The sequence below is a fragment of the Ictidomys tridecemlineatus genome, chromosome X (assembly GCF_052094955.1).
Source record: "Ictidomys tridecemlineatus isolate mIctTri1 chromosome X, mIctTri1.hap1, whole genome shotgun sequence".
In the NCBI taxonomy this organism is placed as follows: Eukaryota; Metazoa; Chordata; class Mammalia; order Rodentia; family Sciuridae; genus Ictidomys; species Ictidomys tridecemlineatus.
Window position 1 is genome coordinate 62,167,463 of NC_135493.1, and position 144,179 is coordinate 62,311,641.

Sequence of the window (144,179 nt, forward strand, 5' to 3'; positions counted from 1 at the left end):
CCTCATCTAATAAAAAGGCAAATTTGCTACTGTTAAATTTTTTCATAGCATGTAATAATGATGTAAGAAATTGTTTATTTTTCTCTCATTTTTCTAGGGAAATATGAACACTGCAGGAAGTTGTCAGTTCCCACCCCAGGCCCAGGTAACAAATGTACAACAACGAACACTGGGTAAAGATTCCAATTTCCTGAGGAGCAAGGTATCTGGAACTTTCTTACTAAATTTTTAGTGACCTCAAGTAATTCTGGAAACTCTATATGCTTTGAAATTATAAAGCTTATAATGATCTGACTCAATGCCTTTAGCCTTGACCCTTCCATTATCGTAAGCATTCCTCAGGTTGGAGGTGATAGTGGATTATTTAATGCAGCTTGGGGCCCCTGACATCTGGATTCACCTGTACCACCAGTCCAAGGCCACTGGATGCAGGCCACCTTTTCCTGACCTCTCAACCTACCATTTCCTTTTTGAGTATAAAAATGAATATTTAACTTTTTCCATGTATAATGCCTGAAACCCTAAAATTGCAGCTAGTCTTTTATTCATTTTTTCACTCATTCAACAAATATTTATTGAGTGCTTACATTGTACCAGACAATGGTTCAACTTCTTGGAATGCAGCTGTAAATGAGACAGACAAGATCCTTTACCTCATGAAGCTTACCATCTATTGGGGACAGGATATACAGTAAACAAGTAAATATTATATGATTTCACATCATATATTGATAAGTTGTATGTGCCAAAAATAGGACTGTTTCAGAAGGAAGTGTATCCTTTATTTTTGATAGTTGGTCAAGGTATAATGAGCATATTAGACTTTCCTATACTCAAGAGTTTATATTACTTTCAAGGCATTTTAGCATGCAAAACATAAAGTAGTCCATTCTTGACAGGAAGTAGGGGTTATCAAAAGTTGGTTCTGCTGTGTGATGCGTTCGATTGAAGGTGTGGTGTGAATATGAATATAAGAATGTCTCACCTTGGACATCAATGTGAAACTAAAGAAGAATAGGTCCTTTTGGGGCTTGCTAGGTACTCAACTCATGATTACTTTTAACATAATAATTATTGAATATTTAAATATATACAAAAATAAAGAGAGAAGAATGAAGTCCCTATATATCCATAACTCAAATTCAAAAATTGTCAATATTTTGCCACATTGACTTAAATATTTTCTTTCATTGACTATTTGAAAGCAAACCTGGATTTCGTATATTTTTACCTCTACATATTTCAGTTTGTATCTGTATAAGAGTGGACATTTTTTACATAATCACAATGCCAATACCATCCTTTCTAAACTGGAAATAATTTATTAGTGCCATATTTTACTCAGTGAATAATCAACTTTCTCCACTAGAGTCTTGTTTCAAAAAGAATGTGACTATTGCCTGAGCACAGAAGCAAATATAACAGAGTGTTTAGGAATAATAGGACTTCGAATTTAGGCATAATTACCATTGAATACTATTTCTTTTACATAAAAATATTTTGAGGCTCTCTAAAACTTGGTTCCTCCTCAAAAACTGGAGATAGTAATCCCTCATAAATTTGTTGGAGAGCTTAAATGAGTGAATATTTGTAAATAATTTATTTTAGTATGTAGTGTGAAACTATCATTTAATAAAATGGCAATCATTAGGATTATTAGGCTACATATTAAAAAGTAACAGTATACCTAAATAGGGAAAAAGTAAGTCTTATCTTTTGCAAATACTAGCTATGAAAATAACCCTGTTTCTCCTTACAAAACACATGTTAAAGGCATTTATATAAATTTTCTTTACAAATTTCGGCCTTATTGACATTAAAATTATCCATATCCAATATTTTCATCTGTAAAACGAAGTTAACTCCCTCCTCTCTGGATTTAGAAAGTTAAATAAGATGACATATATAACTATATCCAGTATAGTGTTTATAATTTTGGAAGCTTAATAAATGTAGATTAGATCTGAGTGAAAAAAGATCTGTTTTATTTGATTGCTGCATTAAATTGTCCACATATGCTGAGTCTTCCTAGTTTATTTCTCATGACATACATAAATTAAAATCACAACAGAGGATACTGCTTAGGGATAACTTTGGAAAGAGAATTGACTACTTGAATATTTGTGGTCCATAGCAGCCCTATAATTCTAAGTTATACTGAATGTTTTTCCCACAGCTTTGGAATATCAATGTTGACCTTTCACCAGATAGAGATTGTCTTTTAAATTTGAGGGTATTGGTCATTGTCTCCTTCCAGGTGACTTCTACTTCCAGGTGAGTGCAGAACATCCAGAGTAGCCTCACTTTAAGAAATTTCTGTCAGAAGGAACTAATCTACAAACAGATGAAATTCATGAGGCTCAAAAAGGAAGTTCCCATGGTCTATTGCAAACTTACCCATTTTGGCCAAGCATTACTTTCAGCTCCATAATTTTTCACACATTGTTTCAGTATCCACATTCTACCACCTAGGCAGATACTTTCTCCGTATCTGATCACTGTGTTTCACTTAGATCACTGAGTTTCAAATCTTGCTTTAAACTTTTAGTCAGAACTCTAAACCATATGATGCAGTCCCTGCCAGACTCAGCTTGAATTTAAAACTCTCTTGACCAACATTCTCTATCATTAACCACCTCAAATCAACTTCCCTAAAAGACACATCTGATAGCTCTGACTTCACATTATTTAAGGATGCTTTAGATTCTTGTTTATAAAGTTAAAGGTATAGCTTAAGTAAGGTAAATCATTACCAAATAGCTTAGCTATTCAATAGCAATATTCCAAAAGAGTACATGGGACTCTGTATAATTGCTAAGTAAATTATTCTATTTCTTTTTTTAAAAAAACTCAATTTTTAAGGCACTAATACACTGAAATGTTTTCACTACTTCCACAGACTCATTTATTTCATATGTATTTCATATTTAAATAGTAACCAATAAAGCTCTAACCCTATAGATTTATATTTTTAGAACATACAGGTGACTCTTGGGCATCATACCAGTAGGAAAAACACGGGTCATATTGCCTGATGGCTCCCACCAACATCATTGTATTTTCTTTCCTACACATTGTCACACCAAATAAATTTGTGATGATTAAATGGAACTCAATTATGATACTCAGTAAAGGGATATGTACCCAGATAACATATCATTAGTTAGTATTCTGAAGCTGACTGGGAATTTTTAATGAAGGAAAAATAAGAAGAATTAAAATAAACATTTATAAGACACATTTATAAATACTGATACAACATTTTCATAGTCTGTGTAATGCAACCAGTATTATAAAATTCTGAAAATGGTTCATGAAAACTTTATTGACAAATATTTTTCTATGTGTCATTTAGAAATTTACCTTAATAAAACAATGATTATCATTTAACTTTGAAAGAAATATGTCATCTTATGAACCTTTATATTATATTTAAAGAACTTCATACTTCTAAATTTGTTGTTGGGATATGATCCCAGAAGATGCTACTTTTATGTCCATATGCAGGTCATTCCAGCCAGGTGTTCCCAATTATTTTCTTCCACCTCCAGAGCCCTGTCTAGCCATACTAGGATTATTAAAGTTCAAGCACAAAGCTAAAGAGATGCTTCACTGATCAAGATCCACAATGGTATTAATGTCTGTCCATTTACCTATTCATTTTCTGTGCTTTAAGCTTCTATGACATCCCTATTGCTTGATTTGTTTTACCCATTGACCACACACTTATTTAATTGATAAATCATATTTCCCTGGCCTGAGTTTATCCTGTTTCATCTCTAATTTCCTTTTTTTTTTGTTTGTTCTTTACATATGCATCTGCCTGAATTTTTGCCTACTATTTTAGATCCTAATGCAGCTTTCCCAATAATTTGCCTGCTTTCTGATGTTTATTTTCTTTAACTCAATCATTAATTTCTGTAATACAGTCTGAACATCTCTAGGCCCCAAATCTTAGCTGTTGTGAATTTTGCTACATGTATCACTTGGTGTATTTTCCCCCAACTATCTATAATTTGGACTTTATTGTCTTGTTCTATATATTGATTTCTATATATGAGACTACTTTGTTCCATAGTTTCAGATCATTGGTTCCACACTGACATAGCTACAGGCCTTGCCTTGTCAAACCATAGATCTTCAACATTTATCCACTCACTAGTATTGAAAAATAACATGATTGTTGATAGTCATTTTCAAATTATTATAAACTCTAGTTGATCAAATGTATCATTTAGTAAATTGTTGATCAATTGTACTAAGATAATTCACTTTGTGCTTCCTTGTATTTTATTTTCCTTATCCATAAAATAATGGCAAAATCATATAAAAATTAGGCAGTATTTTCTCTCATCTAATTTTTTCCAAGATAGCTATTTCAAATCTTTAAATTTTTAGTTCATAGTAAGTTTTCAAAAGCTTGATAAATTATTGTGAACTTTTAAGAGTTAATTTTCCCTTTCTTTCTCAACACTCATTTAACCCCAAATATTGGTCTAACATAATTAGTTTTCTGCTGCCTTCTTTTGTAACCATGTGAATAGCAACATATTTTGGCACTTTTTCAAATACGTTTTGCTTTTTTAGTCAACGGTATTCTCAAGTTATTACCCTTAATTTGAACTGAGGACCTTACTGGTCTCCTCAATCCCTCAGATATTCTAGTTCCTTTAGGGATAAATAAGCCTTCAGATCAAATTATGAGTTCTTGGTTGATATCCTTGAGTTGATTAAAGACAGTACTGATTTGAGGCATTCTGGGACAGCTTACACTTCATATTGCTAAATAAATAATGAAACCCTTTCCAAACAATTTATCTGTACTATTAACACTCTTATGATAAAATATTTCACTTTATACATAGTCTCAAATCATTTAACTGTATATTTATTTACCTAGAAACTACCTACTCCAAAAAGTTTATGTATGATCCTCCAGTGCCATAAAAATATCATTATGTTTGTATTTGTATGTTTCTGGAAAAAAAGATGTAAGGCTTTGTCGCTTTATCAAAAGTATCTATAATGCCCCATCTGATTGAGCACCAATTCCAAATTTAAAGAAAGGCAATTAAAACTTACAAATAGGAAACTTCCTTTCCCAAACAATAGGATTCTACAAGCTTCCAAAAGTTGGTCAAGGTAAATATGCAGGTCTTGAATATATCAATACACAATTAGCTTGATTAAAATGAACTTGAAAATGAATTGCTTATTAACAGAAAAAATAATCAGGAAAAATAAGTTTTTCTTTTGTGTATGAAGTCCTATGCTGACACAAAATTCACTGTTAAAATGTTTTATTTATATCTGATCTACTGAAGAATAAGAGATCAATAAATTCGTTGTCTTCTATTACTGGTGATGAAACCTAGAACTATCCTTCCATTCAGCTCCATCAATCCAAAACCTGAAAGCCTAAGTCCACTTCTGCCTTGAAGGCATTTTCCTGATGAATTTCCATCTAATATTAACTAAAAATTAGTAAATTCCATGTTGAACTTTAGTAGTCACTAACTATAAGTAAGTCTTTTGCATTCCTGATTTATTTATAGTCATTATGCTTGAACACCCCCAGTGACTTAGGCTTTTTGACTCTAGAAAATAGTACCTATCATTTTTGAACACTTCCGTTTTAAGTTGACACTTGTCTCCATCAGTTATCTATTTTGGCCTTTGTTCTGTCCTCTGGAAAGCCACACAATAAATCACATCTATCTTTACCCCAGCAATTTTTCAAATATTTGAAGATAGTTTTATCTTGTCCAGGTTTTCTCCTCTTTAATCTACGCTTTCTCGGTTCCTGGAGTTTCGCCTCATATCATATATTTTTGAATGCCTCATAATTCCTGGTTTCTGAAGTCATAGCCATGGGTGGATTATCTCTTTAAAAATAAAGATAATCAACAGAATAAAGCAAGTGTGGTACGACTAGAGCAGAGATCAGCAGAACTCTTAAATACTCTTAGCTAATATACTAACTTTTCATTATTGTAGTTTATTATGAATTGTTTTGGTCAACAACTATCTTCTATAAGCTCATGTTGAATTTTTAATTTCTTAAGTGAACCTTTTGCCAATCCTATACTTTTGCAAATGAGTTTTGTAAATCTAGTGGGAATTATTTGGAGAGCTTTAAGCCAGGGGCTGTTTTGACATGATTCAAAAGTTATAAAGAATATTTTGACCTGTGTTAAAAGAAAGTTTTGAAGAAGGACAAGAAAGAAGGATAGGAAACCATGTATTAGGCTTTCACAGTAATTCAAACTAAAGGGGATGGGACGTTCGCCTAGTAGACAATGAGGAAGAGGTAAGGGATGCTCAGATCTGGGATATATTTTGAAGGTACAGCCTTCAAATATACTGATGAGTTGGATATGGATTGCAAACAGAAAAGATGAAAAATAGCCAAAGGAATTTAATTAATTTTTTTTTGTTATCTGGCTTTACATATGTCTTCTCTTCCAGTTAGACTATGAAATATTCAAGGATAGGAGATGTGCTCCTCTTTTTTCTCATATTACCTCAGTTCCAAGCACACAGTAAATACTTTATAAATGTGTTAATTAATCATCAGTAGGTCATCTCCTAATTATTCACACTCACCCTTATCATTTCTTCTTTGAAATGATTTAGATTCTATTATTTGTATTCATTCCTACTCTTAACAGACTGATCTAGAAGCTGGATTACTTCTACAACTGTCTGCTTTCTCTCATTCCAGTCTATCCTAATCTTACCCAAAATGTATATTAATGACTAGAAAAAAATTGCTTTCACTCATTCATTCAAGAAATACTAGTTTGTCTATTTCATGTCCAGAAATTTCCTTTAAGTAGGGAACATCTCTTCACAGAGGTTTGACCACAGGTTTGAATCAAGTGAAAGAGTAAGTCATACAAATATCAGAGGGCACAATATAGTACAAGTTCTTTGATGTGGGCATCAGCCTGAGAAATGAAAAGAAGGTGGTATAATTGATAAGTGAGTTAGTGGCAGAATGACAGGGGGTGAGGTCAAAGAGATGTTAAGGTCAGATCATTTAGACCTTGAGCACATGGTGAGAAATTTGCAAGCATCATATGAGAATGGGAGCCATTGGACAATGGAGCTAAGCATGAATTGATATTTGTTAGAAGAAAATCACTTAAGCTGCTTTGTAGATCCTTGAATGTAGAGGATTGTGGTCTCTTATCCTAGGGGTTTTGGTGGCTTCTAATCAAATCAAAGTTGTCTGCTTATTTTCAAAGACTTTTATCATCAGCCTATCCTATCTCCCACTAGTCTCAAAATATGACATCTTTTGTCAAACTGGCTTCATCATGGCCCTACTCATATACACATTTGTACTTCTGTACCTTTGCCTATTCTTGCCCTTTAAACATGGCCTTCATTGTCTCCAATTCAGTAGTCAAATCCCAACTACAGAATGTGCCCCAACTTTCCCACCTTACTGATGTCTCCAGACAAAAAATAATCTAGCCCTTTTCTGTAGTTTATGACTGAGCATATGATCATGTAATTTATTACATTGTTGTTAATTTTTACTTAAAGATAGTATTATCTTCCGAATGATGTTACAACTTCTATAATTGCAGAGAACAAATGAATTCACCATCTCTCATGGCATCCAACAAATTTGTGCAGTGTTGTGCAGTGTTGACTGATGCAACATGTGGCTTCAATTTTTCCCTGTAATGGAGATCACCCAGGTAACTTCTGACAGAATAGGGATTGAGGTTAGGTGAAGGAAACCCATAATTTCTTGTTTCAGTAAATGCAGTGAACCAATTACGTATAATACTACACTCATTCTTACTAGAAAGTTCCAAAAACTAGATGGACATGATCTTGCATTCAATAAAACGGAATGGAATTACCTGTCAGTTGAATGCTGACTGTATTTTTTTCTGGTATCACTTGATTTGGGTAGTGTAGGACAATTTCACTGAAAACAAATCTCAAGTTGAAAGACCAGGCAGCACCTGCTCAAATGTCTGTCATGTAACTACTATAGTCACAGGGATGTTCACAGCTATTCAGAGAGAAAGAGGTACAGAGAGGCCTGGCCATAGGTCCAGCTGATGTATGCAGGGAAGAGGCAGCCCCACTGCAGGCAGCCATCTCTGTTTCCCCCTCCCCACTCTTGGGTTCTGGGCTGAGGCCAGGGACTGTCCGGAGCTGATCTCGGGTTCCCATTGGCCGCTGTCTTTTGTGACGTCACGATCATGATGAGAATTGATGATCGGACACGCTGATTTCATTGTCTGAGGCGGCAGTGGAGACCCAGGAAAAATCTCGCTGAATCCGCCTGCCTCAGCACTGGCCAGTTCTGGGATCCTTTGACCCCTTCCGTGACCGCACCACGCCCCGAGGTAAGCACCCTACCTGGGTGAGTGTGAAAGGCGAAAGAGGGCGGGCAAGGCACCGTGATGATACTGTGCCCCGTGGGGTGCCCGTAGATTCAGTGGCCTAAAGAGGCAGTCAACAAATTGGTGCGGCTTTTGGAAAGCTAACTGCCTCTACCCTACCATCAAAGGCTGGCGGCAGTTTGAGGTTAAAATCGAGCAGAGGCTAGGGATACAGTGGTCTTTGCCAGAAAGTGCAGTACCTTGCTCCGAGAGAGGGCTACGTTTGGGATGCACTTCTGGCCGGGTAGGAGGAGGAAGTGGCATCTCTGCCTCAAAGAAAGGAGGGGGTTGAATTCTACCACTTCTAGATTTCACTGGACAGTAGATTACTCAGCCCCACTCAGCTGCACGGAGGGCGCTGCGCCTGCGCATCAGAACCTGGGGGGGGGGATTGTTTCACTGTGAGGAGAATAGGTTTTGAGCTTGCGCAGGCGCTTTTCGGTTTCGCTGGAGGGGGTGGGGCTGAGCCCTCTCTGGGCTGAATGTGGGAAAGGTTAGGGAGTTGGCCTTGGGATGTTTTTAATCGCCTGCTGATGTGGAGGGAGCTGCCCTTTACTTTTAATCTGGCATACTGAGTATACCCAGCCCCGGAATTGGGCCCAATAAATGGACTTAGTAAATTTGAGAAGGCAAAATTTTAATCTTCAGATATTAAGATTGAAATGACAGAAAGAACTTGAAGAAGAATTTATAGAATAGACAATTCTTAGTTGAAAAATGATTTGGAGGGCAGAGGTTGTGGCTCAGTGGTAGAGCACTTGCCTAGCCTGTGTGAGGCACTGGGTTTGATCCTCACTCAGCATCACATAAAAATAAATAAATAAAATAAAGATATTCTGTTCATCTACAACTAAAAAAATATTTTAAAAAGAAGAAAAATTATTTGGGGAGAAATAAAATGTATTAATTATTCAAATAAATATAACTTTTAATCTTTAAGGACCTCTGATTTGTGGTGACATTCATTGATTTGAAGGTTAAACTCTGGAGAGACTCGAGTGAAGTCTGTTGTGGAGACTCAAAGAAAATTTCCTTTTTATCTTTCTTTCTTGGAATTCTCTCACAAATATTTAGTCTCTCTTTCAAGTTTGGTGCTGTCCTGTTTTTTTAGTGTCCACAAAAGTCACATCCTGTTTTGAGGGATTTTGTTCAACACCCCTTCATTTGGAGAGGTACTTTACTCAGCTATTATGAAGAACATCCTACTTGTCTGTCCTTGGTGGGAAAATTGTAGAACATGGTTAATGATTCACCTCTACAATCTGATCATAGATTCCTAATCAAGGATCTGGATTTTTCTCCATTTCTCACAGTTAAGACATTATCAAATATGGGCAAAATTTCCTTTGAATGCACTCTCACATCATCCTTCCCCTTCCCTACAATCTAAACTCTCATTAACCCTCCAGTCACTAAAGGAGCTTTCTACTCAGCCTTCACCTCTGGCCAAAATCCTTAGTAATTCCCCCAGATTAATGATCTGTGAACACATTTCATTACTATTTTCTCTAACCAAAGTATTCTTGGATCTCTGTTTTCTATTGTCCTAAGACAAATTCCACTTGGATTTCAAAGAACTTCATAATATAGCATCAGTGAACCACGGGAACCTTATTTTACTTTATTCTTCAGAGCACAACTGTTCTTAATGGCCCCTGAACAATCTACCTACATAATGTTACTCCTTATACAACTATCATCCCCTTCACCTAGGATACCATCTCTTCTACGTAATTCAAATCTTATGCACTTTAGAAACTCAAGGTATACATCTTCATAAATGCCTTTCAAGGCTAATTCAAACTATGCTTATAGATTGATTGTTTTGAGGTGTTAAGATTATCTTTCTTAGAATTGTCACATAAATTCTTATATTTGTCACTTTCTTATAGCCAGTTTTCTATTGTCATTTTATGTTTTGGTGTGTGTGTGTGTGTGTGTGTGTGTGTGTGTGTGTGTGTGTGTGTATGTGAGAGAGAGAGAGAGAGAGAGAGAGAGAGAGAGAGAGAGAGATTGATCTACTTCTTTATCATCTGTCCACAGTTTCTGGCTGGCTAATAAAAATAGCTATAGCTATCTAAGTTCTTTTTTTCCTAGGACACAAATTTCCTGGGAAGTGAAGTAATATTGTTACAGAGAGAACTCATTCATGTGAAAACTTATCCATCTTTGGTCAGGTGAGTGATTTTCCAGTGCCTACATAAACCTGAATGTAAATCAGGCAAATGGCATTATGGAAAATCTCTATTTAGTGAGTGGCCTCCAAATGTGTCATGTCCTTATAAAAAGACAAAAGGAATATTAGCCCAGAAGTGACTTTGTCTCTATTTTTATTCAGTTTGATAAGTGCTACATTTACAAATATTCCATTTTTCAATTCTTCTATGTGATGACATTGCTACATGTTTCTTCAAATATACTATTTACTCACTTTTTATTGCATTATAATTTCAAATGCTATTTCACATTAATGACCCCTTGATAATTTTTATTTGTTTATTCTTTGATTCACAGCTGATAATTTATATGTTTGTATTATATAATAGTTTGGTGGTCACTTTCCTAACTCTTGAGCATCAATCTGCATTGTTCCATAGAATTCAAGTTTTACTTGAGTGATATTGTAGTCATCATTTAGCATGCAGGTTTTCATAGATTTTACTTGAGCTACTGCTTCACTCTGAGGGAACATCCCAAAATTACATCAAAGTTTGTGGTTTAGGAATATGAATACAAAGCAGCCAATCCTTGAAAATAACTGTAATAAATTATTATAAATGAATTATGAATATTGTTTATTATGATGGGAAATCCTTTCTACTTGACCTTTTATATATATATATATATATATATATATATATATATATATATATATATATATATATGAATTCCGTTTAAGCTGTTTTACCTTGTAGGCAGTATAGTAATTAGTAGGACTTTTACATGTAGACCAATAGACAAAATTGACTAAACTCTGGATAGAAAACAATGCTTAAAAATATACTGTTCAGGGCTGGGGATGTGGCTCAAGCGGTAGCACGCTCGCCTGGCATGCGTGCGACCTGGGTTCGATCCTCAGCACCACATACCAACAAAGATGTTGTGTCTGCCGAGAACTAAAAAAAATAAATATTAATAATTCTCTCTCTTTCTCTCTCTCTCTCTCTCTCTCTCTCTCTCTCTCTCTCTCTCTCTCCTCTCTCACTCTCTCTTTAAAAAAATATGCTGTTCATTTTAGAGAGTTTAAAATAAAAGATAAAAATTGGGATTATATTTTTTGTGTTTTAAGATTTTTTTTATAATTCCTATCTGAATGACAGGAAGGTATTGGAGTTTTTTATTTAAGTTGTAGAGTTTGAGTTGAAATTTGAAATTCTCTAATAATAAGCCAGTCTCCTCATTTTACACACTGAGGAGGCAAAAACCCAGAGAAGTGAAGTACCTCGCCAGCATCAGTGCCAGACATTGTGCCATCAACTTTATACACATTATCAATTTAAAACCCCACATCTTGCCTATGAGATAATTTCTAGTATTATTTTCCATTTTACAAATGTGACAGATACTCAAAGCAATTGACTTACTCAATACTATGAAGCTACTAAATGTCACATTGAGGACTTACACATGAGTCTATTTGACTCATGAAAAACTATGCTTCAGCAAGGTAATATAATGAATTTTGTTGGATATTTAGCTAGAATACATGTCTCCAGAATCACAGCTCAGTGTGTGATGTGATTGTGTGTTTATGTTTTCCATGAACACATTAACACTTCTACAAAGTCAGGGAATTCTAAGCTTAGCCAAGGGTGTGTATTTATATTTATTTTAAATATTTTATTAAAATAAATTCAGTTTTGATATAAAACATTCTTCAATTTTGTATAAATTATACATTTTAAAAAACAATTTATTCTGATTTTAAGATTGTACTGTATGGAGGGTATTATATTTTTATACAGCATAATTCCCAATGGAATACAGGACATCTGAATTGTTGATTTTGTTTTTATGGTGGAGCCAGCTTAAATTGAAATTAGTGGTCTCATATGCTTGCTGAATACACTATATTTAGGTATACTCATTTGGAAATAAAAGGTGATGATTCTTTAAAAAGTAGTCTGTATAAGAAAGGAGTTGGAAGATCTAGGGAAATGAAGGTGATTCAGTGGTAGATTGCTTGTCTGGCAAGGTGAGATCCTGGGTTAAATCCCCAGGGCCACATGAAAAACAAGGAGCTGAAGAGCACAGCATATTCAGAAACTATCGCTGACACCCTGAAAACTTTCTAGTCTGCAAAAACTTAAAGAATAAGTTGAAACCCATCTGTCAAATAGAGTCAACTTTGTGCCAGCTGGTAGCAAAATTGTTTGTATTAAATCAGAGATCTAGGCATGCTGCAACTGAGTATGTGAGATTGTACCGTGTCACTCAATGAAACACTATATTTTACATCTGCCATCTATAAACACATTTTCAACAATAAGTTCCTTGTTTGTCTCCTGTTGATTTGCATCTATACTCATGTCTAATTAGGTTAATCCTTAGAATCATTAAATCTGGTATTTGTCAGTGGCAAAAATTCAGGAAGACAGCTCCTTAGCCTCTCTTCCCATAGAATTGGGGACAATTTCTTTTAACATTCTTAAAATAGCCATGCAAACATGCGACTTACATGACTCCCATACACATTTTGCCATGTATAAAAGCATTTGTGTATGCTGCATATGCAAGATCATATAACTTTTAAGAGGCAGAGCCAGGACTTAAAGACAAGTGTCATTCTAGAGACTACACTTGACTGCTAGCCTACTAGTTAATAGGTCATGGAGTTGGAATGGGATCTACCATAACTTAAAAATAAGTGTGTAGTGTGTGTGTATATGTGCATGTGTGCTTGATCCCTAACATCTTTTTCCTCTCAGGAGTGAAGAAATATATATATATATATATATATATATATATATATATATTTTATATATATAAAATTTATATATAGGTGTATATTGCTGAGGTTTAGGGGAAAAGGGGTCATTGTGTTAACCTTCAATGGTTTCAATGGCATAAGGCACAAAGACCCATATTCCTCCCTATTTTCTAACAAACCAATAGTAAAACCATCTCTTCATTGAATTTTATGAAACCATAGATTATAAGATTATATGTTTCCTACTACACTAATTTATTGCTTTAATACTTTCTTATTTGGTTAGGTTGATCTACCTGTTGTATGTTTTATGGATGGAATAACTGTGCCATTTGAGAAAGTAATTATCTGAGACCCATTTCCCAAATAGCTTTGCCCTTTCATAGACCAACAATTTATTGTGTTGAAATTTCCTCAACAGCAACAATTGGAGGAGACCTGGGGCATTGTGAAATGTGGTAGAAGAAATATATTGTGCACTAGTGGGAAGCATTATGTTAGATATTAGCTTTCTCATCCTTGACTCATCTCTAATATTTTAAGACAACAGTATACCCACATGAAACTATTTTTGAATATGTATGTTATTAAAGTAACCATTCAAGTTTTTTTATTTAGGATTTCTAAGATTACTCCTATCATCAATAAATGGTTAAAATATGTAGAAAGTCATTTTGAGGCTCCACCCCCCAGCCCTAGTAAATACATTATGAAGAGAGAGATTTTTTTTAAAAATCAGTATTAATTGTGATATGAAGCAAATTTAATTTTCTGTTTGTGTTTGGTTCTACTGTATCTATTAAATTGTTGCTATTCAAAGTGTGTTCCCTGGAGTGGCAACAAAGGCATCATCTCAGAAGTGCTTAGAAATTGAAAAATCCCTGACCCTACTCCAGTCAGCCAAATCAGAATCTGCATTTTATTGTGATCTCCAGGTAATTCATAGGCCCTGAAATCTGAAAAACACTGATATAAAATGAAATCCGATTTCTTTAACAACCTATATTTTTAAGAGCTGTAGGTCATAGAAAAAAAACTGAATTTCCTCTTGCCTGTATTCACAAATGTAAAGAAATATGTAATCAACATATTCTCCATTGTATATTATCTGACTGTATGGATCAGCTCTGCTCTATTCTGGAGTTAACGTTGTCTCACTGAGATAATAACTATACCTGTGTTGTAGACAAAATTGTTAAGATTCTGGGTGAGTCCATTTGTTTTAATGATAGCAATAATCTTATTATTGACATAATAATTATCCTAATTACTAGACTTGTGTAAAAGTATCATGGAAGAATAGAGACAGATTGGGGACACTATCATGAACATCTTTAAGGGGAACTGTTTACATTATGCTTACTGCTGTTATATATTTCCACAAAATTAGTAAATTAAAACAACATAATTTTATTATTTTATAGCTGGGTGTCATAATGCATGCCTATAATCCCAGCAACTCAGAATACTGAGACATGAAGAACCCCAGTTCAAGGCCAGCCTTGGCCAGCCAAAGCCCTATCTCAAAATACAAAATAAAAGGTTTGGAGGATATAGCTCTATATTAAGGCACCCCTAGATTTGACCTCCAATATAAAATATATTATTTTATGATTTTGCTGGTCAGAAATATTAAAAGATGCTCAACAGTTTAATTCAGTGTGTCAGCAAGGCATTCATTTCTTGAGAATTTAGGGAAGGATCTATTTCCTTGCCTTTCCCAACTGCTAGAGTCTACCCATTTTCCTTGGCTCATGGCTTCCTTCCTCCTAAAAACTAGCAATGGATTATAGAGTGTCTCACATTTTATCACTCACACTAACTCTTCTGCCTCTATATTCTGCATTTAAGGAAAATTGTGATTGTGCTGAGCATACTCAGATAATCTATGGTTACCTGATTAGCCCTTTTAATCCCAACTGTAATCTTTTTTTTAAATACTTTTTTTTAAGTTGTAGATGAACACAATATCTTTATTTATTTATTTTTTATGTTGTACTGAGGATCGAACCCAGTGCTTCACATGTTCAAGGCAGGAACTCCACCACTGAGTCACAACCCAAGTCCCTCCCAACTGTAATCTTAATTCAGTTTTTACATGTAGCCTAAATATTCACATATTCTAGAAATTATGACATAAACATCCCTTGGGAGATATTATTCTGTTAATACAGGAATTAAAACCCTTTTTGGCTTATAAAGGAAGTTAGCATCCAGTCTTGTTATTGAAGTGGTTAATTAATGCCACGGGTTGTGTTGCATTCACCCACCCCATTCATATATTGAAGTCCTAACCCTAACCCAGAGCACTGCAGAATTAAACCTTATTTTTAAATAAAGCCATTGTAGATATAATTAGTTAAACTAAGATTAGGCCATACTGTACTAGAGTGGCTCCTAAACTAATATGGCTAGTGTCCTTATAAAATGGGTGCATTTGGATACAGTCACGTGTACTGGGAGAACACCATATGAAAATTTAGACTGCCATCTAAAAATTCAAGGAGTGAGCCTGAAATGGATCTTTCCTTCATAGTCCTGAAAAGAACAAACCTTACCAATATGTTGATTTCAGACTCCTAGCCTTCAGAACTGCAAGACAATACATTTCTGTTGTTAAAGCCTCCCATTTTGGGCATTTTGCTAGTTTGGTAGCCCTACCAAAGAGTCAGGATTGTCCTATGCAATATAAAATATTATCATATTCAAATGCCCTTATTTAGTAAACTTGTGTTGTATAATATTCTAGGTGGACAGATTGATTTAGACATTAAAAAGCTTGATAAACATTAGATACTTTTAATAAAACAAGTTCTGATAAAAAGTAGTAAGTGCAGTTGAAGTCCTCAAAGTCAAAACTCTCTTAATTACAACCATCCCAGCTGTTCATTGCTTTAAATAGAAGTAAAGACAAACCCCTTTGGTCTTTTGGTTCTCTTGACCTCTTTTAAATTGGTTTAATGTTTATGTTCAAAATATGGTACATTAAAGTTGTCATGAATACTGTATACACATAATAAATAAATGAATAAATTGTTAAATACATGTGGTGATACATTTTTATATCAGCAGCTTTTTAGAGAAGTGATTTGGAGAGAAAAGGGTTGTTTTGGAAGATGCTCCATTCTGATTTCTCAGTAGTGCAAAGTGTGTCTTCACAATTTGCAGGTGAAGTATAGTTCCTACGTAGCTTTAATTATCTTTTTAAAAATGGACATTAGGTTACCTGAATTAAATATTAGTGGTAAAATAACGTTGCTGAGTATGACCATTATCAGACTTTGCATAATATATTCCATACATTCAGATCTGGTCTGATAACCACCAATGAATATAATTATAATGGAAGATCCTGGAACACGTTACTTGTATGAAAATATCTCCCTCTGTATCTTATAACTAGATATAAATATGACTGGTGAAGAGAAGTGCAGTGCCAAAAAATTATTAGGGGTTAGTGTTAATCCTATTCTTCAAACACATATAAGCCTATAATTTGACAATAATATATCATTTCTTTCTTAATGACACAGGTACCACATAGGGCAGGATATCTCAAACTGAGGTCCAACAATACCTAGAAGTCCAAGCATGTATTTTCAGAGATCTTCAAATTTTACAACAATTTTCAATTTGAATTTGTAGTTCACTAGTAGTCTTAAAATGAAAACACCAAAATGAGCAGAAACACATTCACACCCAGAGTATTTTTACCAAGTTCAAAGACAAAATATGGTCATAACATTTGAAAGATATCTGATGGAATAAGAATTGAGTCTCTTCAGGCAGAATGCCTCAGAGACTCAAAGATAGATTTTGTTGATCTGGAAAGATTTTATTTTTGTTTCCATTTTTCAAAGGAAGAATAAAGAAAGGACTTTGCCCATGGTTATCAGATTTTGGGTTGTACTCTATGATGCTGTTAAGTAAATAAACAGTTTTTATTTAATTAAACATATTTTTCATTTTGTTTATAAAATTATAGTCTATTATGTACAATATGAGATGTTTTGTTATATGTATACATTGTTGAATGACTAAATTAAGCTAATTAACATATATACTGCTTTACATACTTAGCATTTTGTGGTGAAAACGTTTAAAATGTATTATCTTAGCAGTTTTCAATTATGCAATACATTGCTGTTATCTATAGTCACCATGTTGTAAAATAGATCTCATAAACTTTTTTCACCTGTATAATTGAAACTTTGTATCCTTTTTGATTTGTATCTACCCAATCCCAGCCTCTATTAACCACTGTTCTACTCTGTTTCCTAGAGTTCAGATTTTTTAGATTCCACATATTAATGAGATGATGCTGTATTTGTCTTCCTTCGCCTAGCATATTTTACTCAGTGTAATGTCCACCAGTTTCATACATGTTTTTGAAAATGTCCAGATTACCTTTTTTTTAAAAAAAAGCTAAATGTTGCAGTGAGTATATATTGCATTTCCTTTATCTATTTATCCACTAAGGGCCACTTATGTTGATTCCACCATAACTTTGGTAGTGTAAAGTGGCAATGTACATGGAAGTGCAGGTTTCTCTGCAACCTACTGACTTCATTTCTTTGGAGTATACCCCATAGTGGGATTGCTGGGTCATATTCTAGTTCTAATTTTAACTTTTTGAGGAAACATCATACTGTTTGCATATAATGGCTGTACTAATTTACATTACCAACTATGGTTTTCTTTGTGAGGACAAATTTATGCTTCCACTATTTGATTAATTAAATACGTATGCCTGTTTTTATATTGCGTTTATACTACATATCTGTGTTTATATAATTTGCCTACTCACCACTAGATGGTGTGCTTTGAGGGACTCTTCCTCTAACCTCTAAAGGGCAGGATGTGATCTTAATATTTTTTTTTCTCCTAGGTTTATATAGACTTTTATAAAATTGGAAATAGGAGGTATAAGAAAATTGGAGAATTCATCTCTTTGCTTCTAGATGAAATTCTTCTTAGCTCTTAATATAGACTATGCAAATCTGACTTAAGAATCACTAAAAGAATGTCTAGTTTAAGTGAAGAAATAGGCTTTAACCTTTTTAAATATATTTTAACTACAAATGAAAATTCTTTCTGGGAGTATAGTGGGAGGAGAGGGTGGATGAAATTATGTGGATAATGAAAAAAAGTCGAGAGAGAGCTAATAAGAATAAATTCTGAATAGAATGAAATCAAAAGAACATATATTATTTTGATAGAATCAATAATTTATTTATAATCACTATCCCAATGTGTGGTTATGGTAAATTTTATAAATCCTCCCTGAACAATAAATTAAAATGAATTCTACATTTTAAAGGCATTAATTTAGACTGTAAGTTACAACATTGTGAAATATTAGTTAGTGGGTGATGCTTGTAGCAGTGTGAACACTTCACTATTGAAAGGTAAAAGTGATTTACTTGCACGTTTTTTTAGAGTCAGATATGTAAAAGGCAATACAATTTAATCAACAAGTATGTATGAATCAAGGTAATATGTAGTTTATCAAGAAATCCTATAAATCATTGGTCATTAACAGCTATATACATTCTGTATGAGAACAGAGCTAAAGATGTGGGGAAATCAGTCATTCAGTTGAAGTCCTGTTTATGCTTGTATCACTGATTATTTGTTTGAAATTGATCTTTTTTCTTTTGAATGATATGAATTTTGATATTATGTATACAGTAAGGTATTTATAGTTTATAGCTATTTTAATCTTAACATTAATATGTGATAAAATCAAGTGTTATTAAAAGCTAATAAATTATTATTAATAAAGCATTCTAAAATCTAGGATTTTTTCTTGCTAATGTAGTTTTCCTTTCATACAAACGTAACCCTCTTTAGAATTTACACATTAGGGATGTACCAATAAAATCATGTGTATTCCTGTAAATATATATGTATGGTTGTGTGCTTATGTGGTGTGTGTATGTGGAAGACCTGGACATAAAATTGCCTTATACCTTGTGTTCATGACACTGTGAATATATGTAAAGCTTTCATGTAGCTGGTGAACATAAATATTAATTGCATAGAATCTTCAAAGGTTTTAAAATTTAAGTCAGTGTAGACTTTCTTTTGCCATGAGAAAGTCATTTACTGGTTTGGTTTTGGTATCTCATATCATAATTCTATGTAAGTGATAGAGGCCAATTGTACCTTTAGAAAGAAGGATCAGAAATGTGTGCAATGCTTGTCAGTAAATTATAGCCCACTAAACACATAATGAATATCCTTCCATGGTATTTGAATAGACAGGATATCCACACTAGAATTTATGCTTTGAAGATACTGGAATTCATTTTTGCAATATCTCCAAATTCTGGCAAGTTACTTTTAAAGTAGGTGAATAGAACAGCTTTTTGTAAAGTCAAGGATCATTAAACTTAAGTGATAAAGTGACAGCTTCTGAGCATAGATTTACAATAGCAATTATTTTATACATGTTTAAATTTCATTAAATTTGAATATTAGTTTGTAGTTGTATATTTAATCAAGTTTTTCTTAAATAAAACATCATTTATTAGATTTATTTTAATAAATTTTACCTAGTTTAATATGTCATCTTTTATTTTCAATATTAAGTTTACATTAAACAATTCTCCAGAAGCATTTATATATGAGAACACTGTTCCCATTGATGTTGTGCTTAACTTTTGCATTCTTAAACATTTTAAAAGATCAAATTCTCATCACATAGATGGAGTCACAGGGTTGTTTTTCCTTTTGCTATCATAGCAGAATAATATGAAGTTTATATAAAAATGATGCAGAGGGGATTGGTGTTTGTGAAAATAATTGTTCCCAGTAGGAAGGACCAGTTGGTTATATAAATGTTAACTATTAACACAAATAGCCTTTTATAGCATATTGTACTTTAGCAAGTACTTTGATGAATATAACACATCAGGAAAAGAAAAGTAGGAGAGTTTTCTAGCCGCATTTTCCAGATGAAGGAATTGAGGTTCAAGAGGTCAATTATCTATGCTATAGTTACAAGACTAACAAGTAATGAAGCTTAATAGATACAAATATATACAACTCCTGATGTGTTCCCACCCCACCATTCTAAAAGGCCACCTTAACTTATTTTTACAGCCATCATGAAGTATTAGGAAATAAGATTTCGTCTTTCATCTCAAATATTTTAAAAAAGAAAAATAGGAAACAATAGATTTCAGACCTTTGTCCACAGGCGGTACAGGACTTATTTCTGAGAGATGGGAAACCAATGTTTAAATAGTATGAGTGTCTCAACTGACTGCCTCAGGAACTTCAAAAAGGTATAGGTCAGGGAAAAGGAACTCAAACTGCCTAGGAATCTGAGTTGAGAAGCCAGTTCAGGGAGGACAGGATGGCTAGATTTTGAGGGACACTGTAATACAAACACTGTGTAGAGAAAAGAAAATGGCACATAGAACTATGTGTATAATTTCAAACTACTATTATTGTGCCTCTAAATTCAACAATGTAAAAAATTGACCAGTTTCCTAAAAGAATGGAAATTACCAAAAACTGATTTACAATGAATATAACTGAATATTTTGTGTCTAATTAAAGGAATTGAATTATTATTTTTTCCTTTAAAGAGCTCTTCAGACTGAAACTACTTCACTGTTGAATTTCACAAAACATTTAAGAGAGAAATGCAGGTTGAATATTCTTTATCTGAAATGCTTATCAGAAGTCTTTTGGATTTCTGATTTTTTTTAAAATTTGAAATATCTGTATATACATAATGAGCTCTCTTGGTGATGAGACCCAAGTCTAAAATGGAAATTTTTTTATGTTTCATATATACCTTATACACAAAGCCTGAATGTAATTTTCTACTTTTTTTTTGTACCAGGGGTAGAACCCATGGTGTTCAATCACATGAGCCAAATCCACAGCCCTTTTTATTTATTTTGAGTCAGGATCTTGCTAAGTTGCATAGGACCTTGCTAAGTTGCTGAGACGGGCTTTGATCTTGTGATCTTCCTGCCTCAAACTTCCAAATTACTGGATTACCTGCCTGTGCAGCCATACCCAGCCTACAATTTTAATGAACCTGTGTTTTGACTTTAATCCATTACATGAGGTCAGGTATGGAATTTTCCACTTGAGTATCATATTGATATTCAAACAGTTTCAGATTGTGGAGAATTTCAGATTTTTGAATTAGTGATACACACTCTATTTAAACTCTAAGGAAACACAAATGGAGATGATACTTTGAAGTTCATTTGAACTCTTACTTTGTCCAGGCCTTGTTGTAGAGGCTGGAGAATAAAACACAAGAAAATTTGCTTCCTGACCTCAAGGAGTTTATAGTATATGAGATAAGTTAAGGAACTTCTCTTTCTGCCATACCTTAAGTTTTGCATAACAGGTTAAGATAAATCAAAGCAAATTATCCTTAATTATATAGACAGTTGAGAATAAAATTCTTCTTCTGTAAAATCAGCAGTGGTGAACTTGGAAGTCTGGCTTCCTTTCTCTGTCATTGGTATACTAAAAGTGATGGAATGCCCAAAGAGTATAATATGCAAGTTCCTTCTGTCCAACAGTCTTAAGACTCTACAACTTCATCCTTATTCATTTTTCTCTATTGTTGAGAATAAATTAATACTTCATACAATGGTTTTATTTACCTTAATAATTCAATAGTAAGCAAAAGAGGTTATGGTTGTTCAATTTATTAAATAATTAGTGTCATAAGATATAATTTACCTCAACTGCATATCCACATGCACAAAGGGACTGATTTTATTTGAAATTTTTATTCTATATCAGAGTAGCATACAAAATAAAATACTCATTAAACTACCATAAACTTTCACTGGCATAAAGAAGCACAATATTAATCCCTTGTTTGTATGGAATGCTTGCAGCAAAATCAGGGAATAATTCTCAAAATCTGAAAGGTGAGGCCCCAATGATAGAGTCACTGGTGAGCTTCTCAGGCCTTTCCTAAAAATCTCTGATGTTTAAGCAGATTAGAAGAAATAGATCAATGAAAATCAACAAACCCCAGCAAATTAGAAGAGTCAGCTGGAATAAGGAATCACTAAAGGCAAGCTACTGAAGGCGTAACAATTGATAACAGATAACAAGTAGAGTGAGAGACAAATGTTAAAAAAGAATATGTAAGAATCAAAAGCTTTTTAATAAAGGGACATAGATCCTTACATGATTATTAGAATATCATTTAATAAATCATGTTTATAATGATTTCCTGGTCTTATAAAAGACAGTTTAACAGTTTTTCATGCTTCCTACTTAAAATATTAAGCAAGTGCATACCAAAGTTCAAAAGTATTTCCCTCTAATATCATTATATGAAAAATAGTTTCATGTAATAGTTACGAAAAATAAAATTTTATCATTGTAGGGGTATATACTTTAGCTTCCCAGAATGAGTAATCTCCCAAGATATATTAGAGATGAAAATATGGGGGTGACCTAAGAAACTGCAATTATTTTCACTCCAAATTTTAAAGACAACAAAACATACACGATTACATATAATGCACGCATTGTCCTGATCAAGAAAATTTTAAAGCCATAAGAAAACTCCTGGAAATTTTTTTTCTAATATCTTTCATTTATTGCAAAAATTTCAAAGGTTTAATTCACTCAATACTGTAGTTATTCATATTTTTATTAAAAAATACTTCTGAGGAATAAAAATGGTTCAGTGGGATGTTTTGTTTCTTAGATTCCCAACGAGCAATTTCAGTTCCAGAATGTTAGTCTTTAGAAAAAGTCAAATAAGTATTGGTTAAATTTGACTTGGAATAAAATTCCTTAGAGTTTAGTGTGGTTTAAATTTTTAAATTGCTAGACTTTTACTTCTAAGATTTTACTTCTAACTTTTTTTCTGCTGATCATAGCTAAAATCTCTGACCACTATTTTAAAAATTAATGGACTGTGGGATCTGAAATGTAAATAAAAGCAGGCAGATTGTAGAAGGGCATCAGAATTTAGAAAAACAGTGATCACTGGATGAGTTTCCCTGTTTTGTTCCATCCTCCCTCTTGAGGCTTTGAAGCAACATGTGATCCCATCCATGGGAATTTATAGTGGTACGTTTCTGGCTGAAACTGAAATAGTAGCCTGCTGTCTCAATAATATGAAAGGAAATCCTAAGTCAGTCTCTCTCTGTGTCTTTCTCTCTGTTCCTCCAAGTCTTCCTTCCTCTTTCTTCTACTGTTCCTCAAGAATGACTCTAGTTTCAGAGCTGTAATTCGTGGATAATGGATCAACTAAATAAACTCAGAGAAACTCTGGCTAGAAGACCAGAAAAGTGATCCTTGCTTGGGGGACAATATGTGAACAATCCCAGAGAGGAGAGAGCTGGAGAAGGGGATCTTTTAATAGTGGCTATAAGCTGGTAGAAAGCTCAGGCTTACTCTTGAGTTGCTCATGAGTGAGACAGCAAAAACAGGATGTCAAAGGCTTTGTAAATGGAACTAACATTGAAAAAAAAATCACTCATATGGTACTAGTGTGAGGATAGACCCAAAGCACCATAGCAAAAGATTTGAAAATTGAACTGACGTGTCCACAGAAGGCAGAAATTACAGTCTAAAACTGACAAAATTGATTATCTGTGAACTGTATTTCCCCAAATTGCACTTCCCCCAACTTTGTCCAGAGATTCTAACAAATAATATTCAAAGGAACCAAGATATAATCTAAATTTACTCAATAATAGGTGCCAACATTAATATGATGACCCAGATGTTCAAATTATAAATGTTAAAGCAGCTGTTATAACTATGCTGTTTTAGATGAAAATAAATACCCTGGAAAAGGGTAAAGTATTAGAAGTTCTCATCAAAGTAATTCAAGCTAGAATATAGCACCACATGGAAACTACAGAGCTGAAAAATTCTAGTATTTGAAATTTTAAGAAGTTTCTGTATGCTCTCAATAACATAATGATGACAGTGAGATGAATCAGTGGATTTTATGATAAATAAATGATGCCGTTTGATAAATAGGGGAAAAAGGATGGCACAGTATAAACAGATCCTCAGGACCTGTGGGATAATAAAAAAATCTAATATTCATATAACTGATATTCCAGAAGAACAGAGGGAATTGGTATAAAAATTGTGCAGAAAAATATTTTATTTATATTAGGCAAATAATGGATGGAAAATCTCCAAATTTGGTGAAAAATAAATTGACAGATTTAAGAAAATCAAAGTGCTTGAAACAATATAAACTCAAAGCAAATAATGCTAAGGTACATCAGAGTCAAACTGCTGAAACTCCAAGATAAAAATATGTTGAAAACAGCAATAGATAAATTATATATATATATATATATATAATTTTATATATAATATATATATAATTATATATATATATATATATATATATATATATATATATATAATTTTATTCTATGGATTGAATTCAGGGGTGCTTGACCACTGAGTCACATCCCCAGCCCAATGTTTCTTATTTAGAGACAGGGTCTCACTGAGTTGCTTATCTCCTCACCCTTGCTAAGTCTGGCTTTGAACTTGAGATCCTCCTGTCTCAGCCTCCCAAGCCATTGGCATTACCGGCATGTGCCACTGTTCCTGGCTGATAAACAATATTTGTAGAAAAAATCATCTGAATGATTTCAGATTGCTCATGAGAAATCATGGAGCCCAAAGATAGTAGAAAACATTTTTTAGTTGCTGAAATAAGAGTTGTCAACCCCAAACCCTATAACCAGTGAAAATGTCAAGAATGATCATAACATAAAGATTTTCCCATACAAAATAAAAACAAACAAACAACAGCAACAACAAGAATGACAAAAAAACAGCTTTCATCAACAGATCTGTAAAATGTTAAAATAAGTTCTTTGGAAATGATACCAGAAGAGAACATGAAACATTAGGAATGAAAGAAGAGCAAAATAAATGGTAAATATCTGAGTAAATAGGAAATATTATTTTTTAAGTTCCCTAAAATAAATATAATTGTTGAAACTAAAAAATAAAATTGTCTATTGGGGTTTACAGTGTACCTAAAAATGTAATGCATATGACAACTATAACATAAAGGGAAGAGTATAAAGGGACCAATCTGGTTGTAATTGAGGTTATAAAATATTAACTGCATAAAATGGAAAATTAGGTATGGGTAATATAATCCCTAAAGCAACCACTTTAAAAATGCAAAAATGGAGTCCTAACTAGAATAAGATATTTTCCATGCTTGTATAATTAATATCAAAAGGATGCTACTGTCATGTATAACTAAAAAGAACCAATAAAAATAAATAAATAACATGAAAAAATAGCTAAATAGGTTAGTGAAGTATAACAATACTGAAATTAATATTTGAAAAAAACCCAAAATGTTGGAAAAGGTAGGAGAGAAAAAAATGTCAGAGGGTCAAGCAGAAGACAACTAATAAAATGGTATACAAATCCAAATATATCAGTAATTACATTAAATGTATCTTGTCTAAACACAATGACATCATCATGCTGGATTTTTAAAAAATCAATTGTATGCAATATAAAGACATAGGTTGAAATTAAGAGCATTGAAAATATTATAAGTGAAACAATCAGAACAAAGTTGGAGTGGGTGTGTGTGCGTATATATATATACACACACACACATAAAATCTGATAAAGTCAAATGGAAAACAAGGAATAGTACTATGAATAAAGAGGGGGTATTATTAATGATTAAAGAAAAATAGTTAAATAACCAAAAAGATATAACAATTCTAAATGTGTATGTGCCTAACAATTGGTCTTCAAAATATATTGGCAAAAACTGATAGAAATGAAAATAGAAATAGGCAAATCTACCATTAGACAACCATTCCTCTTTCAATAATTAATAGAACATATAGTCAGAAAATAAATAAGGATATAGGCAATCTGAACAACCCTAATTCAAGAAGACATAATTGACGTTTTTGAACTGTGCACCGAACAGCAGTAGAGTACATATTCCTTTCTGAACATTCACCAAAAAAAAAAAAGAATGAAAGAAAGAAAAAGAAAAAATTACACATACACACGTTCTGGGCTATAAAATGAACTTTTAATAATTTAAAATGTTTTAATCATACAATGTACATGCTCTAATCAGCCAAACTAAACTAAAAATCAGTAACAGAAAAATACTTAGAAAATCCCTCAAAGTTTTCATTAAGAAACAAGCAAGGGGCCTTAGAATATATTTTGAACTGGAAGACAATTAAAATACACTCTATCAAAATTTGTTGAAGACAGTCAAAACAGTACTTAGAAATAAAATTGTATGAGTCATTGCTTATATTTGATAAAGAAGAAAGGACTCAGATCAACAATATAAGCTTCCATCTTAAGAAAATAGAAAAAGAAAAGTAAATTCAATCCAAACAAAGCAGAGTGAAGGGAATTAAACATAAGTGTAGAAATCAATGAAAATGACAACAGACAAAAAATATTAAAAAATCATTGATGCTAAAAGCTAGATGTTTCAGAAGATCAATGTAGGTCATAAACTTTTTGCTAAGCTGACAAATAAGAAGAAACAAATTAAAAGTATGAAGAAGGAAACAGGTACATCATCACAGACCCTGCAGACATTTAAAAATAATAAGTAAGTTTAATAAGCAACTTCACAGCTTTAAATTCAGCAATTCATATGAAATGGGTCAATTCCTTGAAAGATACAAACTATTAAAACTCACTCAATATGAAATAATTTGAATAATACAGAAGTGATTTGTAATTTAAAACTTTCCAGCAAAGAAAACTTTATGTTCAGATGACTTCATTGGGGATTTATAACAAAGATTTGAAGAAAAAAAGTAGCAATTCTATATTATATTCTCTAGGATATATGATTAGGAAATCTACTCATTACTCTAGTTCCAAATACAGTACAAGAAAAGAAAATGATAGGAAAATATCCCTCACAAATATAGTTTTAAAAATTGTGAAGAAGTTGGGCAAGGTGGCACACACCTGTAATCATAACAACTCAGTGGCAGTAGGATTATGTATTTGAGGGCAGCCTTGCCAAGTTAGACCCTGTCCTAATAAAATTTTTAAAAAGGACTTGGGGGCGCTGAGGTTGTGGCTCAGTGGTAGAACGCTTGCCTAACACATGTGAGGGCCTGGGTTCAATCCTCAGCACCACATAAATATAAATAAAATAAAACAAAGGTATTGCATCCAACTACAACTATGTATATATATATATATATATTTTAAGGAGTTGGGTATGTAGCTCACTGATAAAATGTCCCTAGATTTAATCCCCAGTACCACACATCAAAAAATCCTGAACAAACTATTTACAAATCAACTCAAGTGATGTATAAAAATAAAATTCATTAACACTAAGTAAAGTTTATTCCAGGAATAGGAGGAGGAATGAAAGGTTGCTTCACTATTTGAATATCAATTAGCATATATTATCACATCAAAATATTAAAGAATGGAAATTATACAATAATCACTATAGATTAAGGAAAATAATTTAACAAAATTTACCATCCACTCATGGTAAGGATAACTCTAGTAATAATAAAAACTCTTGGTTTAATAAAAATAAAAGGGAACTTAACCTGGTAAAGGGCAACTCTGAAAAACCTATAGCTAACATCACACTTAATAGTGAAAAAATTAATCCCTCCCTCTAAAAATCAAGAACAAGGCAAGAATGTCACTCTTATTAAAACAAGAAGCTGTAGATCCTAGCTAGTGCTGTGAAGCACCATAAGGAGGAAAAATGCATGGATACGAGAAAAGAAGAAATAAGACTATCTCTATTTGTGTATATCCTGATTGTGTAGAAAATACCAAAGAACCAAACCAAAAGCTTCTGGAACCAATATGTGAGTTTGCAAAGTTTCAGAACATTAATTCAATATATCCAAATGAATTATATTTTGATAAAATAGGAATGAACAATTGGTGATCTTTTAAAAATACCATTTAAAATAGCACCCTGCAAACAAACAAACAAACAAAAAAATACATAGGTCCCTAAATTTAATAGAATGTGTTGGATCAATCTCTGTGTTGAAAACTATAAATATCTGGTGAAAACTCAACGATCTAAACAATTAGATATGTTAAGGAATCAGAAGAACTAAGATTTTTAAGATGCCTATTCTTCCTAACCCGATCTATATTCAATGCAGTAAATACAATCTCTAATATAATCCTAGCCGTATTTTTTGCAGGCATTAGAAAAATGATTTCATATTTCATATGGGAATGAAACTGTTGGAAAATAGTCAAATTTAAACAAAATGCATTAAAAAAGCACAATCTATAAAAAGAAAATAAGAGTAAATGTGCTTTATAAAAAGTAAAAACTCTGTGAAATACATTGTAAATAAAATAAAATACAAACCATAGAAGGAAGAAATATTTTCTTCTTATATTTCTGATAAAAAATTTATATCCAGAAAATAAAATAAAGGTATTGTGTCCATATATAACTAAAATATTTTAAAAAATAAAAATAAAAACAGTTCATCATCTTATAAATTAAAACATGTAGTTAGCATATGACTCAGTGATGCCACTCCTAGGTATTTACTCAAGAAAATGACTACTTACCTAGACACATGAAACTTTATGCAAATGTTCCTAACAGATTTATCCATAGTTTCCAAGTACTTGAAAGTGCCCAGATGTCCTTCCTTGGTTTAATGGATTCAGGTACATTTATATAATGAAATACACACTTAAATCTAAGAAATAAATATTTAAAAAATACAATGAAAGGGAGCAATGAAAGGGAGCAAACTGCTGATAACACCAAACAACACAGATAATCTCAGGTCACTATGCTGAGTGAAAGAATTTATGCTCAGGTGACTATATACTTTAAGATCACATTCATATGGTATTATCGAAAAGTCAAAATTGTAGGAATAGATCATTGGTTGCTAAGAGCTGGGATAACTGGAGAGATCTATTACAAAGAGGCCATACAAGGGAAATTTTTGGAGTAATGTAACTATTCTGTGTCTTCAGAAAATTAGTGGAGGCCTTGCTGTTTCCGAATGTTTCAGAAAGAAACTCTCAACTCATTCTCTAATCAGATCTTTTAACTTTTGTTAGGGAAGTACCTGTTGGAGAAAGAAAAAAAGTCAGGGGTGTAAATTGCAATGTATTGCTGTATGAATCTATAATTTCCTTATTAGATGGCTTCACTGTTCAAAGTATTGAGAAGAAGGGAAGTAATTTTTATTTCCATGTCAGGGTATTTTGTTGTATCCTTATGTAGTATACTAGAAACAAAAAAAAAAGCTGTTTGGTTGATCTTAACATGTTTGTATATTTGCATATTATAGTTATTAAATAATTATTTTGGTTAGTGTTGCCTAAAGTGACCAAACTTTCACAGTCACTAAACTTTGCAATTTATTTTTAAGCTTTAAGAAGAGCTTTTGTTATAATATATAAAAAGAACCACTTTATCCCAAAAAGAGGGGAAAATAAAAGCAAAAGCAACCTTTTGTTCCAGAGTACAGCTTCTGATTCTAAGACATATGCCAGATGCCTCCCTTGACAAAGAACAGTGAGTGTCCCTGTTGATAATTGACCACATATGGCTACCACCATCTCTGGCTTTACTATCCATAAATATTTATTTCAATGAAAGAACCCTTTTCCCCCATGCACACTAGCCAGATAAGGGCTTTCCTTTTTTTTCTTTTCTTTTTTCTTTTTTTTTTTTTTGTCTTTAAAGCTTGTGCTTTTTATGAACAAATTCAGTGTGTGTATGTGTGTGTGTGTGTGTGTGTGTGTGTGTGTGTGTGAGAGAGAGAGAGAGAGAGAGAGAATATATATATATAAATATATATATATATATATATATATATATATATATATATATATATATATATATATATATATATATATATATATATTAGTGAGAAGCTGTCCCCCCTTCAGCACACAAATTACCACCCATTACTGGCAATTGATTCATTTAAACAAATTTGTAGCTTGGAAGCACTGAAATTGTATCAAAAAAAAAGAAGTGTACAAATGTTACACATACCAAATTTTTATTCCAATTTTCAGAGTATCTTCTTTTATTTTTAGATGAATCTACGTTCTGTATTTACTGTAGAACAACAAAGGATTTTACAGCGTTATTATGAAAATGGAATGACAAATCAAAGTAAAAATTGCTTTCAGCTCATATTACAGTGTGCACAGGAAACTAAGCTGGACTTCAGTGTAGTCAGGGTAAGTATTGAGGTCTTACACTCAAATTTATAGCTGTTTATTTCAAGTGACATTTGTTTAATATGAGAAAACAATTCAGGGTATGAAGTCACTAGCTTTATAAACAACTTCATTTCCCTGGTATAACAATAATAACTTTAATGAATTTGTACCTTATACATACCTTTTAAATATTTCAGTTTTTAACTAATAAATATATTTAAGATTGCTTATTGATCTTATGCTTCCTTTAATCCTCAAATTAATCTAGACATAACACCCAAATGATAGTGAAAAAAACATTTTCCAAGGGAATTCTGTGTACCTATTTTTGTTGTTTTTGTGTTTGAATTTTTCTTCAGGCATTTATGACTTTAGTATTTTTGTCTTTTCATGAAAACCTATTCTTTTTCATTCTAAATAAAATGAACACACTTTGATGGTTAGCAAGTGAGGGACAGAAATCCCAATGGAGGAAATTATCACAACCATAGTTGTTCAGCTGTAAAAAAAATCAGAGCTGTTACACATTCATGAAAAGCAATGAGAATGTGATAGAGAGGAAGCAAGAGATAAATCTAACAGAACTAGTCACGGATTTGATTGAATGCATAGGTCCTTTCATGTTTGTTTAAACATGCTACAAATCCTCTTGTCTTGAAACCTTAGTGATTCAACAATTAGCTACTTTCTCTTCTTTGGCATACATAGGGTAATTTGGGGAAGAGAAAGGACTTCTGTTTTTAAGTTTATTTTGCTGTTCCATTACCTTCAAAGACCCTAGAGATAAAAATCTTTTGATACATAGTAGAATTCTTTGGAAAATATTTCTTAAAGATTGAAGTATATTCTCACCTTCAAATAGGGAATTATGCCACCAATTCTAAGGGACAATATCCATCATTCTCAGATGTGTGTAATAACTATAAATATATTTATTGCTCTAAATGCACTGCTTAAAATTACCTTTACTAAACTTCAGAGGAAAATGTTTAATTCCTTTAACAAGTAATGTGGAAATATTTCAGATTGATGAGATCTCATTTTATAAGTACAAACTCTGTTTTTTCCTATAGTAATTTTCTTTTTTCCCCCTTTATCTTGCATTACATTAAAGTGAAAAGCTTTCCCAGGCAGCTGCATTGTGGGCTATCTTTTGTATTTCCAATTTGTTATTACAATATTCCCCTCATGATTTACTTGATTGTCCTTGAATACTGATTGTGGAGATACAGATATTTATACTCCAAATGTAGGATTACAAGTATAATGTTATATAAGGTAGAAGGAATTCTGTAAAACAGATTTATTAATTCCATTCCAGGAGAAAAAGAATAGTAAATAAACTCAGACTTCCCAGTCTAAATCCAAACACAATTTTGATAACTTTTCCATTCAAATTAAAAGGGATTTGTTAGTAAATTCACCAGTAAAAACAAAAAATTCCTCCTTCCATATGTTGCCTGGTCTATATGTAGTAACTTAGAAGACATCTGTCTTTGTTATTTTAATAGAGTATTTTTATCTTTCAAAAGAACTCAAGTTCCACTGTATTAAGAATTTAATTCCAAAATAAAGATAAAAGGTGAAAACATCCAAGCAAAAATAAATATAATGGGGAAAAGAAAAAAGGTAACAAAGAATGAGGCATAGGAAAAGGAAAAGAGATTTATAGATGTGAATTTCTGAGAACTAAGATAATTTTATGAACACCAAATATTGTGACTAAAATTTTATTTTTTCCTATGTAGTGTTGCTTTGTTAGTTCCTCACTGAAAATTCTCCTTTTATTGATATATGTAACATGTTTTTTTTCATTCTCACAATGAGGCATTTACAATAGGAATTACCTACATCTAATAAGTATTGGTCAATTTTGGATCTTATAACTTTTGGTGAACTTTAATAAATTTTTGGGAACTCTCAGGCAATGCATTTTCCTTATTGTCAACAATTTTATGTGGGACTATTTAAGTGTATAGTTTTGTGCTTTTCTTCAGTAAAAAATATGGAAAGTAATTGAACATTTACTTTTTAACTAATGATTTTCATTATAGAAATCAATTATTATACTGTGCTATAAAATAATAATACTCAAAACTTGTTCATGTATGTGGGATTATTTTCACCTTTATTAACGAAGCTCAAACTGCTATTTAATGATTTCTTACATTGATTTTGTTTTCCTTTTTATTTTCTCCTGAGTAATGTATAGTGAACATTTCTAATTTAGTGATATCAGGGTGCCTACCATTGACCACCTCTACCACCAAAGCCCTCTCTATTTTGTTGTTTCTAGTTCACTGTAAAATAGGATACCAGGTTTTTTCAAATTACATATAAATTCAGAGAAAGGAGATTCTAAGGTTAGGGGTTCTGCTATCAGTGAATTACATGGGTCTTGTTACATCTTGTATTGTCTGTTTTCTGGAAAGTGAGATTGATATCTATGTTGATAGATAGCTGTGTTTCATATGTACATGGTATTATTCTAGTTTATCTTCTTTATTGGCACATAATGTAAATATTTACTAAAACACGTAAGTAACTATATATAATATACATCCATATGTGTAAACCTACAAAATTATAGAAGCCATAAATTTGCAATGCATTAAGATCATTCTGGAACTTCTTAAGTTAGCTAATGTGTGATGAGAATATAGCATGTTATGGATTTTTTTAAAAGATGGCCAGAGCTGCCCTCAAGATATAAGAGTTCTTGAATCCAAATGTTATCTGTTCACTGTGCTCTCCTATTGAAATGTTTCAATATAATGCTTGTATACTTTTGTTAAAATTATGTACAAATCTGTCATGTTTCCCACACATTTTTCTTAACTTGAAAAGCCATGTCATTGAAGCTGATTTAGGATATTTTTAAAATTAATCCTTCTGGGTTTTATCTTCCAAAGATATTTTTCCTTATATATTTCTCTATAGTATATACTTTGAAATCTTTTTGTTTTTCTCACTTGTTTTCTGTGACATTTATACTTATATGACCTTTCACTTCTAATTCTTGCTTCTACTGTTTTATGAAAGGAAATCAGAGTGAGTTTAAAATTTCCACTACCTTATGTTAAAGAAAAAGTATCATTGTGTTTTATAGAACATTTTCTTTGTGGAAAAAATAATTGTAAAAGTAAATTAGACAACAGAGATAACTTTTAGTAGTTTCTACTCATTACACATGGGATAGTGGAAGAGGATTATATTTTGATGTTAAGTAGATGTTGAATGAATCTTTTCTCTAGTACTTGTCAGGATGTCCTTCCACAAGCTACTTATTTTTCTGAACTTCAGTTTCTTCATATAAATATATTTATATATGTGTATATATACTATATATATATATATATGTATGTGTGCATATATATGAATACACATATATGTGTATTTATATACATATATATAAATAAAACACATAAGGGAATCAATACATATTAGCTTTTATTTATAGCATTGCAGTGTCATTAATGCTATGTATATAATCATAAATTATATAAATAAACTTTAAAAATTCAATAATTTGTGAGGTTTTCTGGAGCACATCATAGGAAAGTTACCCAGATATATCTACACCACGTTTCTGCAAGACTAATACATTTATTTTTTCATTTTTTCATTTATTTTGTTTAATTCTTAGGAGATTAATGTGTTTTGGTAGTTTATCATATGGTATGCATTATGAAATAATTACAGAGTCTGATAATCACATTAAGGAATTTAATGTTTCTTATTGCATATTTTAAGAAGAACCATGACTCAATGCAATAATACTAGGTAATTATAATAAATTACTTATATAAAAGTATGCATTTTATAATCAAATCTTAAGTGCCAACCACTGGCATTATTTTTATTAATAACTTTTTTCTGTTTATGGAAGTAATACATATTCATTGTATAAAACTTGGTAAGTAGAGAAAAGTGTAAAGAAGAAAATCACTATCATAAATTAATGACAAGCAAATACAATTGCAATGTGTGACAAAGTGTTACTATCTTTAGCAGAAAATTGTTCTTACAAATCACTTCAAAATGACAAACACCCCAATATAAAAGTAGGTAAAGGAAATGAATGAGCAATTCTATCAAAGTAATATAGTAACCATAGAAACTCAATTCAAATCAGCAATTATTTACCTTTTATTAACTCCAAAACTAGTGAAGACTAAAAAAAAAGAAAAAAAATGAAAACCTTTAGTGAGGGTGTGAGGAAACCAGAACAGTCATATTTTTAGGGCAATGGAAAATAGCAGATCTTAGCAAATATCCGAGAATTACATTCTAATGAACCAAAAGAAAAAGAAGATACATTTTAAATAAGTTTTATTGCAATATGGCTTATAATAATGAATGTTTCTAAAAATATTATAAATAGCTATCAGTATACATTAGAAAGTTATGTATATGTGCAACATAAATTGTTACGCCTGATGATTGCAAATGTATATATGTTTTAAAAAAAAGCATTTTCTATTGACATTAAAGTATGCTCCCAATATTTTACTATTATATGTAAATATATGATGAACACATATTTATATGTTTACATATAAATTTTGCCTACATCTGTTATTACATTTTATAATAGAGTCCTAGAAATGTATTTATTAGGTCAAAAGGTATAAGCATTTTTAGAATTCTTGATATATATTAAATGGATACGTTTTGTGGAGGAGAGGAACAATAATATAGTCTGTTTTCAAAGTTCCTAGATATTTATCCAGCGAGTCCTTAATCAGCTCTGTTTGGCTACTTTCTCATTTATTGTTAACTTTTTATTAACCTTTGCATAGGTCTTGATTTTATGATAAACAAGAATAATATTAATCACTTACAAATTATTTTTTCTTGTTCTTAAACTTTTTCATAATACCATTTTTTATCCTTTCAGACGTGGGTTGGTAATAAGCGACGAAAAATGAGTAGTAAGAATTCTGAATCAGGAGGAACAACAGGAACTGTTTCTGGTACCGCTTTGGCAGCTCCAGACATTACAGTCAGAAATGTGGTTAATATAGCTCGACCCTCAAGCCAACAGTCTTCTTGGACATCTGCCAATAATGATGTCATTGTAACTGGTATATACAGCCCAGCCAGTTCATCAAGTAGGCAAGGGACAACCAAACATACAAATACACAAATTACAGAAGCACATAAAATTCCTATTCAAAAAACAGCCAGTAAAAATGATACTGAGTTTCAGTTGCATATTCCTGTTCAAAGACAAGTTGCACACTGTAAAAATGCCTCCCTGCTCCTGGGTGAAAAAACAATTATTTTGTCAAGACAGACAAGTGTGCTAAATGCTGGCAACTCAGTATACAATCATACAAAGAAAAACTGTGGAAGCTCTTCTGTGCAAACTTCTGAAATGACAGTACCTCAAAAGCCATCTGTGTGCCACCGACCTTGCAAAATTGAACCAGCTGGGACTCAAAGGTCATATAAGCCTGAACATACAGGTCTGGCATCACATAACTTATGTGGACAAAAGCCAACTATTAGAGACCCTTACTGTAGAACACAAAACCTGGAAATCCGCGAAGTGTTTTCACTGGCAGTCAGTGACTATCCCCAGAAAATTCTGGGAGAAAAGGCCACACAGAAATCTAACTCAGCAGAAGGAACATGTTTGTCTATTGCAATGGAGACTGGAGATGCTGAGGATGAATATTCCAGAGAGGAAGAGTTGGCTTCGATGGGAGCACAGATACCAAACTACTCAAGATTTTATGAAAGTGGCAGTTTCCTTCGAGCTGAGAACCAAAGTGCAACTTTGTCTGGAACAGGAAGAAATATGCCAAATTCACAAATGGTGAATATCAGAGATTTGTCAGACAATGTACTGTATCAAAACAGAGACTACCATTTGACACCACGGACCTCATTACATACAGCATCTAGTACAATGTACAATAATACAAATCCATCACGGAGTAATTTTTCTCCACATTTTGCATCATCAAATCAATTGAGATTATCACAAAACCAAAACAATTACCAGGTAATGTGTAAACTTATTTTATAGAGGTTATTAAAAGCTATGTTTGGCTTAAAAACTGAGTTTTATAGTTAGACTTGGGACCTGGGTCATTTAACTTATGTTTTGAAGTAATGTGAGATTTTTTGCTTCAAAGTAGTGGTTTGGGGTCAGCTCCTTAAATAATCTAGTGCTTTCTTTGTCATATTTAGACATGATGAGCTTTTTAAAAAAGATGAAATGTAGCCAATTTTATAACATGGCAGCCTTCCCCTGACATTTAAAATGATTTTGGTCAGAAACTGGTAGATTTATGGGAAACATGGCATTTTCCATATCTAAAATAGGATTAAATTGGCTAGGCTTATCCTCTTGAATATAGATTATTATAATGATTTTTACTTGCAATTTGGGGAGATGACATTGGATGACTGGTGCCTTCCTTGGGTACATAGTCAGGCAAGTCATTTTTTTACTTAGGTGCTAATGACAAAGTCAAAGCCTGAGGTATCTCAGACTACCATTTTTTTTTGAAAGCAAACACTTTATTAAAATGTTGAATGGAACATCAATCAGAGATTTATAGAATGTTTATAGGGAAATTGCAAGAGTAAGAATTAAAGCCATTTCTGACCTGTAGATGAAATACATGTTACTTCTTAACAGTTTCACATGTAAAATTGTTTCAGTAGGGTTCAGATAATCTTTTTAGCAGTGAAGTATAAATCTACATCAGAACATCTCTTAAAGTCACAGATCTTCTCTCTGAAAAAATATGCTTTCAAGGATATGAATAATAGGCCATAGATGTTTGTCATTTTCCTTGCTATTGACTAGACCTTCCTACCTGTTCTACCACAATACTTAAGGTTTATCAAGATTTAAGGGGCTTCCAGGCTATTATCAAGTAATTTAAAGAACTGTCTTAATTCCCTCCATCTTATATCAACATACCTTAATGAAAAGCAATAATATTATAGGAAGCAACTTTTAGGCACCTGGCCTTAACAAAAGTGGGATTTGATTATCATGATTACTAGTCTTTTTTATTGAGAATTTCTTATTGAGAACTCTTTGTTCTGCTTGCTCTTTATTAAAGCATACTTAAAGTAACATTAAATCATACCATTAATATCCTCCCCAATTAAAATCCTCCCTTTCACTAACCTACTCTTTTTTATTTCTTGTTCACTTACTGTTGTTTATAATAATAGTAATGAAATAATATTTACCATTTGTTAAGGGCCTACCAAGTTCCAGACACCACTATCACTTCATATACCCCATCTGGTTTAATCTTCACAATTATCTGGACAGATAGACACTTTTCTCATATTTCAACTTCTTTCCAAGGAATACACAGCTAGGAAATGAAGAATCAGGAGTAAAACTCAGAAGTGTATTATTCATATTTTATTGTTTCTCCTTTGCCATACAGTATAATTATTTCAAATCTATTAGAATTACTGGAAGGCCTGAGAAAGCAGAGTTTAATGTTTAATTTTTTCATAGATTTACAACTCCTTTACAAATAATTTATTCTCTGGTTTTAGATTTTTATAGTATGTATTGTTTTCTGACAGAACTTTTAGGGAATCAAATTTTTTATGAAAGAATAATTTAAGTGCAAAAACATTTAGAGATTGCTTTTTGAATAATAATCTCCTTAAAAGAAAGACACTCTGGAATAACTATTTAGAGCATGTACTTAGAGCCTGAACAAACCTGGATTCATACACAGGCTCTGCCACTTTTTATAAGTGTGACCTCATGCAAATAACTTGAGCTCTCTATGTTATAGTTTTGTCATTTGGTCAAGGGGTTTCATAATGACTATTTCATAGAAAACCTGTAACATGAAATGATACAATCTGTGTAAGGCTCTTTGTATATTCCCTGACACAAAAACTTTCTTATGCATATGAATTCACAATTTGAAAGTTAATGAAACTCTAATAGTCTTTACATTCCACTTCAAGTAAAATATTGCAAAGCCCACAATTATCACAGGGTAATTGAGTAGGAAATAGCATTTAGTACTTGCTGAGAGAACACTTGGAGGTTAGATACCACCCTCATCATAGCTATTAAAAGGCAATATTCTTATTTATGTTATTTTAGACCTCCTCAAGCCAACTTTATCTGAGAGAGTATGGTGGGGTGTTTGCAGAGAATACTTGGTAGATCATTTTGCCCTACCTTTCACTTAGTTGAGATTTGGGGAAACCAAGGCAGCCAGATGAAGTGGAGTACGTGAAGATTATCCTTCCAAGAATGTGGGAGAAAAAAGTACACTCATACACTGCTGATGGGACTGCAAATTGGTGCAGCCAATATGGAAAGCAGTATGGTGATTTTTTTCTTGGAAAATTGAGAATGGAACCACCATTTGACACAGCTATCCCTCTCTTGGTCTATACCCAAAGGACTAAAAACAGCATACTACAGGAACACAGCCACATCCATGTTTATAGCAGCACAATTCACAATAGCTAAACTGTGTAACCAACCTAGATGCTCTTCAGTAGATGAATGGGGAAAAATGTGGCATATATACACAATGTAATATTATTCAGCAATAAGAGAGAATAAAATCATGGCATTTGCAGGTAAATGGATGGAGTTAGAGAAGATAATGCTAAGTGAAGTTAGCCAATCCCAAAAAAACAAATGCCAAATGTTTTCTCTGCTATAAGGAGTCTGACTTCTAGTTGAGTAGGGAGAGAGAGCATGGGAGCAATAGACAAACTCTAGATAGGGCAGAGGTGTGGGAGGGTAGGGGAGGGGCATGGAGTTAGATATGATGGTGGAATGTGATGGACATTATTATTCAAAGTACATGTATGAAGACATGAATTGGTGTGAATATACTTTGTATGCAACTAGAGATGGAAAATTGTGCTCTAAATGTGTAATAAGAATTGTAATGCATTCGGATGTGACATATAAATAAAAAATTAATTAAAAAAAAAGATTATCCTTCCATGTTCTGATGAAGGTGCGTTACCAACACTTGCACCAGGATAAAATAAATCCTATGCTCATCTTGGGAAATTATCTAGCTGTGAAGCTATAAGCAAACAAGCAGTTTTCTTGAGATTCTGATGCTGGGACTATATATCAGAAATATCTACCTCTGCCCTTTGATAAACTGGCAATCTTCAAGCCAAGATTCTATTTCTGGAGAATAGTTTGGTCAGAAGCTATCTAAAAGAAAGAATACAATTGCAGGAAATGTAAAGTATACTAACAAGTTGAAATCAGCTCAGTTGTGAGGACTCCTGGGAATAGCATCTTAAGGATTTCAGTGGTGTTAAGGTATTAAACAAATTGGTAGGAGGTGACAACCAGGATACCATGAATCTGTTCCATTTCAGAAGCTCTCCAGGCTAACCTCACTGACGGAGCCAGAATGCAATCATATTAATCTCCAAAGTGCCATTCACTTTTTATGTTACCTCTATGTCAGACCACCTGTTTCTCATGAGTCATGTTATGAATAAAATTTATTAATAACCATCTATCTGAAGATATTGAAGCATCCTAGAAGACAGGTGGTACAAATATGGGATTGATTTTCACTATTACTTTAGTTTAATAAGTAGCTGCATTCCCATCCCTGGTAAGGTCTTAAGAGACAATATAAGTAGAACACTTTTGTCTTCTTTTAAAAAGCACTTTACAAATATACTATATACCCATTAGTACAGTAAAAGTGTTTTGGTAGTTATGTCTCAATTTCTTCAGAACTTGCATGCTTTGATGCTTTTTAAAATAAATATGAAAATTTAGTAGCTGTAGAAACTTTGAACATAGCATCCTATACTAACATAAATTGTATTTTTATGTGAGGAAAATGAGGACTATTAAGATTAAATAATATGGTCAAAATCTTTGGAAATTATTCAAGTTTTTAAAAAAGTAATGATAATCTGTGTTGAGTAGGTAGAGTCAGCAGGGATCATTTTTAAACAATTTTATTAAGATGCAATTCACATAATATAGAATTTACACATTAAATGTATATAATTCAGTCATTTTTAATGTTTACAGAGTTCAAGCAGTACCAGAGTCTAATTTTAGAACATTTCATCACTTCAAAAATGAACTTCATACCCATTAGCACACCATATCCACCATCCCAATGCCAAGTAACCACTAATCTACATTTTGTCTCTGTGTATTTATTCTGTATATTTAATACAAAGGGAATCATACACCAAGTGCACTCTTGTCACTGATTTCTTTCAATTAGTATAATATTTTTGAGGTTCATTTATGTTGAAGCATGTATCAATTTTAATAATGATATTATGTCTTCTATAAATGTGTATGTCTTTCTGCTTTCTAGATTTTTAATTTCTTTAAAAATTTTTATCAACTTTTCAATAGATGAAACTTGGAGTTCTTAAATTTATTCCTAAGTGTGTTATACTTTCTGAAACTATATTCAATTGAATTGTTTTCTTAATTTATTTTTCCTATTTTGTTTAATAATAGCATAACAATTCAATTATGATGATGAATATTCTAGCAGCTTCTATTTGTTTTGTTTTCAAATATAAAAGCAGCAGTCCAATTTTTATTTTCCACATTGAATATTTAGTTTATTGCATTTTAATTGGGAGATTTTTAATTACTGCTTCAATCTCTTTACTCATTATTGGTCTGTTCAAATTTTCCTTTTTTCATGTTTCAGTCTTAGTAGGTTGTATGTGACTAGGAATGTATACTGTTTTTCTAACTCATCAAATTTGTTGTCATATAATTATTCATAAGATATGCTCTTATGTTCTATATTTCTGTTTTATCAGTAGCAATGTCTCATTACATAGATGATTTTATTTGCCCTTCAATTTTTATTTTATCAATTTAAAGACTTGACTATTCTATCTTTAAAAAATCTTAGTTTCATTTTTATGTTTTCAATTGTCTTATTTCTTTTCTCATCTTCACTATTTCCATCCGCCAACTTTAGGCTTAGCTTGTTTTTCTCCTTGAGGTTGGTGTAAAGTTTGATTGTTTGTTTGAGATCTGTCTTTTTTAAATATAGGCATTATTTTTTGCTGTTAATTTCCCTCTCAAAACTTGTTGTAGTTCATTTTCTGTTGTTATAACAAAATACTGGAAACCAGATAATTTATAAAGAATGGAAGTTTTTTTGGTTCACAATTGAGGAGAATGAGAAGTCCAAGACCATGTCATAGTCAACCACATGTTATCTGGTAAAGGTCTTTTTACGACATCATCACCATTGCATATCACATGGTGATGCAGAGCAAGCCTACTTGCTTGGGTTTCTATTTCTCCTCTTATAAACCAGGAATGTCATTCTGGAGGCTCCATTCTAAAGACTACATCTAATCCTAATTATCTCCCAATGGCCCCACATCCAAATACCATTAACATATGAATTAGGCTATTAAGTGTTGACACAACCTTGTTGGGGACACCTTCAAACCATATCAGAACTACTTTTGCTATATCCTATATTTTTTTTTCCATTTTTGTTTGTTTCAAGACTTTTTTCTTTTAAATTTCTTCCTTCAGTTTCCTCTTGGACCCATTGGGTGTTCATGACTGTGCTATTTTGTATTCCATATAGTTTTGAATTTTATATTTCCAAATTTCCTTGCTATTGGATTTGAGTATCATACCAGTGCAGCTGGAATAGATACTTGACATAATTTTTATTTTCTTAAATGTATTAGTTTTATATGAACTAATATATGAAATATACTAGAGCTAAAACAATACTCAAGTCTGCTCTTACTGATCTTCTGTCTTGAGCTTTCCATTTTTAAAGTGAGTTATCAAAGTCTCCTAATAATTGTGCCTTGCCATTTATTTATTCCTTCAGTAATTTTAATATTTGCTTTAGGTTTTTAAGCATTGCAATATTTGGAAAAGATATATTTATAATTGTTATATATTTTGTTTTCAGTTCTGGCCATTGAAAGCAGGTCCTCACCTGTGCTAGCCAAGTCCTGTATAACAGAACTACATCATCAGACATTTTTTTTTTAATTTTGAAAAAAAAAATTGTTAACTTGCCTAGGCTGGCCTCAAACTTGTGATTATTCTGCCTCAATCTTCCCAGTGACTAAAAAAGTGCACTGCCATGCCTGCATGTTGTATCTTCTTGTTCAGTTGACCTCTATGTCATTAGATAGTGAATTTCTTTATCTCTTGTGACAGATTTTTATGGAAAGACTCTTTTTTTTTTTCCTAATGTTAGTATAGCAACTCTTTTGGTTACAGTTCAACATTTAATATCCTTATTCATATGTTAATGGTTTTTGGAGTGGGGCCATAAAGGGAGATAATTAGGATTAGATGTAGTCTTTAGAATAGAGCCTCCTTGATGACATCTGTGGTTTATAAGAAGAGAAATGGAAACCCAAGCAATCAGGAATAACTTTCCTCATCCCTTCAATTTCAGCCTATAAGTGCTCCTAAAGTTAATGTGAGTCGCTTGTATGCCATCTATTGTTGGATCTTGTTTTTTTCCCCCAGTCCATTCAGTCTCTCTCAGTCCTTAGAAGAATTTAATCAATATATACTTAAAATAATATTGATTGGTAAAGACTTAATATTATACTTTCTTACTATTTTCTGATTTTTTTAAATTGTTTTGTTCATTCTTCTTACCATCTTCCTGTGTGATTTGATGATTTTTGTAGTATTATTCTTGGTTCCTTTTTGTTCATCTCTTGTGTATTTACTAGAGATTTTTTTTTCTTTTTGTTTACCATGAGTCTTGCATAAAATGTAAAATAATTGTCTTAAAGCGTTTTTTTGTGTAAATCCAATGCATGCATTTCTTCAGGGACACTTTTTTGAGATTTATTTATTTTCATTGAAAAAGCAATAAATTCCTGTTTCTTTATATTCTTTATGAATATGAATTTATGAATTTTTAAAATTGGTTATTTGGAATAAATGTACATCCCTCTTTGCATTCTGGACGCATGCTATTGGAGACATTCACTTATCAGCCTGGCATGACATTTTATAGTCTCTTGGAACTTTTCTTTATATCTTCCCTGAGCCTGTGTACATGATATTTACCAGTTCTTCTGTAGGCATAGTTGCTTTTAATGATTTTAATTTGCCTAAGGGTCTCAATCCTATTTCTCCTAGAGCCCCTAGGTTTTTATTATATTCCTCAATCAGTAGTCTTTTTCTTCAAGTTTCTGTGGTCTGCTAACTCCTTATTGTTTTCATAAGTCTTGCCAATAGCTTCTTACAACTTCCCCTGGCTTGATATTTGAGTTACTTCACTTTTATCTGTCTGAACTACAGATAAGGAAATAAAGAGACCAATTACTCAGATAGATCCCCAGAAGGTTAGAACTTTGAGAATTAAATCAAATTCAGTCTGATTCTTGTTCACAGAGGAGACTGGGAATTAAGACACTATTTCCTCAATACTATGTTAAACTACACTATGAAGTAGATGTGAGAAGGGCTGATAAAAATGTCATGGAATTTCACAAAATTTTGAATGTGGTATTTTCTTAATTGGGTATTTGCTTGGTTGCTCTATTTTTTATATGATTTTCATTGTTGCTACAAAGTTATTTTAGGCAGCCATTAGTTGTTTATTTAATGTTTCTAACAGGGGGTGTAGAACTTCTTAGTACTTAATCTTCCTGACTTCTCTTTGTTGATTGTTTTTTAAATTGCAGAGTGCATGCATCTGTAGATATAGAATTAGTGCAACAAATAACCAGGGTATTACCATTAAAAGTCCATCTTTTGGTTCAATATAAAATTGTATGTAAAGTAGATAGGGAGCCATGATTACTGGTAAGAACATGAGTCCAGTTCAGCTTGATAAAAACAGTAAATCTTTGCTATTGTTTGGAGATCTGATCTCTGACTACACATTTATAAACTATTTCATTTCAGTTATAAAAGTATAATTATAATTAAAAACGAATACTTGACAAATTATTTTTGGAAAATAGCAAGTAACTTTTGTAGTTTTCTCAAATGTCTTTTTATGAGTAAAATTAGATAATATGTTGAAATATTCTAGAAGTTATAATCTCAGATTCAAATTTGTAATTGTATATCCCTCAGAGCCTTTGAATCACAAGATAATCATCCACATACTAATTTATTTTATTTTACTTATATCCTTGCATTATATTAAACTGCCAATATTCCAGAAATCAGGTTTGTATTGTTATGGTTTAGTACTATTGTAATTTTATTAAAAGATCTTATAATTATAGTTTCCTTTATCTTAATCTCACTGTATCTATAAAATTTAACCAAGAAAATATAGAAAAAAAAATCCCACTTTGGATGTCAGTGGCAGGAACTTTTCAAGCTACTAAACCTTTTAAACATCATTTTCCTATCATTTAATAGATAAAATTTTATGTACTTTAAAGTGTTGATTGCTTGCCGAAAAGTAGTAGTATTAAAAGTAATCTGTAAAGATAATCTAATTTCTCAAATCTTTGCTGGAGACTTGATGGCGAGAAGAGGGGAGAAGATTTTTACATACGCCAGGACACCCTACTTTTTTCCAGAACACATTGTTCTCAACCAGAATTATTACTCACCTCCCTACAACATCTTACCCCATGCAACAGTCTTGAATATTGCCACTCTTGGCCTTTTGTTGCATTTCAGAAAGTCAGAGCTAGTGAATAATGAAGGCCCAAATTAATTCAATCGGTCATCAGCAAATATTTATTGAGTGCCTATCATATATATACCCAGTAGTGTTCTCTGTGCTGTATACCTCATAATTGAAAAACCACATAGGGAACCCTGCCAATTAAGCAGAATGATTGATAGGTTCTCATGCTTAACTAATACCAAAACAACCCATGGAAAGTTAAAACATTGATTTATGAATCTGTTACAGCTGAACTTTCTGAAAGACCCAGTTATTGCCTGATTGTTTTAATCAAATTATATTTAATAAAACACTAATTGATATAATTCTAATTTTCCTGGTTCACATAACAGTATGTTCAGATACTAGCAATAAACAAAATTTTAAACAAATAAACTTTTAAAAATTGTGTGTTTGGAATATTTGCAGAAACATCATTATATAAAGATTCATGATCCTCCCACATTGGCCTCCAAGTAGCTGGGATTACAAGCATTCCAACAGGACTATATTTCCATAGTTTCCTTTATATTAGAGTCCTTTGTGTACCTGTCTTCGCTGTTTCTCTCAAAGTGTAATTCTTACCCTCCAGGAAATTACCTTTTATTTCCTGTAGCACACAAAATAGCACTTCATATGCTTGATAGACATTTGAATGGACTTCAAAATATTTATTTTGGAAAGTTATATACACTAATTTTAATAATGTTTAATTAGTCATAAAGTTTCTTAAGTTCTTTTACAATTGCTTTAAGAGCCTGAGGGATTATTTTAAATTCTTTCGGTGGTGACAAATCATCAAGTGTTCAGGGAAAATTTGATTTTGGAAAATAGAATTCATTCTGAGCCATGGTTAGTGAATAATATGAATGCTCAATCTGGGCTCTGTAGTTTCAGTTAAAATAAAAGTAATGTGAAGAAATGAGATAATCTTTGCATGAGGCATGAAGTGACAAATCCAGAAGTTCCCAAAATACTTTCAACAATGGCAGCATAATTGTGATGAATTTCTTACATCTTAAATTTTCTACTTGGAAACTTGCAGCATTAATTTGGCCATGTAAATACTAAAATATTTGTTAAATAAGCCTTGTCTCCTTGTAGATTCATTTTATAGTTGTCCAAAACAGGATCTTGAAACTATGTTTAGAACTAAAATATCACATAATCATGAAGTTATGGCCCTTCTCAGTTAAGTATTACATTTTATAGCTTTCAGTGAGTGAGAATCCTAATATCAATATTGCACCAAATAAAACTCCCCAAATTTAGGGAAACATTTATCAGTACTATGAATCAAAACAGGTTAAAAATTCAGCTACACTGATTATCCATTCCTGAGTTTTACTAGAAATGTAAGGAACTAAAGACTATTAGAACAGAAAAGGTGAGTTGAATAAATAATTATTATGCAACTTTTCAGTAATCACTGTTTGGGGGCTCTGTCTTTTTTTTTTTCAATTCATTTGGTTTAACATATTTTCTCTAGAAAGTCTATGCAGCCAGTTGTGAATTGTGGATGGGAATGTATGCAATTATATTCCAAAACAATTAGATATTATGTGATTATTTTAGCTGATTTACCTTTCTCTTTTTTTGTTGTTCTTTTTAGTTATACATTACAGAATAGTACATTTTGACATATTATACAAATTGAAGTATGTCTTATTCTATTTGGGATCCCAGTCTTGCAGATGTATATTCCTGTCATCCTCATCCCCTTTTTGTGGGTTACCTTCCGTATATCAGAGAAAACATTTGACCTTTATATTTTGGGGAGATTAGCTTACTTCATGTGGCATGATAGTCTCCAGATCTGATCATTAGCAAAAAAAATCATAAAGTCATTCATTTTTTATTACTGAGTAATATTCAAATGTGTATATATATACCACATTTTCTTTATCCATTCATCTGCTGAAGGACACTTAGGTTGGTTATATAATTTAGCTATTTTGAATTGATCTGCTATAAACATTGTTGTGGCTGCATCATTGAAGTATGCTGATTTTAAATACCTAAGAGTGGTTGCACCAATCTTTAGTCCCAGCAGCAATTTGTGGGTGTATGATTTACCTTTCTCATTGAAGCTAACAATCAATTGATTTTGCAAACCCAATTATATATTGATGGAAAATTAAGAATGTATACATTTTAAAGATTTTTTTCAGAAGAAATCTTTTTATACCTTCAGTAAAATATTGAAAAAATAACTCATTAATACTTTGTCCATATCCTCTACCATTTAGTTGTCATTTTACTGCCATGGTATTTTATGTTTTACATATCCATAAAAGTATCTGGAGTTATGAATTTTTGTAGCCTATGCCTTGCATATTGGTATCTTTGTAGCTCAAAATAAAGTGGCAGGTATGGTGGCCAGGAACTTTGAAAATTTACCTGAAGTTAGAATAATTGAGGTTATTTCTTAACTCTTACATGAACTATTTGATCATTATGCATTCTCAGGAGATATATTATTATATAAGCCATCACTGTATACAACTTACCAAAACATTAAATGTTTGATTGAATATACATTACCAACACCACTTCCTATCAAGGCTGTTTTGACTTGTCAGTATCTCAGAGAGAAACAAGTGTATGGTAGGGGAAATAGGGCAAGCAATTAATATGAAGTATTATTTAATCCTTGTGTATCCCATGAAAAAAATGTGATTAAGTCCTAGTTATCATTAACCAAAGTTCCAGGACCACCTTAGTCTTTGTAAACACTCCCCAGAATTCACTCTCATCTATTCCCTTGCATATCTGTACTGGGATAATTTATTTATGGTCATTTGTCTTAGTATACTTTACTTTAAAAAGAATAATCATACTATTAGATAGGATTTTATAGAAGCATTGTTTCAATTTCAGGTGTGATACATAGAGTGGAGATTATTGAAATTATTATATCCTTGGCTACTATAATAATTTTCTCTGTTTTTAAAGGTAAAATGTTTCAACATTTATGGAATTATTAGACAGTATTTGATCAATAGCACTTGTATGCAGTGCTAGAAATATGTGCTTGAGGTTTGCAACATTGCAAAATTTCACTACCAATGCTAAACACTGGAATGTACTTAAAAAAGAACATATTTTATGGAACACAATTTTTTTTCTAGAGAGGTTTCATGTACACATGATAATGCCTAAAGGTTCACATTTTTTTTTGCAGTCATACATTGTTTACACAAAGTCAATTTTTTATTAACACTTAAATTTCACCATTTAATAACAAAGTGGGGAGGACATCGTGAATAGACTAATGAAATCACAGTTTGGAGAAAAATGTATCATCCATTCCTATTATAGGCCTAAGATTTAATAAGGCACACATAGTAATGATTATATTATTGCTGCTTTTGGAAAGTAAACACATGTAATATGTTTAAAGGGTTTATAGTATACACCTTTCATTATGAACTCATCTATTGCTTGATGATGATGCCTATTTAAAATGTTCTTGAAAATTTTTCACTTATTTCATAGGGCATAGGGCATTGCTTTTCATTTTAATTATATCTTCAATAGATTTCCAAACATCCAACATGGCACCAGCAATTCTAGAGCCACTCCCACCCCGGTGTCCCCCACCCCGACACACACACAGTGTCCTAGAAACCTTCTTGAAATTACAGGAAAACTTTACACCACTTCTAATTTTTTTCCACAAATTAATCCATTTAAATACTTAGGGATCAAAAAAATGCACATTTGCATATGCTCTGAATGCAAATGTATCTTGAAATAACGTATAATTTTTTTTCATTCTGATCAACATTATATGTAGTGTCAATGTATACTATACTGAGATTTGATTTGTTGTTTTCACAGATTTCAGGAAACCTTACTGTGCCTTGGATTACAGGGTGTTCTAGAAAAAGAGCAGTAAGTAATCTTTTATTTAAAGCAACAAATGTTTTTTATCTCCTGTTAATAGGAATACCATTGAGAAAATTGTCATGATTTTTGTAAAGCTGGCAAAATTTAACCTTTATTTAACCTCAGTGAACACATTTTGATTTCAGAATATTTATATATACTACAAAGAAAATCTTAAATATAGTAATCAACACTCTGAAATCAGTGGGTAGTTTTTTTGAATAATCAGTGGGTAGGTTTTCCTGCTTTAAAATGTTCAAAGTAATTCATAAAATATTATATTTTGCTTACATTTAATTAGCCTGGTTAATTTTACAATTCAATTGAAGTATTATTGATACAAAATATGTTGATTGGTATTAAATTATTTATTATTTTAATGCAATTGAGTATTTACAAGTATCTTACAAATAAGGTTTTCCTCTGGCTTTTTTGCTGAAACTTATGATTTTTTTAAGGTTAATATAAGTTTAGTAAAATGGTGTTTTACCAAAGAACCTAATTCATATGATCTGCATATGATCCATTAATATGCCCTGGGAAATAATGCAAAAGACCATTCATGGAGAATTATGAAAAGTGGAAAGAAGAAGATGACTGGTTAGGAATTCCAGGAATTGAAACCATAAGGTGTTTTGCCCTCCTTCACACATTTAATAGTAGATGGCTATCCAAACTAAGCAACTCATTACCTGTAAACAGGCAACAGAAAAAAAAATGGATAGTCACATTATTTCCCCACGTGGAACATGTGTCCACATGAGAGACTTGTAACATTGGCAAGGGAGATAAATTCAAAGTCCCCAGTGATATTAAACAGCCAAGGAAAGTGCTTTCCTTCCCAAGGCTTGAACCTCTCCTCCCTCTCTTGGAAATACCAGACAGCAATGAAAAGGAAGATATTGCAACAAAGAACAGACAGGTCTGCAGAGCCTCTTTGTCCTACTAAGCTACATAATTCTTCCCTTCACCTAGAAAATTAAGTGGCTGCTCAGGACTAGAAAGAGGGGTCAAGCTAAAACAAACATCCATTCCTAGAAGTGCTCTATTCATCCCTGAAGAATGGTGAATCCATTTTCCCACCTAAAGACAATGATCTGAGATGGGAGGGAAAGGGAGAGAAAAAGGAAATTGCATGGAAATGAAGGGAGACCCTCATTGCTATACAAAATTACATATAAGAGGTTGTGAGGGGAATGGGAAAATAAACAAGGAGAGAAATGAATTACAGTAGATGGGGTAGAGAAACAAGATGTGAGGGGAGGGGAGGGGGGATACTAGGGGATAGGAAAGGTAGCAGAATACAACAGTTACTAATAGGGCATTATGTAAAATTGTGGATGTGTAACCAATGTGATTCTGCAATCTGCATTTGGGGTAAAAATTGGGAGTTCATAACCCACTTCAATCTAATGTATGAAATATGATATGTCAAGAGCTTTGTAATGTTGTGAACAACTAATTAAAAAAAAGCAGTCGAAAAATAAAAGACAATGATCTGTTGATTGGTGCTAACAGGAGGAATCTCCTCACAAGTACTTGGGTTGGATAAAATCTTCCTGTCCACTTAAGTGGCACTAGAAAGGATCAGTAAAAACCCCGGTGACATAGATAAATCAGTAGAAACTCCATATAAAAATAAAACCACAGAGGTTCTGAAAATTTTATCACTGGAATCATAATCTATAAAATTAGCCCATGACCTTTGTGCTAAACCTAACTGAGTGACTGCTTGCTTAAGTAAAAAGATTAAATAAGACTGAAAGTCTCCTAAATTACCGACAAATGTTAAGGAAACAGTTGAAAATCACCCATCATAAAAAGAAACAGGAAAATCACAGCTTGAATGATAAATGGCAATCAACTGAAAAAACACTAAGATAAGTCATATTATGGAATTACCTGACAGATAGTTTAGAACATCAATTTTAAAAATGCTTCCTCATAAAATTATAAATTATCTTGAAGCCAATGAAAAAATAGAAAACCTCAGTAAAGCAGTAGAAGTTGTCAAAGTATTATACAACTGAAAAATGCAACTAAAATTGAAAACTTTCAATATTAGAGTGGAAATGAAAGAGAACAGAATCAGTGAACTTGATAATAGATTACTAGAACTAAAATACAAGAAGAACAGAATGTTTACAATCTGTTTTGACTGAAAACAAATGGACTGATTTTTTAAAAATATTTTTAGTTTTAGATGAACACAATACCTTTATTTTATTTTATTATTATGATTTTTAATTTCTTTATGTGGTGCTGGGAATCAAACCCAGTGTCTTCACATGCTAGGTAAGCACTTTACCACTGAGCCACAACCCCAGTCCTGGGCTGTATTTTATTGTATGTTAATGATATCTCAATGAAGCTTTAAAAAACTACTCAATTTAGATATTGTAAAACCTGGATAAAACTTATAAAATTTAAATATAATTACAGTATGTGTGAAGAAAACTTAACTTTCAAAATGATATTTATAAAATGCACATTGGATTTTAAAGGCAATATGATAAATAGGAATATGTATAATATCTCAAAAAGTTTTATAGTTGTGGTAAGAACATTTAACACAAAATACACTGTCTTAATAATTAAACACAATACAATGTTGTTAATTATAGGAATATTGTTGTATAGCACATTTTTGGAACAGGCTAATTTTTCAGTTTATTGATTTTTACTTAAATGAAGTATATATAAAGTTGTGTTGTAATTTTTATAAACAATCATAGTGAAATGGTTACTATACCCAAGAAAATTAGCATATCCATCTTCATACATATTTACCAACGCTTGTTTTCTTTTTATCATTCTTTTTTGTGCCTAGTTCATTGTTTCTTTTTTATAAGTGCAACTCCAATCTAATCTTTTAGTAAATATCCAATATATAATACCTTTTTTATGTAATTGTCCATACTGATGGGATAATGTGGCATTTCAATACATATACACAATGTATAAGCATGTCCACAATGTGTAAAATTCAGATCATAGTAATTGGCATATCTGTCACTTTAGACACATATCAGGGTTTTGTGTGTGTGTGTGTGTGTGTGTGTGTGTGTGTGTGTGTGTTGGGAATATGCAACATATCTTATATTAGTAATTGCCAAATATTCAGTTTATTTTTGTCAACCGTAGTTTATTCAGAGTTTATTTATTGTGTATGATGTGAGGTAGGAGTCCTGCTTCATTCTTTTGCTTGTGGTTATCTAATTGTTCCAGGATTCCCCAATGGTTGGACTTACATAATTGTCAGAACTCAATTGACTGCAGAGGTCTGATTTATTATTGGACTCTTAATTCTGTTTAATTGATCTATTTAACTTTGTGTCAATACTGCACTGTGTTGAATACTTCACCTTTCCAGTAAATTTTTAAATAGAATTATGAGTTCTTCAATATTATTTTTCTCCTTTAATTTTATTTTGACAATTCATAGATGACTACAATACTGTATATATTTTGGGTCCTGCTCATCAACTTCTGCAAAAATTATAGTTGAGATATTGAGAAGAATTTCATTGAATCTGAATATTGCTTTGGGAAAAGATTGACATCTTAATAATATCAAGTCTTCCAATCTATGAATATGGGATGTCTTATTCAGTTCTTTATTTACTATTAACAGTGCATTTTTTAAAAAGAATTAAAAACTAAAGGATGTTTTCTCTGATAAACAAATGTTGATAAATAATGGGGAGATAGGGAAAAATAAAGGAAATTTGGTTTGTGCAGAGGGGAGTGAAGGAAAGGGAGGGCATGTGGGAATGGAAAGGACAGTGCAATGAAATGGACATTATTATTCTAAATACATGTATGATTACAATCCCCATGTGACTGAACCATATACAGCCAGAGGAAGGAAAAGTTGTGCTCTATTTATGTATAGTGTGTCAAAATGCATTTTTACTTCAAGTATGACTAATTAGAACACATTAAAAAATATTTTTTTGTCTTGAACCTCTTTGGTTAAATTTATTCTTATATATTTATCCTTTTTGATGCTATTATAAATAGAATCATTTTCTTAATTTCCTCTTTTGCTTGTTCATTGCTAGCATATATAATAAATTTAGTGCATTGATCATCTATTTTTCAAATAGACTAAATGTGTTCATTAAGTCTAAGAGGTTCTTTTGTGTATTCTTTGCAATTACCTCTACATAGGATCATGTCACCCACCAATAAATATTATTTTTCCCAATTTGGATGCTTTTTTAGTTCTTTTTAATTTTTTTCCTTTTTCTTCCTAATTATACTGATTTTCACTATTAGAACAATGTTGAGTAGAAGTGATGAAAACAGGGGACCATGGTCTTGTTCTTGATCTTGAAATATTTTTCAATTTTTCATCATTGAGTATACTATTAACAGAGGATTTTCATAAATTCCTTTAATGAAATTTAAGTTCCTTCTGTTGCAAACTCTGGAGTAATTTTAGCAAAGTGTGTAGAATATTGTTGCATGCTTTTCGAGCACCAGTTGACATGGTCACGTGAGATTTTTCCCTCCTTAAATTCCATTAATGTGGTTTGTTATATGATTAAAGTTTTTTGTGATGAACCACCCTGACATTTCTTGGATAAATCCCAGTTAATTATATGGTATAATCCTTTACTATGCTACTGAATTCTATTTTTATTTGTTTGAGGAATTTTATGTCTATATTCATGGAGTTGTTTGTATAGTTTTCTTGTGATTTTTTTTTATCTAGCCTGATGTCAGGATGTTTGTATCTAGCTTGGCCTCAAAGAATGAGTTAGAAATGTGACTTTCTATTCAATGTTTTATAAGAGCTTGAATATTGATATTCATTCTTTTTAAAGTAAGTGTTTGGTAGAATTCACCATTGAAGCCTTATGGTAGTTATGGGGTTGTTTTCTTGTTTGCTTTGTTAAGAGGTGTTGATTATAGATTTGATTTCATCTTTACCTGTCATTGATTTCTTAATCCAATGTTGGTATGTTGTGTGTTTCTCAAAATTTATCCATTTCTTCAAGGCTCTTTAAATGATAGAATATAATTATTCACAGTAGTCCCTTGTGATATTTGTATTCAATTCTGGAGTACAAGTGCATGGTACCAACATTAGCTCAATTCTGGTGAGGACCTCATAGCAGGTAGCAACACAATGGAAAAGGCAAGTGCAAGAAAAAGAAATCACTGGGTGAGACAAGAAACCATAGATAAATGGCATACATATTTTTAATGCAAGCAAAATAGGCTACAGTTTGGGCAATTGAATGACATGAGTTATCTTAACACTGTCAGTTTAAAGCTATGAATATTTAAAACATATGGTCAAAGTAATTATATTTTTTCTCTTTCACCTGATATTTTTATGGTAGAGGCAGTGATAGCAGGATAATTTCCTTCCCCATAAATATTTTATTCCAGAAAACTCCTTATATTGGGCTAGGGCTGTAGCTCAGTGGTAGAGTGCTTGCCTAGCACATGGGAGGCTCTGGGATCGATCCTCAGCACCACATAAAAATAAATAAATAAAATAAAGGTGCTCTGTCCATCTACAAATAAAAAATATATTTTAAAAAATTCCTTGTTTTACACCTGCTATCAAATAAATTTCAAATCTTTAAGACCATATTTGTTTTATATTCATTGTAGAAGTTTTCATATTCACTGATAATAACACAGGGATAAAATTTTTGAGTTTGGTTACATTTTACAAGAGCAAAGCTTAGTTTTAGATCTTTGCTGTACTTTTTTAGTAAGATTAAAACGTGAGAACACAAAAGGACCTTCCAATGCAATGAGATTAAAGGAAAGAAGAATTTAACAGCCCAATGACTATTATGGTTCATATTTTTATTAAAGAATACTTGGTTACATGCAGGTTTTAGTGGAGGCAAACACAAGTTTGTAAACAGTACTGTTAAATACTTATGAACCACATACTTTGTATACACATAGCAGTGTTCATTGACTGGGTAAGAAAAGATCCTATGTATTGGAAGTTTTGCTACCAATTTCTTTCCACATTTAAGGTTATGCAAAAAGTTATTTTCATTAAATACATTTTAAAATTTCATATTTTACATGAATATGCATAATTTGATGACTATTCATGATTCCAAAAATGTACTTAATATTTAAAAATGTAACACTTTCTGCTGTTGGATTAAAGATTGTGAGAACCATGTTAAGTCACATAAATTTTACTTAGTGCTCAACTACTTAAATTGTTACTGATTACCTCCTTTTAAAAAATTTTTGGTGTATATTAATTATACAGATTAGTGTGTTTCATTGTAACATTTTTACATGACATAACATAAATTTGATTAATTTAATCCCCATTACATCTCCTGTTTCTCCCTCCTTCCTCTCCCTGATCTCATTCCTCTACCCACTATATCTCCCTTCTACTTTCATAAGAATAACTTTTTTTACTCTCTAGCTTCCACATATGAGAGATAACTTACAACATTTTATCTCTTTTTTCCTATAAGTTTATGACCTCCCTTCTATTTTATGTCCCAACCATTGTTGTATTGCTGTATCTATACACTCCAAGCCATCCACATGCTTATTCTACTGCACCAATAAGATAATTCTTTCAAATTACATTTTGGTGTGAGTCTCCTATTTTTATATACTTTAACTAATCTCTTTTTTTAAAGAGAGAGAGAGAGAATTTTTAGTATTTATTTTTCAGTTTTCGTTGGACACAACATCTTTATTTTATCTTTATTTGGTGCTGAGGATCGAACCCAACGCCCTGCACATGTCAGGAGAGCGTGTTAACCCTTGACCCATATCGCCAGCCCCTAGGTGGCACATTGCAGGAGCTAGTTACAGATTCCCCTTAAGCTCAGGAATTGTGCTGCAGGGCAACAGACCCCTATATTTAAGTTACTCAACAAACAAGGTTCTTGAAAGAACACATAGAAAAGCAAGCAGTACCAAATATGAACCTGAGATGCCATAACTGAGGGGTCTCTAAAAGAGCTAATGAAAGCTATGTCTGTGTTCTTATAAATGGTGAAATGATATTGACAAGGCAGGAATTCAGACACTTTCCACAGCTAGCTATAATCCAAGTGACATATGTGCTCCACAGGGGCTATGTCTCAAATGTAAATAGTAAAAATGTAAATCACAAACCTGGTGTGAATGTGCAATGTATAATTTCTAAAAGATTTTAAAAAGTAGGCAGGATGAAATGCCCTTAACAGAGAAGCTGACAAAATTCCAAACATGGCCAACTACAATTCTTCTTTTTAGAAGAGTAGGATATTCCCTCAAGTATCTGTGATTCTCCTTGTAAATTAGCCTCCCCCTAATAGCACCTTGTACTGTTTTTCTTGTTTTGGATACAGGTGGGTGTGTTGGAGGAGGTAAGTGTCAGAGGACACTAATGTTTATTTATTCCCGTGACTATGAGCCTGATTGATTTTGCATCAGTTTTCTCATTTAATCATTTTAGCAATCCTATGTGAGAGACAATATCCATTTTAAAATAAAGAAACTAAGCCTCAGAGATTAATGAACTTGCCTACAATTAGGAAGATTCTAATCTAAATCGGAACTTTCTGGATTTTCACCATTTTGCACTGAGGAGAAAAAATTAAAGAATATATGCTGTTTCTGGCTTTTAATTTTTGTTGTTGGAGAATAGAAGTTTTGTATGTATGTTAAATGATGGACTTCACATTTACAAGTTTGCTCTTGTACACAGAAGATAACCAGTAATTCCTCTATTTTTATTGAGGCTACCACCTGCTAAGTTCAGAGAGAAAAATATTATTCAATTCTATCCAAAAAGATATGTCCATTTCTCTAGGGAGTTCCTTAAATAGTGTACTTATCTGAATTCAATGTGTTTAAGCTTAGCTCTGATAATAGGGGGGTTTTGCTTCACTTTTGCTTGTCAGTGGAAAGAAGTTTTCTATTTGTATTACACTCCCCTGGCAGAAAACTGTGACTGAAACTGCTTGTCAGACATATAAAATGTTAGCTGAGCTCTGCCAGTAGAAGCTCTAGAGATCACTGTTTGTCTTTTAAGAAAAGTTAAATGAAAAATAACAGGTAGGGACCAGAGTTGTAATTCAGTGTTAGAGCTGTTGCCTAACATGTACAAGGCCCTGCATTCAATCTTGAGCACTGAAGGGATAAAAAGGACAGCTAATTCTCACATATGGTGCCTTTGGAAGGAAGTTGGGCCAGGGATTTGTATGACACTACAGACGGTTTCAAAGTTATGGTGGTTCAATATACTATATTTTTATGCTTTTTATTTATAAAATAAATACACATTAAATATAAAATGTACTTGTGAATTTGACTTTTATATTCTCACAAAATAGCAGTATGTGGCAGAATACACTTTCATCATGCTGGGCAACAGCAGCAAACTACAGTATGCAGTCAGTCATGCAATTGTGAGGGTAAACAACAAATACTTTACAGTGTACCATGTTGCTAAGCTATGACACTTAGTAGGTTAGGTGTATTAAATTTATTTTTACTTCTAGTATTTTTAATTTATGATTTGTTTATTGGTGTGTAACCTCGTAGTAAGTCAAGGAGCATCTATACTCCAGAGACTAAAAATTCAGACACACAATACCCAGAGTAAACAATGTTGTAAACTGAGGGAAATTCCAAGAATAAATTACAAGTGGCTTTAGGATTATTAAACAATTTGGGTTAGTAATAGTTCTCTACAAAAACAGAAACAGCAGGATTAATGGAGACAGAAAATTGGCTCACACGTTTGTAGAGGCAGACGAGTACCAAGATCTGTACTTCTTTAAGCTGGAATTAACTCCTGAGACCCGTGTTTTAAAAAAATCTAAAAATGTACTGGGGATGTGGTTCAGTGGGTAAATGTCCCTGGATTAAGTCACCTGTTCAAAAAAAAATTAAAAACCTTCTGTGCAACAAAGGAAATAAGAACATGAAGAGAGAGCTTACAGAATGGAAAAAAAATGTTATTGGATACTCTTCTGACAGAGGATTAATATCCAGGATATATAAAGAATTTAAAAAATTAATACCAAAGAAAAACCCAATCAATAGACAAATGAACTTAACAGAAATTCCTCAAAAGAAATACAGATAAACAACAAATATATGAAAAAATGTGCAATGTCTTTAGTAATCAGAGAAAAGCAAATCAAAATTACACTGAGATTACATCTCCCTTCATCTAGAATGACAATCATTAAGAATTCAAATATAGTAAATGCTATTGAGGATGCAGGAAAAAAGGAACACTAATAAACTGTTGATGGATTTGTAAATTAGTGCATCCACTAAGATAATCAATATAGGGGTTCCTCAAAAGACTAGGAATGGAATCACCATATAGACCCACCTATGTCATTGCTTGGTATTTACCCAAAAGAACTAAAATCAGTGATACATGTATAAAATACATGTATAAAATAGTGATACATGTATGTCCATATTTATAGCAGCCCAATTCACAATAGCCAAGTTGTGGAAATAAACTAAGTGTCCATTGGTAAATGAATGGATAAACAAAACTGTGACATATATGAATAGATAAATAAAATGTGTGTGTGTATATACATTGTGTATATGGATTTTTTATTTTTATTTGTTCCAGTTAGTTATACATGACAGCAGAACGAATTTTGATTCATTTTACACAAATGGAGCACAACTTTCATTTCTCTGGTTATTTTATACAAAATATAAGGTCACATCATTTGTGCAATCACACATGTACCTAGGGTAATGATGTCCATCTTTCTTACTCCTATCCTCCCCACTCCCCTCACTACTCTCTGCCCATTTCAAAGTTTCTCCATTCTTCCCTTGCCTTTCCCACCCCATTATGGATCAGCACCCACATATCAGATATTGGATTATTTCACTTAGCACAATATTTTTCAATTCCATCCATTTACCTGTAAATGTCATAGTTGTATTCTCTTTTAATGCTGAGTAATATTCCATTGTGTATATATACCACAGCTTCTTTATCCATTAGTCTATTGAAGGGCATCTAGGTTGGTTCCACAGTTTAGCCATTGTGAATTGAGCTGCTATAAACATTGATGTGGCTGCATCACTGTAGTATGCTGAGTGGGATAACTGAGTCAAATGGTGGTTCCATTCCAAGTTTTCTAAGGAATCTCCAGAATGCTTTCCAGAGTGGTAGCACCAGTTTTCAGTTCCACCAACAATGTATGAGTATACCTTTTCCCCCACATGCTTGCTAATGCTTATTCTTGCTTATATTCTTGATAACTGCTATTGGGACTGGAGTGAGATGAAAACTTAGGGTAGTTTTGATTTGCAATTCTATAATTGATAGAGATGTTGATCATTTTTTCATGTTTGTTGATAAATTGTATATTATCTTCTTCTGAGAAATGTCTGTTCAGTTCCTTAGGCCATTTATTGATTGGGTTCTTTTTCTTTCTTCTTTTTTTTTTTGATGTTAAGTTTTTTAAGTTCTTTATATATCCTGGATATTAGTGCTCTATCTGAGACACCTGTAGCAAAGATTTTCTCCAATTCTGTAGGCTCTGTCTTCACATTCTTGATTGTTTTCTTTGCTGAGAAAGAGCATTTTAGTTTGACTCCACCCCATTTATTGATTCTTGGTTTTATTTCTTGCACTTTAGGAGTCTTGTTAAGAAAGTCAGGACCTAATCCGACATGGTAAAGATTTGGGCCTGTTTTTTCTTCTGTTAAGCCCAGGGTCTCTGGTTTAATTCCTAAGTCCTTGATCTACTTTGAATTGAGTTTTGAGTATGGTGAGAGATAGGGGTTTAGTTTCATTTTGTTGCATATGGATTTCCTGTTTTTTCAGCACCATTTGTTTAAGAGGGTATCTTTTCTCCAAAGAATGTTTTGGTCCCCTTATGTAGTATGAGATAACTGCATTTATGTGGGTTTGTCTCTGTGTCTTCTATTTTGTACCATTGGTCTACCTATTTTGGTGCCAATACCATGCTGTTTTTGTTACTGTAGCTCTGTAGTATAGGTCTGGTATTGTGATACCTCCTGCTTGACTCTTGTTGCTAAGGATTGCTTTGGCTATTCTGGGTCTCTTATTTTTTCAAATGAATTTCATGATTGCTTTTTTTATTTCTATGAGAAATGTTATTGGTATTTTCATTGTAATTGCATTAAATCTGCATAGTGCTATCCAAGAACATAGGAGATCTTTCCATCTTCTAAGGTCTTCTTCAATGTCTTCCTTTAGTGTTCTGTAATTTTCATAGTAGAGGTCTTTCACCTCTTTTGTTACATTGACTTCCAAGTATTTTATTTTGGGGGGGGGGATGGTTACTGTGAATCGGGTAGTTTTCCTAATTTCTCTTTCAGAGGTTTCATCACTGAAATTCATGTGATTTATGGGTGTTGATTTTATATCCTGCTACTTTGCTGAATTCATTTATTAATTCTAGAAGTTTTCTGGTGGAATTTTTGGATCCTCTAAATTCTGAATCATGTCATTGTCAAGTAGTAATAGTATGAGTTCTTCTTTTCCTATTTGTATCCCTTTAATTTCTTTTGTCTGTTTACTCTGGCTAGAGTTTCAAGGACTATGTTGAATAGAAGTGTTGAAAGAAAGCATCCCTTTCATGTTCCAGTTTTTAGAGGGAATGCTTACAATTTTTTCTCCATTTAAAATGGAGAAAATAGATAGCTTTTACAATAGAGTTTTATTATATCATCAAGAATAATATAATTTTCATTTGCAGGAAAATGGATGGGACTAGAGAAATCATGCTAGGTGAAACTGGGCATACTCATAAATTCCAAAGGTTATAGGTTTTATCTTTTATGTGGAAATTAGAAAATAGTGAATTCATGAAAATAGAAGAGAGATCAGTGGAGTGGAGGAAGGGGTAAAAGGGAGGAGAAAAAGGGAGATACAGGGGAAGGAAATGGACAAAATTATGAACTGTGCATGTATGATCATATCACAATGGATCCAATATTGTGTATAATTGTAACAACAATTTTAAAAGAACAAGTGATTCATGGCATATGTGTATGTATATATATATAAATGTACACAATATAATGTACTATTTATATTACACTATATGTGTGTGTGTATATATATATATATATATATATATATATAAATTTGAAAAAAAATTAGTCAGATTAGATTTTTCTCCCAGAAAAATCCATGAAAGAGGATTTTTTATGAGACCTTATATTCAGTGTCTTATAGATAAGAAGATATTTTCACTGGAAACAGGGTTGGTATAAAAAGAGAGGAATGATATATCTCTAGCATAATGTTTTGAAAATTCATATGCATAATATAAATTTTGAATACATTGCTAAAAGAAAAATGTACTAGACCTGATTTTAAAATATCATTGTTTAGAAAAAAGATAACATTTGTTTTGTACATTTGGTTTTACTGAGGTATAGAAACTTTAAAAATAAAAAAAGAAAGAAAACTATTATTTTTGACTATTATTATTGTATTTTTGGTACACATTAATTTTATTTATTGTTATATTTCTGCATCTGCATTCATTGTTGATTGATCATGTCTATCTATCCCTTTTTCACTTTCCCAACTCCGCATCAATCTTTCCATTCCCTAGTATACTCTCTTCTACATTCAGAGCCACAATTTTTAGTTGCCCACATATGAGAACATAATACTTGTCTTTTTATGTCACGTTCATTTCACCCAACATGATGTCTTATATTTCTGACCATTTTGTTTCAGAAGACAGGATTTCATTCTTCTTTATGGATGAATAATACACCATTGTGTATATATACCGCATTTTCTATATCCACTCATCTGTTGATGGACACCTAGTTTGATTCCACAAATTAGCTATTGTGAATAGGATCACAATAAACATGAGAATGCTGATATATTTTTTCATTCTGATTTTATTTCCTTTGGAATTATACTTAGGAGTAGTATAGCTGAATGATATGGTAGTTTTATTTTTTGATGTTCTTCCATATTGCCTTCCGAAGCTGTATAATTTTTATATTAACACCAATGGTGAATAAGGTTCTCTTTTCTATACATCCTTGAGAGCATTTGTTATTTTTAACTTTTTCATAGCACCCATTAATATTGGAGTGAAATGTTAACTCATTGTAGTTTTGATTTGCATTTTCATGGTGGCTAATGATATTGAGCATATGTTCATGTATTTATTGTATTCCTTCTTTTGAGAAATGTCTCTTCAGATGATTTGCCCATTTTCCATTGGATTGTTTGTTTTATGACATGAAGCTACTTGAGTGCTGTATGAATTGTAGATATTAATCCTCCATCATGTGAGTAGTAATATATTCATCCATTCTGTAGGTTGTCTCCTCATTCTGTTGTTTGTTTCCTTTGCTATGCCAAAGCTTTTTAATTTGATGTACTCTCATCTGTAAACACTTGCTTTTGTTACCTTGGCTATTGGAATTTAATCCAGAAAATTATTGCCTTTATCATTATCTTGAAGGGTTTCACCTATGTTTTCCTCTAGTCATTTCAGAGATTGAGGACTTACATTAAGATTTTTAATCCATTTGAGTTGATTTTTATACAGAGTGAGAAATAGTGTTCGAGTTTCCCATCTTCTGCATGGGCATGCATATCCAATTTTCCCACACCCTTTGTTAAAGAAACTGTCTTTTCTCCAATGTTTTTTTTTTTGCATGTTTGTTGAGAATCAGTTGACTGTAGATGTATAGATTATTTATAGATTCTCTATTTTGTTCCATTGGCTTATGTATCTATTTTTATGCCAATATGCTGTTTTCGTTGGTAAGGCTCTGTAGCATGTCTTAAAATCAGGAATTCTGATACCTCCATCCTTATTTGTTTTGCTCAGGATTGATTTGGCTATTCTGGTTCTTTCATGTTTCTATATGAATTTTGGTACTTTTTGTAGTTGTGCAAAAAATGTTTCTGGTTATTTTGACAGAAATTTCATCGAATATGTAGATCACTTTGGGTAACATGAATATTTTAACAATATTAATTCTTCTGATCCATAAACATGAGAGACCTCTCCATCTTCTATACTTGTTTGTTCAGGGATTTTATTATGAAGATATGTCGAATTTGTCAAATGATTTTTTGCATCTATGAAGGTGATCAAGTGATTTTTGTCACTTATTCATTATATTTGATGTATTTTGTTTATTGACTGTGTGGAGAAGCATCTTGCATCTCTGGAATGAAATTGTGGTATGATCTTTCCAATATACTGTTGAATTTGATTTTCTCATATGTTATTTAGGATTTTCACATCTGTTCATCAGTTTATAGTTTCTGTGTGAGTGTGTGTGTGTGTGTGTGTGTTTGTGTGTGTGTGTGTCCTTGTACGATTTGGGTAACTGTGTAATGATGTCCTCATAGAGCGTTTTGGATGGGTTCCTTCCCTTTCTATTTTGTGGAATAATTTGAAAAGCATTGTTTGCTTTAAAAGTTTGGTAAATTTCAGTACTGGAACCATCTCATCCTTGATTTTTACTTGTAAGTCTTTTTATTGCTATTTCAATATCTTATTTTCTTAACAATCAATTCTAGTTTTTTGTGTCTTTTTGGTTCAATTTTCATAGGTCATATGTGCCCATAAATTGGTACATTTCTTCTGAATTTCCTAGTGTGTTAGCATATTTTTTTCAAAATAATCACTAATGATCCTTTAAGTTTCTGTGGTGTTAATTGTAATGTTTCGTTTTTTTATATTTATTTTATTTTTTATGTGGTGCTGAGGATCAAACCCAGGGCCTTGCACATGCATGGTGAGCGCTCTACCACTGAGTCACAACCACAGCCCCATAATGTTTCCTTTTGAGATCTAATTCTCTCTCTCTTAATTTAGCTAAAGGTTTATCAATTTTTAAAAAAAAATATTTTTAAAGAAAAACTCTGTTTCTTTTAGTTAAGCTTTAATCTTATTTTTTAAAAAATATAGTTTTAGATGGACAGTATTTATTTATTTATATTTGGTACTAGGGATCTAACCCAGTGCCTCACGCATGCTAGGCAAGTGCTCCACCACTGAGCTATAGCTACAGGCCTGCTTTAATCTTTATTGTTTCTTTTCTTCTAGTAATTTTGAGTATGGTACATTTTCACTTTTCTGAGATCTTGGGATGCATCATTAGGTATGTATTTAAGATCTATTTTTTAATATTTAATATTATTTTAGTTGTAGGTGGGCACAGTATCTTTATTTTATTCTTATGTGGTGCTAAGGATCGAACCCAGGGATTCACACATGCTAGGCAAGCGCTCTACCACTGAGCCAGAATCCCAGCCCAAGATCTATTTTTTAATGTAGGCTCTCACTGATATTAATTTTCCTCTTAGTACTGCTTTCGTTTTATACAGCAAATTTTGTATGTTACTTTCCATTTTCATTTGTTTCAAGTAATTTTTAATTTCCTTTATAATTTCCTCAATTACCATCAAGCTTGCAAGTGTGTTGTTCAATATTCATGTGTTTGTATAATTTCTAAACTTCTTCATGTTGTTGATTTCTAGTTTTATTCCATTGTGATCAGGAAAGATATAGGATATGATTTAAAATTTTAAAATTTGTTTTGTTCACTAATGCATAGTCTATTCTGATGAAAAGAATATTTGTTCTACACCTATTGGATGAAACAGGATGTAAATGTTAAGTCCATCTGATCTGCAATGTAATTTAACTTTGTTTTTTCTTTGTTAATTTTCACCTGACTGATCTATCTGTTGGTGAGAGTGTGGTATTGAAATCCCCCACTGTTATGTACCAAAGCCTGTATCTCTCTTTAAGTGTAATAGTATTTGCTTTATTAGATTGGGAGCTCCAAAGGAAGGTACATATAAATTTACAATTGTTATATATTCTTGAGTAAGTGATCCTTTGATCATTATATAGTGACTTTCCTGGTCTCTTCTTGTAGTTTTCATACTGGTGTCTATTTTGTTATATGAATAGCTATTCCTGCTTGGTTTTAGATTCTTTTTACTTGAAATATTGTTTTCTATCCTTTCACTCTCAGTCTGTGTGTATCCTTACCAATGATTTGAGTTTCTTGCAGGCAGTATAATTGCTGGCTTTGGTTTTTTAGTACATGCAGCCAGTCTGTCTTTTAATTGGAGAATTAAGACCATTTGTACTTAGAGTTATTAATGGTAGTTATGAATTATGCATATCATTTTCTTGAATTTCTTCTTATTATTTGAATATTCAACTTACTCAACTTCATCTTTTGATGGTTTACTATACCATTACTGCTTGATCTTTTTACATTTCTCATTTTTATATCTCTGGATCTAATGGGATTTATACTTTCACATGCTATCATGGTGGTAGTTCTCTTTCTTCCACTTCAGAATGCTGGACTCTCTTAAGCATTCTTATTAGTAAGACTAGTCTGGTAATCATGAATTTATTCAATTTTTGCTTATCTTGGAAGCTATATATTTTTCATTTGATTCTGAAATATAATCTTTCTATATGTAGTAATCTTGGTTGAAGTTATTTTCTTTCAGGACTTGCAATATATCCTTTCATATCCTCCTGGAATAGAGTGTTTCTGCTGGAAAGTCCACTATTAATCTAATGGATTACCTTTAATTGTGTCTTGGCAATTCTCTTATGCAGATTTTAAAATTTCTTGTTCTTAACGTCTCACAAGCCCCTCCTCATTGTGTTACTGCAGTTAATGTACAGTATTCAAACAACCCTCTTTATCATGGGCACTAAGTGCAATGTCTGCTCATCTCTGAGTAACAGGACTCAGTACTCTGCTGTACCACAAAATGATTTAAACAATCCAATCACATCTTCCTGTGGAAATCAAGGATGACACACAAAACCTGCCTCCCTCAACCCCTGCTTGTTCATGCCATTTCCAAGTGCAACCTCATGTGGTCCCATGTAGCATACAGTATTCTACAGCAGTAAGAATATGTAAGTAATATAATTCAGTTGATCTATGACCTGTGTTGGGATATAAGTTTATATATTAATTTTCACCTGACTGGTCTATCTGTTGGTGAGAGTGTGATATTGAAATCCCCCACTGTTATTGTACCAAAGCCTGTAGCTTATGGCCATCCTCATAACTCTAAGACAGTACTCCCTTCCTCACAATATGAAAAAAGTAGTCATCAAAACACACTAGTAGAAATTACACATCATAATTATTGAAAATATAAAATAAGATATATGTTCATGGATATCTGTCTCAGCATTATTTTTTAATACAAGTAACATAAAATAACAAAATGCCCAGTAAAAATAACTATATTGTATAGTATATATAGGATACAGTACAACATTTTAGCTATAAAACAAACAAAAAACTACCCTTTACTTTTACTTTGTGAGATGTCCACAAAATAAAAAACAACTATCCCATGAACCAGAAATTCCAGTTCTATGTATATATGCAAAAGTTTTGAAGGTAGGATCTCTAAGAGTCATCTACCCGTAATCATTGCAGCATTATTCCTGGTAACCAAAATATGAAACAACTTAAATGTCCACTGAAAGAAGAATGAATAAAGAAAATATGGATGGCATGGGGTGAAATATATATATATTCATTATCAAAAATGGAAATACTGTCATTAGTGACAACCTTGGTGAACCTGGAGGACATTATACTCAGTGAAATTAAACCAGTCACAAAATGATGAATACTGCATTATTCTTATTTTTATTTTTAGTTGTAGATGGACACAATACCTTTACTTTTTCTGTTTATTTATTGATTTCAAATACTGCATTATTTAACTTACATAAATTATCTTTTTAAATAGTCAATTATATAGAAGCAGAGACTGGGAAAGCGGTTTCTAGCAGCAGCAGCAGCAGGGAGATGGGAATAGTTAGCATATATCCATTGTATATGAAGTTTAAATTTCATAGAATGAATAAGTGCTAGAGACATTCCAGACAAAACTGTGCCTATAATAATTAGTAGTATATTGTACACTTAAATTTTTATTGAGAAGTTTCGTCTCATGTTAAATGTTTTTACCACATAAACACACACACACACACACACACACACACACAGATTAAGGTATATCTATCTACATTGATATTGAAAGTTTTCATGGCACAATATTGAGTGGAAAAATTTGTAATATCAATCCATGTGTTGTGGTTTTTATAAGAATATGTGTGCATTTTTATCCTGAAATGCTACTGAAGAAATTACTAATGGTGGCTGTTTTTGGTGTCAAGATTGTGGGTTTACAACTAAGGAAGGGAGCAAGATTATAGCACATTTCATAACTTCCTGATTATCTGACTCTGTTTTGTTACAAGGGTTAAAGGTGTAGCTCACTATACAGCTTGTCCAAGGCCCTAGGATTGATCTCCAGCACTGGAAAATAAATAAGTAAATAAATAAATACATGTAAAACACATGATCCTTGCTGATTAAGGAGTTTATAATCTAGTGGAGAGATGAATAAAATTTTACAAGGTAAGTTTGACATCTCAACAGCATGAACTATCATCAAAACTGAGGTTCTGGATAGGGAATGGTAGTGAATGAATAAAAACTAATGAAGGAATCTGAATGAAGTATTACTTGAATTAGAAAACTTACCTCAACATTATAAAGACTATGTATCATATCAAATGGAGAAAAACTGAAAGCCTTTCCTTTAAAATCAGAAATTAAGACAAGGATGTCCACTCTCACCACTTCTGTTCAATATATTTCTTGAAACTCTATCCAGAGCAATCAAGCAAGAGAAGAAAATTAAAGGGATACAAATAGGAAAAGAAGAAGTCAAATTATCTGTTTCCTGATGACATGATCCTATATCTAGAAGATACAAAAAATCCACCAGCAGTCTCCTAGAGTGATAAATATATTCAGTAAAGTAGCTTGATATAATATTAATGTTCATAATTCAGTATCTTTCCTGTATTTCAACAGTGATTCTGCTAATAAAAAATCAAGAAAATCATCCCATACACAATAACATCAAAGAAGATACATGGGAATTAATCTTACCAAGGAGGTGAAATATCTCTACAATGAAAATTACAGAACGCTGAAGAAAATTAAAGAAAATCTTAGAACATGGCACAACCTCCCATGTTCTTAGATAGGGAGAATTAATATTGCCAAAGTGGCCCTACTACCAAAAGCAATATACAGATTCAATGCAAGACCCATCAAAATATTTGTTGTCATTCAAAAGAACTTCATCTAGGTACAAATATATAGCTCAGTTCCACATTTAGCTAAGATGTATACTTAGAAAACTCTGCACCCCGTATCAGACTTTTGTCACTTAATGTTATTTTTAAAAGAAAAGCAAAGGACTTAATTAATTCCCAGAAGTATCATTGAGGTTTGTGAAACGGCCAGAAGATTTCTGTTGTATGTCAATATGAGGTGAGCAAAGCCACCAAAATTATCTGGTTACTTGTGCCAAGCCTCAGCTTTCACCTAGATTTCCTGGGTTATTAGAACTCTACTCTTTTCTCAAAATATACAAAATAATTGCCTGTCTTTACCTGAACCACAGCTAACTCTTCAGGATGCTAATAAAAATAAAGGTGCTTGAGATTCCAACAGAAAGATAAAACTGACTTTAACTTTAGTCTTACATAGAGAAAACATCACTTTCTCCTTTAAATGTCCATTTTTCCCCTTTTCTAAATGGGTATTCAGTTTTAATTCTAATTGATTTTTATTACCTTATTTATTTTCTTAGTTAAAATATGCTCTTAGGGAGCTTTAAAAATAAACGCTCTTCCCCAATAAGCTTCTACTTAATAGGCATTGTCATAAAAGGTCGCCTTTAGCATTGCTAATGCTAAGACCCCAGCACATTTCTAGCAAATCAAATCAGGTTTTATTTAGTTCAATTTAAGGGATGAATCAGCTTTGCATGTCCTCTAAATGAATTACAAATTAATTGGCTGAGTGTGTTCAGTGTTCTGTTCATTATTCCTTCCATTCTGACAGTAATGCAGCTTAACTTGCAGTGGAGATTTTGGTGCAATGGAAAATTATGGGTATATTTATGTTGGCTGTTTTGATGAATTATTTGGAACTTCCTAGAATTTTATATTGTTTATGTTTTTCTAACTTTTGAGAATTTAAGCTACACAATATTGTGCAGTTGATGTAGGATGAGCTCTTAATATGATCGTCAGGCTGTTAAAAAATAAATAAAACAATTTAGGGCTATTCCTCTTGAAGATAAAAAGCTGAGATGACATGTTTTGATTCATTTATTGGGAATTTGTAATTTAGTATTTGGAAAAATAATACATGTTACTCAGGGGTTTTTTTCAAGTAAGGAGAAAAGATATACCTAATGATCAAATATATTAATAGATACATCACTCTTGTTACTAAGCTGAGAATTCACATATTACTTTTCCTCCTTGTGGCTAAAATTAATTTAAAACATACTTGTTCCCAATTGTTTAGTATTACATCATTTTTAGCTATTGTAATTTTTTAAAGTCATGAGTTATTGTTTTATATATAATTTTCCACTGTTACCCAAATATGATTTAGGAAGGATTCCATTTTAGATTTCATTTAGAAAAGAAATGTTAAAAGCCATCTATGTCTAGGAAGTGTGTGATATCTTGCCTCTCTTTTGGACCAGACAGTATCTTCTTAGACAGAAGGCAGCAACAGAAACTCACGCCTCATGCCATGGTTTTCAACATTTGCATTAAACTCACATTTACAGTCAATTTCTCTCTCTCTCTCTCTCTCTCTCTCTCTCTCTCTCTCTCTCTCTCTCTATCTATCTCTCTCTCTCTCTCTCTCTCACACACACACACACACACACACACACACACACACAGTCTCTTTTCTCGCACCACAATATACAGATACACAGACAAATACCCAGACACACATAGTTTCAATTAAAGTCCATTTTTGGATTTTTCCACTACCCATTGAGATAATTGGAGAATTCATAGGGATAAAGTCTGTAGAAAAAATCAGAGCTATTTATGTTTCTAACTCTGTCATGGACTCTATATGCCCTTATTGAATGAGTCCTTTGACCTTTATTTCCTGAAACCTTATCAGCAAAATGGAGGTCATTATCCTATCATGTTTCTAATTTACTTCCTATGGTTGCCTCTAGGATTCATTGAATTAAAACAATGTAAAGCCCTTAGTTTATAGAATAAAAAAAATTGAGAACAAAAAGGTTAGGTTTATTGTGAAAAATTTTGAAATCATAAATATGTTTGCTTTCTTAAAGCTATATTATCCTCTTAAATTTCAATTACTTACCTTTAAAATTAATTACAATATAACTAGAAGGTTTGTATGGTAAATCTAGATTAATTTATCAAAAGGCACTGATGTGATCATATCTTTGGTTTTTATCTGTGTGTAGTATTTGAATGTGAATGTGTTTTATACAAAAAAATGAAGAAATATATATATTAAATGTTAGCAAGTATTATTTACAAATTCGGGGTGACTTATATTCTTATTTATCTACATTTTTGACAATTAATAAGTATTATTTGTGTAATTATAATTACTCAAAACCAACATTTTAAAAATTTCTGATAAAAACCCAACTCTTGGCTAGGATTGTGGCTCAATGGTAGAGCATCCACCTAGCACATGTGAGGCCCTGGGTTCGATATTCAGCACCACATAAAAATAAATTAAAAAAATAAAGATATTGTTTCCAAATACAACTAAAAATAAATATTTTTTAAAAATCCAACTCTTCATCCTAGCACATCAGAAATAAAATAAATGAAAATACTCATTTTCAAAATAAGGAAACAGAGAATTATGAAATGAATTTACCTACTAGTTTACATTTAAAGTAACAGTATAGCTCACCCTGATGACCCTTTCTATAGCACTGCTTTCTTTGTTTATTCTAATTTTTTAATAAAAAATGTATTGTTTAGCTACAGGACCGTACTCAGTTCAGTGATCGAGACTTAGCCACCCTGAAGAAATACTGGGACAATGGTATGACCAGCCTGGGCTCTGTTTGCAGAGAGAAGATTGAAGCTGTTGCAACTGAATTAAATGTTGATTGTGAAATAGTTCGGGTAAGGCATTTTCAATAATTGTCATGCTATAGATGATGAGTGGTATAAATGAAAGCTTTAAAACACCACACAAAGTGCTAAAAACAATGCCATAAATAAAATGAAAGGATAACCCACAGAATGATAGATTTTTTAAATTATGCATTTAATATTAAACATATCCAAATATGTAAATAAATCTTACAACTCAGTTATGAAATGGCAAATATGGCAGTTAAAGATAAACAAAGGATCTGTGAAAACATTTCTCCAAGGAAGTATGCAAATGGCCAATAAAGACATAAAAAAATGTTTAACATTAGTCCATAATGAGATAACCACTCAACACATACCATTATACTACAATAAAGAAGACAGACAATAACAAGTTTTGGTCAAGATTTAGAGAAACTGGAACCCTTATACACTGCTTGGCATAATGTAAAATCTTTTAGACACTTTGGAAAACTGTCTTCAAAAATTTAACATAGAGGTATCTTAGTTCTCAACAATTCTATTTCTATATAAATACTCAATTTAAAAGAAACATATATCCACCTGAAAACTTATACACATATATTCATAACAGTAGTATTCACAATATCCAAAATGTGGAGATGATCCAAATGTCCACCAAATGAATGGAAAAACAAAATATAGTATATGCATATAATAGAATATTATATAGCCATATAAAGGAATGAAAAGTGGACACAGCCTGCAGAATGGATAGGCCTTGAAAGTATCATTCAAAAGCAAATAAGCTAGTCACATATTATTTTACATATTATATGATTCAATTTATATGAAATGTGCAGAAAAAAATAAGCAAATTATAGAGATAGAAGGTACATTAGTGGATGTCCACACCCGAGGTTAAGGAGGACAGGGTAATGGCTGCTAATGAATAGGGGTTTCTTTTTGTTCTGAATTAATGTAATTAATTTGAAAGTAGAGAATTGAGATTATTGCACATATCTGTGAATCCATTGAAAATGTTTTAACTGTATACATTAAATAAGTGAATTGTATGGTGTTAAATGTATTTCAGTAATGCTATTAAATTATATGAGGTAATCAGAAATAAATCTCACATATTCCTGTAATGAATGATAGATTTAAAAATATGCTGATTACTTATGAAAACCTTAATAAGGGGTTTTAGGTAGTGGTGGTTCTGGTATTTAACAATCAGCTGTTTAAGGAAAATGACATTGTGACATTATTATTTATTAATTTCTGTGGTATAAAATTTCCCACCCTAGACCAGGGGTGCACACCTGTAATCTAAGCTACTTTGGAGGCTTAGGCATGGGCATGAAGATTGAAAATTCAAGGTCAACCTGGGCAACTTAGACCTTGTCTCAAATAATTATTGTTACAAAGGCTAGGAATGCAATCCAGTGATAAAGCACTTACATGTGCAAGGCCTTGGGTTCAATCCCCACTATTTAATAAAACTAAAAAAGATTTTCATCATAGCCAGGCATGGTGGTGCATGCCTGTAATCCCAAGAGGCTAGGAGGCTGAGGCAGGAGGATTGTGTGTGCAAAGCCACCCTCAGTAACTGGGAGGCACTAGACAAGTCTGTGAGACCTTGTCTCTAAATAAAATACAAAATAGGGCTGGGGATATGGCTAAGTGGCTCAGTGCCTCTGAGTTCAATTCCTGGTATCCCCTACCTCCCCTCAAAAAAAAATATATTTCTACCATAGCTGATGTGTCTTTCAATGCAAAGTTGTGAAGAGATGCTAACAAGTGAGCCTTGTTAGAAAGTAAGAACTGGCTTCAGCAAACACCAAAGAATCATCCCAAGAGATCCACAGAATAGTACTATTAAAGAACAAGTGACAAAACATAAACTTATTCTGGAAGAAATAAAGTATTTCCTTACATACATATGAAAAAAACAAATAACAGGGAGAAATGGTGGAAAACAGATTTCTCAAAACGAATGCTATTTTAAAAATAGATAATATCCTGTTTAGAGCCTTGCTCTTTCTTGTTAGAATTCAGATGGGAAATCAATTTCAATTCTTTATTTACTGAGTATGATGCTATATGTTATTTATACTAACAAGGAGGGAGAAATGCATTAGACACTTCTTAATTTTAAGGAGCTTAAAGTCTAGCAAGGATGACACAAGAATATAAATGACAGAAGAAGAATTGGAGTGGGATCATTGTATGAGAATCCTAGGTAATAACCAAAAAGAGGAAAGTGTAGAATATATGTCCTCATTGTCATATTTATTTTTATTTCTTTAAATCAAAGTTATACATGCATATAGCTTAAGTCATTCTATAGAATTTGTCAAAAAATGAACATTCCTCACTTCTCCATTCCTACCGTTTTTCAATAGCTAGAATCAAACACTTTCCACTCTGTTAGATGATTCATTTGTATTTACTTCCATCTATACATGATGTGCTATATTAATTAAATTTACATTTAGCTGTAAGTAACAAAAACTCAAAGTAACAGGGACTAAGACAAATAATTCCATGTGTAAGTCCAGTAGCTAGCATAGTAGTTCTGTTCTATGAAATCCTGAAACCATGGTGCCTTCATCTTCTATTTTGTTATTTTATAATGCATCCTCTTCAAAGTCCAAAAAGATGGCATATGTAATCTAAGCATTACAACAGAGAAGGGTAAGAAAAAGTGTCAAAGGGTGTTAAAAAAATACCTTTTAAAGGGTAAAACTGCCATATGATATTTGAACTTATACCCAACTGGCTAAAGATTATTCACATGGTCATCCCAAACTACAGGGTAAGCATGAATATTATTTTACTGTGACATTAATGTGCCCAGCTAAACCTGCTATTATTCTGGAAAAAAGGTGAAAATAAGTATGGGGAATAGCCAAGTATCTTTTCCATATCTATTTATATTGCTACTTCTTGATTTTTCAACATTAGACTATGTCTATTCATTTTTTGAAATGCAAGGATTTTTTCTTAAAAATTCTCTTTTTTAGAATTCTTTCATTGACCATTTTATTTACATACATAATTCCTCTTCCATTATCCTCCCTTAATTTTCATCAATTTGATACTCAATATTAACATTATTATGACTATGTAAATGTGTTACATCATTCAATTGGGTTGTACAATATCAGTTTTTTCCCTTTCTGCATAACATTATTTTATTACCCTGAAGTTCATAATTTACTTAGTTTTTGTTTTTTATATTATGTTTGCTTGTTTAGATTTCTGTGTGCTTAATACTAGTATATCCTCAAACACTCTCCCAGTTGTATATACCTCCTTTCAATTCATTCATAAACATTTGGTAGTGAAACAAATCCTGAAGCTATATTTCTTGTAGTCTTCTGATGTTTTCCATTCTGGATTGGTTACTCTCTGCATCTGGAATACAACTTTTATTCTGAGATTCCCATTTTTATATATTTATCCTTTTGATCTACCATCAGTAACTATGCTCAAACTGTCTGTCTACTGAGTTTTTTAGTTTTTTTTTAAATTTTCTATGAATATGTCACTGATACTAGTAAGGAATCTGTGTCATTTTCTGCCATAGAGCCTTCTTGAGATCCCCAAATTGCAAGAGACAGGAGAAAAGGACAGCAGCTTTTTTAAAGCATACAGTGAAAAGATAAAATATCCAGAGAATTCCTGACAAGTATTCTATCAATGACCAAAGCCATTGACATGAGAGCCCTCACTGAACCATTACTTTGTGCAGAATACTGTATCCCTGAAGAAAGTCCTAATTAGAAGAAAAAGGAGGAAGAAATGATACTATTTTGGTTATATATTATCTATTATTTCTGGTGATTTTTGAACATGTCAGGATGTTCATGTCAAGGAGAAAAGGTGAAGAGGTCATGTGTTTTAAGAGGGTTTCTTTATAATATCTGGTAAATTACACTAAAGAAGAATGTGTTTGCCATAAAATATATTCTCTAGATTTCAGGAAATTACCCAGATGTTCTAAAATCTAATATATCTTCTAGTTATTGATAACATTATGATAGTTATTGATAACAAAATCTTTGCCACAGGCTGTTAACCATTACTCACAATATAATTTGGAAATTTTAGATTTATTTTTCCTTTTTATATAGTTGTTCCCTGTGCTTATTCATGGGCAGTATGTTCCAAGATCTCCACTGGATTCCTGAAGCTGCAATTAATGCCAGATCTTCTATACACTATGTTTTTCCATACATGAATGCCTATCATTAAGGTGATTTCAAAATTAGACACAGAAAGGGCTCAAAGATGGCAGAATAAAGACACTCAGTATTAGTTTGCTTCTCCACAGAATAGAAACAAAGTTAACAGGTGTGTAACTGCTTGTGTGAGCACTAGAAATTGACAGCACAGAAAACAAAACTTGGTGAATTCCATAGATTATGGAAAACAGTGAAGCAAGAGAAGAGAAACAGGCTAGCACCTGGTACCTGGCACTTCCGTTGGGAGAAAAACAGTTTCAGGTAGAATGCTGCATCTTGCATGCCAATAGCTTAAATAAAAAGATGACCTGGATTCTTCACAACAAGCTAACTTTGGAGAAGAATTTCACTGCATCTTTCAGCAAACTCTTAAAGTACTATATTCAGCAGCCATCTTGAAAAGAATTGTATTGTCAGAGACCAAACTGCTTTGGGGATAAGATAACTCAGCAAAATCACATCCCAGTGCCCCTGTGGACACTCCACTGCATTGACTGAGCAGGAGTAGCCATGCTTGAGAGAAAGTCTCTGACATAGACCTGCTGAGAGATTTATGTTGCAGGGAATGCAGGCTGTGACAAGAGACAGGAGTGGAAGGCACAGTGGTTCAATTATACTGCCATGTGTGGTTTTGCATGTGGTGGGGCAGGACTGAAGGCACCAAAATTAAGAGTAGCCAATCACAGAACCCAATGGTTCAGTTGCTCCTTCCAGCCTCAGAGGCATTCTGAGGATCTTTCATGGCTTTGACATTTACCACAACCTCTAAGTGCATAGACAAAAAACCTCCAGAGCAAATACACACTCCACATGATTCACCTTCTTCCAAAACTTAGTAGGTGAGAAGGGCTCATTGTGGCTCTAACATTTGCCATAACCCTAGGTGCAAAGACTGAAAACCTGCAGATAGAATATGCAGATAGAAATGGTGAACACATTTCACTTTAATTTATTCAGCAAGAAACAAAAGGAGCAACTGCATACCACATCAATATCTTTGGCAAGAGCTGAGAAGAATTAAAACAAACTGTAGTCACAACATATTACTGCTTCTCATCCCTACCATCTGGTATTAGAACACCTGGAGAGAAGCATTTCCATGCAATTTGGCTAGGTAGAATTTTTGTTTTTTTTCTCTCCATCCATTCTATCTTTTATTATTGTTTTTAATAATGTTATGTATTCCTTCTTTGTTCCACATTTAACTTTTTATTTATCTGTATTTATTATTTAATTTATATTTCTTGTTTCTCTTTTTTCTTGGTGTCTCACAGTACTAGTTATCATACCAGGGCCTTGAACATATTGTGTGAGTGCTCTACCTATGAGCTGTACTCCAAGTTCAACTAGGAGGAATTCAGCCCAGTTCCAATCACAATCCGGTCCCAAACAAACCCTGGCAGAAATTTTTTGTTTATAGAAAAGAGTGGACATAATATCATTGATCTAAACCTATATCCAGATGATCATTGATAGGGGGAGGATGACATCCAGCTCCTGGGCAGATGCCCCACAGCAGAATCAGAGAGGAAAAACACAATAGTTAATGGCATCACATCTATGTCTGTCCTCTACATTAGTGGCATCCACACCTTGTCAGATCATGGAGAGAAGTAAATCTGAAGGAAGTCCCATGAGTAGGAGTTGAGAGTCTAGCCCTCAGTCCTCGCTGTGAAAATGAAAGGCATTAGTCAGACTAAAAAACAATTCAGCTAAAAGCCTCAACAACAGATTAAATCCAGAAGAAGAAAGACTGAACATTATGAATTTTAGGAGGTGACATGCTTCTTTACTTTTCATATTTCTTATGTTTCTATGTTGAGATTTGTACATTTGTTGGGATGACTATCTCTCCTTTTTAAATATTGTGCCCTTTTTATATGCAGCTTTCTTCTGCCATTGTGAATTGGGGTGTCAATTTGTTATATAATGTTAATTTTATTTCCAACTTGACTCCATAGTGTAATTTTTTCTGTAGCTTCTTTGTAATTTGTGAGTTTGAGCATAGAGAATACTCTATCAGTGTTAAAGAGACCCATTGTCTCTGTAAGATTTGTAAGAATGGGACACTGTGCTACTTCAGGCAGTTTATGGTATAGGTAGCAGAATATTTGAGATGTGCCATTTGTGTTTACTTCTACTTTGGAAATAGTAGACCCTATTAGGAGTTGCAGATTTCCACAGGCACTGTTGTTAGTAACTCTGTTACTTGAAAGTGATTCTGATGCTGGTTGCTCCAGTTAAGCTTAAGGGCTTGAAGCTCTTCTTATGGTTGGAGACTGCTGTATGTCACCTCCTAAAGTACATAAATTTGTAGTAATATACTTCAAAGATATCAAAATAGATGAAATGTTAGATAAAGAACTCAATTGTGTTAAAAAATCTCAATGAAATCCAAGAGAATACAAGTAAACAGTTGAAGAAAATAAAGAAGACAATGTAGCATGGTAAAGAGCAATTCATATTGGTATTTTTGAAAAAAAAGAACCAAATAGAAATCTTGGAAATGAAAGGCAATTAGTCAGATTAAAAAAAAAAACAACTAAAAGTCTCAAACAGTTTAAATCAATCAGAAGAAAGAATTTTGGATATTGAAGACATCTCCACTAAAATATTGCATTCAGACAGCAATAAAAATTAAGAAAGAATGAAAAGAAGATACAAGATGTCTGGGACACCATCAAAAGATCAAATGTCTATATAATCAGTATACTGGAGTAGAGGCTACATACTGTGGACATAGAGAACATAGTAAAATAAGAGCAGAAAACTTTTCAAATCTTGGGAAAGACTTTAATGTGCAGGTATAGGATATATTAGGAACCAAAAATAGACGTAACCAGAAAAGAACAAGTACATGACATACTACAGTTAGATTGCCAAAAGTACTGGACAAAGAAAGAATATTAAAGACTGCTAAGAGAGCATTGGCAAATTACATTTAAAGGCAAACCCAGTATGGTAATGACAGATTTCTCAGCAGTAACTCTAAAGGCCAGGAGGATATGGAACATAGTATCTCAAGTGCTAAAAGAAGATAACTGGCAAAGAAGATTGTGTTTTCCAACAAGATTAATATTCAGAATCAATGAGGAATAAAAGATAATCCAGGATAAACAAAAACCAAGGAAGTTCATGACGACTAGACCATCATTACAAAAAATGCTTAAGGAAAATCTATGTGCAGAAGAGGAAGAGAGACAAACACAATCATGTTTGCATGTAAAAGAATAAAACCCCACTAGAGGATGAGTCATACAAATGAGATAAGAAAAATCAACTCTATCAATACAGTAAACCATCAATTTTTTAGGTTGAATAAAATAGGAACAAATTAACATAGAATACTCTAAACAACCAAAAGAAAATCAATAAAGTGATAGGAAAAAGCACAAATCTTTCAGTACTATCTATGACTGTAAGTAGTAGTCTTCATTCTCCAACTAAAAAATGCAGATTGGATGAATGTATTAAAACATAAATTGTTGGGGCTGGGGATGTGGCTCAAGCGGTAGCACGCTCGCCTAGCATGCGTGCGGCCCGGGTTCAATCCTCAGCACCACATACAGACAAAGATGTTGTGTCCTCCGAGAACTAAAAAATAAATATAAAAAAAATAAAACATAAATTGTAGTAGTGTTTTCTATACAAGAAACTTACCTCACCTGTAAAACCATACACATATTGAAAGTTAAAGGATGGAAAAAAGTTATTCTAAGCAAATGGAATATGAAATCTAGCTTCAATAGCTATACCCACATCCAAGAGACAGAAAATATCATAATACATTGATCAAAGGAACAATACACCAGGAAGATATAGTTATTGTTACTATTATAAATTTATATGCCGTAAATGTTAAATAACACAACTTCATAAACAAATACTACTGGAAATAAAGTGTGAAATAAGCCTCAATTCAGTAATGGTGTGTCATTCTAATACCCCACTCTAAACAATAGACAGATCATGCAGGAAAAAAAAATCAACAAAGAAACATGGAGTTAAATTATAGTAGAGACAAGTAAGACTTAACTGACATCTGTAGAATATCCCTTCCCACAACTGGAGAATACACATTCTTTTCATTAGTATATAGACTTTTCCAAAATAAACTATATATTAGAACACAAAGCAAATTTTCACAAATTCAATAAATAAATTTCTTGAATCTTAGAATGAAAATAGAGGTCACTGGCAAGAGAAACTGAAGAAATCTCACAACTACAAATGCATATCCATATCATCCTAAATGGGGAAAAAACTGAAAGCATTTCCGCTCTCTACCACTGAGCCACATCCCCACACATTTTATTTTATTTTATTTTTTACTTTGAAACACATTCTCATTACATTGCCCGACCTGGCCTTGAACTTGCAATCTTCCTGCCTTAGCCTCCTAATTTACTGCAGTTACAGCTATGTGCCATCACCCCCGGCCCACCACAAGATTTTAGAACAGACAAATTCAGCAAACTAACAAGATACAAAATACAGTAACTTTTCTTATATATCAATAATAAACTTGCTAAGGGAGAAATTATGAAAGCAGTCATATTCATAATAACTACCAATATGATAACTAGGAATAAATGTAAGAAATTGAAAAACTTTGCAATGAAAATTACAAAACTTTGAAGAAAGAACTGTAAGAAAACAGAAGAAGATAGAAATACCCCCATGTTCATGGACTGGGAGAATTAATGTTAAAAATGACTGTCTCACAAAGACAACTACAGATTTGATGCAATCCATGTGAAAATTACCAATGACATTCTTCCTATCACTAGAAAACATCCTAAAATTCATTTGGAAACACTAAATATCCTGAATAGCAAAAACAATCCTGAGAAAACAGAAATGCTGAAGGTATGGCAATTCCTGGTTTAAAAACATAATACAAAGCCATAGTAATAACAAAACAAACAAAACAAAAAACCCATAATGGCATTGGCATACAAACAGACCCATAGAACAATGGAACAGAAGACCCATAAATAAGTTCACACATATTCAGCCAATTGATTGATGCTCAACAAAGAAGCCATAAACATGCTGGAGAAAGGACAGCCTCTTTGACAAACAGTATTGGGAAAACTGGATACTCTCATGTATAAGATTGAAACTAGAGTCCTGTCACCCTATTAAAAAATCAAATCAAAATATACAAAAGAGGTTAATATAGGATGAGAAAATTTGAAATGGTTACAAGAAAATATGGAAAAATCACATTAAAATTTGGGCACAGATAATGATTTTCTGCATAGAACTACAATAGCCCAGGAATCAAATCAAAAATTGACAAATGGAATTACATATAATTAAAAAGTCTCTGTACAGCAAAGGGAGCAATCAATAGAGTGAAAGACAACATAAATAATGGGAGAAAATCTTTTCCAGATAATCCTTTGACAGAGGATCAATATCCTGGATATGTTAAGAACTAAAAAAACTTAGCAATGAAAAACAAATGAACTGATTAGTTAATAGTCCAATGTTCTGACCACATACTTCACAAAGTGAAGTACAAATGACTAATAAATATATAAAGAAATGCTTATTACCTTAACCATCAAGGAAATGCAAATGAAAAATATATTAAGATTGTATGTTACCCCAGTTATAATGAATACTATCAAAAATAAAAAATAATAAATGCTGGTGAGCTTGTGAAGAAACAGGAATCCTTAGTGCACTTTTCATGGGAATATAAATTAATTAATACAGCCACTTTGGAACACTGTATAGGGGTTCCTCACGAAAAAAGCAAACAAAACCACCCCCCAAAAAAAGAAAAAGAACTACCATATGATCATCTACACCACCCTTGGGTATTTATTCAAAAGAAATAAATTTAGCATACAAAACATATGTTTCCATACAAAGGTTTATATCACCAGTATTCAAAATTAGTCAAGATAGGAATTAGCCTAAGTGATTTTCAGTAGATGAATGAATTGATAAAATATGGTTTATACACACAAAGGAGTATTATTCAGCTAAAACAAAAAGAAAATCTTGCGATATGCAGGAAAATGGATGGAACTGGAGTTCATGATATTAAGCAAAATAAACCTGACACGGAAAGAAAAATAAGTTTTTCCTTTATATGTATAAGCTAAAGGGGAAAAATCTTTTTTAACCGGAAAGTATAAGTGAGACTATTAGGGTCTGGAAAGAGATCATGGGTAGGGGTGAGAATGAGAGGTAGGGAAAGGCAGGAGAATGGAGCAGGCATAATACATGCATCTGTAGAAATGTTAACAGTGTAATCCATTAGTTTGTGTTTTAATAATTATAATAATTAAAATAAGTAAATTATGCATAATTAGAGATCAGCAATAGTAATATAATAAAATAGAATAATTATAACAATGAACTATAATAAAAATCAAATGAATGTACTCTCTTGAAAGTGTAAAGACATATATTAATATATTCAGACTGCAATTGACCACAGATGACTGGAACTTAAGAAAATAAAATTGTGGATAAATGAGGGCTATTGTACTTCTAAGAAGTATAGGAAACAGATTTTGTATACTTCTCCTTTGACTTTATTGAATATTAGTGTTTCTTTAACTTGAAATGTCATTCCCAGGTTAGTGCCCATTATGTATTGACATCCATTTATATTCAGGTAAACTGAATACCCATTATATGCCAGACCTCTTCTAAGTGTCATGTGAAAAATGCAGCTTTCCCAAAGAACTTGTAGTTTCCCATCATCATTTTTTAAAAAATATCTCTGTACTTCAGTTATCAGGAAATGAAGTTAATATATCATAGAACTGTTTTGAAATATTATATGTGGATAACATATGAAGCACAGTAATTTCTCACTAAAGTTATCTTCCTCTCCTGTGTTGTTGAAATTGCCCTTTCATCTGTGTTAGGATTATAGTAGATGTATGTGACAAAGTAATTTTGTGTGGTCAGATATTTGTATGAACAACATGTTTGAAGTAAATGTTTAAATGTTTGAAATACAATTAAATTGACAAACTTCATGGAAAACATGTACTTTTTGTTTAACATTATATTTATATTCAAAGGAGCATGGTTAAATTAGAAGTTGATTTCATAGAACAGTACTTTTCAGTTATTATGTAAAAACTTTCTTATCTACATAAACATTGGTTCAAAGTTGGTGAGCACCTTGGGATTGAATTCAGTATCTTTAATATATTTGCATGAAATTAGAGAACAACTTTCCCAAGATAACTCAGGCAGCCAGTCACTAGAGGCCAGGTCTCTTTACACCCAGTCTAACATCATTTCTGTTTATAACTTAGTAGTTTATGCCTCTTCATAAAAATTATCATGGATACTTATTAAAAATTTTGATTACTCAATTCTATGCCTGTAGAATCAAAAATTGCAAGGAAGGACCTGAGAATCTGTGTTTCCTTTTCCCTAATAGTATTCTTTTTATTAATTATACAAATCAATGAGTCTCACTGTGAAATTTGTGCACATGCATATAACATGTATTGATCATGTCTACACTCCTTTCTACCATCTTTTGTTCTTCCCTCTCTCTCCTCTCCCCACCCCCCTTCCCAGTTTCTAGCAGTACATAACAGTCCATCTTGTACATTCAGATCACTCTTTTTTTCTGGTACCAGGAATTGAACCCAAGGGCACTTAAAAACTGAGCAACATCCCCAGCCCATTTCTTTTTCTTTTTTTTTTTTTTTTAATTTTGAGATATAGTCTCACTAAGTTGCTTGGGAGATTGCCAGGTTTCCAAGGCAGGCTTTGAACTTGAGATTCTCCTGCCTCTTCCTTCAGAGTCACTGGGATTAACAGGTGTGTGCCACTATGCCTGGTTTCAGATCATCTGTTTTTAAAGCTTCCACATCCCATAGAAAATATATGGTACTTTTTCTTCTGTGTATGAATTATTTTGTTTAACAGGTTGAACTCTAGTTGCATCCATTTTCCTGAAAATTATAGGATTTACTGCTTTTTTACTCTCACATCTTTTATTTATTTGATGATTTTTTATTTTTTCTAATTGCTTACACATGACAGTAGAGTACATTTAGTCGCATCATATATAAATGGAGTATAACTTACCATTCTTCTAATTGTACATGATATAGAGTTACACAGGTCATGTAATCATATAATAATGTCTGATTAATTCTACTGCCAATCTTACTCCCAAACCCCCTCCCTTCAATCCCTTATGTGTAATCCAAAGTACCTCTATTCTTCCCTAGCCCTTATTGAGAATTAGCATTCACATATCAGAGAAAACATTCAGCCTTTGGTTATTTGGGATTGCCTTCCTTCACTTAGCATTATATTCTCTAGTTCCATTCATTTACTGGAAAATGCCATAATTTCATTCTTCTTTAAGGCTGAGTAATATTTTGTTGTGTATATATACCTCAGTTTCTTTATTCATCTGTTGAAGGGCACCTAGCTTGGTTCCACAGTTTAGTTATTGTGAATTGAGCTGCTATAAACATTGATGTCGTTGTGTCACTGTAGTATGTAGATTTTAAACCCTTTGGGTATAAACCAAGAAGTGAGATAACTAGGTCAAATGGTGGTTCCATTCCAAATTTTCTGAGGAATCTCCATACTGCTTTCCATATTGGTTGCACCAATTTTCAGTCCCACCAGCAATATATGAATGTACCTATTTTCCCCACAACCTCACCAACATGTATTGTTGCTTGTATTCATGATAATAACCACTCTTTTTTTAATATTTTTATTTATATATGACAGCAGAATGCATTACAATTCTTATTACACATATAGAACACAATTTTTCTTTATCTCTTGTTGTATACAAAGTTTATTCACACCAATTCATGTTGTCGTACATGTATTTTGGATAATAATGTTCATCACATTCCATTATCATACCCCTGCTCCCTCCCTTTACCTCCCACCCCTCTGCCTTATCTAGAGTTTGTCTATTCCTCCAATGCTCCCCCTCCCTACTCCACTATGAATCAGACTCCTTATATCAAAGAAAACTTTCATCATGTGGTCCTTTGGGATTGGCTAACTTCACTTAGCATTATCTTCTCCAATGCCACCCATTTACCTGCAAATGCCATGATTTTATTCTCTTTCTATTGCTGGGTAATATTCCATTGTGTATATATGCTACATTTTTTTTAATCCGTTCATCTATTGAAGGGAATCTAGGTTGGTTCCACAGTTTAGCTATTGTGAATTGTACTGCTATAAACATTAATGTGGTTCTGTCCCTGTAGTATGCTGTTTTTAAGTCCTTTGGATATAGACCAAGGAGAGGGATAGCTGGGTCAAATGGTGTTTCCACTCCCAATTTTCCAAGGAATCTCCATACTGCTTTCCATATTGGCTGCACAAATTTGCAGCCCCACCAGCAGTGTATAAGTGTGCCTTTTCCCCCACATCCTTGCCAACACTTATTGTTGTTTGTCTTCATAATAGATGCCATTCTGACTGGAGTGAGATGAAATCTTAGAATGGTTTTGATTTGCATTTCTCTAATTGCTAGTGATGATGAACATTTTTTCATATATTTGTTGATTGATTGTATATGATCTCCTGAGAAGTGTCTGTTCAGGTCCTTGGCCCATTTATTGATTGGGTTTTTTTTTTTTTTTGGTGCTTAGCTTTTTGAGTTCTTAATATATCCTGGAGTTTAGTGCTCTATCTATGTGATAAAGATTTTCTCACCCTCTGTAGGCTCTCTCTCCACATTATTGATAATTTCCTTTACTGTATAGAAGCTTCATTCTTCTTTATAGTTGAATATACTCCATTGTGTCTAAATACCATATTTTGTTTATCCACTCATCATTTGACAAGCACCTATCTAGATTCCATATCTTGAGTACTGTGAATAGTGCTAACAATAAACATGGTTGTGCTGGTATCTATTTTGTATGCTGATTTTACTTGCTTTATTTATACATACATCTAGGAGTTGTATGGTTGGGTCATGTAGAAGTTCTATCTTTGGTTTTTTGAGAAACCTCCTCCAATCATAATTTTTATGATCAGGTAATTTTGAAAAAGACTTTGCTACACTATGTCATTGTCTTTTAATATTTTAGATGGTTCTTTGTAACACTTGTTCAAGAGTTGTAATTTATATTTATATTTATCTATTTGTTCATTATAATCACTTGTAGTTTGTAAGTTCAATATCCATCAGAATACAGATTTGCCTATTATGTTCACCACCATATCCCCAGCACCATAACAGTGCTTGGTACATAATAGTTGCTTTGTACTATTTGTGGAATTAGTGAATGAATTTCTTTTTTTAACAGAGAGAAAAAGAGAGAGAATTTTTTAATATTTATTTTTTAGTTTTCGGTGGACACATCTTTATTTTTTATTTTTATGGGTGCTGAGGATAGAATCCAGCACCCCATGCATGCCAGGCAAGTGCGCTACCACTTGAGCCACATCCCCAGCCCTAGTGAGTGAATTTCTAACAAAAAGATATACTCTATATATCATGCACAGATTACCAAATATATAGTAACATATATTTACACTAAAAGTTTGAAATATAGGTTCATATTATTTTTTAACAGAGATGTGCTTGGAAATGTATGGGATCTGATGGTACTCATTTTAATACCCATTATATTTTTGATGTTAATACATAGAAATTCTGGTAGAAAATATATAGTGTTAATCTACAGATGTATTACCACCTCAGAGCTACATTTATAGTCAGGAAAGTACAAGATTTGGAAACTAGTTCCCTGATTTTGCACATAAGGAGCTCGAGGCCCATAGTGACAAAATAACTTGTTAATGTATCATACAAAATTATTTTAAAACTGTGTATTTCAAAATTAAGAGTGTTTAATTTGAAACAAAGAAAATATACTCTAGAATAGCTGGAATTTATAGGGAGATTGAGCTGAAGAAAATCTGGAGGAAAGAAATGGAAACATTGCCAACAAGAAAAAAGAAAATAAATATTGAATCAGTTTAAGAATGAGAAACTTTAAACAAAACTGTGCAAAAACTGGACTTAGTAAACTTGCACAGTTCCATATTCCTGGAGTTTTTATGCAAAGGTAATATGGAAACTTAAGGCTCTCAGTGATTGGACTGATGCCCTCCCTTTTATCTAAAGAGTTAACTTCTCAGTCTACCTATTCCAATACTAATGTCTTACAGCTCATCCTCATGAAACACATGAAATATTGTTTTACTAGCTATCTGGGTATCCCTTAGCACAATTAGGTTAGCCTATAAAATTAACCACCACAAGTGGCTACTACAAAATACTAGAGACTGGGTGGCTTATAAGCAACAGAATTTATTTTTCTCACACTTATAAAGGTAGAGAAATCCAAGGTCAATGTGCTAGCATATTTTGTGTCCAGTACAGGTCTATACAGATAGTGGTGTTTTTGCTGTAACTTCAAATGATGGAAGGGGTGAGGGTACTCTCTGGGGTTTCATTGTAAAATGCACTAATGCCATTTATGAGAGTTTACCCTTATGATTTGTTAAACTTTCAAAGGCCCTATCTCCTAACACTATTACCTTGAGGATTTGGAGTTCAATATTGTAATTTTGAGAGGAGGATATGAATATTCCAACCATAGCAACTTCTAAGATCACTTCCGTCTTCAATGATTCTATAAAAATGTAATAAACCCACTAGAAATGTATTTATATAGAGTCATTTCCCATTGCCTTTTAGTTTGAAGAGTATCAAATAGGAAATATTTTAGCCTTCTTATGCAATAAGTTCCCATATACTTTCAATATTCATATTACATATCTCATCTTTATCTTTGTACATTTCAAATCACTCAACTCTCCCAAAAATGTTGCAAAAAAGTTGAAGATAAAGAAGAACTTGGTCCTTGTGTTCCTTTATTTTGTCCAATATATTTTATGACCCAAATGAAACAAGAAGTATTCTGAGGAAACTGGTGTCTTCCTCCAATTGTTTATACTATCACTGCAGCAACAGGGTCCAGGACTATTGTAAAAGAAAAAACTTTTGCATTATAATTTTTATACATCAGTATTCACAGATGGAAAACAGACAGACCACCTGACAATTTGAAGGTATTTTAGTAAGAAGTTGCAGTTCTTTAATTTTTCTGAAGTCTAGCATTCCATTTTCAGTGACATAATATAATGGGAAATTGAAATGGATCAAAAAATTTTAACTAATATTTCTTCCAAGGGGGAAGTTAGTAAAATTAGAAAAGACTAATGCCCATAAATATTTTTATTTTCTTTTGTATGATTTTAACTTGGCAGTTTACAAAACTATGTATTTCAGACATCACATATAGATTGGATGCTAAACATATCCAACGTCCTAAATTTCCTGAATTTGAAGATTTCCCAACAATTACAAAGAATAATTGGTATCATTGGACTAACTTAATAGTTCTTCTGTGTTGCCTTATATGTATTGGTTTGAAAAATCTTACAAAGTATAAAGGTAACTTCATTCATGCTTTGTATTTATATTTCTAAGGTGGCTTCGTATTTCTGTAGTCCCTGTTATACAGAAGAATTCTGGTTGAAATACAAGGAAGGAGTATCATAATCCAATTTAAGACTGAAATTTAAATGTGTAATCATTATGAGTTCATGTTTTGATAAGGTGTGGGGTTTAATTTGAGGTCCATTTCATTTTCCTCTGGATATCCAATTGTTTCAGCATCATTTCTTTTTTTAAAATTTTTTTATAGTTGTAGATGGATGCAATACCTTTATGTTATTTATTGTTTTTACATGGTGTTGAGGATCAAACCCAGTGCCTCACACATTCTAGGCAAATGGTCTACCACTGAGCCACAACCCTAGTATCCCCAGCATCATTTCTTGAAAAGACTACCATACCCTATCAAGTGGTTTCTGTACCTTTGTCAAAAATAAGCTGAGCTCTGCATGCTTGTGTGGGGCTATTTCTGACTTGGGTATTTTGGTCCATTGACCTAATGTCTTGAAATTGAGTGTCTGGATTCCTTCCACTGTATTTTTTAAATATTGTTTTATCTATACTAACTCATGTCCCTTCCATAAGAATTTTACAAATATCTGTTAAATATATCCACAAAAATTCTTGCCTGGATTTTTATAGGAATTTTGCTAATCCTGCATATCATTTTAGGAGGAATTTACATCTTTAGAACACTGAGTCTTCTAATCTGTTAGCACATAATATTTCTCTATATATTTAGAACCATTCTTATTTCATCAGTATTTTGTAATTTTTAGCATATAAATCTTATACACGTTTTGTTAAGTTTATACCTCAGAATTTGTTTTTTGAAAATAGCATTATAATTTTAACTATTTTATGTTGCATCTGTTTGTGCTTTTCAATGGATTATTTCATCTCATCTAAACCATGATATTTGTGTGGGTAAAGTTGTTTTTATTATTCTGTTATCCCTTTCGTGTCTGCAAAGTCTATAGTGACATTCTTTGGTTCATTCCTGATATTAAGTTTTATTTTATTTTTCTTTCCTTGCCAGTCTTGCTAGATACTATCAATTTTTCCTGTTGTTTTTATTTTAAAGCAGTTTTTAATTTTCTTTTGTGGAAGACTAGGAGGAAATAAATAAGCTAAAGATTGGGATAAAATATTTGTCAACCACATATCTGACCAAGAACTCATATATAGACTATATGAAGGACTCTAAAATTACACTCTCTTGTGTGTTCAATCAAAAACTTCAATTAGAAAATGAAGAGAAATTTCACTGAAGAGGATATACAGATGGCAAATAAGCACATGGAAAGATGTTCAACATCACTACCAATTAGAAAAACCAAATTAAGAAGTCAATGGATGTCAGTGGTAGAGTGTCTGCTTAACATGCATAAGACCCTAGGTTCAATCCTCAGGAAAGAAAGAAAGAGAGAGAGGGAGGGAGGGAGGAAGGAAGGAAGGAAGGATAAACTTGATGAGCCTTCATTACACACATGATTGGGAACATCCGATTTTTAAAAATATTGTTGACAACAGTAAATATGGGCAAGAAAACTGAAAAGTTGGATATCTCATACATTGCCAATAGTAATGTAAAATGGCATTGCTCCACTAGAAAACAATTTGGCAGTTTCTTATATAATCTAACATATAATCCCAAAATTGTATTCTTATTCATTTGCCCTTAAAAAATTGCAACTTATGTCTGCACAAAAACCTATTCATGAGTGTGCATAATAGCTTTATATATAATAGCCAAAAACTGAAAACAACATGTGTCTTTCAACAGCTGAAAGATTAAAAAAACTTTGGTACATACATACCATGGAATACCACTTGGCAGTAAAACAAAATGGACTACTGATACAACTTAAATGACTCTCCAGGGAATTATGCTGAATGGGAAAAAAAGGCTGATTTTAAAAGATTTACTGCTGTATGATTCCACTTATATAATATTCTTGAAACAGATACAGAAGTAGACAATAGATTAGTGGTTGCCAAAAGTCGAGGATAGTGGGAAGGGATAAAGTTATGGTATAATAAAAGAACATAGAACTATATGTATGTAGTGTACAGTATCAATTTCCTGCTTTTGATATTGTGCTATAATATTGTAAAGTGTAATTTGGAGGAAATGGAGTGAAAAAAATCACAGGAGACCTATTTTTGAAATTTTTTTGTGATTCTAAAATTATTTCAACATGTTTCAAAAATTGATTCTAAATACAATAAAATTAAATTTTTAGAATACAGAGCAATAAAGAGCACATTTTTACCCAGAAGGAACAAAACTGGAAATGGCATTTGAACTATAGGAATATAGAACTAAAGTAATAGCCTTATTTATTTATTTATTTATTTATTTATTTATTTATTTATTTATTTATTTTGGAAAAAACAAGAGCCAATTCACTTTTGAGAGATTTGGTGAATTGATTTCCTCAGAAATAAGGTAAATCTCTACTAGATTGTATATTGTTCTAAAATCTGAATATTTAGATAAATATACTGCTTGTGCTAATAATCTCTTTTAAAATAAAACAAAATTATTTTTATTTTAACTTATTGACATAAATTCATTATTCTGTACCTGTTTATTCTTTTTATTCAAATTTTATGTAGCATCCATTCAGTTTTCATGGCCAGACTGCTAAGTTTTCTACATTTATAAAACTCCCTCTTTTATTTTTTTATAAAGACTTGGATTGGGAATCGACGAAGGAAATACCGTTTAATGGGGATTGAAGTTCCACCTCCAAGAGGAGGCCCTGCTGATTTCTCTGAGCAGCCTGAATCTGTTTCTTTGTCTGCACTCACACAAGGAGAGGAAGCTGGGCATGAAGTAGGAGAGGATAATGACAGAAATGATGAAGTATCCATCTGTTTGTCCGAAGGAAGCTCTCAAGGTACTTTATGTGCTTGCTACACCTCCTAATAATAGCCTTTATAAATCTGATGCATTTTTCTGCTTTTTGGCTCACTGCACCTCAAATCTAGAGTTTTCAAAACACTTGACCAAGAATTTGTAAAGAAAGAGATTCATTTTTAATGTTTCCATTAAAGAGTCTCCCACATCAACTCACACAAGTAGCAGTCATCTACCACAAAAATGATATCCTACACATTAAAATGCTGTTTATTTCAATAATTCATATATTATAATTAAATAAATGATTATCTTTATTTTATTGGAGTTCTGGTCAATTTAGATTAGAGCACTAAAATACACTGTAATGCAAGGGAGTATGGTACAACATAATGAACAACAGGCTTGGAGTGTAGCAAACTGGGTGCTTGCAAGTCCTATCTTTTCCATTATCTGATTATATGACTTCAGGCAAATCATTTAATCCACTGGGCTTTAGTTTACTCACATGCAGAAGGAAACTAGATTGGATTGTCTTTAAAAACCTATCAATATTTCCTTAAATGAAACTGCAAATAATACCATGAAATCATTTGTCCATGAGAAGTGTATTTCATTTGACTTCAACCATGGAAATAATACTAATGCTACTTTTATTAACACTTTTATTAATGTTTAATTTAAATTTCATGAAGTTCATCCATTTTAAGTGTACAATTCAATTATTTTATTAAATTTAAAACCATTACTATAACTAAAATCTAATCTTAGATCATTTTCATCACTCAAAAAAGCCCATTTTCAGTCAATATCCCCTTCCATCCTCAGCTTTAGGAACTACTAATCTGGTTTTGACTACATAAATGTGCATTCTCTGCATATTTTAAATAAATGGAATCATACAATCTATAATAATTTTGTATCTGTGATTGAGAAACAAGGAGAATAATGTATTTGCCCATCTTGTTTGTTTTGTTTCATTGAGTCCTATTCAGGATACTGACACTCATACATTGACATTTTCCAGTTCATCATTTGCCTTTTAATTTTGTTTATGATGTTTTTCTGATGTCAGAATTTTTGTTGTAATTTAATATTGTCAGATTTACCAATATTTCCTTTATGATTCCTGACGTGGTTGTCATGTTTTCTTGTGATGCAACTATGCAAATATACCTCTATATTTGCTTCTGATATTTTATAGTATTATTTTTACATATTCATATTTATTTCACTTATAATTTATTTTGCCTTAATGCGTGTTAGGAAAATGCCTAATTTTATATTTTCAAAGATGTAAATAGTTATCTCTGCACTATTTGTTAAATAATATATATATATATCTTTTTTCCAGTGTGCTTAAGTGTAGCTTTGTGTCAAATATGCATACATTTATATGCATACATACAAAAATACATACATACATATGCATGAACCCATACAAATATACACACACTAGGTAAAATTCTGAAGTTCCTCTTGTGTTACGTGGATCTGACTATTTACAATGTGGCTTTATAAAATGTCTCAAAATCTGGTAGGATTCTTGTTATTCTTAGCTCTTGGGGTACTTTGATTCTTCTGAATAATATTTAAAATTGTTTAATTTTTATCTTTTCCTAATTTCATCTTCAAAACCCATTCAATAGTTTATTGGCATTGCATGAAATGGATAAGCTATTATATAAATATTAATTCTGGTTTGCATTTATTGAGTTTTATAGAGCTGTCCAGCAAGCTATTAGATACTATGGTCTGGAACTCAGAAGCAAGGTTAAGATATGTGAATTTTGAATCACCCACACCAAAGCCAAAAACTCCTAGACAAAAAAAAAAAAATAGAAGATTTATTGAGTAAGAAAAAAATGTAAAGGACAATGGGCAAGGACTGTGTGTTGAGAAAAATTCAGATTTGGGGACTAGAGAAGATAAAAGAAGTCATTAAAAGATCATTCAGAAACAGGAGACAAAGGAAAAAGGAAGATTTCAGAAAGAAGAGGGGTCATTATTATCTCAGTGATCTCGCAGACATTGAGTAGAATGGAGAGGCCATTGAATCTGTTTTTAAGGGATTCTTAGAAAAAGCAATTATACATGGACTGGCAGAAGTTTAACATTGCAGTAGGTTAAGTAATAAAAGGGAAAGAAAAGCTGTCACTGTTGAGAGGGCTATGTACTTCAAGACCAGGTGTTTAAAATGTTATCAATTTATGAATGTGAATATTCAAGTTTCTCTCTTTCCCTCTTTATCTCTCTTTCCCACTCTTTTTCCCCATTGTTACTGGTATTGGTGAAGATGGTAACAGAATTTAATATACAAGGAAATTGTGAAGCAGATTTTAAAAGCATCAAATTTTAAAAAAGAAGCATTTTATCAATTCTCATCCCTTTATTTCTAAGATAGTGGGTTCATTAAACACAATTTTGTCTTCTCTCAGTCCTGGAGATACTTGGAAATTCCCCAGTGATTCATGACAGGCTCTTTAGAACATAATGTCTGGCAGCTAGTTGAAGGCGAGTGGGGAAACAGGGATTTGTGTCTTTCTGAGAGTGGGTGGGAAAGGCTGTGAGGAAATATTCTGATAAAGTTCAGAAGCCCCTAGGTGGATTTTTATTCCTTAACTGCCACTCCCCCACCTATAAGGGAATTTTAGAAAAAAAAGGCAGTTAATAGAAAAAAAGTGAAAGTTAATTTTAAAGCCCTCTGTAATGGTCCACTTTTAATAAACCATTGCTCCTACACTGGCATTCTTTGTCATATAATAGCATGTTCTCTAGACAGCTGGCATAGTAATCAAGACCTAATGAGAAAGAGGAGAGAGAGAATTTAATGTATGAATCAAAAAACACTTGACGAGAAGTGCGATTGCCTAGAATTTCTCTCGGCGGCTTATTTTTCACAGCTGCATGATAACCTTTTCATTCTCATCAGAAATTGCAACAGAAAAGCATTTTCAAATACAGAAAAGAGCCCCTTTTTGTGCAGTTTACTACTACTTCTATTCTCTTCCTCATTTTGCTGATGGAGAATACTAATCTGATTGGTTTGACTGTGATCATTTTGTGATGATTAAGTTAATTGTATCATCTGGTTTAAACTAATATCAAACCTTTAAATATGCTAACCATATTCTGTTACAGTTTATGAGAATGCAGTTAGATGTATGTCTACTTTGAGAATTTTATTAATTTACTCTTAGACATATACGTACAGAATGATTAGAGTAACCGATCATACCATTTCAAAAATCTAGCAACTGAAATTCAAAGTCCTTATAACACATCTAGTGATTCAATAGGATTTATAAAAAGAGAAAGATATCTTTAAATATGTGCTTACAAACTACACGTTAAAATCAAAAAATGCTATAAAATTTTCTAAAATATCTGCATAACAAACAAGACTTTTTAATTGCAGTTAAAGGCAGGTTTTGCTGGAGTCAAAAAATGCTACTATGTTGCTGATCTTTTCACAGTTTCAAATCCATTCCTTTATCTCTGGGGCGCTGATATGTCCCTAACACAGAGCTTCTGGCTTACCTCTAACATCCGTATTCTATCTCCTACTTTTCCCTCTTTAACTTCCTTTCGCTATCCCTGTGCAGGGATGAAGAAAAGGGAGATATGGTTGGGACTAAATTTTTTTAAATCCTCCTAGTTCATCCCTCCACAAACTGTGAACTTCAGCAAAAGGAATGCTTGGATGAATGAGCTCCCTAATTTCAAGTTCTCTATTTTCTAAAACATATATTGATGGTTAAGAAATTTTGAATGTTTTGTACTATTCTGAGGAGCAAAGTGATTAAAGTTTGGGAACAATTAGCATCTATAATATTAATTTTTGCAGCAAAGCCTTTTTCTGCTGTATCTATTATGTGGTTGTGCACATGAAAAATAATTTGGCATACAATTCCCTAGTGTGAGTACGTAGCCACATCATAGAGTGCCCTCTAGAGTTGTAACTCATTAACAATTCTGCTTATTCATTTTCCAGTTAGCAGAGCTGCTTTTCCTAATAATCAGACTTATTAACAATGTTTATTTTCCAAGCTTTCACAATGTAAAAGAAAACCTTTCTTATTCAATGCATCACTTCACGTTTTTATTTAGAAATCCTCAAAATAGTTTTTACTTAAGTCTTCTAAAATAATCAAACCATGCATAAAAATGTTGCCAGTAGAGCAAAACTGTGCACAAAGTTACAAGTAAATGAGAACAGGAATATATGGCAAACCTATAAGGAATAGTACCAATAATGATCTTGTTGATAAGCAATATAACCCCTCTTCTGAGACCACCAACTCTGCAGCTAAAGCTGATGAAAAATTTTCCTCCCTTCATTTCATTTAGTTGCCAATTTAGTAGGACTTTAAAGGTCTATGATTTGAAATGTCTAAATAATGAATAGGTTTACAGTCCCTTTGTCTAGGAATCATTCTATTTTTTAAATTTAAATTGACTTTTCTTAGATTCCACATATAAATGGGATCGTGTAATTTTTTCCTGTCTAGTTTATCTTAGAATAACATCTTTTAAGTCCAACCACGTTGTAGCAAATTTTAGGGAAAAAAGAAGATCAAATATATAGAAGTAGAAAATAAAAATTAGTATTAGAATAGAGATGGGGAATGGGACGACTTCAGTTAAAGGATGTGAAGCAGCAAGTATGTATGATGAATGAGTGGAAAGATCTATTGTAAAACATGAGGACTATCACTAATGATAGTGGATTGTATTCAGGGGTTTTGCTAAATGTTTATAGCTGCTATTTCCTGGAAGGGTTTCACTATATGAAATGATAGATATATTAATTTGTTTCAGTAAACTAACCATTTTACTATATACATGTGCATTATAATATCATGTTGTATACCAGAAGTATACACAATAAGATATTTAAAATATTTTTAGTTGTCAATGGACCTTTATTTTATTTATTTAAATGCAGTGCTGAGAATTAAACCCAGTGCCTCACATATGCTAGGCAAGCAATCTACCACTGATCTACACCCAAGTCCCTAAAATTTATTTTTAAAATAGACCTAGTAAGAGACAGAAAAAAGATTAAATCAAATTTATAGTAGACTTCATATTAAAACTCTTGCTAAAGTTTTCCTGGATTTCTTCAACTTGAATTCTCTCATAGAATTCTCCTAAGTGAGATCCTGGATTCTACATAATTTCCTATTAATCATCCCTATGCTCATATAAGACACTCTTACATATGTTTACATGGGAAGGAATGGGCTCAGAAAAAAATTGGGAGGGCTGATATTTTTGTTATTCTTTCTAATGTGAAATAAAATGTCAACTGCCAAAGAACTGGGAAAATCTATTAATATATATCCAAACAATTTCAATGACATGGCCAAGAAGGGGGGGCATTGTTATCCTGTTTTTCTAATGGTTAAAAGATAAAACAGGGGCAATAATGTATGCAGACACCCAGTGCCTTGAATTAGCCACTTTCCATAATTTAGCATGAAGAGTGTTTTAGTAAGTTGGGTTTTTTTCCCCAAAATTACATTATTTTCTTTCCTAAATTTTTTCTTTCACTATTATAAAATATTTAATTTAATAGAAAAGGAATGTATCTTTATTGTAGAAAAATTTGGTAGATACAATAAAAACAGAAGTAATTCTACCTCTCAGTGATAACCCCTCTGGAAATGGGGATTAGGGGATATTTTAGCCAGTATTTTCTCTTAGCATATATACAGGATAATGATTTTAATAATTTTTCCAATAGTAATGAACAATACATTTTCCCCATAGAAATATTTATATACAATAAGAAAAATAAGAAAATTGAAAAAAAAATCTCTATCCAGAGTTAATAACAGTAATATTTTGATGTAAACAGTGCCATTCTTTTTTTCCTCTCCATTAAAATATGATTTTTTCCTCCTTTACCCAATTAAAAGTATGTGTATCTACATAGTAGGTTTGGTCGCCTTTATTTTTTCATTTTACAGTAGATGGTTATTAATTTCCCTGTTGCTAACTATTCTTCTATTTCATTTTTAGTGGCTTTATAGTATTTATTTGTAAAAATAGGTCCTAAGTGATTTCTCCCAGTCTCAATTGCTAATTATATAGGATTCTTCCTTTTTTTTCTATTTAAATAGCACTGTAGAGACTATCTTTGTATTTGCACCCATCCACACTTATTTCCTTAGGATACATTTTCAGAAGTAGAATTGCCCATTAAAGCATTTGTGAAGTGAATTTGCCATCTGTATCTTTTTACAATAGAGACATTATTTAAGTGGTCTTGAGAAAAAAACACACTCAAAAGTTTTGAGGTATGAAAAATGAAATTATCCTTTTTTTCCCCTATAGAAGAGCCCAGTGATATTGTTCCAAATGAGTCAAGGGCTCAGAAAGAGGAGGACCACCATGCAGTATCCGCAGATAATGTGGTATGTACACTTTGAAATTCTTTCCTCATTACGTGATGGATTTCAAGACATATTTCCAGTTGGTGACAGAATCAGCTTTTTCAGAATAATGTCTTTCTCTACTTCACAAAGCAAAACAGCTTTCTTTAATGAACGCTTGAATGATATCTTTGAATGCTTACTAATTGAAATTTAAAATGTCTCAACGTGTTTTATTTAGGGGATTTCAAATAAAAAAACAATACTTATAAATATGATACTTTATGTATGAAAAGTTATTTTTCTCTAACATACTTAGCAAGTAGCAGATTTCTTCTCATTTGACAGAAAGCAGAATTAGAATGGAGTTTAGCCTGAGATCATGAAGGAAGCCTTTGTCAGTTCTGGTACTTGTGTCCCAGACCCAGGATTTCTGACTCTGATTTCTCTGTGTAGACAATACCTATCTATACTATATTTAGAATTGTTTCTTTTTTATACTTAAATTTAACTCTGTTACTCACCTTAAACATCATAGTAAAGGAGTAACAAAAATATTACAGTTCAACAGCAGACAGAGTCAGGCTGTGTGTGGATTAATCTGGGTTTTGTGAAAATGTAAACATATAATAAGGTTCCCTCAGCAGCTGTTTTAGAAGCATTTGTTTATACTTGACTCCATCAAATAATATAGAAATTAAGACAGTGTTAAGCAAAATCATGCATACAGGGGAATGGGAAAAGTCATTGTGTATTTTTTCCCTTTTGAATCAGTATTTTGTGCTTGATTGCAGTCATTACAAGTATGCCCCGATAATGGATTTTTTTTGTTCCAAAATTACTGTGATATCAAAATTAACCCTTACATTACCAATATTATTTGTTTGTCCCTATGATCCTGCCAAAAATTAAGCACATACAACATGCAGATTTGTTCTTGTTTGTTAAATATCTACAATATTTAATATTGTTACTCACATGTAGAATGTAGCTTAGGATTGCATTTTATTAAGTCCTGGCTGAAGTCTATGTTTGACACTTCTAACACTAAATTCAACAGGTTACACTCCTAAAAAAAAAAAAAAAAAAAAAAAAAAAAGCTTTGATTTTTGAGGCAAAGTCATGTTTTCATTAGGTAACAAAAAATATTAGTTTTCTAGAATTTTAGATTTCGTTAATATTCCTAAAGTGCACCAACTAATAATCTCCTTCTGATATAGATTTGAATTATAATATATAAGCTATATATGTGTATTTACAAATTAAAACCTCTTACTCCTGAAAAAAAATGCTCATTTTTAGCCTGCCTTGAATCTCCCTTGCAGCAGACATTTGAAGATAATGAATGAAGTCATTGCATGGAATGACTCACAGTCACTTAGGCACCTAATTTTTCAAGAACAATTGATTTTCAGAGACAAAGCTCCAAACTTTCAAAGGTTGATCTCCTCTGCTTGTAACTTTGGAGTGCCCCCAATTATTCATGGATGACAAATCACACAGACATATAAGACCTATTTATATGCACAAATCTATACAGTGGCCTTTGGTGCCTTCCTTCCTGGATTGCTTAGCTCCTTTTTTTCCCAGAACCAATGCAAATAGTTAGAGAATATGAAAAACATCAAAAAAAGTATCATTTCTGAGGTCTAGGGAGAGCCAACATGATTAAGTCCCAAGTTTATAGTGATTATAATAGAAAACAAAACATTAGATTCATCTCCAGGCAGCAGTAGAAAGCAATTTCATTGCAGCTGTCCTTCTGATTCAGAAGCCTGCAGGTCAGAAACCCTGTAATGGTATCATATCCTCGTAGGCAATATTTCAAATATGATCATTCCACGTTTGTTTGCGACTTTTAATCACCATATATATTGCTGGGTAGGAAGCCTAATTTCAAATTCTGTCTACAACATGCTGCTATTAATGTACTTGTTCTTAAAAGACTTGTCTAGTGACTAGGTCTTGCTGAGCTTTTCCCTTTTTTAAAGAGTTTAAATGTTTCAGGGTGCTTTTAATTTTTAGCTATGTTTTTTTACATGCAAAAGAAAAATTTAGAGGTGATATTTTCTTTTGATTTTTGCTTTTTAAAAAAACATATATGTGATTAGATAATTTGCGTTACCCTAATGTTTATAGCTTATTGGCAATTCTTTTCATCAGGACTGAGCAATTTTGTTCATTCTTTGGACACTTATTTAATTAGGACCTACTGTGTGCAAGATGCTGCACAAGCTATGTTGTTTCTTCATTTCAAAGCTAAGGGCATTTTTTTCTCTCTGTTTGCCTTTTTCACCTACTCACTCCTTTCCATAGTGTCTAATGAAGAAAAAAAATCACCATGCAATTTTAATCATTACATCATAAACATCTGCTTTCAATTGTCTAGCTAATAGAGTGAAGTAAATTTTTGATTTTTAAAAATTGTTTTTGCCTTTGGAATACACCATATGTTGATATTTTACATTAGAGGTAACAAAGAGGCCTGAGGAGATAAAAAAGAAAGTGCTTCCTATTGATAATATGTTTACCATTAAAATAGACTATCCTTACAGGAAGTGAGTTCCCTGTCGCTGGAGGGCGCTATTTAAGCAGAATTGAATGCCTGTTTTTGCTGTTGTTTTGGTTTTTTTAAGGGATATTGTGAAAAGTAATTTTCTATTTTAAATAGTATTAAAGTAGTTTTCTATATTCTAAGCAGTCATCAATTAAAGGTAAAAGGAAGGGGCACAAAATCACTGAATAACACTGAGGAGGCAGTTAATTTATTCCAGATAACCTAGACTAGATAACTCATTTGCTAAACCTAACCTTGATTATGTGTGTTCTATACATTGTTGAATATAGTGAAAATCGTCTAATAAATATTTATAGAAACTTCTCTACTTGTATTATAGAAAATAGAAATTATTGATGATGAAGAAAGTGACATGATAAGTAATTCTGAAGTAGAACAAGTGAATTCTCTCTTGGATTATAAGGTAAAATTAATTTTTCAAATTCTGAATTTATTAGGAGAAGGTATTAAATGAGGCAGACTTTTACAGTACCTATGTTACTCCCATTTTAAAGATTAAGCATTCTGGGGCTCTGCATTGATTATCTCAGGCAACTTGAATATCAATCAGAGTGCTGGATATATTAATAATTGGTGGCTGGTTTAAGTGGATATTATTTTATTATAGAGTTTGATGACCAAGTGTAAATATTCATGTACAACAAGGTAGTTAACGTGAAATTCATGAAAATGCCTTTTTTAAGCAAATGTTCATTTTTTAACTAGTAGTGGAGCATGGTGGTATATACTTGTAGTACCAGCTAATCAGGAGAGAGACTAGGTGGGAGGATCACTTGAGTGCGTGGGTTGGAGACCAGCATAGGTGACACAGTGACACTGCATCTTAAAAAACAAATCAAAGGTAAAGCAGAGATTTTTTTCTAGTGATCCCTGATAACCATATCTTGAATTGCAACTTCTTCTGAAGACCATCTTTAAAAATATGATAATATACTAGTTCTAAGAGAAGTTTAAAAACAATTCCCAAAGCAAATACAGAATGAATATGAATAGAGATGACCTTTTCTTAATGTCACTTGTTACTAAACTGAAAGGCTTCCTTTGACAACGTGCAATACATAATTATGTTTTTAATAAATTTTGACATAAGCTATCAATCTGTATGTCAATGTTTTCTGCATAGACATATAAATGGTATCCCTTTGTTAGTCAGTATCCTATCTTACTAGATAACTTTGGAATCTTCTGAAAATCTGGCTACATAGTACTTCTTTCCAAATACAATAGTTCTTTTTTTTTAATATTGTCAAGTGTTCACATCAGAGACTAGTAATCTTAAGATGTTATCAAAAATAGCATTTAATCAGAAAAGACAACAGCTGTTATTTTCTCAAAAATCTTTTCAGTTTTCCTATAATTGAAATTTATGTCACTTAACAGATTCTGTTTTCCAAATGTTCATAACATGTCAGGTTTTAAAATATTGAACATTGTAAACACAGAAGGAAATTGTCTTTTGAAATTTATTTGCCACTTGGTCAAAGAGCACAAGACAATCCTGTATTTAAACTGTATTCCAGCTAACAGGATCATAAAGTTGTTGATTTTGAAGTATAAGAGATCATGCTATGCTATCCTACTTGGTCATATAATATTTCTAAATTCCAAGTTAAGGATTAAAATTACTCTGCAGGCCACCACTTGGCACAGGCTATGGAAACTACAGACGAGAAGCCTGGATTGCACAGCTGTTAAGTTTGCTCTACTTAGCACTCTCAAACAGGTCAGATAGGGTCGGGCTCAAGACTCAGAGGATTCTTTCCAAGACCTCTCCCCTCTGGGATGACAGCCCACTTGAGAAGGTTTGGAGCTGAAGATCAGGGAGGCAGAGCAGAGTGTCCAGTCCAGAAATATCAATGAACATTTTTACTGAACTCTAAAGGACATATAGTAATCCAGTGATTTCCATTTTGGTAGATGCTGTGGGAACAAGAAGTCCTATCACATTAAAGGTATCCTTTATAACACATCACAATGTCACACCAACTTTTTTCTTTAATTCTAAAAGATACACACCTATGTAAAAATATCATTTTATAATAATTATTTGTAAATATTTCCATTCACCTCACCTATGAATTGTTAGCTAAATTATAAAGTAATTATATAAAACCTCATGTATCAGTTGTAATTGCAGACTTTACACTTCCCAGTTTAGAAAAGTAAACACTTCAGAGAAAATTGTTGTACCATCTTCCATTTACATATGCCTACTAATATCATTTAAGGATGAAAATCACTTTGTTTATTTCTTAAGTATATTCATTGTTTTTTGAAGACAAATCCTTATTTTACTCATTTTTTTGTTACCTAGTTGTACAGCCTGGCACTTAGATGTTCAATAACTAATTGCTGAGTGAAGGAATGAGTAAATTTATATTGTGAAATAATATCAATACTATTATTCAAGTGCTAATTTATATAAAATCAAATATGATCAGGAGCTGTATCATTAAAAATCTTCTTCCCATATGGAAACCATCTTTTATTCCTGGGATTTATTGTACCATATTGAAAGAATATTCCCTATGGTGCATTTGATAATCATTACTATAAAACCATCAATACTCAGTTTGGGTGTAGTGGAGTTTCTGATTGAGATACATCGCTAAAAATCCATATTGCTAGGAGTTCTAACTAAACAAAAATGTTTATGAGACAAGCTGATGGGCACAGTAAGTGAGGCATGAGTAGTTAGCTGTATCATAAACTAGCACCTAAGTTTTGATCTTCATGGAATCTTGGGTGCTCCCTAATTATTTTGGAGAAGTATCAACAAAACTTACTAGGAATGAATGAAGGATTTTAACAAGAAAAATAAGCTATGTTTTGTTTTGTGAAATTCAGTGTTATATTACGAGTTCCACTCACAAGCACTCCATTTCCTAAGGAAAACCTCTAAAGTACACATAAATCACAGATTGTAATCTAGGAAGTGTTTAATAGGCTTGCAAAATACAGCTCCGTGAAGAAAATGTCTATAATATAAAACTGTATTAAATGTTTATGCTTTTGAAATATTTGATAAATACTGAGTAGAAGAAACATTTGCATGAAAAATTAGAGATCTGCATATCAAAAGATTCTTTGTGACTTTGGCAAATTGGAATAAATATTTTCAAAATGTTTCTGATGGACCATGGTGCAGCACAGCAGGACTGTGTATTCAATGGAGACACTACTATACTGATGATAGCTATCTCCTGTATTCAAAAAGTCCTCCTGGTCAGCACTTTACTAATACTGCTGCTCTGACAATGCCCTGACTAATAAAAACAAAGGTTTAGAATTAGTAAAATGTATTGTGGCAGGAGCATGTTGAATTTTATTTTAATGCTTACTTATAGCTTAGATTGTTGTAGAGTGCCTCTGGATAGGAATTTAGCTTGTGCAGATGTTTTACTTGATATTAAATAATCTGAAAAGGAAGCAGTTTTATCAAATAAAATAAATTCTAAACTAAGCTGATAAAATAAATGGTACAATAAACATGTTCACAGATTGAATGTGATTAATACCACAGCATCCTCTCAATTGAAACAACAAAATAACCATAGAATTAGCTACTTTTTCTATTTTTTTAAAAATTTTTTGTTATAGTTGGACTCAATACCTTTATTTGAATTATTTATTTTTATGTGGTGACAAGGATCGAACCCAGGGCCTTGCACATGCTAGGCAAGCACTCTACCACTGAGCCACAACACCAGCCCAGAATTAGCTAATTTTAATGTGTTTTATGCAGCTATTTGAACAAGGTCAAAGATCCTGCTATACATATCCGTGAGGTACAAAAGTGTTAATATGATTTATGAATCAAATATAGAATAATTATATATATATGTATATATATAACTACTTAAATTATCCATCACCTGAAATACAATTTTTGTTGTAAGTACATCTGAAATTTGTTCTCTTAGTGATTTTGAAATGTATTATACATCATCATTTACTATATTCACCTCACCACATATACTATTCAGCTTAAAAATAAACAAAGAAATTTTGTCATTTGCAAAACATGGATGAAATTAGAGACCATTATTAATTTCAATTAGTAAGCCATGTACAGAATGACATACTTCATGTTCTTTCTTATATGTGGAATATAAAATAATTGAATTCAGAGAAGCAGAGAATAGAATGGTGGTTTTCAGAGACTGAGAGGTGAGGAAATGAGGAGATGAATGATAGTCAAAGTGTACAAATCGCTAGACAGGAGGAAGAAAGGGTGTTTTTGTTCAGAATTTACTGTGGGTTTCTTGTTTTTTGTTACTACTTTGTCTTGTTTTGATTTTGTTTTTGTTTTGCTGGAGATTGAACCCTGGGAGTCAAGAATGTTCTCTCCCACTGAGCTACACACCAGAACTCTTATTTTTTTTTTTATTTTTTTTGTAAGAGACAAAGTTTCCCTATTTTCTTGCTTTAGCCTCCATGGTAACTAGTACATGCCACCACACTCCTTGTATTTTTAACCAGGTTTACTGATATATAATTTCCACATAGAAAAAAAATCAGTTCTTTAAGTATACAATTAAATGAATTTTGACAAGTGCAAACAGTTGTGTAAATACTGCCTCAATTTGTTTATTCACTTGCTAATGAAGGTTGGACTGTTTTCAGTTAAGGAATATTATGAAAAAAAGACGCTATAAATGTTTGTGTATAAGTATTTTGGTACATGTGTTTTCATTTCTCCTGATTAACTATCTAAGATTACAATTACTGGATGAAAATTAATATATTGAATTTATATCAAACTGAAAAAAAATCCAAATGGATGTGCCACTTTATACTCTCACCAGCAATGTATGAAAATTTTAGTTGTTCTACATTCTCACCAATACTTGATATTATTAATTCTCTTAACTTGAGCCATTTTAGTATGTTAGTAGTAGTACTTCATTGTGGTTTTTAATTAGAATTTCCATAATGGAAAATTATATTAAATATATTTTCATGCCAATAATTTTTCATATATCTTCTTTACTGATATATCCAAATGCATTGCCTGCTTTTTAGTTTGTTGCTGGTTCTGTAAATGGTTTTTGTTTTGTTTTGCAATACTGGGGAATTAACTTAGGAGCATTCTACCACTGAGCTAATCCCTGGCCCTTTATATTTATTAGGTTGAGTTAGGATCTCACTAAGTTACCAAGGCTGTCCTCAAACTTTTGATCCTACTGCCTCAGCCTCTGGAGTTGCTGGGATTACAGGATCTACCTGGCCTATAATTGGGATTTAAACCCAGTTTATAATTGGGATTTAAGAGTTCTTTATGCATGCTGGATACGAGTACTTTTTCAGATATGTGAATTGCAAATATTTTCTCCCAATATAAGAATTGTGTTTTATTTTCTTTACTGCGTTATTTGATAAGTAAATTATTATGAAGTCTTTTAAGTTTCATGCTATTTATGTCCTTTCAGAATTTTTTGCCTTACCAAAGGTCACAGTTTTTCTCCAATTTTCCTGTAGTCCTACATTTTTAGGTTTCACACTTAGGTATATATCAATTTCTTATTAAATATTTTTATGAGATGAGGTAAGGGTTGATAACTTTTTTCATGTGGATTTACATTTTCAACCACTATTTGTTAAAAGGCTACGTTTTCTTTGTCCATTAAATCACCTCAGTACCTTTATTGAAAATCAATCAACCATGTGTGTGTGGGTTTATTTCTGTACTGTTTGATTGATGCATCTGTGTACCCTTATGCTATAAATATATTTTCATAATTACTGTAAATTAGATAGTAAATTCATTCAGAAGGCTTTCATGGCCATTAACTTATTTGAGTCTTAAAATCCTCAATACTATAATGTTAAATTTGGGATTATTAATATAATATGTATTTTACTGATGAGTAAACCGACAGAGTGGTTAATTGGCCTACCATGTTTACAGTTATCAGTAGACCTAGCACTAGAATACCCCTAAATCCTAGACTAGTATCTTTTCTGAAGTAAATTTTAAAAAATACTGAAGAGAAACTGATCCCCATATCAATGATTCACAGTGGCAGATTAAGAGATATTTTATTTTTCTTCCTTTTTATTTTATTTTTTAAATGTGTTCTAATTAGTTATACATGCAGAATGCATTTTGATATATTGTACACAAATGGAGCAAAACTTCTCATTCCTCTGGGTATACACAATGCAGAATCACACTAGCTGTTCAATCATGCATGTCCATAGGGTAATAATTTCCTATTCATTCCAATATCCTTCCCACCCCAATACCCCTCCCCTCCCCTCACTCCCCTCTGCCCTATCCAAACTTCCTCCATTCTTACATAGCCCCCACCCTCAATTATGAATCAGTACCTACATATCAGAGAAAGTATATTCCTCCTTTGGTTTGTTGGGATTGGCTTATTTCATTTAGCATGATATTCTCCAGCTTCATTGATTTAGTGGCATATATTATAATTTCATTCTTCTTTAAGACTGTATAATATTCCGTTGTGTGTATATATGCTATAGTTTCTTTATCCATTCGTCTGTTGAAGGGCACCTAGGTTGGTTCCATAGTTTAACTATTGTGAATTGAGTTGTTATAAACATTGATATGGCTGCATCACTGTAGTATGCTGATTTTCAGTCCTTTGCGTACAGACTGGGAGTGGAATAGTTCAAATGGTGTTTCCATTCTAAGTTTTGTAAGAAATCTCCAGACTGCTTTCTCTATTGTTGCACCAGTTTTCAGTCCCACCAGCAATGTATGAATGTATCTTTTCTCCCACATTCTCACCAACACTTATTGTTGCTTATATTCTTGATAATTGCCATTCTGACTGGAGAATGGCAATTAATTGGCACTCTGACTGAGATGGAAACTTGGAGTAGTTTTGATTTTCATTTCTCTAATTGCTAGTAATGTTGATCAGTTTTTATATATTTGTTGAATGATTGTATTTCTTCTTCTTGGAAGTGTCTGTTCAGTTGTTTAGCCCATTTATTGATTAGGTTATTTATTTATTTTTGGGGGGTGTTATGTTTTTTTACTTCTTTATATATCCTGGGGATTAGTGCTCTTACGTGAGTTATCTGTGGTAAAGATTTTCTCCAATTCTATAGGTTCTCTCTTCACCTTATTGACTGTTTCCTTTGCTGAGAATGAGAATTTTAGTTGGAATCCATCCCATTTATTGATTCGTGATTTTATTTCTTGCTCTATAGGAGTCTTATTAAGGAAGTCAGGACCTAATCCAACATAATGAAGATTGAGACCTACTTTTTCTTCTATTAGGTGCAGGGTCTCTGGTTTAATTCCTAGGTCATTGATCCACTTTGAGTTGAGTTTTGTTCAAGGTGAGAGATAGGAGTTAAATATCATTTTGCTACACATGGATTTCTAGTTTTCCCAGCACCATTTGTTAGAGAGGCTATCTTTTCTCCAATGTAGGCATTTGGCACTTTTGTCTAATATGAAATAACTGTATTTATGTGGGTTTTTCTCTGTGTCTTCTTTTCTGTACCATTGGTCTACATGTCTATTTTGGTGCCAATACCATGCCACTTTGTAGTATAGTTTAAGGTCTGGTATTGTGATGCCTTCTGCTTCACTCTTCTTGCTAAGGATTGCTTTGACTATTCTGGATCTGTTATTTTTCCAGATGAATTTCATGATTGCTTTTTCTAGTACTATGAAGAATGTCATTGGGATTTTCATGGGAAATGCATTAAATCTGTATAGTGCTTTTGGTAGTATGGCCATTTTGACAATATTAATTCTTCTTATCCAAGAACATGGGACATTTTTCCATTTTCTAAAGTCTTCTTAATTTTTTTTAAAATTTAGTTCTATAGTTTTCCTTGTAGAGGTCTTTCACCTCTTTTCATAGATTGATTTTGAAGTATTTTATTTTTGTGGGGGCTATTGTGAATGGGGTAGTCTTCCTACTTTCTCTTTCAGTGAATTCATCACTGGTGTATAAAAATGCATTTGATTTATGGGTGTTGATTTTATATCCTGCTACTTTGCTGAATTCATTTATTAGTTCTAGGAGTTTTCTGGTGTGATTCTTTGCATCTTCTAAATATAGAATGATGTGATTGGCAAATAGTGACAGTTTGAGTTCTTTTCCTATTTGTATCTCTTTAATTTCTTTCTTCTGTCTGATTGCTCTGGCTAGTGTTTCAAGAACTATGTTAAATACAAGCAGTTAAAATGGCATCCCTGTCTCATTCTAGTTTTTAGAGGGAATGCTTTCAATTTTTCTCCATTTAGAATGATGTTGGCATTGGGCTTAGCATAGATAGCTTTTACAGTGTTGAGGTATGTTCCTACTCTCCATGGTTTAGCAGACTCCTCATGGTGGGGAGCTAAGCAAACTACTTACAGATTTAGTAATAACAGTCTCCCTTCAGTATAAATCAATCTTTTTAGTTTTCAGTATTTGGCTTTCTGAATGATATATTCAGCATTGTTGTACCTGGTGTTCCTCTTATGGCTAATTGGACTCTTATATTCTTAATTCTAATGCAAATGCTAACTGTTTGATATAAGAAGTGTCTTATATCAACTTCTCTTATTGGAATTTGTTTGAATGGGTTTTTAAACTTACAGTGTTTTTTGTTGATGATTTGCTTAAAGGGAAGCCTTTAAGCAAATAGGATAATTTCTATTGTGCTTTATATTTCGGTTTATTTTCTTTATTGTCCCTATGATCTGGTTGCTTTTAGAATTTTATTGTGCTTCAAACATGTACATTCTAATGTTAACATCAGGTAATTTTTAAAATATTTTTTTAGTTGTAGTCGGACACCATGCCTTTATTTTATTTATTTATTTTCATGTGGTGCTGAGGTTCGAACCCAGGGCCTTGCACGTGCTAGACAAGTATTCTACCACTGAGCCACAACCCCAGCCCAACATAGGGTAATTTTATTGTTTAATGTTTTCTCCCTCAGAATGAAGAAGTCAGATTCATTGAAAATGAGTTAGAGATTCAAAAGCAAAAATACTTTAAACTTCAGACTTTTGTTCGAAGCTTGATATTAGCTATGAAATCTGAAGATAAGGAACAACAACAGGTAGGTCCCAAAGAAACTAGTAAGCTAAAATGCATCATGTTGTAAAATAGCATGTCACAACTGAGTTCTTCATATCTTTTTTTTTTAATTTATATTCCTGTTTGACATGGAGCAGAATGGTTGTTACTTTACGACATTTTTCAGTTTTCTTGAGAAAAGGAGTTCAGATTTTTGTGCCACTATAGTGGGAAATTTAAATAATTGATTCCATATTTTATTAATTCCAGATCACACTTTAAGTAGGGAAAATTGATTTTTAAATTGATTTTAAGGAAATTCCTCAAAATGTTTGTAGAAACAGGGCTACCCTAACTAGAGAGGCACATATTAGGGAAATTTTATGAATGAAAAAGTGAGACATTTATTTACCTCTCTTCTGGAACTTTGTTGCCTGAAAGCCCTCTGCAGAATTCACAAATGTTTAAATATCTTCTATTATGTGATCTATTGCTCAACACTAAGAAATTATGAAATTATTTTGTGAAATTCTTTGACCGGACTGTGTAACTTAATTTTCTCAATTTAAGTAAACTCTTTCAGTCCCCTACTCTAAGATGAAATGTCCCTTGTTTTTTTGCTATGGATTTTTGTTTATAAATACCTTCCAAGTTACATTTCCTGTCTCATATTTTTATGTGAAATCTATATAATCATTAATTCATCTTAAAATAATTATAGATGTATTTAAAATATGCCATTTAATATTAAAGGATACCAAATTTGTCAGATTTATATAGTTCCATGCTATTCCTGTCTGATAAACCAGATTTCTGTCTGATGAGTCCTACCAATATTGTGAGAGTCAGGTAACCATTGTTTAGGAAGCAGTTCCAGAAATTTGTATTCAGTGAATAATTTTAAAATATAAATAAATTCACCTCCTATACCCAAGCAAGACTGCACATACATACTCTATCCCAACATCTCCATGAGGAAAGATTTAACATCCCATAATTCCACTTTTCTTCAAAGAAAAAAATCTTTATATTATTAACTGATGTGTTGACGCACAAAATTAAAACTAGAAGAGTATTCAGGAAGCTCAAAATAGCATGTACATTACATGTTCAATATCATGAATTTTAGGTCCAACCAATGCAATAATGTGAAGCATAGTATTGATCTCAAAATCTCAAAGAATATTTTTAATTCAGTTTCATGTCCTATTAACTAGTACTTACCTGCTATAGTTATTACTGTCTCCTGACATCTGGGAATTGCATATAGGCTCCATTTTATTCTAATTATAATCTCACTCCTATTTAGTTTCTTTTCCTAAGACCACAAGCAAATAATAAAATAAACTAATCAGTGTTCTATTTTTCTCCTTCTCTTTTACTTTTCCTTTGATAAAAGGCCAATGAACAAACATATGGATAAAAAAAATTGGCTGAGAGAAAGACAAAGTGATATAAACATTTTGCTAAATGTTTTACCCTATATAATCAGCACCCAAAATATACACTACTGATTTTCATGACTTTCATAATTGATATGGGGTATAATGAACCTAAAAATATGGTCTCAAATATAGAAGATACTAGTGGTAGTGCATAAAAATAGTCTAGGTGATCTCTTAAATTATTGATTTTTATATTATGAAATATTTATGGATTCATTTACAGAAATAATTTTAGTCTACCTAATAAAAGATAACTATCGTGTCATTGGTTTCTTAATTTTAAAAATTCGTCATTGTTTTCCCATTAGTCTTATTTGGGAAGTTGATTAAGATAAGTGGTCCATAAAACAATTTGACATGGTAAAGAATTTTAGGGTTTAAGCCTATATGTTACACTCTGATTGAAATGTAAGATTATCAATAGGTATTTTAACATCAATGGCCATTTATTAAATCAAAATAATGTTGCCAGCATTGTTCTAAGCCTTAAGTTCTTTTTACCCCTAATAATTCCCTATGAGATCCTAACCTGATCAATTGCCTTTCTTGAACTCTAATTCTCCACTTTACAAAGAAGATAATAATGATAACATTATAGAACTTGGCATTCATACCTTAAGTTCTACAGTAACTGTTACAGAGACTGATAGTGTATTGGGGAAAAGCTTTAATAATCTCGTGGAAGAATGACACTTGGTCAGACCCTGAAGGCAGCTGTCATTGATGAAGAAACTTTAATAAAGAAAGTTGTGTTTATGTTAGGCTCCATGAAAAAAAAAGCAGTTCCAACAATTGGCATATTCTGAGCATTTGTTCAGTGTGGCAATGCTGCAGTCTATTAAAGTATGGAAAGAAGAATGCTGACGTGGTGTTATTAATAATACCGTATACTGCCTCAGATATTAAAGTTTTACTATTTCTTACTACACTCAATTTAGTCAGTCAACTTCATGCAATACAGTGACAAAGAAATGAAAAACAGTGCTTCTCTGATGTGTAGGACTACTTACTAGAATTTAGAATATTATCATGTCTCCTCATCTACTTGATTTTCCAGGACTCTATGCACATGGTCAGTGAGTGTTAATTTGAAAACTTTTCCCTCTTTACTATGGTGGTGAGTTAAATCCAGTGATATATTATTCATAGTCTGATCAGCCAATTCAAGCAAATGTTCCATTGCACCTGGACAGGATTAATGGTATCCCACTGTTCTAGAAAAATAGTTCTGTTTCTGGGTACTGGAACCCAGAACCTTAGAGTTCATGTAATAATTTAGGTACCTTTGCTGTGTAAATATTCTCCATTTCAGCAAAAATTTCATGAACAACTTAATGATATAAAATAAGAAACACCTTTTTATCCCAGATAGGAGGTAGTCTTTCCTTGTACATTCTGAAAAAATGAAGAATGTACTCTTGCTTTTTTGCTACACAGCAACAGGTATAAAATCTATAACTGTCACTTTTTTTAATAAAGAAAATAGAAGAAAACTGTCTCATTTCAACAGTGGATGTCATATGTTCTCCAACATGCCCTGTCTTTCTGTTCCTTAATTGGATAGTGGCAAGCTTTCATTTGTTCCTATTCCCTTGGTCCTTGTTTACTATTGTGCCTACAGCCCACACTACAAGTAATGCTGTCTAAAAATTTCCAGATATGCTATATTATTTTTAGCACTGGGAGCAGCAAATCAATCATTTAGTACCAATTTCTTATAGTCAAGTGGACATCCGCACCATGGGCACATAAAATTGGATAAATTATTTCTCTAGTTTAGATGCATGTTCTGCAACTCCAGATGAAATAATGAGACCATGGCAAAGCTTAGTTCATCAAGCTCAGTGTATTCTAATTATTCCAGCAGAGAAATGAGCAGCCTCTAGATACATCATTACAACAGTTAGCTTTAATGGTTCAACTGGCCCTAGTGGGTGCTTGGCCATCTGTAGATATGGGCATAGTGTAAGGAAAGAGAAAAAAAAATCAGTGTCTTCTCAAGTTGTTAAAGTTTAATATAAAGTAGACTAGTTGAACTTCTTTTCTAACCACTAAATTCATTCTCCCAATGAAGAACAAAATGTGGTTTTCGATAAGTATAGTGAAACCAGGCATGGGTATTTTAATAAAGAATACAATTTCAAAACCCTTTAGCAGTGATCAGTGAATACTCAAAAACAGTATGAAAATCACTTAACGCAAACACTTCAAAGTACTTTGTTCAGAACAGTTGCTCATTTCCCTCCTGATTTTCTCCTTTAGACAGGTTTCTAATCTATATAACCCACACTCTCAACATCTAGTATTATGTTACCTCTTATTAGTGTATGAATATATTTTTTCTTTTAGGTAAGTTAATTATGTAAGATCCTGAAACATAATTGCTTTTTTCTTTAAAACCATGAGAATAAATCAAAATTAAAGGGCTACAACTATTAACATTAAATTGAAAAAAATCTATCCACATACTAATCCAAAAAATTGATTTTTCTGACTCAGGCACTGCTGTCAGATTTACCTCCTGAATTAGAAGAGATGGATTTCAATCATGCTTCACCGGAGCCTGATGATACCTCATTCAGTGTGTCTTCTTTATCAGAGAAAAATGCCTCAGACAGTTTGTGATTTGAGGGGGAGGGGAATATATGATGCAGTCTTTTGGCTGCTTAACAGGTGTGCATTTCAAGATAACTGTATTCTGTTGCCCCAATAATCTTCAGTTGGAAAAATGCATTGTTGAAACATTCTGTGAAAGATGAACAAGATATAATGGCTACAATGCAAAAAGCTGCATGTGAAATTTTAAAGTAATCATTTGAGATTTTCTTCCAAACTGGAACTCTGGGAAAAATTTAATTTTAAACAACTTAGCTATAAAATTTATTATGTCTGATTTCTGAAAGACTTTTGCTTGGCTTTATAAAAGAATCTTAGTAATAGTTTTAACCGGAGACACAAAATTTAAACCATTTCAACATTACTTATAAAGTTGTTATAGCTGGATTGGTCTTGTTTTTGTAGCCATTACATCTTTCTTCCTCTCTCCTTTTCCTATCATCCATATACACTTTTACTCAGGAAAGTGGATTGAAAATTAAAAACAAAACTTTAAAATATTATTCAACCTGGCTGAGTCCTGGGATTTATTTTTCAACCCTTATGAGAATTTGACTTGAGATAATGATTGAAAATTGAAATGATTTCTAGTATGTAATTGTAAATTGTTGGTATTCTTCTATTATCTGACCCAAATATTTTCAGGGATGGGAGAAAAATACAGAAAGTTAATTCATTAACATAAAGTCAAATAAATCATTAATTGTATAGAAACAAAATGTAAAAGATTAATCTCAATGGGAATTCTTCATTGCTGCCAATGGTAAACATTGATAAGATTTGTATTCTTGCAAATTTGTGTAACCATGTTAAATGAAATATTACACAAATATTTCAAGTTTGTCACCATCTTCATAATATTTTTTCAGTTCTTACATTTTATGAAACAGGAGGTCAAGGTAAGCCACTGAGAATTTTTTTTTAATCTAGTCACTTAGCTTTGCCACAAAATTTACCTCATTTCCATGTGAGGCATGTACAGAGCCATCAGCCAAGGATAACATCCAAAAAGTGTTATATTACTTTGGTTGTAAATCCTAGTCCTCTGAATTTCCTGGATACTATTCTGCGAATATTCACCTAAAATGGGCATGGTACCCTGTAGTTCTATTAGTAACTACCAGATGCCAACACATTGCAGATTGTTCTTTGTAGATCTTCCTTTCTGGGATACCAGAAGATATTACCAAGACCCATAGAAGGGAAAATTCCAGTTTTTCTCTAAACTCACAGAGCCAAATATTTGTGAATTGGTAATGTGGAACTGTGTTTTATGGTTAAATTACTATCTATACCTAAAATACTAATGAAAGCTAAATGGCTGTTGTGGTTATTAAGTTTCCATTTCGGACATTTTTTTAAAAAATTCAATGAGAGCCAATTTTTATCTTGGAATTTACTGATATTTATGAATACAGAAAGGTAATCATTAATGTATTTGACCTTGAAATATCCCCCCTACACAAATAGGGGAGGATCATTGGACAGTCCTTCATTTTTCAACTGTTTGACTTGATATTGCCACTATAATACTGTTATGGTTCCTTTGTTAGCAGAAGCATTTCAAGAACACAGGTATGCTCCCATTTAGCTAAGAGGTTCTTTGCAAACAATGTTTAGCATTCCTTGATGACAAGTCAAATTTGCATTCAGAAAAAAAGAGCAAGCCCTCTGTAACAGAATCTCAGATGTTAATATTAAATTTATAGATTGCACCAATTCCTCCATGAGATGTAGTCCCCACTCTGTACAGAAAATAGAAACCATTTCTTAAGTAGGAAGAATAAAATCCCTCCAGCCTGAAAGTTTCTCCTCTGATCATTAGTTATGGTGAGTCTTTTAACTCAAATTTATTCTGCCTCAATTTAACCCTCTTCTTAGCTAGTTCTCATTTTAAAGTAAGAATAGGTAAGTTTCTCCTACATAATTTAACACTGAAGATTGTATCTTCACACCTTAGAATTTAGTCACTGAATGAAAATATTTTTTTTTAGTTCCTACTTTAAAGAAGGCACTGTACTGGATATTGGATTTCTCAGCAAGCCCTGGACTTCAAAAAGAAATGTTTCATGTTAAATTTTCAGGGATATTAATAATATTTATTTAAGTAGAAACTGTAATTAATTTAAAGATTCTGCTAGGTATGATTCCTAGAGGGTATGCTAGTTTACACTTTGGGGAAAAAGCATAGATGACTTCCTTGTTCCTGTATAAAGTTCCATCAAACTAGAAACTATATAAATCATAACAGTAAATTTAGGACTCCTTTTATCTTATCATTTGTGTTTCATTATCACAATTATTTCTTTTACCATCACTGGAATTAAAACACTTCTGAAATGAAATGTGGTTGTTCTTATCTTGGAAACAAAGGAAACAGCTGCATGCAAAACATCATAATTTGCAGATTGAAATTATGAACCTAGATTCTGAAAAAGATGTCAAAGTGTTAAAAACTAGTATATGGGACTGGGGCCGGAGCTCAATGGCAGCACACTTGCCTGGCACGTGTGAGGCACTGGGATCAATTCTCAGCACCACCTATAAGTAAATAAAAATAAATAAAGGTCTATCAACAATTTTAAAATATTAAGAAAAAACACTATTATATGGCTGAAGATGTAGCTTTATGATAGAGTGATTGATATCATGTGCTAGGCCCCGGGTTCAATCCCTAACACCACAAAAGAAAAAAGAACTATTATGAAGAACATATTTTTTACAGATATAGATTTTAAGGGAAAATGCAGCTCTTATTAACATCTACATGGAAGAGGGTAAAAATCAACTAGTGTTTCTTTCTTTAGGGCTTACAGTCTTAAAACAGACCATAGGAATAAAGATGTAGTTCAGTGGTACAACCTGTGCTTAGCATGTATAAAGCTCTGTATTAGATTCAAAACCCTGCAAAAACAAACAAACAAAAAACTACAAGGTACTATATGAATTGTTTCTCAGACAGAAAGCAATGTTAAAAAAACAACTTTTTTTCTGTTAGCTGTATTTGGATGTCTGCTTTAAGCTTAGTATAACCAAGTTATTTTTAAGCAGGAAATATATATTTGAGAGCATTTACCTTCCAAACTGTGGACTTAAAAAATGAAGCCACCTTCTACCTTGAAATGAAGCTAAAATTAATCACAAGAAAATGAAAATTGCAGTTGCCCTGGAGAATAGGAAAATTAACACATGCACAGAAAATGTTAAAAGAAAATTGGCCTCTTCATTGAACCAGGGGATGTTTTATTGTAATGTTATTTATCAATAGCAAGACTTTTGTATTGCTATTGCAATAATGTGAAAGACATGTTTCTTATTGTTGGAGAAGAAAAGGCTGTGGCCCAAACACATTCTGTGCTCTATATACTACCAAGATCTCAAAATATATTTAAAAGGCCATTTTATCCAAAAACAGAAACTTCTAGCTTAAGGGTTTTTGATATTCAGCAGTCTTACATGTTTGTATGATAAAACAAAAATGGTAGATTTAAAAGAATTCTGGACTCTAGAGGTTTCTTTGTTTTGTTTGTTTGTTTGTTTGTTTTTTGTACAAGAGCATTAAACTTATATTCAGTGAATAGTTTCCTCATCTCAGCCTGATTGCTTATGATCTTTTTTAAGAGAAATTTGAAAATGTTAACTGTGACCATTCTTCCAGATTGAAATAATAGTATACCAGGAATATTGTTTATTTTTAATGTATTAGATTTCTATTCAGATCCTAAAGATGCACAATGTGATAATTTACCTTTTTAAGGGAGTTGTCTATGCCATTGTGTCTAAATGTTAGGTAGATTTCTCTTTGAAGTTGGTGTTATCCTTGGCAGACAGCACTGTATCATGCCCTTCACCAAGCTATGCTCTGTAATGCTATAATGGAGGAGCCTACTAACTTTTGAACCTACAATCAACATACCATTGCATAAAAGAAGCCTTTATTAAGAGCAGATTTGCTAACGGGGAAAAAGAATAAAGTGATATTTTCATGCAAATATAATTATGATTGTTCCATTAAAGTGTATACTGAGTATATATTGTTCCACATTGAAATTTATTTTGCATTAACTTACTAAGTAATTCCTTTTAGCAACCCTGCATCCTTTTTACTGGTACTACCTCTGAAGCATACTATCACCTTAAAACCACATCAGATTGTAATGTGAATTTTTGTAGGGTTTTTATTTAAACTTTTATAGAGGCAATAAATGATTTCCAACTAATAGACATCTATTTCTTTTTTTAGTGTTTATTTTTGTCAGTCTTTGTGTTATAAGCCTTTTCCCCCATTTAAAACAAATCATTTCCTCCCCACTAGAAGGTGTTGAAAAAAAAAAAGAGAAACACAAAGAGTAATAAGGTGTTGGAGGTCACAATAGGGAGGACATGGAGTACTCAAGTGAAAATTTGATTAAATTTCAAGTTGACATATATATAATCAAACTTTACTTAATGAAGAACTACTCCAACACCAATGAAATATTGTGAATATTCTGTAGCAGGCAACGGATTTGCCCACAAGGACATATTTAAATGGTAAGACCAACAAGTAAATTGCCACTTTATAAACAAAAACAATAGTTTTTTTACAAAAGATTTTTAATGTGTCAGTGTTTAACTTTTCCTGTTTCTCTTTGACACCAGTTGAACATGCTTTTAATTTAGATCAAATATACCTTCTTTGTCAAAGTCTTATACCAATTACAGCTCTTCATATTACCTAACTAGTGGGGAAGGAAAAAGGGAGTACAAAGGATAAGTTTCAAATAACACATCATCACTTTTCCTTCCCACATAATAAATTTTCAAGAATGTTGCAAGGAGGGTTGGGAGTTGTGGCTCAGTGGCAGAGCACTGGCATAGCATGTGTGAGACACTGGGTTTGATTCTCAGCACCTTGTATTAATAAATAAAATAAAGGTTCATTGACAATTAAAAACATTTAAAAAAGAATGTTGCAAGGGGAAAATCACATGCAAACATGCACTTCAATTGATACAAATCTTTCTCTCATCTGTGAAAACATTAATTTAAGATGTTGAAATCTTTTGATTCCATTAAAAATGAATGGGGATCAGTATAAATCTATTTAAAAGACAAGTCAATGGATGAGAATCATTCATCAGATTGATATTTTTCACATCCCTTGATATTATATTTTTTACAGTTTTGCTTATATATTTATGCATATAAAGTACATTATTAAAGACACTTTGAAAAACATAGAAAACATAAAGAAAAATAAAATCACTTGTAGTTTCACCACCATATATTTATGACTGTTAACATCTTTTTTAAGTATTTATTTTTTTTTAGTTCTAGTTGGGCATAATACTTTTATTTTATTTATTTATTTTTATGTGGTGCTGAGGGTCTAACCCAGGGCATCGCACATGCTAGGCGAGCTCTCTATTGCTGAGCCACAACCCCAGCCCGACTGTTAACATCTTTTTGTTTTGTTTTGTTTTGTTTTAATTACTTATACATGACAGTAGCATGCACTTTTATACTATGATGTATCATACATAGATGGGATATAATTTCTCATTTTTCTGAGTATACATATTGTAGAATTACATTGGTCATACCTATATACAGTAATAATGTCTGTTTGATTCTACTACTTTTCTTATACCCACATCCCCTGCCTTCCCCTTTTTTTACTTCCCTCTACCTAATCTAGGGTAACGTTATTTTTTTTTTTGCATCACAATTCTTAATACATATAAATACTACACTTTTTGTATTTATGTTTGTATGTATTTCATTCTAGTCATTTCCTCTGCATATAACATATTTAGCATAACTAAGATTATACTGAATATGCAGCTATGTTTCCTGATTTTCCCATGTATTTATCACCAAGGTGTTGATTAAATTTGGATCTAACAAGGTAAAAATATTTAAAAATTTGTAAAAAAAATAAAAAAGCAAAATTTCTATTGATGAAAAGTAATTTACTATAGAGAATAAGGAGGTAGGTAGCTGTTTACATAAAATAATACCTCTAGATAACCTAGATTTAAAACAAGTGTTGATGCTTATTTACTTTCACAATAATGAAGGTAGTATATTTTAACTGCAAGTTACAAGACATTTCTCTAAGAATACTTGTACCCAATTAATGCTTTTATTGCTTACACTACTAAAACTTACTAACTTAAAAGTAGAACAAAACAATTTTAGACTATGAAAATTAACCAATGAAAATTGGGTACACCAATATGCACTTAAAGCAGTTATTCTTTAATACAAATCCAATTATTCTGTGAAGAATTTTTCTGTAACATTGTTTCTATTTATCATAGTCTTCTGTTTCAGATAATTTATTGGAAAGTTTCCAGTTCTGGGTGTACTGTGAGATAACTGTTAATATTTATATTTACATTTTTTGAGGTAATGTAGTGTACAACAAGACTTACATTCAAGAACCCACTTTGTGATCTAGGCCATATGAAACTCTAATCTTACCCAATACCTAGGTCACTCTCAGGTTAAATGTCAGGTCTTTAGGCAGACTTAATAATTCTTTGCAGCTGTTAAGACACAATTTCAATGCTGACTCCAATAATGCTGCAACTAGTATCAAAAAAATGCTTGTTAGGTTAAATTACATAGCTCACAGTTTTAAAATCCAGGACACAGGTTGAAATTCCATTCAGATTAGGAAGGAGATATAAGTGAGTACAACTTCATATGTTGCTTGTGTGGATAAAATACTAGATGCTGAGAAGGCCATCCTGTCCTTTCTCACCCCCTCCATATCTCTGTTGGAAGTTTATTAGTAATAATTTATTGGGGATAATTTGTTATGCAATCATCCCTGACCAAAAAAAAAAAAAAAAACCCTGATGTTTTGTCAAGCATCCATTCATACTACAGTGGGATTTGCTTACATTCTTTACAACATTAAGTAAAGAGAAGGGCACAGAGAGAAGGACAGTTGAAGAGGTAGGTGTTTTAAACTATACAGTGAAAAATATATAATCACTAGAAACCTTTAGAGAATCATCACAATGGACACTAATATGTGGGTGGTGGGAAGAAGAGACAGAATTCTATACACTAAAATTTGGGTGAATAAAGGTATGTATAGTTCAGTAGTCTAGTTGGAGTTGAATGTTTAACAGTTAAATTATGCAGTTAAATATCTCAGTTTTAACACTTGATGTGTTATCACATAAGTTATTTGATCTTTTGGTGTTGCAAAATGTGAATAATGACAGTACCTATCTTATAGTGTTGCTGTGAGGAATATAATAGCTTGTTATTTAGCACAGTGCCTAGTACACAGTAAGTACTTAATGAATGTTAGCCAATACTATTATTATTACTTCCAGAAAATGCAATTAAAAGGGGCCAAATACAACTCTGACATAATTTTGCCCTGAGCAGAAATGTCTCAATGCCAACATCTAGAAAAATAAAAACAACTCTAAACAATTTCATCTAATTATATTATTGGAATACAGAGATGTCACATTGAAAGGGCAGCAGGATTTTATTGCTAGTGCCCTCCACTACTTCAGAATTAATAGTCTTTCCTCCTCATCAAACAGCTGCTGTGATGTGCCCTGGCTCATTATCTTGCATTGAATAAAGCATGAATACCGTATAACATATTTCATTCACTTTTATTGACCCATGATATCTATGTTAATAAGGGTTATAATCTTGTATGAACCAAATCCTTTGTGGATAAAGCTTTTTCTTTAACAATTCACTTGGTAGTTTATATAACAAATATTAGTGTTCAATTCTCTCTCTCTCTCTCTCTCTCTCTCTCTCTCTCTCTCCCTCCCTCCCTCCCTCCCCTAACCTATTTTGTTCAAACAAGTTTTATTTATCATGGGATTCTGCATCATATTTATCTAGCTACATGCTTCATATTTACATGCAGCTTTCCTTATAGTCTATTCATGGACACATATTTTGTTTTCTAAGAGTTCTTTTTTCGAATCACATATTATTTGAACATACTTAGTTCACCCCTGTATCAAGAATTGCATAACCTGCATCCCCACTGGCACACTAAGTCCCAAGAAAGGGCTCTTTAACCTTTGTTAAACCTGTTTTCTTCACACAGAGCTATTTTTCCAAATTTACTAATATAAGTGCTAGACAGATTTTAATGGGTTTATTTTTTTACATGTTCTCATGGCTTTTTTAAAATTTTCCATTTTCAAATCATTAACAAGTCTTAACTGGAAGAAAACAGCAATAAAATTTAGAACAAAAAAAGCAAGAAACCTCAGATTCAGTTAAATAAAAAACATTGAACAATTTGGATATAAATGATTGTGAGAAACCAGGAAGAAAATAAAAGTGTTCTGGCAAAGGTATTTAGAAAAACCAAGAAAAAAGGCAATATATTTTAAAATGCACTGAAACTAATAACCAAGAATTAATGTTTCTCCTCATCCTAATTAGAAACTTATAATATTATAAGAAACTCATAGTATTATGTCTTCATTTCCGTTTCTTTGTATGTTCATTTCTTTCTTTTTCTAGTACAAATATTTTTAGTAGAGGAGATGAAATTTTTGAGGTGGAAATTTCCTGCATAGTAAAAGCTATGCCCCAGTCAAGTGTGGTGGCACACACCTGTAATTCCAGTGGTTCTGGAAGCTGAGGCAGGAGGATCACAAATTAAAAGCCAGTGTCAGCAACTTAGAGAAGCTCTAATCAATTTAGTGAAGCCCTGTTTCAAAATTAAAATCAAAAAGGGCTTGGTATGTGACTCAGTGGTTGGGTGCCACTGAATTTAATCCCAGGTACTAAAAAAATGCTATGTCCCAGACTTTCCTTTCTTCAGTAATACACAACGTAGTGTGGTATCATAGAAACAGCACTGGCATATGTGATTTTGTTCAAGCTAGACATTTTAAGTCTCAGATTCTTCATGTATGAAATGGTAATAATAATACCTCTTCTGATTTTTTCTCACAATAATATGTAAGGATAAAATGTACTAGTTTTAAAAGTCATTTACAACGTACAGAGCACTACAGAAATGCAAAACATTGCATCTGTTAATAAACAGATGTTAATTCACTGACTACCTATGTAGTAAAAACTATATGGGTTCTTGGGGACATAGGGAAAGAAATATGTTTTCTGGCTTCCATGAGCTTAGAATATACCTTGGAAAATTAGGGTTAAACACATGAAATTTAACATGCATTTGAGTAAAAAAAAAAATGTTATGGTGTGGTTGCTAAGAGATTGGGAAAGTTTGCTTGCTGGGTGTTGACTTCAATAAGGGCAGATGCTAAATGAGGCTTCATATAAAGGGATAAATTTGAGTTGGGTTGTATCCAACTAAGCCCTCTCCAGTCAAGTATTTACCCCTGATGGCCACCAAGAAGTGATGTGAATAAAACATGTGAATATACTCACAGTTTCAAAGATAACTCCTAAACATTTTGTTAGGTTTCTTTAATGCATTGCCTGTTGCATATCCATAGCTTAAGAACTTATTTAGTTCCTTCTTGAAAATGTTCATATATTTCATCTCTATTCACATAATTTTTATTCAGTTTACATTATGTGCCACACATTGTGCTGGATGTTAGTTCTGATGACTTCTTAGAACAGGTTCTATTAGCGTCCTTTCTGTAGAGTCATACAATGGCAGAAGATTTTAAAGATTCTCTGTATCAAATCTGTCAGAATTTTTCTATGGAAAAGGAAAATGGTGCTCAAAAAATAATATTTGTATTATTTACCCAATATCTCACAATTAATAAATGGTAAAGCCAGGACTTGACCCTCAGTTTCCTCCCACCTAGGTATGTTTCCTGTCATGCTAGATTATATAATAGTACCTTATTTTAGTGAGCCTAATACTACCTCTTTTAAGTAATGGTTCTCAAACTTAAAAATAAATAAGAATCAGGGTGGGAAGTCGTTTGTTTAAAATGCATGTTCATGGCACCATCTAGAGATGATGAAAAAATTAAGAGTTTATATGCTTTTTTTCCTCTAATGATTTGATTTGCCCAAGTGATTGTGATCTAAGAGGTCCTGAGATCATACTGAGAGACATTTTGTATTAATGGGTCAAGTAATGAGTATACATAATTCCATTGTTCTGTGGTTTGATGATGTTATCCTTGCTAATACTATTTATGATATTAAGGGCCTCATTGATCTCTATCAGCCTTTGTCTTTGCAGATAGAAAAAAAACTGAATTTTAAGGATTTTTAAAATAATGAAGTCTTCTATACTCTTTGAGATTTTTAACTCCTTTGTCAGAAGTGACTACTTTATATCCTTACTGCATAACAGTGGTCCCAGAGTTGATTGTTCATGAATCAATATCTGTCTTGATTCTACAAAACAATAGAAAGCATTCTATATTTGAGGAGAGCACATAGTATTCAGAGTCTAGAGCCATATCTTAATGACAGTAGATGCAAGCACCCAAGAAAAGGTGCATTAAAATTCTATTAACAACAACAAATACTCATACATAAACAGCACCCATAACAACATACATGCACACATAACAACAATCCACAGATAGGAGTGTCACTAAATGATGGATCACATTCTAGGGCAATAATTGGGTTTCCTATTACTAGTGGGAAAGATAACATGTACGAAAATATCACTGATAACTATTGATATGTGGATCTTTCTCCCTTTCCTTCTCCCTCTTCCTCTGTTTCTCCCTTCATGTGTGCTTTTTTAAAACCCCTTTCTCTCATGAGAATCTAGCTAGATAGGTCAAAACGCATTGTTGACTGCTGCCTGCTCATCTCTTCTCAAACACATTGGCAGTTTCCTTCAAATGTTCCTGCAACATATTATGCAACATGTTGAAACTGGTATGTCTGATTGGAGCTCAGGAGAAGGGAAAAGACTCCTATTAAGTTTTAGCCTAAAATGTATTTTTCAACCAGCTTTATAGTAATAGCTCTAAGGTTTTTCAAGCCCAATTAATAATATAGTCATGCTTAACTTTCAAATTTATGACTTTTTTTCTCACACTATTTCTCCCTAAGGACCTCAAAGTGGGTCAAATGGTGTTCCATTCCAAGTTCTCTGCTTTTCAGAGTGTAACACCAATTTGCCGTCCCGCCAGCAATATATAAGTGAAACTTGTTCCCCATACTCGCCATCATTTATTGTTGGTTGTATTCTTGGTAATTGCCATTCAAACAGAAGTGAAATAGAATCTCAGTGTGGTTTTAATTTGCATTTCTCTAATAACTACAGATGTTGAATATTTTTTCATATACTTGTTGATTGTATTTCTTCTCTAAAGTGTCTGTTTATTTTCTTTGCCCATTTATTGATTAGGTTATTTGGTTTTGAGTATTACGTTTTTTGAGTTCTTTATATATCTTGGAGACTAATGCTCTATCTATGGTGCAAATGGCAAAGATTTTCCCCCATTCTGTAGGCTTTCTCTTCATGTTCTTGATTGTTACCTTTGCTTTGAAGAAGCTTTTAAGTTTGATGCCATCCCATTTATTGATTATTGATTTTACTTCTTGTGCTTTATGAGTCTTGTTAAGAAGTCAGTCCCAGAGCTGACATGTTGGAGTACTGAGCCTATATTTTCTTTTAGAATGTTCAGAATCTCTGGTCTAATATCTAAGTCCTTGGTACACTTAAAATTGAATCCCACCATCATGTACATCCACAGGAATGGGATCCTAACTAGAATAAGATAACCCATGCCTGTATAATAATACCAAAATGGATTCTACTGTCATGTAAACTAAAAAAACAAACCAATAAATAAATAAAAGGAAAGGACCTCAAAGTGGGGAAGGGACTGATTGGCATAATGGAGATTGTGGAGTTTAAATATTTGTATCTCCATAGTACTCAAACACTGACAGCAGCATAGAAGTATTTTAGTACTGAATAATCTTCAACCTCTTTTACTACAAAAAAGGATTTGTCCAAGGTCTAAGAGTTAGATGAGAACTCAGGAACCAGTACAGAACCCAGGACTCTGTATTTATGTCCAATTGTTTAAACCAAAAAATTTTCATACTGAGCAGTTATTTGTGGTTACCAACTCCCCTCACAGATAGTTCTTTGGTTTTCTGTCACTTTCCAGGAAAAAAAAAAAAACATGGAAACAAAATATACAATGATGTCTTAGGAAGCAGACTTTCACACATTGTACTCGTCAAAAATTGCAATGTCTATATTTATAATTTTAAGGATGAATACAGCACCCTATATAAAATACTCAAAGATATTTGTGTATGGTGATATATTATTCAAAAAATACTGATACTATGGACAAAATACACTGGACCAAAGTGGGTTTAGAGTCTCGGAATTAGAAGACACTTTAAATACTTTCAAATCAACTTTGAAAACAATAAATTCCTTCAGCCATTGCTGGCAGATAGTCCTCCACCTGCTACCTAAATATTTCAATTGATGGGGAAGTCACTCCATCAGAAAGGAATTTATTCCATTACAAAGTCTCTTAAACAATCTCAAGAACTAAAATGTGACTTACTGTGACTTCTACCTATTGAAATAAATGTTGCCCTCTTAAAATGATACAGAGCAGTTCTTTCTTTTCTACGTGAAATCCTTGTAAGTATTTAAAGGTAATTTTATAATTATAATTGTTCACATATTTACATATTTAATTCACATATTTACTTCCAAAACAAATTTTTGTTTTCAAATTGCTCCAGTTTTTTCCAATGATTTCACATTTGAGTTCACAACTAGATCTTAAATCAGCCAGGCCTAGAATGGTTGAGATTGTTGCACCTGAAAGGAAATCACATTCCAGATAAAATTTATCCATTCAGTAGTAAAGTTTGGCTATTAATGACATTGTTCTAGATTTCTAAACAATTGAAGATACCTGAGCTGCAAGTTAAAATAACTAACTCATTCAAACCATACTACAAAGGCTATCACATCTTTTTTTTTCTTTATTCATATTGGCATCCTATTGTAATTGGGTATTCTTGTGCAGCTAAGACTGTGTTTAAAAGTGACAAAACATGATTGTTTTCTCCCTTTATAAATCTAAATTTCGGGGCAAAGAAATCTTTCACTTCTTAAATTCTTAATAATGAATCTTAAAAAAAATAAAGAAAGAGGCTTGTGTTTTCATGAGGCACAAAATATTACTTTTACTATATCTATGCTATTAAGCATTTTACTATTAAGCTCAACTGTATTTGAACTTCTTGCACAAGTTTAGAAATATTAATATAAATAGACTTTCTTATATAGATTAAACTTCATCTTTTTTAAATGAGAGTTTTAAGAATATTGGTTATTTTATTTATTTATTTATTTTAATTAGGTACATATGACAGCAGAATACATTTTGTTTCATTGTACACAATTGCAGCACATCTTTATATTTCTATGGTTGTACATGATTTAGCATCACACCATATGTGCAGTCATCCATGTAAGTAGGGTAATGATGTCCATCTCATTCCACCATCTTATTAGAGAGAACATTCAGCCTTTGTTTTTTGGGATTGGCTTACTTGACTTAGCATGATAAGAATATTGGTTATTTCCAATGAAAAGAAATACTCACAATTAAATTTTCAGGGTTTTAGTTATTCAGCCCAAACCAAAGACTAAGAAATTATTGATAAAAAAAGAAATGTGAACTCTAAAAAATAATTATTAGTTATCAGCTGTTTCTAGAAACACATGGGCTACTTCTAAATGATACAGATTATATAGGAAGTAATGATGCTGCATTTTTTTTCAGTTTTCCTACTGCAGCATGGATTTCAGGAATAAGAAATAAATATGTACTGAAACCCAATTTGTTCACTCCTTGCCAAAAGAGCATACAAGACAGCCTGAAAGGGCCACTCTTTTGTAAACTATCTAGGCAGAGCAGGCATGGTTTTGTAACTCAGTTAAGGGCACTTATATTGGGAACTCCTGGGAAATGCTGTGCCTCACCCCTTTGCCTTTCTTGAGACATTTATATTTAGGTAAATCAATCCTTAAGCAGAAAAGCAAACACAAAATAGTGTACACATCTGAGAGGCTTTTAATATAAATATTTTGTGGTAGCAAGGAATATAAATTTGTGGTAGAAAGTTTTTTGTAAAGCATCCACAATGTGCCAGGCACTGAGACACAATTTGGAATGAGACAGGCATTACTTTGCCCTAACATACGTCACAGTCCATTCACTCTAATATGTATCTTTTAAGTATCACCTTGGAAAACTATCGCCTTCTTTCTACAGTCTGCCTATGAGTTATTTTCCAGTTCCTACTGAGTTCTATTCATTGCAACACACATACACACACACACACACACACACACACACACACACACACACATACACACACACACACGCAGTCCTGAAGCCTGTCCACTTCCCTTAGAGATAGTTCTACTACTTATAAATGTTTTAAACTCAGAGAAGAAGTGACAGATGGGAGATTAGAGGAATTCAAAAGACCATCCAAGACCAAATATAGCCGACTTGAGCCTGAGTAAAATACTGCTATTAACAAGGAGGTTTTGCAATTTTTAGGATTTATTTGCTTTATGTTTTCAGCAGTATAACTTTTAAAAATACAGATTTATCCTTCTAGATATGGAGATTGAATGAAATTTTAAAAAGATTCCTTTCCATACTTAAAGAACATTTGGCAATTTACAAGGCGTGTTTGTAATCATTATTTCTTTTATTCTCATCTTAACTTATTAAGGTGAGAAGACAGCCTTTTTTCCTATTTTCATATTAGGAAAGTGGAGGCCTATGAAGAATTAAATTATTTACACTATTATATGACTAATAAATGATAGAACTGAAAATAATTCCCAGCATTCTCATTCCAAATTCAGTGTTCTTTTTATTGGTCATCTTTATTTCATTTAAAAACAAAATATTATTCTATAGCTAAATGTTGCCTTATATATTTAAGAATAAATACAATGGGTTTTTCACATTTGGAATGGTAGCTAAATGAGATTTTTAATGATCAAATTGCAAGGCTCATTCCAACTCTAAGATTTTTAGACTTACTTTAAAAAAATGAAATATTTCCTCCAAAGATTAACTATAGCTCTTCAGGCTAAAAAATTGTCTTAAAGTAATCCATTCAGTTACTGAGAATTAACAATGTATTAATAGTAAGTCATCATATTATTAAGTGTTCAACACATTTTAGACAGGTCTATAAGTTAATAAATTTGTTTTTAGACCCAGGAATATATGTTAAAATAAAAGTTCGTCACCCTGATAAGAAGAATCACAGTACCCATAGTATCTGACAAGGTACCAAAAAAATGAGGTAATACTTAACAAATGCTTGTTTAGTGGAAAGAAAAATGCAAAGAAAAATAGATGAATGCATGGATGAACGAAGATAGCACATATCAAGCATTTAGTTGTACATGGGTAGGTGTACATGGAAGAGACTATTTAAAGCAATTGATTTGATTGTTATTTTCACTTTTAAAATTCTTTGTGCCTATGGAATAAAGCAATGGTCCCCACTCCCAAATTTTCACAGGCTGATGTGATTGTCTGAGTGTATGTGTGTGTATTTGTGTGTGTGTGTGTGTGTGTGTGTGTGTGAGGGGAGGGCGAGAGAGAGAGAGAGAGAGAGAGAGAGAGAGAGAGAGAGAGAGAGAGAGAGAGAGAGATACAAAGAAGAAATAAAATTGCCCTTGTTAAAATGTATTCTTCCAAAAAAGAACAGTTCTTATATTCACATGTACTAATCCTTGTAATAAGGTATCAAGCCTACCCTTGAGTTTGGCAACCAGCTGAAACTGACTCTAGTGACCTGGTTCTTACATCTTTCTTCTAATCATTAGCCTTTGGAAGGCATTTGCTAAAAATCTCATTTACATTTTCTAAGCTGGTGTTCTATACTATTAGATTTGTACTGAACTATGGAATTTAAAACAAGATAAAACATAAGCAACTGTCTGCTAGGAGGCATGAAGGACAATCAGCAATAGGAAATGTCTCATATCTGCTATTCCATTTTACTTCAAATTTTCCATTGCTGGCAAATCACGGATTGTCCAAACATAACAAGACTATTTTCTCTAGAGTCAGAAAATATCTTTGAATAAAACTGACCTCCAGGACCCTATCTTTTGTTATAATTGGATTTTAAACTAAAATAACTTAACACTGCTAACAGCATTAAAAGGTCAGGAAATAATGGGTCCAGGGTGAACTTCTAAGTCATCAAGCCTAGCAACTATTTCATTGCAATATTGCATGAAACTCTTTCTTCAGATAGGATTATGGTTTGGCTGAATTATCCTGACATTCAAATACCTTCACAGTATGCACTCAATAATTTTGATTTCCTCTGGATCTTATGCTTCAGTTATATTGGACTATCTGGATTTCCCAGGAGTACCGGCACCTGCCTACCTTCTATGCCTTCTATACTTTTGCTTAGAATCTTTTCACCTCATCTCCACTAGTTCAAATATTACCCACATCTCAAGGTCCAGATAAAATGGCAACCCTATGAAGTCTTATAAATTCTCATTGAAATTTATTTATAAATCTTTCACCTTTCTATTTACTCTGCTTTCTCTGTTATTGTCTGCAGTTCCTATTCAACTTTGCATCCTCCAGTGTCTTGATCATAGTAAGAGCTCAGTAAATATTTGTCAAATACTCTCAAATGTTTTATGATTTTCACTAGAAAACATTTATTCATACATTTAACAAATATTTATCATGAGGAATATATTCCTGAATATGACAGACAACATCTCTATCCTTTTAAAGCTTTCATTCTAGAAGAAGAGGAAAAAGTAATCAATATATAATTAAAGAAAATAAAAAGTGTTCTGAAGGTTAGAAACTCCTCATTATCAGATTCATCTTTATGTCACTATCATGAAATTTTACACAAATTAATTAATAATAATACCTGAAATTTTATTGTACTTATCATTTCAAAGCATTTTCTTCAGTTTTTTCTGATTTGATTCTACAACATTCTTTTTTAAAAAATTTTTATTATTGGTTATTCAAAACATTACATAGTTCTTGACATATTTCACACATTTGATTCAAGTGGGTTATGAACTCCCATTTTTACCCGGTATACTGATTGGACAAGATATGGTTGTTATTGTTCCCATTTCATAGATGAGGCAGATAAAGACCCAGGAAGTTTTCCTATTCAGTATTGAAATGCCATTTCCACTTATCCATTCATTCATTCAAGGAATAGTTTTTGCTTTTGTGTACATGGAATTTAAAGCCCAAGGATACCTGCCCCTAAAGAGTTTAGGATTAAAAAGAATAAAGATACAGAGTTAACTATAATCCAAAGCAATATGACCTAAGTGCAGTTAAGTATGGTGCCACTGTGATGTTTTGGTATTTAAAGGAGGGAGGGTTTCCCTCTGACTGGGAAGAATCAAATAAAGTTTGAGGAAATTGTTGGACATTTAAATCAGGTCTGAAAATTTTCTCATTTGTAATTACCATATGAAGATCACAGATGAGTTCCCACTGAAAGAAATGATTCTGCTATGTTGTCTTGTACATGATACAAGGCCTGACTATAGAGCACTGGGACTAATTTCCTCATATGGCTCATAAACTGGCTCTGCTGGAAGTTCCAAAAGAAATTCTTGCATTGTTTAGAATAAAGGCCATATCATTAGAATGAAATATGTAGCCTCCCATTACATTGAAGAGAACACCACTCATATGACTATTTAGTCCCAATACTTTAGATTAAGTGACAGCTCATTTTCAGATAGGGATTACTTTTGCTTAACAAAGGTATTGTCCCCTGTGTGTTTTCAGCATATACAAGGTGCTAAGGGTACATAAGATGATAGCATCCTAGGTCTGTAATGTAATCCTCTGTATCCTATCTCTTTAAAGAAAAAAGTGGAGGAGACTGAGGGGTTCAGTGGCTATGACACAGAGCTTTTGAGACTCCTGAGAACTTCATGAATAAGAAAAAGCTCCTGTGTCCCAAGAGAGAGGAGGCCAACATTTAGAGGGAGACTACATGAATATAAATGTAAGAATACAAGATGAACAATTTTGAGTGAGCTACACCTTCTTAAATTGCAATAGTGTAAGCTATAGAAATATAATAGTTTTACACAGAACATGATATTAAGACAAATGTCAAATTTCAGTATTATTTTAAAGATTCAAATACAATATCTTAGGAATGTATACAAAGATATGAACCTTAAAATACCTGATTAAAATGACTTTGGGAGTATTAAAGAATGATGTCTCATGGAAATTATTTATATCATTATTGATAAAGTACATTTTTAAATAAATGGATCATTTTTTCTCAACCATTTTTTAAAAATTGTGGCAAAAAACACATAATTTTATTGAGTACACAACCATTTTAAGTGCTCAGTTCAGTAGTGTTAATTATATTCACATCACTGACAGATCTCTAGAGTTTTGTAAAATTGACACTATACCCAAAGAAAACAACTCCCTACTTTCCCCTCCTGTTGGCTCATGGGAACTACTATTCTTTCTGTTTTCATTACTCTGATTACAGTAGCCCTTATTTATCTTCAGTTTCACTTCCAATGGTTTTGCAGCATTATTCACAATAGAGAGAGAGCTGAGGTAATACTTAGCAAATGCTTGCTTAGTGGACAGAAAGATGCAAAAAAAAAGATGAATGGATGAACAAAGATAGCACATATCAAGCATTTAGAGAATCACTGGGGAATCAAACACAAGGCTTTGTTCAAACTAGGCAAGTCATCTACTGCTGCACTATGCCTCCAATCTTTGGGTTATGTGTTTATTTATTGCCCCTGTGTAGGAGTTCTTATATATTCTGAATGTTAACCCCTTAACAAATATATTATTTGCAATTACTTTTTCACTCCATTGATTATTTTTGATGTAGAAAAGTTTTCTTTATTTCTTTATTTTTTAGTTGTAGGTGGACACACAATATCTTTATTTTATTTTTATGTGGTGCTGAGGATTGAACCCACATGTGCTAGGCGAGCACTCTATCACAATGCTACAACCCCAGCCCATTCTTCTTATTTTTTTTAAGATTGATATAGTCTTGTCTATTCTTGCACTAGTTGCCTACAGTTTTGTTTTCTTAGACAAAAAATTATTGCCAAATCTAATGTTGTAAAAATTTTCCTCATGTTTTTTCTAAGAATTTTATAGTTTGGTTTCAAATGTTTAGGTTTTTCATCTATTTTGAATTAATTTATATATATAATGTAAGGTAAGGTTCTAACTTCATTCTTTTCATGTGTACTTCCAGTTTTCACTGGAAAAGTACTATTTGTTGAAGAGGCTATTTTTCCTTACCATATTGTATGATATGGGCACTCTTGTGCCATAAATCATATATACAAGGGTTTAGTTTGAGGCATTGTAATCTCGTCCATTGGTCTGTGTCTGTCTTTATGCAAGTACCACATTGTTTTTATTACTATAGTTTTGTAAGATATACTGAGATTAAGAAGTGTGAGGTCTCCAACTTTATTTTTTCTAAAGGTTATTTTGGCAATTCAGGGTACCTTGAGATTCTATATAATATTTTAGGGCTTTTTAAAAATTTCCACAAGAGTATGTCATTGGAATTTTTATGGGAGTTATATTGAATTCATAGATATTTTTGGATATCATGGACTGTAATGTTATTTGAAAAGAGGTTTCTATAGTATTTACCAATAAATAAATGGAGTACATAGCTGGTAAAATGAAATAGTACTGTATGTGCTAATTTTTCTCTTTTTACTGACGCATAATCTAAATAGCAAAAGCAGAATTTGATTACATTTTAAACAGAAACAATACTATCTTTTAGTTCTTCAGAGAACTAGATGTGACTATTTTAATATTCTCTTTCTGGATTTTCATCAATAGGAAATAATGAATCTTCTCTGTGCCTTAATAAAGATTATAAAGGGGGCTGGAGTTGTGGCTCAGTGGTAGAGCATTTGACTACCACATATGAGGCACTGGGTTTCATTCTCAGCACCACATTAAAATAAATAAATAAGATAAAGTTATTGTATCCATCTACAACTAAAAATCTATCTAAAAATAAAGAAATATTAAAGGGAGAAATATATATCTACCTGACTCAGGAGTTGTTTTTTTTTTAGTTGTATTGATTTTATTTTTTAATTACACGACAGCAGAATGCACTACAATTCTTATTACACAAATAGAGTACAATTTTTCATATCTTTGTATATAGAGTATATTCACGCCAATTCATGCCTTTATACATGTACTTTGTTTTTTTGCATTACAATTCTTATTACTCAAATATACGACAGTTTTTCAATCTCTGTTTATATATAAAGTATGTTGACACCCAATTCGATTCTTCATACATGTACTTTGGATAATGATGTCCATCTCATTCCATTGCCCTTGCTAATCCCCTATCCCCTCCCTTCCCCTCCCACCCCTCTTCCCTATTTAGAGTTAATCTAATCCTCCCATACTCCCCCTCCCTACCCCACTATGAGTCAGCCTCCTTATATCAGAGAAAACATTCAGCATTTGGTTTTTTGGGATTGGCTAACTTCACTTAGCATTATCTTCTCCAACGCCATCCATTTACCTGAAAATGCTCTGATTTTATTCTCTTATATTGCTGAGTAAAATTTCATTGTGTATATATGCCACATTTTTTTATCCATTCATCCACTGAAGAGCATCTAAGTTGGCTCCACAGTTTAGCTATTGTGAATTCTGCTGCTATAAACATTGATGTAGCTGTGTACCTGTAGTATGCTGTTTTTAAGTCCTTTGGGTATAGACAGAGGAGAGGGATAGCTGGGTCGAATGGTGGTTCCATTCCCAGATTTCCAAGGAATCTCCATACTGCTTTCCATATTTGCTGTACCAATTTTCAGTCCCACCAGCAATGTATGAGTATACTTTTTCCCCCACATACTCTCCAACACTTATTGTTGTTTGTCTTCATAACAACTGCCATTCTGTCTGGAGTGACATGATATCTTAGTTTTGATTTGCATTTCTCTGATTGCTAGAGATGATGAGCATTTTTTTCATATATTTGTTGATTGATTATATATCCTCTTCTGTGAAGTGTCTGTTTAGGTCCTTGGCCCATTTGTTGATTGAGTTATTTGTTTTTTGTTTTGTTTTGTTTTTTTGGTGCTTAGCTTTTTGAGTTCTTTATATACCCTAGAGATTAGTGCTCTATCTGATGTGTGAGGGGTAAAAATTTGCTCCCAGGATATGGGCTCTCTCTGTTCACCTCACAGATTGTTTCTTTTGCTAAGATGAAACTTTTTAGTTTGATTGTATCCCATTTATTGATTCTTGGTTTTTATTCTTGTGCTATAGGAGTCTTATTAAGGAAATTGGGGCCTAATCCCACATGATGAAGATTAGGGACTACTTTTTCTTTTATTAGACGGAGAGTCTCTGGTTTAATTCCTAGGTCTTTGATCCATTTTGAGTTAACTTTTGTGCATGGTGAGAGTTTAAACAAATGAATAGCTAGATTTCAGCCTCTTTGTGTGAGCCATCATAGAGTCCCTTTAATAATAACCATCAGTGGTTCTAGTATTATGATCTCAGAGAAGTGACCTTATTGAGGATTTGATGCTTGAGCTGACATGGATAAAAAAGATACAACAATAAAATATAATTTGGTATCATATCAAGATGCCAGTATGATTTTGTATTATGTAAATTCAGAATGTAAGGTCACCCAGAGGTTATAGTACGCAACCAAACTCATGTTAAAAGAGGACATCTGAACTTGGAATATAATCTGAAATTCCTAATGCCCTGAAATAAACAGCAATCATTAATTGTCTAAAAATATTTATCTGCCTAAAATGAAGTATTTTCTCTACAAGGTGTCCAATAGAAAGAATCCCTGAAGATATTGAGTCTGAGTCTACTGGATACTAAAATAAAAAATCAATTCTGTCAGGGAGATGAAAAGAGTCTGTGAAACTTGTTGGCTGTATGACTCAATTGATCTATCAGCCCAGGCAGAGAAACAAATCCGATATCTTCATCTACCTGCAACCTTTAAAAAGGCCAGCAAGATGATGGTGAGTGATTGATTACTATTCTATCTTTGGAAGCTATAGTCTTATGTCCTATTTATCTCAAGAAATGGGTGTGGCTCACTTCGTGAAACAAAAGGGATGATGTTGCTGTTTTTAATCAGTTTTCCTTTATGCATTCACTATAAAGGGTCAACAGACCAATACAGATGCATTTATGTTGTTTCTGGAGAGCTCATAAACAATCAAGTGGTCTCTCAAAGATCCTCTTTGAGCTTTCACTTTGTGTTTGCATAAAATTTCTACTTACATTTGAAATTTAATTGTAGAAATGTCAGGCACATTTCTAGTATGATTTTCAACCTGACTTTTAGTGTAAAGTAGATCTTTCTGAAAACAACTTAGAAAATTGCAATTTCTGTAAAAATAATGTTGAGGTGTGGGTGGGGTTGAAAGACTCTGAGATGTTCCAGCAAGAGGCAATTCCTCATAACTAGGCTACTAATAGTGGCATATGGTTTAATAATCTACTGATAAGGAAAGGTAAAAAACAACCACACTTTTGGCCCTAACTTTCTCATTGCTGACTAATCTCTGTGAGAAGAAATTTGTGCCCCATTTTGTTTTTGTCCTCTCATTATGATTGTATGGTTTATAAAGTTAATAATATTCGGTTAAATTTGCAGAACTTGGTTTGGATTTTTATTGGATAGGGCTAACCCTGATTACTCTGGGAACCATTTTTGGTTCTCTCCTTACCTTATTTCTCCTCTAGCTTTCTCCTTCTGCTTATTTCACCACCAATTTCACTCTCAGTGTGGAATACTTGCAATGACCTGATAGGAACTGTGAGTCTCATCAATATATTTTACTATTCTTAACTCTAGATACATTTGAGAGAGGTAGAAGTTCAAGTTCATGTAACTCCTTGGAGTTTAGAAACACACTGAAAATCTTATTGATTGACATGGCCTTTTCCTACCTGTTTCTTTTACCTTCAATATATACCTCAACAGGTGTATTTACTTGATTTATCAAATTCAAGTTGTTTGATGCTACCATAGTACCATGGCAAATGACAGAACTTCCCAATTGTCCAACCAGGTAATAGGTAACTGGGAATAGGTTTCAGGTGTTCTGAATTATTGATATTTTTCCTTGTAGCTGTTGGAGTGACTGAACAACCTGAGCCAGGGTTACCGTTCACCACTTAAAGGAAGTTTCATCAATTTACTTCAGTATGCTATACACAATTTTATTTTCTATAAGTACATAATGGAGAAAACCTTGTCAATCACTACTTATTTACTATAAATGGAGGAATTCAATATTACTCCTTATCAGGCAAAGGTTGGAATGACTGCTAAGTAGGATGACATATTGGCTGGACCCAAAGCTGTGCTCTACATTTTCTTTTCCAGGAGCACATTAAATAACCTGAATTGGCTAACATGCCAATGTCTTGGCAAGAACATTCAAGCATATCTTTCTCTCCCATATCTCTTCATATCTGTGATATAAAGCAGGCTAAACTTTTGGTGGAGGAGCACACTGATCTGTATGAAGACATTATTGCCTTTCTGATGGCATTAAGTCCATGGCCCCAAACAATTTATCTTTAACAAGATAAAATTTGCCACAACAGGCCTACCTCTTCCTTAAATTCAATTCAACAAGCAATTCATGAAGCATCTTCTTTGTATACAGTGAAACCTGATGCTTTGGGACAGCAATGTGTAAATAGGATATTGTCTGTCTTCAGGATTCTTTTGGTTTGATAGGAGGATAAAGACACTCAAAAGAAATTAAGAAAGGCTTCATAGAAAATATGGTGATAATTAAGACAGACTTTGAAAGATAATTAGAATTTTAAATGAAAGATGGGAGGTAATTGGACATGGTGTTTGTCAAAGAGAGGAAGTAGTGAAAGCATAAGCAACCCTAAGTAATCAATTTTGACTGAATGTAAGCTTTATGTGAGGAAATTGGGAGACAAGATTATATTGTCAGGGCTGGGGTTCTGGTTCAGTGGTAGAGTGCTTGCTTAGCATGTGAGAATCACTAGGTTCAATCCTCAGCACCATATAAATAAACAAACCAAATAAAGTCATAAAAATTATAAATATTATATTGTTAATAACTCTCTGAAAATATTTTGTGCAGCAAGATACTATAAGAATCAACAGAAGAAGTGTTCTTTGATTACAGTTTTAAATTCTAGATGACTTTTTTGTTTTCCCCTTAGTAATGCATGTCACTTTCAATAGGGTGATGACTATCAGACAGACATTCACCCAGAGTAAAACCTTTAAGAGACCACCCTTTGTCCCTACTATGAATTTAGAAGCTTCACTTTAAGCCATTTTTATTTAATTACATTAGTGGTCAACATACTTTCCTGAGAACAATGCTTAAGTTTCAGTGTCTTCAACAGAAATAAATGGGAATTCATGATGGAATAACTTATGAATGGACAAAGAGAAAAGTGGTCTTTTTAGAGTTAATATGGGGTCAACAAAAATAGATTCATATTTTTTCTCATTTTTATCACAATTTACTTGAATTACAGCAATTGGTTTTGGCCACTGTATTATCTGGTAAATGTTATGAAGACTGATATATTTCAATATGATACATTATAACTTTGTTATTTTTAAACTTCTATGTGATCTCTGTGAATAGCATGCTATTACTGGAACTAAGTTTTTTTCTGGAAGTAATTTTTTAATATCACCCAGCCCCGTGTTTATCAAATGCCATACTTGTCCTAATCTGTGAGAGTTTTCCACAAGAAATATGAGGATGAGTTAATCATTCACAAAGATGAATTTAAGGAACTACTTTTTCTATAATTATATTCTGCTTGTCAGTTAATACATTTTAAGCAATTAATATTAATAATGATAATAATATCATAAATAAAATATTTACTATGTACCATTTAATGTTCTGAACATTTGGTATGTTTTCACCATTTTATCTTCACAACAATTCTATAAAGTATCATTTTTCACTAGTTAATAGATGGGGGCACTTTTAGATGATAGGATTGCTTTAGAATATTTTAAAAGTATCTTTATTGGTCAGATTAAAAATTAGGCTACCCCATATTGTATGTACCTCAACTTTTTATTAGAGCTTAAAATATAGTAGTAGAGCAAACTGATTATTTTAAAGTTGAAGAAACTGAAGCCCAGAAGGAGAAAGAAAACTGCTGGAGATGATGTAGCTAATCAAGAGCAAAGGCTAGGACTAGAACTCAAAAATTCTTTCATCTAAGCTAGCCCTTTTTCCTGATAACCTGACAAGTGAGCTTTTTAACTTTGTTCATGAGTATGCTTAAAATGTTAACATTTGATTTTTCCCTACTGCACAACTCTGAGTTGCTTGTTTCCACCTCTTACAATGGTTAATTTAAACTCAGGCCCTCAAGCAAAATGGCAGAATATAATGCCTTAGTTCTTGGTCAATATTGTCTGACTATGGGTGAATCAAGCATTTCTCATTCTTTGGACCTCATTTAACACACACAGTTGTTCCATGGGTACTTCTAATCATGCTGTCACCCGGAGTGTGTACCTGTCATTCAGGTCCTGAAAATATTCTACTCTGCCTTTAGCCAAAATAGCTCATCTGCCTTTGGAATTCCCTGCTGCAGAAGGATTCCGCCTGAAGCCCTGACCTTCAGATGACTGTACAAGACATATATTTTTAGTCCAGGTTCTGCCTGAGCCTGGAATATTGAGAGACTTGGTTGAGAGTACCCTGTCCATGTCATATTTACTACCTAGGCATTTCACATATACACTCTTAAAAAGTCAGGGTGACCTTGTCATCTGTTTGATTTTATTATACTCATAACCCCATGTGCTTCCTAAAAATGATTGTCTGGATTATATTTATTTTCTTCAGCTAAGAATTACAGATAATTTCCTTTTGGAAAATGTCACACTGTCCCTGGAGATAATTTGCCTCCCCTGGACTGAGAAACCTAAGTCTGTGATTTCAAACCTATTATAGGAAGAGTAGAAATAAATGAATGACATATTGACTATGGTGTTTAATTTGTTTGAAGTGGCTTATACTTTCTGATTTGCCATCTCAGAAACTGTTTTGTAACCAAGTGCTAAAGCAGAAAATTCTATTCTTATGATATCATCTGAATCATCAAGTCATTCCCCAGCCCAGAATGGCTATCTACAAAGCAGCTACATGAGGTAAAGATTAAAAGTCACATACCTCGTGCTTGTTCTCATTATATAAATCTTGGATGATGTCCATCCATAAAGGCAGCTAATTAGCAGCATCTAGAGTGAGGTGGGTTTGAGCAAGATAGATAATGAATACTATATTGGAGGCTATTTTAGCAGTCCTAGGGGAAGTAGCAAGGGATGGGGATAATATGTATGGAGAGAATGGGGATAATTCAAGAAAAAGTTAAATTAGTAACTCTTCTCTTAGTAAATCCATCACATATTAGAAACTCAGCTTGATATGTTTGTACTCTGGAATATTAATTCATCAAAGCTATATAGGATAAGAAATAGGATGTAATGTCTTTGCTGTTAGCACAGTCCAGGGGCCTCTCTCCTGTACTGGGCCACCCTGATCTATAGGATGAAATAGATGGCCAGGACCTCATACATGAGGTGATGTGAAAAGTTGTAAGGAGTATCCCATCCTTCCCCCTTTCTAGCTTGCCACTCCCTTCTATAAAGGATCAAAAGGCTTTGTTAGAATATAAATGTTATCTGAGATGGGGAACACAGTACACAAACATTAGTTTCAATCATCTCTGTTCCTCCTTAAGCAGTGTCCTGTGGAAATGGGACATTGTACAGGCAAATTTTGATCATGAGGGAGGAAGGAGCATACAGTAAATATGAAAAGAAATTTAAGACAAGAATATAATTTCCCAAGCCTTTCTGAAAATGGGGAAGATATAATGTAGGGAACACAGACTTGGAAACAACCTGCCAGAAACAAGAAAGCTAACAGAAAACTAATCTTGACCTCCTTGACCTTATCTAATTGGGCAGACTAATTTGGGAGATACATGCATATCAGACAAGAATTCAAGACTACTCAATATCCTGGCTATGATCCTGATTATAATACTGTCTGCTTCTAAATGGGAAAGTTACAGAGCTAGCAGCTTCCTTCCTCTCCTAATAACATACTAACAATGGAAATCTCAGTGTTTCTTTTGCTAAGCAGCAATAAAATCTTGCTTCCATCTCCACATTTCTTTATGCTTTGTGCTTTTCTTGTTGTTATTAATGCTGAGCCTGGATACATGAGTTCAAATTTAAATGGATTTAACTTTGGCTCTGGGCATGACAGGGGCTATTTCTACTGCAATCCGAATCTTAAGATTTACTGGCAAACTGCTTAGAATTCCAAAGACATCTCTAGGCCTTCCTTTGACCCAGCAGGACTAGTGGGCAGTGAGGTGAAAAGATCTCTAAATCCCCACTGACTCCTCCTTACAATTGTCTATGCAATATGCATAAATCTTGCCTTTATCCACACAAATTAGAGAGTGATATACTGAGGATGATTGGGAGGTTTTTACAACAAGGGGTAAATTGTCAGAGATAAGCCTTCAGTGTAGACATAGTCAGTTGGGTGGTTAAGAAGTAGAAAGTATTCATTCCCAGCCTCTGACCTAACTCACTCACTCTCCCTCCCTGGTGCCCTGGCCCAGCCTCATGCCTTCTGAGGACATTATTATTTCAGTAAATGCATTTTTAGAATTCATAAGTCATCTCTTCAAAAAGGAAAGCATGTGATTCTGAGGGAGGGGTGTGTAGGATGCCTCTGAAGACTTTACCTGAAGAGAGACATATGACAGGATAATTTGGCTTTTCTGTTGATTGTTTTGTTTCAGACTAAAGAATGATTCATCAGCCAATTACAGCCAGAAGAAATGAACACATGAGTGGGCTTATATGAGCATAGAACTTCAACCCAATCACTTTTAGCTAACAGCTGGCTACTTGTTAGCTGTCACAGAGTGCCCTGAATCTTTGTCTTTCTGCCAATCTTCAATGTAAAGCTATAATAAATATTAGAGTAACACAGGGAAAAGAGCAGAATATAAATATGAATAAATTCTGGGAATGATAGGAATCTGGAAAAGCCAGTGTGAAGATTCCTGTATCTCTATTGTAATGCATCTGGCTGGTATCAAAATTCTGATTTAAAAGTTTCACAGTGTAAGGATAAATAGAACACTCAATTAGGAGACAGGAACTCTTCATAGCCCTACTGCCTTAAAAGATCTTTTTCATTTTCCATAGCAGTAAAGTGAGGTGGTAGGCTAAGAAAACCTTGAAGAAATCTTCTTAATCAAGCATTTTGTGTCTATGCAGTTTTGTGAACAATTAAAAAATTATAATAACCAAATTATAGCCCAATAATGTAGCTCAAAACAAAGCATACAAATGTGTTGTGTTGAGACATTAAGGGAAATGTAGTTTTTAAACTTTCTGCCTTCCTCTGAAGTTTAATTATGTTATTTTCTTGGTTGTAGGTATCCTTGTCAAAAATCTTGGTATACTTCTAAACTTAACCCCAAAATTAATTTCTCAGTTCCATTCTTTTCTGATACTCTTACGCAGGAAATATACTCTGAGTATCTATAGCACACTGCATGTTTCTTTCTTATGGTGATAATCTAGCTTTTCTTCTTATTTTCCTATGTATTTTTTCTTGATTACACTAAAGCCAAAGAAATTATCTTACCCATTTTAGTGTCTCCTACTCTTCCTCTGCCTAGCATATGGAATGTGTTCAACACATGACATATTAGGAAGGAATACAAATCAATATTAGGAAGCATCCCATCTCTCTGCAATGTGAGAGCAAGAAAATAAAAGAGCAATAATATTTGTTGTATTCAGAAATATGTCAGCTTTAAATTTAGTTTTGAATTTTTTGATTTAGCATTTTACAATCCAGACTTACAAAAAAGTAGCAAAATGCATACAATAAATTATTAAATAGCCAAATTTTATCATCTTTCATAACCACAGCACAATAATTAAAATCAAGTAATTAATGGTTCTAAATTAGTATCTCATTTAAAGAAGTTCTTTATTTTTACAGTACTTGGAATCAAATCCAGGCCTCATGTATGCTAGGTGACCATTCTATCACCAAGCTACACCCCCAGCCCTTTGAAGAGATTATTTAAATTTCACTGGTGGTCCCATAAGTGCTTTTTTCCCTATCCAACATCCAATTCAATATTATATGTTGTATTTGGTGTCATGTCCCCAGAGTCTGCTTTAAACTAGAATAACCTTAGTCTTTGTCTCTCAAAGGCTCAACAACTTTAAAGTGTACTAGAAACCATCTTGTAGATTTAATTTTGGTTTGTAATCAAATATGAATTGTTGAATAAATACCAAGTTAAAAATATTGTGTATTTCTAGTGCATTTCAGAAAACATGTGATGTTTCTTTGACCCATTTACTGGTGAAGTTAACTTTTATCATTTGGTTAGGAAATTCTCCACTCTAAAGTCATATTTTCCTTGATAATTACCTTGGAAGAGATACCTTGAGGCTATTTTTCATAATTCTTCATTCCACTAATCAAAAAAACCAACAATCACTTTCAATCACTAAAAGTGATTGTTTTGTTTGCTTGTTTGGAAACAGGGTTTCACTAAGTTGCTTAGAGCCTCCCTAAGTTGCTGAGGCTGACTTTGAACCTGCTATCCTCCTGCCTCAGCCTCCTAAGCCTCTGGGATTATAAGTGTGTGCCATTGCACCCATCCTGGGTGATTCTTTTCTGAAGCAGTTGTTACCGTGATGTATGCCAAATAGTTATTTTCTATTTCCATCATTATCTACAATTATTAGTAATATTCTACTAGTATATATGACAACTCTCTTCTCTCATTTATTTACCTATTAATTAATTTGTTTATATCAATATGGGCTCATGGATTCATATTTTTATACATTATCAATGTATTTATTTTTATTATTATTTATGCAGTTCTGTAAAACTAGTATAAAATATGTCAACATGATAACTGGTTACATTAGAAAATGAAATAATTGTTTTTCAGTAGGATGTATAATTTTTTAAATTGGTTTTAAAAATCACTTATATAAAACTGCAAATAATGAGATCAAACAGAGGAGGAGTTTTACATGGATTTGTATTTTATATATACAATGGGTTATAATTCAACACTCATTCTGTATTTTGTTTGAGTCAAATTTTAAAGACAAATTTTCAGATCTGATTTTATTCATTTCTGTGTTTTCTGACCTAGGAATACTCGTTGTGAAGATTCAACTCCTAGTTTGAGATTCTTAACCTAAAGAACAGGAAGTCTATTTTCCTTAAACTACACCAAATCATGTGACCATTTAGCATAATAACAAGCACCCAGTGAGTATACAATAAGTTGTATTTTTTTCTTTGTTTGTTCCTGAAGCCTATAGCTCTAAAATGTTGAAAGAATCCCATACTTTTGTTTTTGTTTATTATAGGTAATTTTCTTTTGGGTGTATATTCAGGCACCATTTGGTTTGCCATTGTACATATTGAGTGCTAAATCAAGGTCTTTGCATTTAAAAATTGACTAGAGGTACTACTAACAGAACTAGGATGTAAATAATGCTGGCACTGTTTCAAGATGAGATCTGAACACTGGTGTTGGCTACTGTGCTAAATTCAGCCTTTCATGAAGGCTACTAAATACAATCATCTCAACATAGATGCTGATTAAATCCTGATAATTTGGACAGAAGAGATAGCTCAGGTCTGGGTCATGACTCTTCCTGTTTGTAGTAAGGGAGCTTAGAAATTGGGAGAATGGTGAAAAATAGAGCTGTTTGCATGATCCAGTTCTTTCCCTTTGACTACAAAGGGCAGAAAAAAATCATCAATTGCCTTCAAAGAAGTAAAATGAAGAAAGTAATTCTTTAGATAGAAAAGGGAGGAAGAAGATAGGTCATTTTCTGCATATTCTGACCTGACCACAGAGCTTCAATCTCAAGAGTCTCACTTCAGGTAAGGTTGTTCACTCTATGCTATGGTAAAAGGTGTAAAAAGTGTAGTCTTTTTGAAACACAGTCCACAGGTTACTAGTTGTTTAGAAATTAGAAAAAAGTTTGTGATGTGGTAGACCCCGAACTGGATGCAGGTTTTATAGGAACTATCATAAAATATGACATTCCATTATCATCATCATCATTATCATCATCATCATCATCATCATACTTTTGTAAATTTTATACAAGGATATGACCGTGTAAGAGTCTTAGAAGTCATATATGTAAGTCAGGTTCTCTGAAGCTTTATCTTTATTAGTTTTTACAGTAAATCTACCTCTGGATGAATTCATAGTACAGACTCAAAGAACAACCTGAATTGAGGTTTCAATAGCTTCTCTAGCCTGCTACAATGCTATGGTCTTCATTGCTATAGTTAGAACCAGACCTAAAGATCATGAGAAGAGGCTCTCTTATCTTTGTTGGGATACAAGACCACTAGATGACTTTTCTAAAAACTATCTTGTAGAAGCTGCAGT

The 144,179-nt window shown here is 32.5% G+C and overlaps 1 protein-coding gene across 2 annotated transcripts; it reads left to right on the forward strand.

Annotated features, from left to right (window-relative positions):
- The first annotated feature begins 8,238 nt into the window (after positions 1 to 8,238).
- Positions 8,239 to 116,850, forward strand: Hdx (highly divergent homeobox). Of its 2 annotated transcripts, XM_005328835.4 has the most exons (10): positions 8,239 to 8,375; positions 30,421 to 30,567; positions 35,450 to 36,562; positions 49,020 to 49,073; positions 70,952 to 71,098; positions 90,438 to 90,645; positions 96,948 to 97,027; positions 99,883 to 99,966; positions 108,486 to 108,608; positions 112,510 to 116,850. In XM_005328835.4, the coding sequence occupies exons 2-10, from the start codon at positions 30,421 to 30,423 to the stop codon at positions 112,633 to 112,635; spliced, it is 2,082 nt and encodes a 693-aa protein (XP_005328892.1). In that variant the 5' UTR covers positions 8,239 to 8,375; the 3' UTR covers positions 112,636 to 116,850. The 2 variants fall into 2 exon arrangements, with proteins under 2 accessions (XP_005328892.1, XP_040138625.1); XM_040282691.2 differs by lacking the exon at positions 30,421 to 30,567.
- The last annotated feature ends 27,329 nt before the right edge of the window (positions 116,851 to 144,179 follow it).

What these genes read in the sequence shown, in the direction of transcription:
- Hdx (XM_005328835.4), top strand. Translation starts at nt 30,421, where the DNA reads ATGAATCTACGTTCTGTATTTACTGTAGAACAACAAAGGATTTTACAG. An exon ending in GGTGTTCTAGAAAAAGAGCA is followed by an intron (nt 49,074 to 70,951) that starts GTAAGTAATCTT and finishes TGTATTGTTTAG; the next exon opens with CTACAGGACCGTACTCAGTT. An exon ending in CAGTATCCGCAGATAATGTG is followed by an intron (nt 97,028 to 99,882) that starts GTATGTACACTT and finishes CTTGTATTATAG; the next exon opens with AAAATAGAAATTATTGATGA.